This window comes from Cricetulus griseus, chromosome 2 (assembly GCF_003668045.3).
Source record: "Cricetulus griseus strain 17A/GY chromosome 2, alternate assembly CriGri-PICRH-1.0, whole genome shotgun sequence".
Lineage (NCBI taxonomy): Eukaryota > Metazoa > Chordata > Mammalia > Rodentia > Cricetidae > Cricetulus > Cricetulus griseus.
In genome coordinates, this window is record NC_048595.1 from 163,531,945 (window position 1) to 163,676,123 (window position 144,179).

The 144,179-nt window shown below is 41.5% G+C and overlaps 1 protein-coding gene and 1 long non-coding RNA gene across 5 annotated transcripts; both read right to left on the reverse strand.

Annotated features, from left to right (window-relative positions):
- Nucleotides 1-3,171: 3,171 nt before the first annotated feature.
- Nucleotides 3,172-70,950, reverse strand: Smad2 (SMAD family member 2). Of its 4 annotated transcripts, none has more exons than XM_027397925.2 (11): nucleotides 70,926-70,950; nucleotides 47,194-47,480; nucleotides 28,547-28,636; nucleotides 27,386-27,579; nucleotides 26,450-26,584; nucleotides 23,170-23,244; nucleotides 15,760-15,813; nucleotides 14,749-14,961; nucleotides 12,793-12,930; nucleotides 12,447-12,591; nucleotides 3,172-10,508 (listed from the first exon to the last, which is right to left on the reverse strand). In XM_027397925.2, the coding sequence occupies exons 2-11, from the start codon at nucleotides 47,427-47,429 to the stop codon at nucleotides 10,385-10,387; spliced, it is 1,404 nt and encodes a 467-aa protein (XP_027253726.1). In that variant the 5' UTR covers nucleotides 47,430-47,480; nucleotides 70,926-70,950; the 3' UTR covers nucleotides 3,172-10,384. The 4 variants fall into 4 exon arrangements, with proteins under 4 accessions (XP_027253726.1, XP_035295939.1, XP_035295940.1 ...); XM_035440048.1 differs by lacking the exon at nucleotides 70,926-70,950 and adding an exon at nucleotides 70,299-70,565; XM_035440049.1 differs by lacking the exon at nucleotides 70,926-70,950 and adding an exon at nucleotides 70,027-70,169.
- A 31,712-nt stretch (nucleotides 70,951-102,662) lies between these two features.
- On the reverse strand, nucleotides 102,663-103,770 carry LOC118238334. Its single transcript, XR_004768317.1, has 2 exons — nucleotides 103,709-103,770; nucleotides 102,663-103,253 (listed from the first exon to the last, which is right to left on the reverse strand). It is a non-coding gene; the product is annotated as an uncharacterized LOC118238334 (long non-coding RNA).
- Nucleotides 103,771-144,179: the final 40,409 nt, after the last annotated feature.

The following is a 144,179-nucleotide window of genomic DNA, read 5'->3' on the forward strand; positions in this document are numbered from 1 at the left end:
CCTCCCACCACGACCCATGAACTTGCACTTTATGTTCAAACCTTTCTGGTCTCGAAGAAGAATTGCTGGTTCAAGAAAGGCATACCCACTGTTGGAATGATCAGACATAAACTGGAAAAGTTCTGGACATACAAAACCCATTCACCTTTCATGGTAATCTCAATCTCCTGGCATTTCTGTTCTTACCAAGTATCAACAATTACATATTCTGTGATAATGGGTTTCTTTAATTACAGGGGGTAAGATCAGGCTAAAAAAGTGGAAGCAGGACAGAGAAGGAAGCTGACATTCTGGCAAATAAAACTGCATCATGCTATACATAAATTGTTTAAAATGCTAAAGCACCAAAATCTAGTTTAATTTTACTCACCTTTATATGGTTTTACTTAAACCTTAAATAGCGGGACACTAGAGTTAACAGGATGGGGGTCAAATGCTTCAATTAAAAATTAAAATTTTGCAGCATTCTTATCAGTTATTTCCATTTTGGAAATAGTATTTTTCTGTGCCTCTTGCTTCCCTATAAAAAGTTTCTCCTTTAACAACTGTAGAGCACTGCCAAGAAACCACAGTGCTTTATAGGCCACTAATTGTTACAGATGAAAGCATTCAATTATTTCTATAAAATTCAATTCCTGACAGAATGTGTTCATGGTTGACCAGGAGTGTTCTAAAATGCCATACACAAAAGCTTGACTTAAAAGATGAAATGAAGTAACTAACTGTGCTTCTTGGGTAAAACTTTTTTTAACTGAAAGGGGCAAGCTAGACATTCCTACTAAAATACTTCATTCCAATGGCAAATGGGTTCATTTCAATCTCCACTTTCCCATTGCAGCCCACTTTTATGCAAATAACCACTTAAAAGTGAGTCATATGTACAAACATGGTACTTACATGATGCAATGCAACTAAGTACTACCAATAACAGGCCAGCAGAGACGAGCTCTCATGAAAACAGCTTAGGATTTAAAAAGCAGATGACATAAACCTCCAACTGAAGTTTCACAAGCATGGCCTCTGTGTTAGGCAACTGGTTAAAGACTGGCAATTTGCTGCCATCACACACACTTGGGGAACTCAGAATCTCAGGAGTTCCCCAACAGATTTTGGCCATGTTTATGAACAGTTAGCATGTTCGCACGCACAGAGGTTACTGGTGTAATGTAGCACACTGCACTCCAGGGCACCCTATCCTCAGTGGACGTCCCTCACGGCAGTCTCAGCACATCTATACCTAAGCCACTTGTGGTGTTTACATCCACAAACCCAGACTGTTATCAGCTATGGTCTTGTGGTAGCTTGTGGTTGTTAGTCTTCTACTCCAAACCTCTGATGGCTGCTTAGTAAGTAATGTCTATGTCTCTCGCATGGTCACAAGGTGCATTCCAAGACTTCATGCTGATCCACCCAAGTCCCTCCCCAAACTGAACGAATCCTTGGAAAATGCTTTCACAATATCCTTCCTGAACCATGTGTGCAGAAGTACCTCTTCTTTGCCCTGGATCACATCTCTTTCCAATTTTACAACTTTTATAGTGATAAACAGTATTATGAGGCAGAAAAAGATATAATCTCAAATTCTATTTTAACTATTATGGTAACATTCTACTCCCAAGCTTTCTGGGAAAAATGCTTTTTCTATCACTGACTTACAATTTGAAGACCCAAAGACCTTGACTTCATGTATTTAAATGCAAATTCTAGCATTCTTATGTTCTAATATGTACAATGTAACATGAATCTTTTTTTTTTTCAACAAATGATTAAAGGGATTTTTGCAAATATTCACAGAGCTATTCACTGAAGAAGAGTTTTAGATTTCTGTGTCCTTTTCAGCTTTAGGAGGACTTGATTATTTTGACAAAAGACGGCTGTCAAAAATGAAGCTGGAGCCCATGAGATGATGGGAAGGAGTCCATGAGAATGGTGGAAGGAGAAGACACAGGTGCTCTTAAATTCTTTATTCTGTGTACAATTTAAATGTGGGACACATGTGAAGTCAGAGGACAACTCTGTAGTCCGTTCTCTTTTCAGCTTTATGTGAGTGTGGGGGATTGAGTTCAGGTCTAGTGTTTGCACAGCAAGGGCCTTACCCATTAAATCCTCTTGCCAGCCCCCTGAGTATATGACTGAACAGCCAACACAGTCTTCATTCTACATTTTTGGACATGTGTGGTACTAAACAATGGTTTCACCAGATGGCATCAGCCCATTGATACTTCTGCTTCCTGTAGTTAAGGAATTTAATTTACATTGAGGAAAAGAGGGGTTGCAACCAGGAAGGGCCCAATATATGGCTTAATGGTTCTCCATGTCCTTCTGCCACTTCATACACAACTCAGCCACATGGTCTCCAATACAGAGAACTAGCAGTACTACAGCAGGCTGATCAATAGTTGTCTTAAGGTTGGGACACTCCAGTCATGTTACCTCAAGAGATACTGCACACGATGTTAGTAAGTGTCTTTTATACTGATTTTAGTTAGACGCTACAGCAATTTCAATAGTAAACCAGTTTAGGTTTTTCTCCAAATAAGAAAGGGTTAAACTAAATTAACACTTGGGCTGTTCAATGCCAAATAGGGTTGTGCACTTCAGCTTTTGAGGTTCTCTTTTTCTTGATTCTGAAGCATGGTTAAAATGACTTGCAGAATGCCCACAAGTGAGGAAAACACAGACTGAGCCATAGGAAGTATGGCTCAACCAGGATGCTTCTCAGTTACTTCATGATGATCATAATGTAACTGCAAGATCAGGTCCCTTACTACTTTTCAAGGAGGGAGACCTTAGCAAAATGAAACGAACACATACACACACAGACCTATGTTTTGGTTTTTTTCTGCTAAGTCTATTTTCAGGGTAAACTTGAATTTTACCATTTTTGCTTAAAACATAAATGTTACCTATCATCACTAATTTGCCACAGGCAAACTGAAATTAATACGTGTAACTAATAATGTGTAGCGTGTTTTGGGTAAGCAGGGCCAATCTGCCTGAGAAAGGGATGTGTGTCACATCAATTAAACACACACACACACACACACACACACACACACTTGTATGTGCAAAATCCACATTTTTTTTGTATTCACGTAATTGACAGTAGACACCAAAAGAAAAAAAAAAAGACCACTTTATACTAAAATCAAAACAAATCTGATCCCATAATGACATGGAAAGTAACTCAAATGTTTCTTTTTAATGCTAGGAAAACTGACCACTTTCCAATGGCAACAGTACTGTTAACACAGGTAGAGCAAAGGTAGAAGAAAGTGAATGCACACAGAGATGCACACAGGTCTGTAAGTATAAAAATTGACCAGAAATCACAGAACATTTAGGCAACATTTTAAGCAGAACTATTTCTTTAATACATTAAATAGACTAAATATTTGGTGTGGACGGGAAGTAAGTATTTCACAATTTTAACTTGAAACTACCTGACATAAAGCCTCAGCTCATTGTTCAAAAAAACCCCAAAAAACAAAATCCCCGTCATTGTCTGATTATCGTTAAGAGAAGGCTTACAAATAACACATTTAATGTCTCCATCACAGTGCGCAGAGATCAGCCACTGAGGACTACCAGAGGAGAATGGCAACAGGGTTCCTGGCTGCCATACCACATGACAAAACCCTCAGCTCTCACACAACTAGGTATAAGCACCTTGAGAGTAAGAGGACATAATACTTGAGAGCAAACGGTTCCAACTCTTTATCAGGACGCTGATTCCTTTACCTGCTTTTGGCTAACACATTTAGGAATTTTAAGACAACATTCACCAAAAGGAAACACAGTATCACATTCTGGCTTCTTGCGCAGGACACACTGGGAAATAGACCAAAGCATCAAAGACCATGTTTTCCCCTTATGAGAGGAAATCTATAATCACATTGTTTCCATGTTACAAAAAATTTAAACTTCACCTCATAAGGACACAAAATATACTCACACCTACCTACACAGATCCATAGCTATCTAGCTGCCTCTTTTCAATTTTTCTTTTTCCATTTCTCTTTTCCAATCAACTGTTTCCTACTTTTGCTATTTATTATAAATCTTAGGTTGCAGCTGCATTCATAGTAATAAGTGATTAGAGGGCACACAAGTCGATCCTGGAAATGTTAACAGCCAAAAGGCAACCCAATGCAGTATCAATTATAATGACAATGTGAGAATAAACCCTGAGGACATCTAAGGTGGACAACTCTTTCCAGGACCCCTGGAACTTACTCTGGTCTAGCACTGAGCATTGCACATCTGGGACACTTGTCCCATGCATGGCAGGGCTGGTCACCTGTCTTCAGCACACCTAGAGAAAAGAATTTCCAGGAACATAGGCTCCTTAAGGACATCAGGCTTTAAATTCTCTTGCTAAAGGCTACTTCCTCCAAACTGGTTAAACAGGTAGAAGCCCAGAAACACCTTAAGGTTAGTTAACATTTAGTGGTAGTGCACTAGACTTTACCACAAGACTTCCCAAGAGTCTCCGGCTCCGTCCAGTTACACAGTATTTTACCATATGTTGAGATTTTCTAAGCTAAATGAATATTCTAGTTTATTGCATCTTTTTATACCCCTTTAAAACGTGAAAACCTTCCACGCCAGCTATCCCCACACTCTTGTTTCATATTTGAAGACAGCCAACTGAAGGTACCAGCAAAGATCTAGAGTCACACTGCTGCGTACTGTGCTCTCAGGAAGGTTGGTCCACCTTGGGGCAGCGAGTGAGCAATAGCATTCTCTGATGCTTTCTGATTTGGCTTCCTGCAAAGCTGCACCCCAGTCACTGTGGATCCTCTTCATTTAGCCCACTAGAAAACGTTGAGCTTTACAGATCACCGCTGCCAATTAAAAAAGAGTCAAATATTTATGCCTTAAAACACTGGGTCAAGACAAGCGTAAATGGAGTCTGAGGTAAAGCTGGTCAAATGTGTGCCCAATCTGAGTTCTAAATTTTGCAAGAAATAGGCTGTATACACACAAGTAGGTAAATTCACAGGTCAGAGGTTGAATCCTGGTGTCTTCCTGAAATTGGTTACTTTTAAATTAAGAATTCATCCATGTTACCTAACTGCTACATATAATTATTCTAATTTAACCAATCTCTGTAAACTACCTCTACAAGATTGGGAAATGGAATAACCAGTGTGTTTTCCATAACTCTAAAGCTTTACATTTGTTCTTAAATCATTATGTTGTGAATTTGATTGTTCAATGATTATTTCAAGTCAGAAATGGGAGCAAATCTTATCCTTCACCCAAAAATAGTGAATCAGAAATTTTTGAAAAGGTTTTTCTTTTTTCTTTTTTCTTTTTTTTGGAGAAGGTAGAAGAGTATCGTTTTTTTTTTTTTTTCCTCAAGGGGGGGGGGGAACATTTCATTGTCCCACATACAGAGTTAGTGACCTCTGTAACCACCTCTCCCACCCCTTCTTCCCAGGGATCTCAAGCATCTGTGAACTCTGGGTCTGCTCTAAGACCCACAGGAGCAAGCCAAGGAACACTGAGCTGTTAGTGTACAGAGGCCCCCAGAAGCTTAGAAAATCATTACTACTGACCACAGCCGAGACAGGCCTGAGCCACCTTCATTTAGACGAGCGTTAGGTATAGGGAACTTGATCTTGTGGAGGTACTTCCCAGTCTCTTAAGCAGCAATTTCATGGGGAGAAACAAATGAAGAGCAATCTACCAGGTTATTCAAAAGTCAACCCTCAGCACTGGGTGTATGGATTAGAAAAGAGGAACAGAAAAGCTTTATGGTGGTAATGAATTTCCCATGATTTTTACCACAGTGCCTAAACATCAGCAAATTAGGACTGTGGTAGACTTCATTTTAAATACACTGACTGGATGACATAAAAATGTTTACAAGCAAATGAGGAACGTTTTTACTAAGATCTGAGATTTAAACAATGTAATCATCCATCACTATTAAGATGACCCCACTGTAGTTTTTCTGAGAGTATATGTGTATATACATTCATACACATATACTAAAACTAAAAGGTTTGAGGCAGCTCTCATATATATAAGGTAGCTATACTGTCCAAGATAAATGTTCTCTATTCAAGAAGTCACACAAGAAGTCACACAAACATAAAACCAGGTCTTGCCACAGAAGAATTCATGACATAACTCACTATTTTCTGGCTGCAATTATTGAAACACATAAATTACACTCCCAAGAAATAATCTGTCCCTCAAACTCCTTGGATAAAAGGTAGCCTGAACAAATAAAACCAAGGAAACTTGAAAAGAAAAAAGGGACCAACAGCAAGGATTTGTCTCTCTGAAGATCACATACCATCATCACCAATTAAACTAAACCTGACACTTGAAAATACCCCCAAACAGGAATGAAGATGCTGTTACCATCTAGATTATTATATTATCTGAAAATTTTCTGCTTGTCAGTCTCAGGACATGTAACTATGCAAAATCCCAGAGCCACTTGTAAAATTAAGACAGTGAACCAAAGAATACTAGCTTGCCTGTAAAGCAGTGCACGACACTACAGGGAGAAACACTAATGTACACAAAAGAACTACAGCAGAGTAGTTAAAGGAGAACTACAGGAGGTTAAAGAGCAGGGGTGGAGCAAAGTGTGCACACCAAGTGAGGAGTTGGATGTATCAAGTCACCAAAGCGGTAAGTCACAGTAAGAGAAATGACCTTGGCTTCCCTGTGAAGATACACTTGAGAAAGTTGCACAGATGGGAAAAAAACAGCAAACGGGAAGGATCAGCTTATACTGTCTCGTAGAACTTTATAATTGACCCCTAACTGTTCCAAGTATTTAATAAACTTTGAAAATTTTGTCTTAAAGATACATGTGGGCATCTCTTGAAGAGGTAGAGACACCAAATGGACATCTGCTTTCTTTGATTTTGACTACAAAAGCCTGCTAACATAATTGCTTTCACTTGGAGTCTTAGTCTGCATGAACACAACAAAGGCACAACAAATGTGAAGTTCAAGAAACGAAGGGGGAAATATGACTGCTTAAAAAATAAACTATACTACCACACTAAATTGCATATTAAAGCTAAAAAAACAAACCCACCCTAGATATTAAACAATCTGCAAATATATCTAGAACACAGATAAAAGTCCAGAATTAGAAGATTTAGCTCTCAAGAAAACACATGCAGATTCCGTCTGCCAAAGTGACAAGACCTGAAAGCAACAGTAATTCCTACTGAACTAAGCCCAACTTGAGGGCCAGAACACTGCTGCAGAATCACAGTGGCTGGGTAAACAACAGGCATAAGAAACTATGCTGACTGACTCAATGTATACCTCATGTAGTCAGTGTTAACTAGTGTGGCTCAGACTCTAGCAGGAAAGCGTCTTTAAATCAGAGCCCAATTCAGTGGTATTCCAAAAAATGGCCTAATCCAGTTAAGTTTTCTCATCTGGCTGGGCGGTGGTGGTGCACGCCTTTAATCCCAGCACTCGGGAGGCAGGTGGATCTCTGTGAGTTCAAGACCAGCCTGGTCTACAAGAGCTAGTTCCAGGACAGACTCGAAAGCCACAGAGAAACCCTGTCTCAAAAAACAAAACAAAATAAAAACAAACAAAAAAGCAGGCTTTTAAATTACTGTTGAGCAGAGATGCTAAATAATGCAGTCCACTTAAATCAAAACAAATCAACCAAGGGGAGGCCCTAAGTATCATCTGGAACAAAAACCAGCCCTGCCAAGTGGGGGAAATCAACAAAAACTAGGCCATGGTAGACAATATATAAAGTAAGCCCACAGCATTTCATTGGAAAGCAAACATGACCACAGAACACTTCACATGAGCACTTAATACTGTGACTGTGACAGTCTATGTTCTATGTTCTATGATACATGTGTGTCTCAAGGGAAAATCCCATTTCATACCGTACAGAAGACCTACACCTGAATCCAAATCATGGAGATGTGTCTTACTGTTGGCATCACTCTATTTAACATGTTTGATAACCTTGCACTGCTTTCAAAGCTACCCTCTGCATCCAGAACTGTCCCCTAACAGCACAAGTTTTTCAGTCTGAAAACTTCCAATGAGGGGCAGGCAGTTTACAATGATTATTTCCAGCAGGCTCAGCAGCAAAGACGCCAGGACATTTGCTCTATCACGAAACGGGAAGTAGAAGGAGTGATAGGTAAGTAGTGTGCAGCAACAAGTCTAGAAGGAAACAGCAGCTCTCCATACTGGTGAATCTTTACGTAAAGAAAAGTTGTTAAGGTGGCACTGACCTGGTGTAATTAAGAAACTTCCACAACCAAGATCTGAGGACTAGATTACAGTGAGATGACAAGCAGTCTATCACAAAGCAGTGCCACCTTCAACAAATTATAAGTTGAAGACCCTTATCTTTATGTTTGGGTGTGTGCAAGTATGTGTATAAATATGGTGCCTAACAGCAAGTCTTTGTGAGCCATGTGCCTTTGGGTTTGATGCTGTCCCAGCAGTGCTGATCTCCTTCAGCTCTTCGAATGCTCCATGGCTCGCTCCTTCTAGGTTAGGTGTTAGCTCAAGAATCGCTTTCCCAGATGCCTTCCCCCATGTTTTACCAGAAGCATCCTATCTGCCATTCTCTAGACAGTACCCTGTTTACCTCCCACAGACATTTAAGCACGGGTTAAATCAACGGCTATCTCAGCAAAGGCAGGAACTAGAGCTATCTTGTTCACCTTCACCCAAAGGTTAAGAAAGTTCATGGCACATTAACAGGTGAACAATAAATATTTGAATAAAAAATTACTATACCAAATTTACATGAACACATACATACGCACACAAATATAGGAAAATGGGAAATATCAAATACAAAACAACCAAATGTTGAAAAGCATCGAAAATGACACCTGTACATACATGTAAGTATGGTTTCAAAGAGTTAAGTACCAAAGGTATTTGTCTGCAAAAATATTCAAATTTACAAAAAGGGGATCAGGAAGTATTTTCCATTGTACGGAGTTGCAAACAAGAAGGGAGTCAAGACTGGACATGACTGCTGTGTGCTGCAGAACGGAGGACCGACAGAACAAGCTGGTATCCCCTTATTGCAGAGCAGAAAGGTCAGTGACCTACACACACCCAGGATTAGTCAAGAACAGCTCAGACTGCAGGGAACTGCAGGCTAAAAATCTTGATAAACAGCTTAGTTCCCAATCTTTAAAAATTTGAAATTAGGTAATACAACATTCCCTTTATAAATTACACACAATACACTTTAAAAAAACAGATGACCCCTATCTTCTGACCGTACCCCAGCGTCACTCTACGTATTTGCAGAAGCAAGTACTTTTGCCAAAGGTCCATTTTGTAATACAACCTGGTAGTTAAGTGCCATGAGGCAGAAGGTCAGCTGCCTTTACAGAAAGATCCTTTATTATTATACTGGCTTTGGAAGAAGGAAACACATACTGAGATGATTCCAGAATAGCCCTGAAAATAATCATACTGCCACCTGTTCATGTTTTGAGACAAAAGTTAATCAATAGACCAACAAGTTTCACAAAGTCTGTTATCATCTGTAGAAGTCTGGTTCTAAGACAAGACTTACACCCCACAAACCTTCACTGGACCCAGGATTAACTACCCCAGCAGCCATCAGTGCAGCTATTTACCACAATGACATCATGCTGTACTGTTATGTATCAGAAAAGAAATGGGATGAAGAGCCCGAAGTTTCCAGTAAGGTTTCCTTCTAATGCAATTCAGCAGGAAATAAACACACAAAGAAAGAATGACTGCTAAGATCCACTGGAAACATTAAGGTCAAGGATTTCCAAGCTAATCCACTTTTCTTCCCCCAAGTTTGTTTATTTTTGGTAAAAGGCAGAAAAATTAGTTTCTACAAGGAAAATCTGCTTCTAAATGATAATTTGAAAATCTTAATATATATATATATTATATATTAAAAAAGACACAAAAATAACGGCGAAGTGGGAATAACAGATTAGGTACTGTAATTTATAAAGGCTTGCCTAGACCAAGAAGCAGCACACACACCTCAGTTATGGAAACTAAGAATGGATACAGACAGCAGAGTACTGCAATACTGGGTCTTGATACATTACCTGTATACACAACTACTACTGTAATTAATAACCTTTGGGACTCTGTCTTATGCCCAACAAGACATCACTAAGTCTTTAAGTCTTCTCTTCCCACTTTGGGGAGGGCACTTCTAGACACTAATTTTCCCATCTAATATTCAAATATAGGAAACAGATTCCACAAGGTGCTTTAACTGATGAGACCTCAAGTGCTGTTTTCACTCTGGAATTTTTGGATAGCAAACAGTCCACGGGATCATACACAAATACTATGACAGAAGAGTTGTTACATGAAGTCTTTCCATAGACTCAAATGGTGATTGACTTTATGACATGCTTGAGCATCGCACTGAAGGGGATCCCATCTGAGTTAATACTTTGTCCAACCACTGCAGAGGGCCATTCAGATGAAGCTCAATCCAGCAAGGAGTACTTGTTACTGTCTGCCTCCTGTTTGAGAGAACATAAAAATCAATTAGGAAATTAAAAGGCTGTGTATAATAAAATCTATCTTAAGAATAATTATTAACTTTGTATATAGGATTATTAGCTTGAAAATGTTTTTTACTGCTGAAATGATATAAAGAGTTTTGTCCTTTTTCAGAGACTGTACTTACTTATGTGTCATATGCATATGTATGTGTACAGGTGCATGTAGATGCCTGAAGGGGGTTGGGAGGGGCAGTTTGGACTCAGTGCTTTTCTAGATTGTTCTTTACCTTGTTCCCTTGAGTAAGAGTCACTCACTGAACCTGAAGCCCTCTATGCTGGCTAGAATGGCTAACCAGTAAGTTCCTAGGCTCCATCTGTCCCCACCCCACCATCCCCCATCCCATGCTGAGGTTACAGGCACACACAGCCATGCTGGCTCTTATGAGTGCTGGAGATGAGTCTCAAGTCCTTATGCTTGCATAACAAGCACGTTAACCAACTGAGCTATCACCCTAGAATTTCATCTTTTCAAAAGATTTACAAAAATATTTTCTTTTGAAGTTAAATTTGTATACTCAGGGGATACCTATGAGAATTTAGGTACTACTATTAGTGAGACTGGCAGGAGAGACACAACCTAGGAAAGATTACCCTAAGGAAATTAACATATATGGTCACCCTGCTTTTACATGTATCAAATGAAGTAAAAAAAAAAAAAAAAACCTCAAATTTAAAGTTTGCTGACCCAAGCTGATCCTTACTACACAATGCTAAGACTCGGAACTGACTTTTCTCTAGACACCTAGACACATAATGAGCAACAACTTGCCAGCAACATCCCTTGGGCTTCTGGTTTAAGAAGCAAGATAAAAACCTTCTAGTGCTTCAACAAAGGGGCCAATGCTTATTCCCTGAATCACACAACATCCTCCTGTTGCTCTAGTCTTAGGCATTGGATTTAGTTCTATCTTATTTGCTATACAGTGTCAGTCAATACATTTACTTTTGCTTCTTCAACATGACATTCTTCAGTCACGATAAAAGGCTCCCCATCTTTAAACAATTCATGTCCATCAGCAATTAGGAGTGGATATTCAAGCGGCTGGAGATGGCCAAGCAACTAAAGAATTTGCACTGCTTTTTAGAGAAGTGAGTTCAGTGCCCAGCACCCACATCTGTCAACTCATAAATACAAGTAACCCTCTAGCTCACATCTGTAAATCCAACTAACTCCTGGATTCCACAGGCACTTGTACTCACACAAGCACAGACACATACATACACATAATAAAAAACATGGGGGAGGCACTATGTATATATAACTCACAATGAGACCAAAGGTGAGAGGGGTCACTTACTCAGCTGATCTCAACTGTCCAATCTTATTTTTATTCTACTTCTAATCAAACTGCTACTCTGCTATTAGAATTAGTTTCCTACACTGCCCTTTCCTATCTCCTGAAGTCTATATGCATCTTCTAGAACCTAAATCATATGTTATTCCAATCAGAAAGCTTTCTTTGGATACAAAGTAAAGACAGCTGATTTATAAAATACCCTAACCTTTCAAATATACCTTTTCATAATACTTAACATTCTACATTATGTTAAAATGCATGTTTACCCACAATTTAATAATATCTTCTATAATACCAACACAGCAATTTTCAAGTTTCTTATCTTCAGGCCTCCAACTTTCATAACTAAGGGTCTCATGTAGCCTAGCCTGGCTACAAACACATACTAGCACCAGGTTTATATGTTTCTAAAGATTGAATCCAGCACCTCATGTATGATACACAAAGTATTCTACCAACTGAGCTACACCATTAACCCTCTTTCTTTTACTATTTTACATAAATATCTGTTGAAAAGAGAGATAAATGAATTACAGAAGATGCAAAAGATACAAATAATCACAGTGAAGAAACTAGAAACTGAGAATGGGACTCATACCGGTATTCTGCTCCCCACCCTTTCACAAAACTCATTCTTATGGTGCACATTCGAGTTAGCTGATAAACGGCTTCAAAACCCTGATTAACAGACTGAGCCAGAAGAGCAGCAAATTCTTGGTTGTTGAAGATCTTCAGGTTGCAGCCTAGATTGGTAAACAGTAAAACATAAAAAGTGTCCTTATTAGAAAATAATTTTAAAGGGAGTCTATATTTTAGATGGAGCATGCGCATCAGCTCCTAATTCCTAAAATCATTACCAACTAGAAAAGTTAATGAAGCAAGCTGGTGACAGGGCTATTTTCACTGGTGATATAACAGGCTTATTTACATGGGTGAATCCATACCTGGTGGAATTTTACACACTGTTGCAGGGTGCCAGCCGTATCTCTGGTTACAATTGGGGCTCTGCACAAAGATTGCACTATCACTTAGGCACTCGGCAAAAACTTCCCCACCTATGTAATACAAGCGCACTCCCCTTCCTAAAACAAAACACACATTGTTAGTTTTAGAACACTCTCCTCTTCAGTGTTCCTGAGAATCATCTAGAAGGAACTCTAAGCAGATGCTAAGGCAGTTGTATGACATCTTCTCACAGCCATGCTTTCCTGAACTGTAACTCAGCATTTTTTAAAGAATTTTTAACAATAATTTGATCTTTTCAAAGTAACACTCATGAAAAATATTTCAACAAATATAGAGAAAGTACACATTAGCAAGACAGCTTCACTCAAATTACCTGGTGTTTTAGAAATTCACTTAAAATTGAGTTAATTTTGAAAAAAATAGTGTCTGGGCAAATTTTCCTTAAAGAGCTTACCAGAGTAAGAAAAGACTCAAAAATATCTCATCCGCCAGCTATGCAAACATCTGCTTTGTGGTGCAATCGCATACTAGGTTAAAGAGTGGTCAGGCAGGACTCAAGTGGCAGCAGATCAGCTGTTATGCAGCAGAGGGACTAACCAGTAGAACAGCCAGCAAGCTGCATGCAGAGGGCAAATGCAGCTGCTGTTAAGACTCAGAAACTGTGCAACATCAAACATGCACTTAGCTATCAAGAAAGGATAAGGTTCTAACTGGAGGATATACCCAGAGGGTGGTGTGCCTGTGTAGCAAGCCCTACATTAAACCCCTAGCACACTGGGGGGGGGGGGGGGGGGAAAATACAAATTTAGACTTTTCAGACTATTCGATAATCAAATCATTCAAAAGTTTAAAAAATGTAAAAAATAATCTAAAATTATAGTGAACTAAAAATTTTGTTGGGAGACATGAGTAGGGGCAGAGGAAACTACTACTTTTCTTTAAAATACAAAGGTCTAATTAAAACACAAAAACATAGAAAATAAAAACTAGTGCTACCTGGATGAAAGATGACCCAAAGTAACAACACTTGAAAGTACAGGTAAAGCCAACAACCCATTTCTATCTGTTATCATTTTACAGAATCAACATCAAGATCATCATTTTTCACAGGAGGAAATGGCTAATCCCCAACAGGCAGAAGAAAGCTGACGGTGAAGAAGCCATCAGACGGATTCTCAGTACCTGCACCTCACTGGTTAGACATGAACTACTAAGGTTCCCAGAAAATCTGGATAGATGTGGATTATAATCATGGAAACTTACTACATTAGACTGAAAACCTAAATAAAGTGTTTTAAAAACTTAAAACAACAAATCTATTAGTGTAAACAAGGTTTGTGAGAAATAATCATTTTCAAACATAAATCAGGAACAAGTGGGAATATTTCAGTTAGACAAGTTTCTTTACTGTCTGGATTCTCAGGTCTACATTTTATATCTTCACAACCCTAGGCCATGAAGCCCCCAGGATGCCCCACTTCCTGCTGTGGAGAAGCAGCAGGCAGCATTTCAGTATCACTGGAAAAGCAGTGCTGACCTCACACAGTGCCAAGATGCTCCAGAGGGCTGTCAGAAATCCTCCTTTATATTCTGAAGCCCCAGATTGTATTTTGAATTATACATAAAATCACTGGGAGGAGAGGGAAATGAAAAGCGATCACTACTAAACACTGCTTTTTTTTTTTTCCTAACTAAAAGAAGACTGAGCAAGCTAGTCACTTTAACACATATTTATCAAAGAACTTCTCACTATCATGAGTGCCAAATACAAACAAAAATCAAAGACAAAAGTTTGCAGATTAAGAATCACCAAGGCCCAATTAAAGGGATTCACAGAGATGAAGCTGGGCTTTTCCATATAAGCATTAGATCTAATACCACATATTGTCTACATTATGAGTAAATTACATTTTCCACATAAAGAAAAAACATACCTATATGCCTTCTTGTCATTTCTACAGTAGCATTTCGGTTGACATTGGAGAGCAAACCTAAGCAGAACCTCTCTGAGTTTGAAGGATCTGTAAAGCCGTCTACAGTAAGTGAGGGCTGTGATGCATGGAAGGTCTCTCCAACCCTCTGGTTTAGTTCATAATAAGCTATTGAACACCAAAATGCAGGTTCCGAGTAAGTAACTGGCTGCAAATCTGAAGTAAAGGAAGAAATGTATGAACAACTCAACATGAAATGAAGTGAACATCATGAACATACGCCATGCCAGCAGATAGGCAGCGGCTCAAGAAGTCACTGTGAACATCTATCTATTGGTTTAAACAGATTAGGCCAGATAACAAGTTTTAAAAATTTCCCCATCTCATAATTTGTGTTGGATTATTTCTTTTATTAGCTTTCATCCAGATCAAACCCAAAACAAAAAGACAAGAGCACATGGATTAGCCTGCTGTACTTAAGTGTATTCTTTAAATGTACCAAAAAGATAGTTTTGGATAGGGAAAAATATACAGCCGACTAAGTTGAAACCTACACTAAAAGATCTTATAGTGGGAGAACCAAAACACTCCCTGACATTGTCTACCCTCATACATGTAAGAAGCAGAGTGAAAGACAAGTGTTAGCGAAAACAGGTTTTGGTACTGATGTACAACTCACTAACAGAGCATCACATGTAATTAACTTCTGTTAATCTAATTTAGATGTATCATAAGGAAGAGTACACGAGGAAAAGACATGACAGTTTATAAGATACATCCTAAATAAACATCCATCAAAACCTTACAACTTCATAAACAACATAGTTTCAATGACTGTCTCATAAACTCCTGCCAATAGAAAGCAGTACCAACACATTGTATCAATTCTTCCTAAAGTCATTGATATAAACCATTTGAATAATTTTATTTATTTATTTTTTTGATACACACAAAAATTTCCAGAGAGAACTTTCCTTAATCTAGCGAAAACAGCAAGAGGTAACAGCAACTTACCCAAGCTGTGATTGACAGGCGAGAGAGTAGTAGGAGACAGCTCAGCTGGGGAGCCTAAATCAGAGAAAGAAATGGAAATTGACATTTCTACAGAACTTACAGCAACTTAACAATAACATGGTTCTGACCTTTTCAACAATAAGACAAAAAACAACTATACCCCAAGATTTAAAAATATACGACTTATTTTAGTTTAACTCGGACTGCAACACATGAGGTACAAAAGGTTAAGCACTGAATAACTTGTTTCTTTTCATGGCATAAACTGACTTGTCTTCTTGCCACCTATGCCACCCACTCAGAGGAGCCCACTACTGACAGCTCTTTGTGTATCTTTCCAGAAATATTCTATGAATATATCAGCAAATAAATTCTGCTTTGTGTCACCCCACTTCATGACAAACAGTAACAGTTCTAAACATCTGTGTGAGTTATCTCATTAGAAATCATTTGTGTGGATATTTCTATATTGCTCCTCTGTCTACCCGAATCAACTGGCAGTCTAACATTACATCATGGTACCTTAATGAGAGATGATTATTTACTTTAAAAACCAAGACTGCCTCCAATGCTATACAGAGAAACCATGTCTCAAAAAACCAAAAGAGAACCAAGACTGCAACTGATCTCATGCCTCTGACTGGTCCCACGTCAAAGGGCTGGTGGCCTTTGCAATTTTGATAGCTCCTACCTAAATATCATACACAAAGGTTGTACCAGCACACGTTCCCATTAACACCACCAAGGTATAACTGACAAACTGATGAAAAAAATGGTCTGTACAAGTTAGTTTTAAGTTTGGGTGGTGGCACATGGTTGTAATCTCACCTCCTAGGAAGCACAACAGAAGATCTCTAATTTTAAGGCAGCTTCAGCTACAGAGCAAGGTAGAAACTAGAATGGGTAGGCTACAAGAGACCTTGTCTTTTTATTTTGAGACAGGGTATCAGTATGTAGCTCTGGCTTTCCTGAAACTAATGCAGACCTGGTTGGTTTTGAACTCACAGAAATCCACCTGCTTCTGCCTCCTGAATGCTGGGATTCAAGACATGTGCCACCATGCCAGACAAAGAGGCCCTGTCTTAAATGGACATTCTCATTTATGTATCTCTTAATTTACGGTTTTATTCAGTTTTGTGACATTTGCTCTTTTGTTCACTCTCCTCTTGTACTGATCATTTACCGATCTGTAGGAAGTTCATATTATTAGTTAGGGTTGCAGAACATTTGGTCACTTGTTTGGTGACTCCATTCTAATTCTGATAATGCAGCATTTGGGGCTCATGCCAAGGTTGTCTGCTTAGTGTGCAGGGTTTTCCCACTAGACAGGACACCTGGCTTGGTTGGAGCTGAAACAATAAATCACTTCTTCAGAACTCCCGTGTCAATGACATGTGACCAGACTTGTGGCAATTTAGGTTTATGCCATTTTCTATGTATGCTATGTAACAGTTTTAATTGTTTTTTACAGCATACTCTTTAAGAGTTCGGTAGATTCTGTAAAATTCCAGCTAACAATTCTGAGTGATTTCTCTATTCTGTCAAGTTAAATATAGTTCTTCATTGAAATTGGCTATACTAAATTTTATTTTCTTAGAAAAATATCCAATTTTTTTCTTGTTCTGTGTAAATATTCTAAATCTAATCCAGAAAATGCAAGGCACAAAAACATAAAATGAGGGGGGAAAGCAGAATTTAACTACATTTGTTGTAAATGTTAAATACTCTCACTACAATCACAAACAGCAGCAACTCCATGAGCAGCAGCCTCTACACATTCAGGCAAAGCTTCAAAAGGAGCATGCTCCACAGGCAGCTCCCTGCTGCAAAAGTGCCACAGCACAGAGACAAGGGAGGACAGAGTGCAGCACTCTGCACCATTCACCCCCAGAAACAGCACAGACATAGCATGGGACACAGATAAAGAGGTAGTCATCACAGACACAGTCACATCAGATTGAGAACTGGCAAGCACTTTTTTTTTTTTTTTTTTAAGAAAACAATTATATTACACAATCATGCTTTTTCTTCATTTTGAAAAACAGGTTGTGGAATCACAACAGGTACAAATGAAAAAGGTCAAGATATGCTTAGAACAATGAACTGAAATGCATGGTATTTCCTGAAGCAGATACAAACAACTGCAGATGGAGGGGCTGCCCAACCATTCCCATCTTTTAACATTTACAAACCTATAAAATACTTGGCTGTTTGTTAACTGTGTCAGGTGTGACAAAAGGGGGAGGGCTCATTATAAATTCTAAAACTTAAATCAAGCAAATAAGACAATCTTTTTAGAAAACATTAAACAACTAGCAATTGATCAATGAATCATTCATGTTATAAATGCCACTAAGGAGTCTGGCTATAAGACACTCAGTGCCTGTCTGCAGCTAACACATCTAAAGAAATTCTTTTGTATATCCTTTGCTTACAAGTTCATGTATGTTTGTAGGAGTTTCTCAGAAAGGAAGCATTGTGTAATTTTTTTCATTTGAATTAGAAACAAGACTGGTTTACATGACAATCCCAGTTCTTCTCCCTCCATTCCTCCCCTTCCACCACCCCCCAACTAAAACCCTATCACATATCCTTTCTTCTATTCTTCCCAACTCAAACATTCTGCTCCCTGATGACCTCTGCATCCTTCCTCTTCTCCCTTCTCATTCTCCTAGCTCCCTCTCCCCTCTTCTGGTGCTCTCAATTTGCTCAGGAGATCTTGTCCCTTCCCCCTTCTCCGGGGGACCAAGTATGTCTCTATTAGGGTCCTCCTTGTTTACTAGCTTCTCTGGCAGTGTGAATTGTAGGCTGGTAATCCTTTACTCTATGTCTAAAATCCACATATGAGTGAGTACATATCATGTTTGTCTTTTTGTGATTGGGTTACCTCGCTCAGAATGGTTTCTTCGAGTTCCATCCATTTTCCTGCAAATTTCAAGATTCCATTGTTTTTTTCTGCTGAGTAGTACTCCATTGTGTAAATGTACCACATTTTCTCTATCCATTCTTCAGTTGAGGGGCATCTAGGCTGCTTCCAGTTTCTGGCTATTACAAATAGTGCTTCTGTGAACATTGTTGAACAGATGTCCTTGTTGTATGAATGTGCTTCTTTTGGGTATATGCCTAGGAGTGGAATTGCTGGATCTTGTGGTAGATTGTGGTACACTGATTCCCATTTTCTTGAGGAGTCACCATACTTATTTCCAAAGTGGCTGTACAAGTTGGCACTCCCACCAGCAGTGGAGAAGTGTTCCCCTTTCTCTGCATCCTCTTCACCATAAATTGTCATTGGTGTTTTTGATTTTGGCCATTCTGACAGGAGTAAGATGGTATCTCAAGAGTTGTTTTGATTTGCATTTCCCTGATGGCTAAGGATGTTGAACACTTTCTTATGTGTCTTTCAGCCATTTTAGATTCCTCTATTGAGAATTGTCTATTTGTTCTGTACCCCACTTTTTAAATTGGATTGTTTGGTGTTTTGGAGACTAGCTTCTTGAGTTCTTTGTATATTTTGGAGATCAGCCCTCTGTCAGATGTGGGGTTGGTGAATATCATTTCCCAGTCCGTGGGCTGCCGAATTGTGTGTTTTTGTTAAGTGTCAAGGCTCACAACCAAGGTGCTTAGTCCTATCAAGAACATACAAGTTTCTATTTTTTTTTTGCACGATCACTCTGTGGTGATATCTGCCAAATTAACAGCCTTAAAAGGACAATTCTTTTATCATTTTTTAAAGAAGTACATTCTTATTTTTATCCACTTTTTTCTATTAATTACTATTAATTACTATCTTTTCTCCCTTTTTTGACTTATATGTTTTTAAATTTAGACCAGTTCCTAGAAAAGCCATGCATTTGTCTACAGAGCCAGTTCCAGGACAAGCCCAAAGCAATACAAAGAAACCCTGTCTCAAAAAAAAAAAAAAAAAAAAACAACAACAACAAAAAAACCATTTGTAAACTTTCCATAGTTTTGGGATCTACTTTAGTGTACCTTTGAAGGTGACACTAAAGCTTCATTACAAAAACAAACAAAAAATTTTCTTCATAGAGAATTTTTAGGGTCATTGCAAAATTATCAAGTGCAAAAAAAAAAAAAAAGAGTCTCATAAATGCTTGTCACTCTATGATTCCATACCCCAATGGTAGATATGCTACAATTGTTAAACATACTTAGATGTATTGTTATCAAAACTACACAGTTTACAACAAGGCCCACTCTTGTGTTTATTACCTGTAGATTTGGACAAATGTATCATGTGCATCCTCCATTTGTACTATCAAAGAGATCAGCCTCACTGCCCTATGGCTTTACCTACTCAGTTCTGCTTTCTCTAGAACCTTGCCTATTTTCAGAAGGGCTGCCATTTCAGAATGCCAGGCATTTGGGGCTGCACAGTATGTAGCCTGTACAGATCCATTTTTCATTTAGTATATGGATCTAAAGTTTCACCATATGTTGTCATTTCTTCCTCATCTTGAGTGACATGACACTGTCTAGATGTACCACAATTTATCAACATCTTAGTTTTGTTCAAAAATTTCAAAATTATGAATCAAGTAGCTATAAGTACCCAAGGTCACATTTTTGTGTGGACGATAAAAGTTTTCAATTCACCTGAGTAAATACCAAAAAACCAGACTCAGTATTGCATGCTGAGTATTGTGGTTGTACTACAAAGTCACAGTCATAAAAGAGCAAAACAGATACACAGACTGCAGGAATTAGGAATAGAGGACCCAGAACTAAACCCACCTAGCTACAGTTATAGTAGCTGTATGCACACAAACCATGCCCACATTTAACATTAAAATTAGAAAAATAACTTTGGAGACTCCATCTCATGGAATATAGAAGTTGGACTGAGAGAACCTGAAATTTTCTATCACAACAATCAATAAATTAACAAATAGAATATTTTCTATCAGATAAAGAACATAAATTATTGAGTTAACAGCCTCCTTAGTAGGGAATAATGCACGTATACATTTAGTAAATATAAATAATAAAATTATTGTTATTTTATTTCAAAACATTATTGTGTATGACATGTATGCCATGGTGCATGTAGGGAGGTCAGAGGACAACTCTGCAGTTGCTCATTTTCTTTCACCTGTATGTGGCCTCCAAGTATAGAAATGGCTTGTAAGAAAAAAAAAATTGTAGATTATTTCTTAGTTACTTAACTTTATCCTTTCATCTCAAAGTTTTGTGTATGTTTAAAAAATGCAACATGGCCTGGCATGGTGGTACATGCCTGTAATCCCAGCAACTTGGGAGGCTGAGGCAGGATTGGTAGGTTTCAGGCCATCCTTTGTGATTATGGCCCTTTGACTGTGGTCCTGCCTCAAAGATTAAAAAAAAAAAAAAAAAAAAAAAATTAAAAAGGCGAATATATTAAGTTCTACAAAGTTTACAAATTATTAAAGTTATTAATGTTAGTAATACAGTCTCAAAACCTTATTAGTTTTATATTAGCCAACTAGAACTTATATAACAAAGTACCACAAATTGAATGGCTTAGTATTGTTTACTCTCACAGGTGTCGGCAGAGCCATGCTCTCTCTCTCACAGGTTTCAGGTCACACTTCTAATGTAGGGACATACCTCATGTTCAGCCATTCAAAATGTGGTAGACATCTGGGTTGTTTCCATTTGTGAAATGAAATGTATAATGTTTACAATAGAAACATTCTTGCAAGTTTTACGTGGACCTGTTTAAATTTAAATCTAGGAGTGAAACGATGTGACTACATAGTAATCTTATATTTAATTTTTGAAGAATAACCAACTTTCCTAAAATAGTTACGACAATTTAATTCTTATCAGCAATATATGAGTGCTCCATTTTTCTACAACATCACTAATAGTTGTTACAGTCATGTTTTTAATAAAGATATTTAGAAGTGTGAAATACTATTTCACCTGTGATATATGATGTTCAACATTATATATGCTGCCCATCATTATATGCTACCCACTTTCATGGTAATGGCTACCTACCACACTGCAAAGATACTGCTATTAAATAATACTGAGTGTCAAGGATACATATTTGAAAAGCCAAGCATCATGTACATTAATATGTTATTTCCAATGACCATTAGATTATCATCTATCTTTCTATCTACCAGTCTTACAGTCAGACATAAATATTAGCTATACCAGAGACATCTTTCCTGGGCATTTAACATATGGAAGGAGTCAAACAACAGACTTGATACAATGTTCTCCCCATCCTACATCAATCCATTTAAAAATAATTTAGATAGTCTAGAGAAGGTGGCTCATGCCTGCAATTCAACCACTTGGAGGCTATGGCAAGAGGATCTGAGCCACACAGTTTCAGGCACGTTTGGATCATTAACTGTGGTGGTTTGAGTAAGAATTGGTCCCACTGACACTATTTAAAAGGATTAGGAGGTGTGGCATTGTTAGAGGAAGTGTGTCACTGGATTAATCCACCACCACCACCACCACCCCACCCCCATCACTTCCTCTCCTCCTCTGCCTCTGATTAGGATGTTACTCTCTGCTACTGCTCCAGCACCTGCCTCAACATGCAGTCATGATGCTTATGGACTAAACCTCTAAAACTGTAAGCAAGCCCCCAGTTAAATGCTTTGGTCATGGTGTCTCTTCACAGAAACAGAATAGTGACTAGGACACTAATCCTTAAGGTAAGAAAGATTGAATAAACCAAACCAGACAATGACATCAAAGTACTTTTAAGGGTACCCTACTTGGCTCCCCTGAGCTACCGAGTTTATTATTTAAAAACAGCTTAAAGCTTTGGGATATAGTAGCTAATTATCAGAAATTAATCAAATTTAGATCAGAAACAAGGTATCTTGTGTAACTAGTAAGTTAAAGCAGCAAAGAAAATTGGGTTGCAGTTTTCCTTCCAGAATTTTCTATAGGGCTGAATAGAATACTTGGGGGGTAAAACAAAGCATCGAGTACTTTCAAGTGTCCACTTACTCTGGTAAGAGAAACACCTACCAACTGTGCAGAGTGGCACATGTTCATTTTCATGACAACGTTGCCCATTGGACAGCTCAGATGGGAGGTTTGCCTCTTGGGTACATTTCTCAACTTCCGTAAGTGCCAGCAATAGCATGCTTTTCACACTGTGATGGATAACTATTGTGTGGGCATGTGCATGTGTGCATGTGTGGTGATCAAAAGGCACCTTATAGGAGTTGACTCTCTGTTTCTATTCTGTGGGTTCTGAGGATCAAACTCTAGTTGCCACAGCAGCAAACACCATAAACCACTGAGTCATCTTATTAGGCCCCTAAATCAAGTTTTATTCTCAAAAATTCTTGATCTGTGGTTAGCTAAATCTAGTGATACGTTCTGATATCAAAGAAACCCAACTCAATGACCTATTACTGAGAAATTCGTATTTACCTGTGTCCATACTTTGGTTCAACTGTTGATCACTTGTTTCTCCATCTTCACTGATATATCCAGGTGGTGGTGTTTCTACAAAAGTTTAGAACAAATCAAGTATAGTTGATTTCAGCTTTTTCTCCCAGCTATCAAATAGAAGCAACAAGAAAATCAAAAAAGTATGTATAAAAAGAAAAATTGGATATTGGTGTGTGTGTGTGTGTGTGTCATTATAAAAAGCAAAATTGGTTTGGCAATTGAGGCCCTAATCTATATCTTGCAGGTGAATCCCGAAAGCAGGCCTGTAGCAAAACCCAGCTTTCCTGGCATATTTTCTTAGACATTATTTACTATCTGGCTCATGTGTACATATTCTGGAACAGCCAAAAACCTAACTTCAAAGATGCCTCTTCACAGGATTCAAAGACATTAGTATTCTCTCTCTTCTCTCTCTCTCTCTCTCTCTCTCTCTCTCTCTCTCTCTCTCTCTCTCTCTCTTTTTCTTTTTTTAAACTAATGGGCACCACGCACAGATGGATACTTGGGAGAAGATTGATGTACAAACAGCTGGGATTTCAGATTACACTCAACTGTACTGGGGAGGTTACAGTAGCATGACTCAGGACTGACCTACCCTGAATCCAAACTGAAAAAGCTCCTTCCTGGGATTTCTAACTGCTTAACAATTCTAAATAATTGAAGCAGAAACAAAAATAAAGTACTTGCTGAAAATATTGGGATTCTAACATCATTTCCAACACATTTTCTGAATAAAATATTTACATTCAGGAAGCACCTGCATAACTAAGTAAATTTCAAAGATAATAAAAACATGAATGCAATTTTATCATTTGTGATTTTAAGGGGAAAAAGTTCAAAAGATTTAACCCTGTATCATTTTTAATTTTTAACAGTAACTCAAAATAATACAGACACACAACATAAAAGAGATCTTGACTTTATTTAAGGGGAAGGATGCCTAATGTCAGCATTTGGGAGGCAAAGGCAGGAGGATCTCTATTAAGATCAAGGCCAAACTGGACCACACAATAAGATTCTGCCTGTCTTAAAAACAAACTGCTCTCACATTCTCATTTAGAAGTCAGTATATCAATATGTTTATACTGAAATTTAAAAAACAAAGTATCTTCATAGATTCAAGCAATAAATAATAATTCATATCGTTACCCACTATTTTAAAGATTAAAACTAAGAAAATTTAAAAAGCTGAGCTCTGCCAGTCTGAGGATCAGTGTTTCAAAGGTCTAAGATGGAAAAAGTCCAACTCTAAGACATTTTATCTCATTCCATTATTTTTTTAAAAATTATTTATATATTTATATTTTATGTATGAATGTTCTGCACATATACCTGCAGGCCAGAACAGAGCACCAGATCTCAAAACAGATGTTTGTGAGCTACAGATGTGGTCGCTGAGAATTAAACTCAGATCCTGTGGAAGAATAGCCAGTGCTCTTAACCTCTGAGCCATCTCTTTAGCACCTCATTCTATTTCTTTACCATCTTCCGTTATTATTTATCTATAAATTGATAAGCTATCAGCATTAAGTGATGTTAAAAGTTCTTTTGAGGGACTGGAGCAATGGTTCAGTTGTTAGAAGCAGGTATTATTCTTGCAAAGAACCTGAAGTCAGTGGGGACCTATACTCACATGCGCATTGACACACATATTATATTAATTTAAAATAATAAAAATATAATTTGGAAAAAATTATTTTGAATTTACAAAAGTAAATTCTTTGGTTTTGCTGTCACTGAACTGGAGAGAAAAACAACTTGTGTATTTCACTTCTAATTTGCTACTTTATAAAACAATGACATCTAAATAATTAAGAGAATAAAGAAAAAAAGCTCAAATCTCTTATTATCAGGAGAGTAAGCATTTTGAATAATGTTGCAAGTAATTTTCTGGTGCATGTCTCAGAAGACCTTGATACACTACAATTTGTTAGCGTTATGGAGTAACAACAGCTGCCATATAAGACTTAAATGCTTCACTTCATGTCACACACACACACACACTCCCACTCCACTGCTAGCCAGTTTATAAAAGACACTCAATTCCCCCCCAAAAGGAAATGTTTCATTTTATGATTCTTCTCTTCCCTCACCTTACTCTGTACTAGGATCTTATCCTCTCTTACTAATGTCACAAAATTTCTACATACTAGCACCTGGGACCTACAGGCAGGGTGGCACAGGACATCTAGTCTTTAAAAAAAAATCAACACTTAAATAAGCTATTAAAACAAACAAAACTCATTTTTTCTTAAAGATTTAAAAACTATCTTCAATGAACAAATATCATTTTCATAATGCAATACACCAAATAAAAGTCTTTGATTCCCCATGTTTCTATTGTATAAAATAAAAGTTGGAATAGGAAAAAAAACAGAAAAAGGTGGGGAAATGGATGAAGCAGGCAGGCAGGGACTGGGAGACATTAAAAATTTAGAATACAAGTAATTCCCAATTAGTTTCTACAAACAAAAAGTAAGTAGTTGTTTTTTGCTAGAAAACAGAAAAAACTATAGGAGTTGGTACTGATTGTAAAATATCCCTGGACCGCATAAAACAAGAGACAAGAGCACAATCTGAGCTCCAGTGAAATGGCTCAATGGGTACGGTGACTGCCACATAAGCCTGGCAACCTAGTCAACCCCTGGCATTCATGTAAAGATGGAAGGGGACAACTGAACCCACAAAGTTGTCCCCTCCTTTCACACATGTGCACACATACCTCACACACTCCCCAGTTTTTACAGTAGAATTTGAGAACCATGTAGTTGAAGTAACTCATTTTTTCAGCAGAATTAACTAAGGCCCAAGAGAAACATAAACAAGCATTTTCTCTTTATCAATGTGTTGTTTATCTATAAAACTAAAATATTATATGTACTAAATGTTTAACCACCATAAGTGTTACCAAATTACCCATGGAAAAATGATTGTTTAGATGTGTAGTTATGTTTGTTCCAGGGATACACTAAGCTAATGTTATGCACTTCTTTACTTCAGACTAACTAGGATCTTTTCCCTACTACTCATAAGTACTTTGTTTAAAGCCATTGCAAGAAAAAATAAAAAGTAAACCTTTTATCCAAATAAACTGTTTAATGTAGATGTAGACACTGCACAAAATCATCACCCAACAAATCAGACTTTTCTGTCCAGAGTCAAGAACATTCTGAAATTTGAAACTACATTACTAACACTGGGCATTTGTTACAAGATTGCTGTTTACCTAAGTTTTAAGAGATTTCTAAGGCAAAAATACCTGGGATGTAATTACTCTGTGGCTCAATTCCCGCTGGGAAATTAGTGTTTTCTGGAATGGAGTGGGTATAGTCATCCAGAGGCGGCAGTTCTGTTAGGATCTCTGTATGCCGAGGCACTAATACTGGAGGCAAAACTGCAAGAGGTAAAGAAAGAAATCTGCATTAGTGGCAAGTGTGGTGAAGGGGAGGGGCCTTTACTCAAAGTTCTCACAAGACAGAAGGGAGCAGCTTCACTTTTCAAAGTCTTGGGACACCTATCCGATATTACAGCACTAAGAAACTGAAACTGACAATCTGTCATGGAGTTGATTTACATAATTCACCATTTAAGTTTCCAAATCAATGTTTATTTTGTAATTTGGGGAACAATGTGATCCTGTCAATACTATATTACCATAAGAATTTATAAAATCCCATTAGAAATGGTGAGGGAAAAGTCATAACTAAAGTCAGATTTAAATTTTTTTCTAAAAATACAGGGTTTTTTTTTTTAGCTCATTAAATCCAAAGTCCTACTATAAACTTCACTCAGTTACTTCTCTAAAAATGTTGTCATTCAAGCACCTCTGAAAGCAGTCAAGAGTGGAATGCTGAAAGCAGGTACCAGAGAGACACAAGGACAATTCTCAGCAGACAGCAAGTCTGTGGGATTTACTGGATACATACCTGGCTGTCCAAAAGAGTAAGCTGCCAAGAAATGGACATGTCCCTTTTCAAGATAGTTTTTCCATAAAAGTTTTTTTTTTTAAAAAAAAAAAAAAAAAAAAAAGGAACAAAGCATTTAAAACTGCTACCAAATGATATACTCAACTTAAGGTAGTTCATTACAATTTTACATTAACATTTCCCTGAGGCACAAGGAGTACTAGTCTTCAGTCAGCCTTGTAGTTTAAAACCAGGAAAACAAAACAAAAAACCACCTACAGTTTTCCTACCTGGTGTCTCAACTCTCTGGTAGTGGTAAGGATTTACACATACTTCATCTTTTTTCAGATTAAAAGCATATTCGCAGTTTTCAATTGCCTTGAGCTCATGATGACTGTGAAGGTCCGGCCAGCGCCATAACCGGCAATATATAACATGTGGCAACCCTTTCCGATGAGAAACCTGAAGACGACCATCAAGAGACCTATTCGGAAGCAAGGGGAAAGAGGAGGGCATTTTTAAAAGAAGAGACTAGGTATCATCAAAAGGGGCGAATTAATACACTAAGAGCACAATGAAGGAAACCACGGCCATTACTAACGCTTTAGTAATATCCAGAAGAATAGTGCATTCTGGCTTGGATCTGATTGAGCAAGCAGTGGCCCTAGCACCTGTCTCCTATCAGTATGCGTATAACAACTCACGTGCCAATGGAAGGCTAGCCTCATGGGCAAGTGATCTACAAAGTGTCATGTGTTATACTTGAAAACTTCATCAATGTCTATTTTTAATAAGCTAAACTTTCAAAGGCATTAATTCTGAAGCAACTGGTTGTCAAAAAAAGGAAGTAGTATGAAAATGGTTATAAATATCAACAATGATGTGACAGTAACTTACTTGGACTAATGTAACTTGTTAAGTGTGACTTTTGGTCTCTTAGGCTTATTTATGAAGCTCACACAGAAATGCAGATGGTGATGAATGTGAGATGGAATGGACAAATACCAATGTGCTTAAAAGAGAATGAAGTGATTTTTAAAAAAAAAAAAGATGACAGAAAAATAAGTTAGCCTACGATTAATTGTGATGTGAGCGGTTCATCAAATACTATTATAAAGATGAGATTAACAAGAAATTTAGGAAAAACTAGTCACGTATCTACTTAAAATTAGGCCAATAACAAATTGTCTAATCTTGGACTACAATGAGTATATAGATATTCTTTATGGGACACAATCATCTGAAGGTTCTAAACTAAAATTGCATTGATCAAAACATCAGCTGAAACATTTAATATATTTTTAATGCTGGCAAGCAGATACTTTACATGCTATGCCTTATTTACAGTAAGTTAACATCCTAGGCAAGTTATACTAAGCAAGCCCGTTGAAGTCTTCCAAAGCACACCCTCCCACAAGGTCTCTAGGGTTCCACAGGGGCAGAATATTCACCTGGTTTGTTCAGAGAAGCTGTAAAGGCCTGTTGTATCCCACTGATCTACCGTATTTGGTGTACTCAGTCCCCAAATTTCAGAGCAAGTGCTGTGCATAAATTGAAAAACAAAAAGTTGATGTGAACATGGAAGCATGGTTATTCAAAGTACCATGATGCAAAGCATGGAGAATGTACAGAATACTTCCTTCACCCAGAAAATATACATGGCTTCACCCATCACAGGTCACTGCTGGCCACTATATTTTCTATATGAAGGAAGCCAATAAAATGGAACATGTGACTCCAGATAAGTTATGATTATGTTTTTATATGTGAACACCAATGCTCGCTAACCTAATGGTATCATACCTATAATGTCCTTTACAATTTCCTTTACTCAAAGAGTTCATCCTATGCTATCAACCCAATTAACAAGTTTAAAAAACAGCAACAACAACAAACCCACTTCAATTACAAATAGCTGTCAACTGGTTCTTTTAATATAGAAAAAGTCCCTCTGAAAATAAATATTTATCATTCGGGTGTGGTAGCACACACCTGTAATCCCAGCACTTGGGAGGGTAGTAGCAAGAAGAACAGGGGTTCAATGCTTGCCTAGGTTACCCAGTAAATTGTAGGCCAGCCTGATCTATGAGATCCTGTTTCAAAAATAAGTATGTAAAATAAATAAACTGGACATACCCACAGTGAAGACTTCCAGATTATCTGTCTGTACTACTTAAAGAGATTCAGTGTTACTGAGAGCTCTAATTGCTTTCTTGCCATCATCTATAAAGGGCACAGTAGATAAACTAGTCATTCTAGTATAACACATCTTAAAATTTCTTTTCACATCTTTCCAGAACACAGGCACGCCAAAGATAATTCACCCTGTTTTCCCTGAACTTCTACCTCTAAGCAACTACCAGCCTATGGGCAAAGGGAAGAATTTAAAGGGAACTTTCAGATAGGAGTTTTGATGGCCTTGTCTCTCAGCTATGAAGCCGTTACTTTTTAAATCAGTCAAATAAAATTTTTGAGACTCAATTCCACTTCACACATATTACCAAAGTCAGAAAATCTGAGAAAAAAGGGAACATTTCTAATAACATTTAAAAATAAGCAACTGATTAGTTTCACATTTGCCCACTGTTAGTGAGATAACTGGATCAACAAGGGTATCAGGAAAGCACAGGCTCTCCTGAGGCTAGGGACAGTCTGAGAAGTGGTTCTCAACTTTCCTAATGCTGCAACCCTTCAATACAGTTCCTCACATTGCAGTGACCCCCACACACCATAAAACTATTTTTGTTGCAGCTCCAGACCTGCAATTTTGCTACTGTTATGAATCATATTATGTAAATATCTGTGTTTTCCTATGGTCTGAGGTGACCCCTATAAAAGGGTCTTTTGACCCAGTCCCAAGGGGTCACGACCCACAGGTCGAGACTAGTCTAGACTGACCCAGCCGCAGGACACCCCTAATTTTTAGTACACAGTAACTGGAATTGAACAGGTGGGTGGGAAAGGGGACAGAGAGAGCGAGAAAGATGGGGAGAGAGAAAGACTAGAACAGAGGGACAGAAAGGAAAGGGGAAAAAAATAAAGGGCATACTTAGAAATTTTCCTGACCTGACCTGATTATAAATTTTATATAGTCTCACTTTTTAACAGTACAAACATCACCATACTATGAAAAGCAGAAAAAGCCAAGAAATTAAAGAATAATTTAGACCTTCCTCTTGTGATCCTGAACTGAAATGAATAGTATACTGTTGATTCTTTCTTTGAAAACAATACAGGGGTAGTGACAGTGTAACTGGAGGCTATTCTGCCATGGTGATAGGAAGAACCTCTCACTCAAGTTCCTCTGAGATTGAGACAAGAACCAGAACCTAGGGCACAAAGCACTTTAGCTGTATTCTACTGGGCCTGAAATAAACCAAAGAATAAAGAGCAATGAGTAAGAACATGAACTACCAGATGTAGATTGATGCAGACCTTAGTCTACCTCAGCCTCTGATTACCATCAAGCCACCACGCAGCTTATGTCTCTTACCTACTCTATTCCCTCAAACTGGAAAGCTTATTTAAAAACATTAATTCTAGCTAGGAAAATATTTGCTTGTTTGTTTTATATGTAAGCTCAGGCAATCTTGAAACATACAACCCTGCTTCAGCCTCCCAAGGGCTGGAGGCTATGGTTATACATCACCCACCCCAGCCAGGACAACACTCTAAAACAGATCCACTTTGTAACAACAAGCACAAGGCAACTAGAGTGTGTGTAATTATTAAAGAAACAACTTTAGCATAGCTAAATACAAAAGCACAAAAAAGATACATGGCCCTAATTTATAGACTTTATGATGCAGACAAGATTCTCTAAGCATAACACACAAGAAAGCTGAGGAGACTACATCACAAATCCTCCTCAGCTAAAAAGCAGATGGACACAAGAACACTCTAACGCAGAACAGACTCCACTTCCAGCAGAGTTCAAGAGCTTCAATTAGGTCAATTTTCTCAAATCACAGCTTTAACCAATCAAATATAAAGCACTTAAAAACAAAATAAAGACCAGAAGCATATAAACTGAAAGGTGTCATCTTGGGGGTGAGAAATGCCACACTGGATGAGAGGTGCATTTCCAAGACTTTGTACTTAGGGCAGTCCCCAGCCTCAGTAACTCAAGGTAACTGGAACCCACACATAAACTGCAGTCTAACTGTAAATAAAGCAGCCAGAGGGGAGGAATCTTCAAACTACAACCTCTGCCCAAATCTTTGACTGACACATGGACAGAACATGGGGACTGAAGATACCAGCACTTGGGTTCAAAGCTCAAAGAACTGACAAGGAAAATCTCAATTCTGAAACTAATAAATACCCGCTAAAACAAAAATCAAAACTCTTCAGAGGGTGGGACAACAGTACAATGCTGTTTCGAAAAACTAGTACACGATTAAAAGTCACACAAACAGCAACAGAAACAGGTCAGATATGAACTTTAAAGTAATTATTATGAATATGCTCATGAAATTAATGAACAGATCAGGAATCTCAGCAAATGTAGACTACAGAAATGAATCAAACAAATGCTAAAACTGAAAATTACAAACACTGAGATAGAGACCAAAGGCCAAACAAATAATCAGTGAATGTATACATTAGTACAAACTACCTAATCAAAAACAGTAAAATAAAAAAAAAAACTAAAAATCAAAATGAAGTCTCAATAATGTATATAGTTAGAGAATAGAATATATAGAGAATAGAACAGTAACAAATTAATGCCTACCCAACAAATTATGACAGGGCACTGTCTTCTCTTAGAACCCTTCCAGTACAAATCCTTTGCAACTCTCCTAAGTTCCTCTCAAAGACCCCCAGGCAGGCACTCCTGAAGGTTCCCACCCCTACTCCAGAAGACCTGAGTAGGTGTCCAGTTAGCACATGGAGGAGTCTATTGGAAGCCACACCCAATGGACCTTCTATTCCCTCTATCCCCACATCATTGATCTGCCTGGGTCCCTACTTCTTCCTTTAATGCTTATTCTTAGTTAGGGGTGTCCCGTCTTAACTTGGCTTGTTTCTAGCCAGCTTTTCTTAAATTAACCCTTCTATCTTGTGCTTCTGGGCTTTTCCTGTTCTCTTACTTCTGTAAAATCTTAACTCTTACTCTGTGGCTGACTCAGTGGCTGACCCCTGATGTCCTCCTCATGTTGTTTCTTCTCCTCATTTCTCCTTCTATTTATACTCTGTGCCTGCCAGTCCCACCTGTCCTTTCTCCTGCCTTGCTATTGAACATTCAGCTCTTTATTAGACCACCAGGTGTTTTAGAAAGGCACAGTAACACAGCTTCACAGTTAAACAAATGCAACATAAACAAAAGTCACACACCTTTAAAATGATATTCCCCAACAATGGGTAACTGCTAAACTCATCTTCTCACCCTAAATTTAGAGTCTTCCAGAATGTCATAGAAACGGACTTATATGCTGTACACTTCACTCTTGGGGTTCAGCCTGACTCATGCTGCACAACGACTTTGAGATTCATCTATGTTAACATGAAGCACAATTCTTTATGTGTTTGCTGAGCTTTCCATTCCCTGAACAGACCAGTTTCTTTAGTCACTGTTTTCTGATGGATATAAAGCTAACCTGTCTCCAGGCTATAACTATTAGGACTAATGCTGCTACAAGTATCCACTGTAGACACAGTTTCCCACTGGTGCTGGGTTACTCCCTAGAACTCTTGAGATGTAACCAGATGCATGTTCAGCTTTATTGGAAAGGAATAGCTCTTCTGAGTGGATGTACTCCAGTCCATTTAATTATTCTGGTGACTATATTGTGGTATTTCATTATGAGCTGTTTTCTAGTGACTAATGATACTGCATTTTCCTGTCCCAACTAGTCCTTTGTTATCTTTTGTGACATATCCAAATCTGTCGATTTAAAACCTGAGCTACTCATATTTCACTACTGAATTATAAATTCCTTATCAACTCTGCATTTATTGGTCTTTTTTCCCCCCTTTTTAAAAAATTTAAATTAGAAACAAGCTTCTTTTACATATCAATCCCAGTTGTTTCCTCTCCTACTCTGGCTTATTCTTTTTGAAACACCCTTCTGGTGAGCTGCTTTAACACCAACACAGTTGGGCGCAACTTTCTGTTGAGGTCAGTGTCTTTTAAAGAAAGAGCCTACTCTCTTCTAAGCCTCAAATATAAAATGTATGGGCTCCTTATGTTTTCTTAAACATTTTATGGTTTTAACCTAGAATTTTGTGAGATAGTGTAACAACAGGTCCAGCTCTTTCTTCCAGGCAGTTATCCAACTGTTCCAGGCTCACTTTTCAAAGATTCTCCTCCTACTGGACTGCTCTGCCCTGGAATCTTTATGCAAACCCTCTGACAGTTTTTAATATTTTCTTACATTTTACTTTATGTATTTATAGTGCACATGCACACACATGCATGTTCAACAATGTCCATGTGGAGGGTCACAGCATATTCTGTGGAAGTCATTCTCTCCTTCATGAGTCAGTCCTGAGGACTGAGCTCAGATTGTCTCTCAGGTCTGGTGGTAAGCACTTTAGACCACTAAACCATCTCCCCAGCCCTCAAATATGTTTCCATCTATTTTAGTTCTTTTTATGCCAATGATACTCTGTAAGTATTAAAGCCCATTAACTTAATATTACTGAGTGCATGATTAATCTGTTGATTTATCATCTGGCAGTTTCAACATCTGAGTTGTATCTTGGTTGGCCATCTCAAAAGGAAGGGCAAGTTTTCCTTCTCTGAAGTTGAGTAATTTAGGATTCTGAGCAAGACCTGGTGGAGTAGGTGATGGAGATTCTTTTCTAGGTTTAGTCCCGTTCTTCCATCATTAATTTCTGCTTCGTGTGGATGGAATCAAATGGCATACTCTTTGAGCAAGACAAATCACTTTCTCCCATTTCTTTTAGATATTATACTTCAGCTGGTCAAGGTGACACATGCCTTTAATCCAGTACTAGTAAAGCAGAGGCAGGCTGATACCTGAGTTTGAGGTCAGACTGGTCTACAAAGTGAGTTGCAGGACAGCTAAGGCTGTTACGAAGAGAAACCCTGTCTCCAAAACCCAAATGAATAAATAATCAACAAATAATCTATTTGTTTAATCTTCAGCAGGCTGCCTGCTCCACATGTGATCAGTCAGTGATCTCCAACACCATTAAAAAATATGTAGAGCTCCCCCCCTCCCCATATAGCTCACTGCATTCCTTGCTGGGATTCCGGTCTCAATTTTTAGTGCTGTATGTGTACAGTGTTGACTTGTGGTACACTTCAGGTCAGAGACACAGTAAGTTCTGCATATTTTGTGTAGATAAAAGCAAAGTCTACCATACCACTCATTCTCTTCTTCCAACTGGCAAATACTATCTAAAATCTGCCTGTTCTTGTTTCTCTGTTACCTATGCTCTTCAGTTCCTGTAGCCTGTTATGTGACCTGACTATGCCAAGTAAAACCCAACTCTCCTTCCTTTGCTTTCTTTTGGCAAAGCTTTGGAATGTCATGCAGAGATCTTAGATGTCTTTTAAGCAAACTATATTTCTAGGTATTTTAATTTTACTGGTGGAATTATTTTATTATCACACTTCCATTTGTTTGAGCTACTATTTATAAAAATAGTACTGGTTTCAGATAGACAATAAATCTGTAAAGGATAGCCTCGCTGAATTTACTCATTTGTTTTTTTCTTCATTAATAATTATGTCACAGAAAGAACGGTGATCCACTCCCTCATCTTTGTTTTCTGGACTTTTCACTAACTCACTGAACTGTTTAGTTCCTCCACTGAAATAATGAACCAAAACACAAGAGTAGGTGTTTTTATCTAGTTAATGATCTTACAGAAATTAAGGTCTTCTGTAATTAAATGTATGGTATCTCTTTTCTTAAATGTCCTTAATCAAATAAAGAGACTCCAACCTACTGGGAGTACAAATGGGACTATGAACTTTGTTAAGATGCTTTTTACCTTAACCTTCAGGTTTCTCTCTGCTGTTAATTCGAAGAATTACAACGATTAAATATTGGAAGTAACATACTAATATTACAGTTAGCATAGCATAGATTATACTCAATTATGATGCATTTTCCTTTTATTACACATCAGCTGAATAGATACCAACAATTTTTATCTGTTTCTAACAAATTCTAGCCTATAATTCTTTTAGTGACATCCTTGTCAAGTTTAAATAAATACTTGTACCCTTGTTTGGTTTGGCATAGCCCTTCTTAGATATAGGATCCAAAAGGAAAACTGCAATGTTCCCCGGTATTTTTTATGTCTACCTGTAGGTGTTATCACAATGCTAATTGAAATTCTCCTAGATGTTCCCTGTCTTTGAAAACTATCACAGACATACAATATCCTTGGGCATTGAAATGATTTAATATCAAATCTAAAAATGGTTTGTAGGACTATTTCAAGCCACATGAAAATTATGAACTTTTTACTTAAAAGAAATAGACAGATAGATATAGCTAATGCTGAAAAGAGTACAAAAATTTTAATACAGCATATGCACTTTCTAATTTATTTTCACATATAGTCTTAAACAATTCAAAAAATAGTATCCCAAATAGAAAACAATCCTAATAAAAAATACATCATTTTAATCTTTCAAATTAGATGCAGAGAAATCTGGAATATAACCACATAAGACAGGGATAACTTTAAAAAATGCAACCTTGTAAAAGTCACGGCACAGATTTTTGAAATTCTTTAATTAGGGTGTAAAGAATGCTTTCATGGGCCTGAGAGACGGTTCAGTGAGTAAAGCAGCTTGCAGTCAAGCCACATGACCTGAGTTCAAACTCTGGTACCCACACAGTAAAACGAGAGCACTAACTTCTGTAAATTGTTCTCCAATTCCCACATACCTACTCCCTTACAAATAAATGGTTTTGAAATGTCTTTATAATGTAACAAGAAATATTCAAAAATTAGCACACCACCAAATAAAAATCAACTCCCACTTATATAGCAAGGGGTTTTGCATATAGAGGTCAAATGTTTAGGTAATATGCAGACTACCTTCTAATTACACCTGGTAATGCAAATGCCATAAGACACCATACACAAGCAATAGGGAAGCCTTTTTATTTATTTGAGACAATATCTCACTATGTAGTTCTGGCTGGCCAGGACTCACTATGAAACCAGGTTTGTTTCCAACTCAGATCCACCTGCCTCTGCCTCTGCCTCTATAAAGTGCTGGGCTTTTAAAGACATTGAAGCATGCCTGGCTTGGGAAAACTCTTTTAAGTTACTTTTTCATTATAAATTTTTGTTTAGTATCAATCTTTTTCAACATAAACGAAAATAACCTTCCATTACCACCACCCCCCATCCTCTACCACCGTAGCAATGTTAGGTGAAATTATATCCTCTCAAATACAGGTAAAAGCCTAAAGGGCAGTTTTAAAAGAAAAAGGCCAAGATGACTGATTTAACCAGTGTCTCCGAATATGTTTCAAGTCCGATTCCAGCATCTGTTGATCAGTTTCTCACGAGTTTCAAAATGACACTTGCTATAATACATCCTGTAACAACCCCAAAGCGGGGCTCTTGATAATAAATACTGAGCCAAGGCTGAGGTGGCAGCTCAGTTGGTGAAGTGCTTGCCACTCAAGTACAACAAACTTGAGTTTAGACACCAGCACCCGGGATTCCAGTGTTGGAAAGGCAGACAGGTTATTCTGCCACTTGCTGACTGGCCAAGTCTTCCTGAATTAGTGAGCTACGATTCAGTGAAATCTGCCTCAAAAATAAGGTGAACAATGATTAAGACATCCACTGTCACTTCTGTCCTCCACATACCTGAAAACACAAGTGTATATGTACACATACACGCTCTCGAACACAGTCTTAAAGTGTGTCTTTGTACTTGTGTATGCACACCATGTCATGGCACAGGTGTGATGGTCAGAGGACAAATTGAAGGAATTGGTTCTTCCATTAATCATGTAAGAACCCAGGTGTTAAACTTAGGTCACTGGGCTTCGCAGCAAGCCATCTTGATAGCTTCACCATTACTGTACTTAAAACCCTCACTCACTGGCATACCATGTCAAATATAACTTGAGAATAGGGTCTGTGACAGTTTCTCCTATCCACATTGAAGGTCTTCAGAATGACTTCTTAGTTTGTTGTGTGTTTGCTGGGGTTTGGGTGCATAGACTAGTACCTGACTTCTTGGAGAAGATTAAAAACTGAGAGGCCAGCCGGGCGGTGGGGGCTCACATCTTTAATCCTAGCTCTCGGGAGGCAGAGGCAGGTGGATCTCTATGAGTCTGAGGCCAGCCTGGTCTGCAGAGTGAATTCTGGGATGGCCACGGTAGCTACACTGAGAAACCCTGACTTGCAAAACTAAGAAAAAAAGAAAAGAACTGAGAGGCCAGCCAGAGCTGTTCTTTATAGCACTGTAGTAAAGAAAGGTCGTGATGACAGCGCAAGGTCATCCCAGTGACTGAAAAGATAACAAGATAGTAAACGTTATGTTGAAAGGAACAAGAGAACCCAGCTTTGTTGGGTCTGAATGATCTAGGCATAGCAGCCCAAGATATTAGTTTCTGGGCAAATAAGTGGAGGGAAGAGAATCAGCATTAGGGTGTCTAACTTCTGCAAGGTCTCTCCTCTTGTTATATCACAACCCTGTTAATCCTGAACTCGGCAGGCAGTAGAAGTGACAGCTGGACAGTCCTGGGGAATGTGCAGTATAATTAAATGTGATACAAAAATTTGATTTAAGTCAGGCAGAATTTTTAATTTCCAAAGGTATTTGTCATTTGTACTTGTCTGGACATGACTAGAAACCTTGTGATATAGCTTTTGGGAATATAGTCTGACATGAGCTTGTTGGGGACAGTAGTACTTGGAGGGCTCTCACCAGGGCTACCATTTGATTTTTCTGTTGACATACCTATTAGTTACTGATCTTGTTTTTGTATTTGTGGTAGATGGTACCAGATGATCCTGTTTTAGTTTTTTATATGGAGTTCAAGTATCTATTGTAGTTTTCTGTCCATTTTGTCTTTTCCTTTGATTGATTGATTGATTGATTGATATAAAAATCCTTTGTGCAAGCCCTACAGAAATGTTGGGACACTCCAACTGTGAACATGGGTCAAATCCACTGTTGTCAGGTCTGTGGTCTGACTTCCATCTTGATATTGCTACATTCCTACTTGCAGGTGGGATATAAGCAAGACACAGCTGGCCAATGTTCTAACAAACAGAAGAAAGAAAAATGGGGAAAAAAAAAACTTGTACAAAGACAATGGAGAGATCATGTGGAGTCATGGAATCCAAATGAGGTAAAATTGTGAAGAGAGAAAGTTTTGGAAGTGAACTGAATTTCTGTGCCCCCCCCCCGCCCCCCAGGACACTGTAGGTCGTAGGCACAGGCTGAGGGCCAACACTAGTCTGGAGGAAATCCCTCTTAAGGAAAAGAACACAGTAAAACTCTTGATATTCACAAGTCTCTCACTAAACTCAAGAGTAGAAAAGGGCAGAAGTAAACTTGCTAGAGTTTGAGAGATTGGATGACAACCTATCAGTTTTTGTATTAAATTCCCAGGAGAACACTGTTTTGTAGATGAGGTGTAAACCAACATAGACCTACACCAAATTAAAATGCAACCAGACCCAATCTAATACAATCAGCCTCTCTCACATTTCTACCTTACACTGGTAGATCATTTTCATGAAATTAACATTTGCACCAATTATAATTTCTTCTGTATTTGAATGTTTTTATGTGACAGGGAGATACCACCTTATTTTCATGACATATGAAGAGGCAGGAAAATGTGAATGACAATCTAAAGAATAATCAGGCAGCATTAGCAGACTAATAAGATGTCCCAGATATTAACAGCTGGAAATATTTTAATGTTAACTATTACAAATATACCAAAGGAAAAGACAAAACAGACAAAAAATTACAATAGATACCTGGACTCCATATAAAAAACTAAAACCGAGGATCATCTGGTACCATCTACCACAAATATAAAAACAAGATCAGTAACTAACTGATATGTCAACCAAAAAAAATCACAAATTCAAAATGAGTGAAGAAAAAAAAAAAAAAAGAGTGCCAAGACTTACGTAACAGAAGAGACATTTAATTTCAGCCCAAGTACAGAGAAGACAAAGTAACATAAGATATCCCAAAGTGGTGTCTTACTCCATCACTACTGTACTTCCTACATGGTAATGTGCTTACCTGTGTTGTCAGTGGTGACTACACAAGCCCCTAAGTACTTTACTATAGACAGGAGGTAAGAAGAGTAAATACCACTCTCAAAGGCTGTCTTAATGATTTCGCTGGTCCCAGAAAGCAGTTAGTCATATAGTAACAGTGTGGGCAAACTGAAACAGCTCCAGTTAGAACTGGAAACAGACTAAAGATATTAAGAAAACAAAATGGTTGTCTGTACCACTTCAGCTAGGATGAGTTTCTCCCTGAAGCCAACGCAATAAATTATGGCACAAGAAAGATCTTGCTTTTTTACCCCAGATGTTAACAACTAATATTCATATTATAGGGGCTATTTAATCTGGGCATAATTCACTAATTTTTACAGAAGAACAAAGGTCCTAAATCTCTGATGAAGTGAATGATAAAAATAAAATAAAATCCTATGTGGGCTGGGTCAATGGCTCAGTGGGCAAAAGCACTTGTTGCAAGAACATGAGGGCCTGAGTTGGAATCCCCAGAATCCATGTAAAACCCAGACACAGTATGAGCATCTCTAATTGCAGAGCTCCTACAGGGAGATGGGAGGCAAAGAAAGGAAAACACCTGAAAACTTGTGACACAGCTAGCCTGGTATACACATGGAAAAACAAAGAAAACGTCTCAGACAAGGTGGAAGACAAGAATGCCACCTGAGCTTGTCCTCTAATCTCCACACAAATGCTGTGGCGTGCAGACACACACACACACAGATGAAAACAAAAATTCCATAACTGAATTATTATATATATAACAAAAAGGGCCTTGAATGTTAGTATTATAAGGAGACTCCCTTAAAACCCCTAAAAATCATAAAGGTAAGCATCTGAAAATCATCAAGTCTCACAAGTGCCTTTCAAAGCATTTTACAAGATCCTTAACCACAACCCAAGCACTTTCACAATTTGTAAACAGAATATATAAAAACTGTAATTGTATGCTAAGGCTGATAAAAAAGTTACCATTACTTAAAACTCTTGATTTATACTTTCATTGATCTTATTGGTTTTACAAATAAACTAAAAATTTAAATTAACTAAATTATACGTAATACAATGTTGCCTTACCAAAGCTTTTTCTAAGAAGGATGGGTAATACAATTAAATGGCTACAATTCAATGCATGTTCTTTTGAAAAACTTGAAAGTGAAAATGTGGAATATGTGATAATGTTTCAAATAAACTATTCATGGCCAATGCTTCATAGCTTACAACTATCACACCATTTCAATGGGCCAGAGACTGGACTGTAAAAGTACTCAGTCCACCAACACCACCTATCCCATGCAAGGAAACACTAAAATTTGCTAGGCTCCATGGCTCATGAGCGTACTGAGTAAACAAACTCAAAACCAGACCATCAAAGGCAAATGCAGAGCTCTCCATCGGTGCTCCACACAGAACCACACTTACCCCTACAATGCATAACTAGGAGGGAAACTAACCTCTTCTGAAGGAAACACCAGCATTTAAGAAGAATAAAAGAATACTAGTTTGGGTTCCAGATGACTTCTCTCTATCCTAGTTTGCCCAGACAAGTAAAAGCATCTGAATAGGAATCCAGAAAAGAAGTTGACAATCTCAACGAAGTTCTTTTGATTACCCTGATGTTTGAAAGTTTAGAAGATGCAAAAGAAAAACCCAGTATCAATGACCACACTAGAAACTTACTATCCTGAAGGGACACCGTCCAACAAGCATAATGACGCTGGGAGGAAAACTGGTGAAAAGAAGAAGGTGTAAGGCTATTTTCCAGTAGTATATTCTAGGCTGACTTTCAACCATGTGCACATACTGCTTCCATGTTTCTAAGTAACACACTTCTGGAGGCAGGACATGTGTGTTGTGTGTAAAAGAATCCTTACTAATAAAACAATAAACTTGGTCTTTATTTTTTTAATTGAGGTTTCTTTTCTTTTTCTTGAGACAGGCTCTTGCTGTGTATATAGCCCAAACTTAGTGGAATTTAACACCTTTTGGGCCTGTAAGCACTAAGACTACAGGCAACCAGGTTCAGTTCAAAACTGCCTTTAACAGAAAAATTGACTTCAAAGAACTCCAAACATGGCACTAACTTCAGCAGCATATAAACTAAAACTGGAATGACACAGAAAAATACAAAAAGTGAACAAGAGGTAGATTAAGAAGGCAAGAATTAAATTACCCTCAATCCTATTTAAACATTTAACTGTAGTCACTCTAAGGGTAAAGCACTTTTACATGTAACATTAGGAAAATATTATAGAGCCATTTCTTTTTCTTGTCTATCCATAATAACTACCACTAAAAACTTAGTATGCTTCTTTTTTGAAAGTTTCATGATTGAACACAACATATTAAATGCATGCTTTATCAAACTACAAATATACGTAGTTTTATTTCTCAGCTGTTTATGCTGAGAAATAAAACTATGTGAGTAAATAAAACTTTGTGAGCACAAAGTTTTCTTGGCTCATCAAGATGATGCCTAAGTCCTTCTTAAACCCAAGTGTGTGTCATCTTATTTCCTGTCACAGCAACATCCTGTAATGTGTGATAAACTTGACCTTGCCCTGCAACAATTATCTGGGTTTTGTTTGAAAAAAAAAAAAAACAGTCAACTGTAGTTAGTATCTGTAACTTTGCATTTGTTCACAAGTGAAACTAGTAGAGCTTTCTGTTTTACCATGCTTGTTCAACTGTGGCATAAAACAAGTTGGATAAGTTTCCTTTAGAGTTAAAGAAACTAAAAGGACTTCAAAAAAGTCTTTCCTATAGTAAAAAGCATTGCAAAAACATGAGAAATCTTTCACTGTTCCCTTAACTGTTTCCTTAAAATGAAAGACTTTAAAAGTGATTACATGACCAAAGCTATTCCAACTTAAGCTTGGAAACACAAATTCTGTGTTCCTACACACGCATACATAATGGCTACGGCTACTATGGAATTGCTATTTTAGGTCCTTTGGTAACTTGCTTTTAATTTTGTAACTCCATTCCTATCAGAGGTTTTGATTTTGCTTATTTTTTGTAGCTAAAATATATTAGAAGCTTTAGTTGTTGTTTTTTTCCCCCTGACTCAATTCCTATTCTGATTTTATAACTGAGTTTTCTCCCTTTCCCTGGTCTTAAAAACTCAAGAGACAGGAGGATTCCCTGAAACTGTGTTGTCTGGCCCAGACTTCCAGGTCCAGTTTCATTTGAGTTGCTCTGTGCCGTCTGCTCCACTACACATCATGGTAAGACACATGACTGGTGCTGTTATCGTTCCAGCTTCCAACCCTCTGAGGCACCTGCCATCAGGGCATCAGGGGAACAGAAAGCCAGAGCTTTCCTGGGCAATTTTACTCCCACTCTAGTATTAGTGGCGCAAAGGGCAAAGGGGGGAAAACTGCTCTGACTCAATGAAACAGGTATGTTAGCTGTAAACACTTGCTATATTTTAAGCCAACATGTTCTCCACCAACTGACCTTGTAACTTTAAGCTTGAAAAATCTTAAGATATTTATTTTATTAACAACTTACTTGCAATAGTGAATGTGGTTAAATACATTTTGCATCACATTTTAAGTAACTGTTTAAACTGGTCTTAGATTACGGACAAAACTCATGAATTCATATGGCTTAGATTATCTTTCCAATTCTCACCTCCCATATTTTACAATACATAACTGAGGTGACTTAATTTTAATTTAAGACTTACTGTTTAAAGATATTTTAGTTAAGAAATGACTGATACTTAATTTTTCTATTTCTATTAAAGTTTTAAAATATACAACATCAAACTACATGTAAGAAGTCACAGTTTTTTGACCAATAACAAACCATACAAACAAATCTACATTAAAAAAAACATACTTGTCACAGGGCAAGCTGGCACTGACCAGGAAGCTTCCTTCCTGCTGGTTAGCTTTCACAGTACAGGAAGGCACTATTTGTGGGTTGCTGGAGGAAGGCATCAACAGTCTTGGCCAGGTGTATATCCTGTTAACTACAGTAATGACAGTGCAATGTGCCCCTTGGTACAATAGTGCCATGGGTGTAACTAGACAACCAACAGTTTTCTGATTAGATTTAAGGCCTTGTTGGGGGGGGGGGGGACAAAAACCACATACTTGGTACTATAAATTTGGCCAAAACCTATGGCTGGGGAGCTCAGAGGCTTCAGGGGTGAACCTACTACTATTATTCTACTACATGAACATAATATCAAACTGCCCTCTAAATTTTTATCTCTACACCCATAGATCAATGCCACTCAACTCTCAGAGACTTTTTTTTGTACAGGAGAATTGGTTAACAAAGAAACTTAAACTGAGCAGTGCTGAGATAAGTGCAGCCAGCCATAAAAGGAACATCAGTATCACACTCATCCCAAGCTGTCTAAGGAACCACTGTGGAAGAGGGAGTGGGAATATCTTAAAAGCCAGAGGTTGGGGAGGACTGTATTCAAAGTGTCTTCTAAACATGACAGGACTGCTACACTCATAAACTCATGTAGTTTAAATACCCACAAAGGGCCTGTACAATATCAAAGCAGTTAACATTCTAGCATGTGTGGGAAGGGGTTCACAAGTTCCCACCCCTATTGTGGAGCTATTGACTGATGGCTTCTAGAAAAGGGAGAGTCGAGTTTCTTTAAGAATGTGGCCTCTGGTGGGTCAAGCAGTTTAAGTGGATGACCCACACTCCTGAGTATATGAGCAGCACAAACTACAATCAGTGTTGGTTTTGTTTTAAGAGGATAAAGTTGCAAGCCAGTGAGGAGGGGTGGGGTCAGGAAGTATGTCTGGGAGGATTTGGGGAGGAGAAGGTGAGTACCATCAAAATACATTTATTCTCAAGGAATAAAAACATTATTTTTTAAAAAGAATGGTAAATCAAATAAACTTTGCTTAATCTTTTTTTTTTTTTTTTTTTTTTTGGTTTTTCAAGACAGGGTTATACTCTGTGTAGCTTTGGAGCCTATCCTGGAACTAGCTCTTGTAGACTAGGCTGGTCTCAAACTCATGGCGATCCGCCTGCCTCTGCCTCCCGAGTGCTGGGATTAAAAGCATGCACCACCACGGCCCGGCTAACTTTCCTTAATCTTAACAGTCAAACCAAGGTAATCTTTTAATTGGGTAAAAGAGCATATTTTAATAATGAAAAAGATCTATAATAGAAAATTTCCAAAAGTAACTATAAGTCGAACAGAAAAGAAGGTAAGGTGCCCTCCAAGATAAAGCCCCACATGGGTCATTTGTAACTGTCACCTGTTACTTCCAGAGTCCCACGTCTAGCCCACCTCATTCCAATAGCAATGGAGCCTTGCATGTACCCACTGATTACCCAGTCGGTGATCCTACCTCCATTCCAGACAGCCTCACTGAAACAGCAGTTTCAGGTACAGTAAGAGACTATCTCAGTAACTATGGTGGAGAAGTGATCAGGAAAGATTCCAACATTAGACTCTGGCCTCTATGTGTCCACATGGGTAATAAGCTCGAGTGTAGTACTTAAATTTAAGCTGCCAAATTGGGTGTGCAACAAACTTCTACAATCCTAGCGTCCTGGGGGCTGAAGCACGAAGATCTCAAGTTCAAGGCTATCCTGGGACACAGAGAAAAGCTAAGGGCAAAGGATGCATCTCAGTGGTAGAGTATTTGCTCATATGTATAGGTCCTGTATTTATTTGTTCAATCCTAGGACCATAAAAAAAAAAAAGCAAGATAAACAAAACAAAGGTGCCTTCTGGGTCTTCTTCTGTCCTTCTGAGTCATACTCAAGTGTACTCTCAAGTCCCTACAGAGCATGCTGTGGGTTCTCTCTACCTTCAGAATCACCCCCACTGTTACTAGCCCCTCAGTTCATACTCTACAGACATCTACTCACTGAGAATGAGCAACCCTTCACCAGTCCCTTGTCTCCAACTTCCAAGTCTCCATTCCACAGTGCAACTCCTGCTAGAACCAATTTCTCCTGACTAATTTCTACTCTCCACCCCAGACTCCCTGGGACAAGGCTTCCCACAGCTCCCCTTGGATAGAGGTCCTGGGGCGTGCTTCTTTCCTAAGACGTACTATACCTCCCTCACCAGCAAGCAAGAATTACCAAAGTTTACTTCCCTCACCAGCAAGCAAGCCGTCTGATAACAAATCTAGCCCATATAAGCCCAACAGTGGACACTTTAAATATTTACAAACTGAAATGCCACCAACCACACAACAAAAACTTAACAAGGAAAGCTTAACTTAATCCTAGATTTGCTGTAAGTCCTGTGATCTCCACTTCCAAACTCAGGCTAACCGAAGTCATTCTGAGTATCAGCATAGCCATGTCAGTCCAAGCCTCTGATCCTGCACTAGACTGTTACAGCATTATAAGTGATCTTCACATTTCCATTCACCCTAATACACACATTCATACACCTGCATGCACCCACATAGCACCACCACCTCTTCTTCCCCCTTGGCACTTGTCTATTGACAAGGATAACTTGGTAAAATACAGATTTTTTTTTTTAAATGCAGTTTCTTTTTTTTTTTTTTCAAGTCCTGTAGGGAGAAATCCTGATAGAGGTACCGTTGACCACGCCCACTTGAGCGCGGTCAGAGTTTAACAAGGGTTTAAGAAGGAGGGAGGTGCACACGAGGCTCTTTCCCCTGGCTGGGCTGACTAGGAAGCATTTCTGGATCTGTCCTGCTCAGGTGCAAACCTGGTCACTGGCTCCCTTTCGTGAGTACTTTTCCCCAATAAACTACCGTTTATCAACCTATCTCTAACTCCACTTTGTAATCATCTATAAAGTCCTTATTTGTTCCTTATGTAAATTATTTAGTCCAACATTCAAACTCCCCCAGATCCCTAATGCTAAGTTTTTTTCTCCCTGTCTTGGAATCTTTACACTGGCGCTTTCCCCTGGCTACATGACTCTGTCTCCCTGGAGACCAGCTCAAACCTTACCTCTCCAGTCAAAGTAGCTCTGTAACCTCCCACCTCACATGCTCCCTATCCCACCCCTGCACTTGTCTTCCGAGTTTATTACTTTCTCAAATTATGTTCACGTACTCAATAGATAACTCTCTCTTAGGTACTGTCTATTTGATCACTACATCCCCATTTGTCTAAATATAATACCATACACACACCAAGCATCTCATCAGCATTTGTAAAAACAAAAGAACAGTAACTTAAGACATACATAAAACAAAGTAAAAATGGCTAGTCTATCAAACAAGGCAGAAAACAATCTACTACATCTGCCAAGTAGAAGTCTGGTCTTACTGGGATCCATCATCTACAGGCATCGGGTGTATATTTCTCAAAGCTCACTGGAAACAAGCAAAGCCAGCCCTCACCTATGGCATTGCCATCACTCAGAACATTTGTTTTTTGGACACACACATGCAGCTATAATACACACAGAAAGCACTAGAACATATTATCAAATGACCTGCCACAACCCTTCTAACCATGGTACTTACCTATAAAATTGTACTCAAACTTTCAACCTCATGACAAACAGGTCCTTCCCATGTACAAGGCTGGCCTCTCCTACAGTACTTTCTTAAGTGTGTGTTTCACTGAGTGACCAAGGCAGAAGGAAACTACTAGCCAGTACTTGTCAGCCATAGTTTGGGATATTTGTTTAACTTCCATTCAATGATTTTTTTTTATTCACCATTCAATCATAGAGATGAAAATAGCATACAACTTCAAGTAACGGAGATAAAACAATATATCTCAGTATTGCTTGATTAAACCTTACTACTCAAGAAAGTAAACTGTAAAATAAACAGGCTTTAACTAACAAAATAAAATAATTGTATTTTAATAATCACTACGTATAGATGGCTTCCTGCAGGTACCCTCCCCAAGCCCAGCCCCTTGCCTCACTTACCTTGGGATGGTGACACATTTAGTATTGCAGTTCTGTGTGGTGATGGCTTTCTCAAGCTCATCTAATCGTCCCGTTTTCTTGAGCTTTTTCACCAGACTTTTCACTGCTTTCTCACACCACTTTTCTTCCTGTCCATTCTGTTCTCCACCACCTGCTCCTCCAGACCCACTGGCTGATTTTTTCCATCCCAGAAGCCTCTTCACCACTGGCGGAGTGAATGGCAAGATGGACGACATTTTCTTACCAACGGTACAATCCACACTCAGAAACAGCCTGGTAAATACACCCTAGAAAAGACATTGAAGCATTAATTTTAAAACTAACTTAAAAGTAGTGACTTCAACATGCTATAGAAGCACACCATAGCACACAAGAGAAATTCAAATTCTTCCATCTGAAGTCCTATACTCATGGAAATGCTGAATTGTGGCAACAAATCCTTCTAAAATAAGGATGATTCAAATCTTGGGCCAATATAGTTTTGCAAATAAAATCTTTATCAATGCTCTGGACAATATTACTAAAGCCATTCTCTTTAGTCTAAATTTTTCAAATTAACACTTGATGATAACAATATTTTCACTATGATCATTTTTTGTTTGTTTGTTTGTTTTCATCTTTAGGACTTCTATTCCCAAAAGATTTAGCAAAAATCAAGGCTTGGCATATATATACTTAAGTGGTAGGAATACTTGCCTAACATGAACAGGTTCTGGATTCCATTCTCCCAACAATGAGGGCTGGGAAGACTTTAAAATACATACAAACCCACTGTTGACAATGTTTTAACTTTTCATTAAGAATATAAAAAAGTAAGCATATGTGTGGCGAAAAGGCTTTATTCAACCTTGTCAGCATTAATTATATCTACTACTAACACCCGTTTTCATTTTTATCTAGTGATGTACACAATAAAACTAAGCACAAAGTGCCAGTCTTGTAACCCTAACCCTTCAAACATCAAGTTCAAGTACTGGCTACTGACTTCCCTTTACATCATGACTTACTTTCCTTCTCTTACTATGAAAATCACTCTGCAATTGCAATTAAATAATTATGTGACTATTATCTGAAGAGATCAACAGAAAGTTACTATGCAAGCATGTTTCTTTCTGTATAGCTTTTGGTACTCACCAGAATTAACTTGTCTTTTCATCTGCTTATTTTCTATGCACTTTATCACCAAATTTTCCTACTCTATGCCTGTCCCTCAATTAAATTTTGAATCATAGACATCAAAAATAAAAAACTGACTTTTTCAATCCATACACTCACATCCTAGAGCGCTGTCTCCTCCCACTCTGAACTGAACTAACAATCCCTGACCTGCAGCACTATTAGGAACTCCCTTCACCTCTCTGTGAGCTAAAGTTGCTGTTTTCTTAATACCATGTCTTATCTTTCTTACCTACTGTATCTATTGCTTCGTGGGGTATGTCAATCCTGAGAAAGAGACACAGATGTCCATAAGACTCTGTTGAACATATTTTGTGTACAATATTATTTATTTTTAGTTTTATCTATCCTTCTCCCACTTGTTGCAATGATTAAGATATGGTACTACCTTAATTTTCCTTAAACAAAAAGGGAAAATCGCCAATAGTTATTTCAACTCTGTAATTAGTGCCCATAAGAAAAGAACAGAGATCCTCCTGCTGATTCTTATCAAAGCCTGGAATCATCTAGCCTGGCTAGTTCAAAGGAAAATTTCATCTTATGGTTGTTTTGAGCCCAGGTGCAAAACAGACAATGCAATTCTTTTGGATAGCTTGCCTCCTGAGTCATTTTAAATCTAGAACAGTCTTTTGTTTTTCTCATAAAACTGATTCAGGAAATAACATCTATGTGAGTTTACATTCTCTATGTATTTTCCTTTGTGGTATCACTAATTTATTCTTCTACCCATACAATGGGAGGTTAGCTATATATACTTTTATATTTCAACCTACAATAATAGATACTGTGAGATTCGGACCAATTACTTGTCTATAAGCCAACAATGTTCTACCTGCTGTAACAGCTAGTGACAAACTGCACCAGTTTGCAGGCTAAACTATCATTCTTCCACACAATATGATCACCCTTTAATGAGCAGTGGCAAAATCTATTTATTAGGGTTGCTTTCTCAGTCTATTCCATCCATTATTTTATTAGCTACAATTCTTTAAAAGAAACTTTTTCCTCATCAGCTAGGGCTCTGTGTTTATCCTAAAACACATTTACTTTAAGCTCAATCAGGTTAAATACTTAAGTATTTCATTTTAACGTCTATCATTTCTATTAGAGTCCTGGGCCTGCGATCAGGCATTACCAAAAACCTTTGTAAGAGCACCTGTCACTGGGCTTGGGGTCCGTCAAGAACATTCAGAACAATCTCATCTCCAGATCCATAAATGCATCTTATAACCCTTTACACAAATGAAGTCACATTCACAGGTCCTGGGCAGATATGGTTGGAGTGGGATCCAGTTAGTGCACTATAACTGATTTACTCTCAAGGCACTTTCTCTAACACTGGAAGTTTTAGTTTTGAATATACAGTCACTTGTATTATCTTACCACATATAAAAGTTTGAAATAATACCAATGTAATTTCTAAAACTAAGATTTTTAGACAAAGTTTAAGATTTCTTTGCAGCTCTATCTACTGCAGACAATCGGCAAACTGCCTTAGAAAGTCATCTGAAATACCCACTTTCTCCAGAGTTGTTAGCTACAAAAGATAGTTAGATATATTTCTTTGTGCCTTCCACTTCTAAAGGATTATTCTTTTCTTTAAATTTTATACTCATTGTGTAAATATACAATTCCAAAGTCACACACTGACAAGTATCTGCCTACCCTATTAGCTTCTTGTCATAGAAACCATTCCTCTAGTTTGTTCTAGTCTGTTGTTTTACAACCATAAACACAAACACACATCCTCTACTCACTCTCACCACACCATTCCTATATATTATGTACAGTACTACTCTGTAACTAGATTGTTGTACCAACTTTATTTCCTGAAGTCATTCTTTATCAGTTCACACACTGAACTTGAAGACAGGCCAAATTAAAGTATCCAAACTGAACCACAGGTGTGTGCAGGGTGGGGATCCCAGAACATGCAGGAAGAAATGTTAATTATGCTTATTTAATGTCTAGTCGTCTCAATTTGAAATGTCTCAGCATGCTGAGCTGTAGCCAAGGGCAGTTCAGTGAGTAGAGCACTTAGACTATAGGTGAAGCTTTTCAATTACCAGCAGTGAAAGGGGGTAAATATTAAAAACTCTCATGAAAACAAAAAAGATGTAGAATAATCAAATTAAATTTTGAGAATGAAAAATGACCTACATTGCCTTATTTCACAACTTAAAAAAAAACAAATTTAAAGAACGTGAACAGCCTTAATAATTACAGAGTAGGCACAGTGGTTTACAATTCTAGTATAAGGATATCCATCAGAGTCTACAGATTTACAGCCTACTTTCCACTAAGGCATCAAGTTACTTTTCAGCTACATAAATGAAAAGCATCTAATACTTCCTCATATCATCCTTCATGGCTAAGCAGTTAGCTCTTGGAGGAGAAATAAGTATTTTCATGACCTTAAAACTTAAAAAGCACCAACCTTAAATTCCTACAAAGAAAACCATCAAAGTTAAAGAATATTTATACCAAAGTTCCACTGAAAAGTAAGTAGGCAAGTCACAGGCTGGGGGGAGTTTTACAATACATACATCTGACAAAGGACTATAATTTAGAATGCATAAAACTAATAATCAAAGAAAATAGTTTGTTAAATAAGAGGAACAAATTACAAACATTAATCAAAGAGAGTAAAAGACCATACTAGGGTGTATTTAATACCACCACTATCAGAAAAATGCAAATTAAAACCAAAATTCAACACTATTTCCTATCATTTAGGATGGTTCTAAATTTTTCTGACAGTGCCAAGTGTTGGTGAGAACACAGACTACCTTAGTATCCTATTGGTGCTGTAACAAATTCTCATACACTTACTGCCTTAGAACAGCACACACAGACTAAGTCAAGGTGTCCGCAAGAGTGGCTCCTTCTGGAAGTTCTCAAAACAAGTTCATTTCCTAGCCTTTTTGGCTGTGTGCCTTTTTGTCACTAAATCTCCCAAACATGTCTAACAAGGAAACTTGTGATTATTTTAGTGTTTATCTAGATTTATTATGCCTATAAAGCCCCCTTGCCATATAAAGTAATATTCATAGGTTCTGGTGACTGCAACCTATATATATGTGGGGAGCATCTGGCCAACTGGATGCCCTTGCACTGCTGATAAAAGTAAAAATGGCACAATGCCTTCCTAAAGAGTTAGGCATACATTTTCCCACAATACCACTGGTTGTGCTCTCAGAAACATAGTCAAGAAAAAGGAACACACTAGGTGGAAAGAAAACCATTCCTGCAAGTTGTCCTCTTACAAGCACTCCATAGCATGTGTCCCCTTCTCCAAAGAAAATAAATGTAAGACAAATTCTTAAAAAGAAATATGAAACCATGTTCTGAAGGGTTCCTGCTTCATGAAGAAGTCTGCCAGACACACTGAAGATGGATGCCCCAATGTTACAGAGGAACTTCAGGTGACTGTCCAGGTAGCGAGATGTCTCTGTCAGATCTAGAGTTTATATATTATCCTTCTGTGGTCTTTGATGGAGTTGAAGACAGATAGTTATGGTTATAGTTTTCTTTAGTTATTATAAAAAATAAGTTACATATAAGACCTTAGACTCACAAAGATAAGATAGATATTTTCTTTAAATCTTGCTAAATGTTAAATATTGTAACTATAGTTCTTACTTAATAATTGTTTTGTTATATATTTTACTATGTTAATGTTAAAACAACCCTTCTTTTTATTTAGAGAGAAAAGAGAAGATAATGGAGAAGGTCCTTCTGGGTTTATCTTAGTGTCTGTTAAATAAGGCACTGTTGGCCAATAGGGAAGCAAGATAGGCAGGACTAGGAGTCCAGGAAGATTCTGGGAAACGTAGTAAAGAGAAGTCTTGTGATCTAGGCAGGAAGTGATATAGCAGGCAAACTCAGAATATAAGCAGGGACAAGCAGGAAATCACTCTCTTCCTCTTCCTCCTTTCTCTGTGGAGTCGCCATGTGATCCAGGCAAGAGAAGACACCTGCTGCTGGCGTCCGATAAGTTCTTATAAAATATTTAGCTCAGTAGTTATGGTTGATAATTAAGACTGAACTAGCAGATAAGAAATCCTAGTCACTGTTCAGCAGCATTGTACCTAATATTAATCTCTGTGTGTTATTTTAGGTTGGGTGGCTTGGCAGAAAGATTTATCGTTACAATGTTCATTTTTTAGAAATGACCTCTGTACCATCTGAGTTTGGTGATACATGCTTGTAATCTGAACCCTCAGGTGACTGAGGCAGGAGGATTATAATTTCAAGGTTAGCTTGGAAAACTCACTAGTGGACAGAGACCGGGAGGGGGAAAGAGCTGTGTTAAGAATGATCATAATAAGCCAGGCGGTAGTGATATACGCACTCAGGAGGCAGAGGCAGGTGAATCTCTTTGAGTTCGAGACCAGCCTGATTTACAAAGTGAGTCCTAGGGCAGCTAGGTATACACAGAGAATTCCTGTCTCAAAGGTTAACAGCACTTACTCCTCTCAGAGAACTCAAGTGCAGCTCCCAGCACCCGTACCAGGTAGCTTACAACCACCAGTTCCAGGGGATCTGCCCTCTGGCCTCCATGGGCAACTGCAAGCATGTGGTGCACATAAACTCACACAGGCACATATACATGGACACAAATTAAAAAAATAAAAATAATGCTCACAGTCATAACTCACTATAGGCCCATACTGGAAACTATCAAAACTATTTTAACATTTTTTAATGTAGTGTATTCAAACAAGATACTGCTCAGAAACAGAATCTGTAAACTACTTACACTACACAACATGGGTAAATCTCAAAAGTATCATGTATACAAAGTTAGATCCACTTATGACTTCCCAAAAGGGACAGAACTAATTTAGTGATAGAAGTCAAAACAACTGTCTCAAAGGCACTGAGGAACAAAATGGGGATGCCTAGGAAGGCACAAAGCCCTCTCTGCAAGGAGTAACACTGTTTCTCTTGTCAGTCACATGAGAGCACATAGAACTGAAAACTTGGAACTATGCATATTTCAAATGTGTGTTGCAAGTGAAACAAATCAATTAACAATCAATTAGAAGGGCAACAGCATCTGAACAAATATACTGGTTTGAAGAACGAATGAAGCTGATGAATGAGTTAAATAAATGTCCTGAAAGCAGTCTCAAAAGCTCCACAACAGCAGTACACACTAAGTCCCTAACACCAAGAGGGAAGAAACTAATTTTCCAAGTCTCGGAGTGTCTTCCCACAACTTGTTACAGGATGTGCTAGTGCAGGGAGGCACATATTTGCAAGAGGCCTGGGGAAATTTTTTGTTTATTGTTTTGAGGACAAAACTGAGAGCCCAAATAACAAGCAAGACAAAAACATTTAAAGCAATTAGCTATGACTGTCATAATAGAGCTACAGTGCAGTAAAAACAAAAAAAATGAAAAATATATTAAGCATCATCTCAGAAGGAGTTTCTACTTTTTAAAAGATCATTTCCAAAGCAGGTATTCAATAAAGAACACAATCTGCTTAAAAACAACTCTCATGATCAAACTAAAAATCACACTCATTTCCCTCAAGAGGAAAATATAGCTAATGGATCCTCAAGAGTCATTCTGAACACCCACCCAAGGATCTCCCATCAATTTAGCTCCAGATCCCATTTAGGGACATATAGGCTCTGTCTAACAAGGCCACATGCAGCACTGACAGCTCTCAAAGTTTATAGACACCAAAAATGCAAATGGAGCTAATTAGATTCTGGATCTTTCCTTAGCAATACAGCAGACCCTGTGGGCAGGAAGGGTTTGCTCAGCTGGGAAGGTATAAGGCAATAAAGGGGCAACAATCAAAACATGACAAGAGCCCTTACACTGTCAATAAGAGCTGACTAATAAAACACAAGCAAACACTACAATACATCAAGCCTCAATCTGACAAAAAAGACATATAAAACTCCATCAGATGCATGATAACCTTCATAACACTAGCAGGAAGCAGATGCTATATTTTTGGTCCTGTTGTATTCCTCTGTACCACAAAGTATTCTCTAGGGAAGCTAACTGTATAATGTCATGTGACACAATTTCTTTCTAGCACAGAGAACATGACTAATTCAACCTTTGAACGGGAGAGGTAGCACAGAAGTGACACCAGAGCAAAAAATCTCAAAACAGAAAGCTCACGGGCTCAGAGTTCAGCATGTCTTTTGCAGCCAGGAAACATTTAAGGAGCTAATCACTACAAAGTGGGTGCTGGAAACACCTTGACAGAACATGAGAGGGGTTAAAGTCAGCACATGTTTGTGCTCTTCAGAAAGACTGTAATTCCAGAGACAGTTCACATGTACTAATTAATGACCAACCGATGTGGGCATTTATGATTCAAAGGTATGTGTCACTGCTTCCTGGTCTAGCAGGCAGTATGCACTGGTGCATTCAACACCATCGGGAACACCAGGGGACAAATCTCAAGAGCAAGGTACCAGTTTATACCCACGGTTAAACAAGCAGGTGTGCCACTCACATGGCTAGGGCCACATAAAATACAAAGAGCTAGCTGGAGAGGCTACACAGGGCCCACGGACAGATGGACCAAGCTTAGCAGACCAACTGCAGACCAACAAAGCCCAAGGCTTGCCTGGAGGCCATTAGCCTGCTGTGGCTACTGAGATCTTTTGAGACAAATCTATTTCCTGGTTAGTGATTGATCCATGTGCCTTGTAAAAAACTGGCAGAAAAAGAAAATTATTAAGACTTTATCTTAAAATTTCTATACTCTTGGTTCAATTATTCCAGTTGTAAGAATTTAGGCTAAAAACAAAAATTAAACTTCTTGACCATCAGCAAAACGCAAGGGATTTTTAGTATTAGGAAAACCCCACTGCATTGTAGTTAGGAGTGAAAATGTGACCTTGCTTATCTGAATTGTTTTTTTTCTACAAAATTGCTTTATGAAAATGAAAACACCTTAAATATAAACCTGCTCTGGGTTATCTGAGTGACGTGACCTGTGCTGCCGCATGTAAGTGTCCCTTAACTTAAAGGATCAATTATGAACAATCTGGAACCAAGCAAACACTTAGTTACCAGCATTAGCTTTCCCTATTACAGTAACCAGGCTGACATCTCTCTGGATGATTCTTACATTATGTCATAACATTTTCAGCAATACTTATTACAATACTGGATGGCCATTTATTGTACTTTAAATAACAAGTATTTAGCCACTGCTTGAAATGCAAATGCACTGGAAATAAATTGACCAGACATGGCAATTTGTTCCAAGTTGAATACATATGGAACAAAAAATAAAACTCAGCTTAATAATCATATCACAATAATGTGACTGATTCATTCATAGAAAAGAGAAGTGTCTTCAAGTGCGGCAGCAAACTCACTGACATGGAGGGATTTGCTTTATTTTCTAGCATCTAAGTCAGACAGTACCTGTTTCTAATTCTAGCAATAAATGATAGTTATATAATGTAGGTTTAAAAGAACTGCCAAAGTCAGTTTATAAAATATCTTACTAAGATCCTAAGATTACTGGAAAGTTTCAATTAGGTAAGATCTGACTATTGAGTTTCTAACAAAGTCTTCTAATTATTGATAATTCTCCAAGTTTTAAAAACAGCATTATCTATATATTTTACTGAACTATGATTCCTCTTCTATGCAGTATTCAACCGTTGTTCTTTTTTTAAACCACTTTTGATGTAAATGATACCGGAGAATATGCATTCTAAAAAAAAAAAAAATTCCAAATGACTAGGATTGTTTTTCATCTTCTGATATTATCTTCTGGAATGCACAAGTTCCATACAAAAAAATTATAAAATTAAGATCAGAAGTGCAATAAATTTCTAAAGAATACATCTGTGCATGAAAATGTGGTATTTGCAGTTATTTTGAACTTGATATCCAAAATGCCATCTAATTTTTCCCCACAAAAGGTCTCATACATTTTGCTAAATTTACTCATTCCTCCACGTATCTTTATTATTGAGATGGGATGTTAAAAACAGTTAAGGTTCTGAGTATAGCTTGCTCTAAGCAGAGCAGGATTTAACATGTGCAAGCAGCACTGAGTTCCATTTCCAGCACCCAGAACATACACTTCACATTACATACCCCTATCCTTTTGACCCACTTGAAATGTTAGGACTTCGAGATGATCAAATATAAGGCATGCCAAATATAGTAAAGAAGCTCTATGCACCTTGCTATTTCCATCATTCCCCTCCAGGTGCTTCTCAGGAAGAACCATCCTGCCTGTCACTGTTCACTTACAGGTTTTGCCACACTGTACATATAAAATTTTCTACACTTTATAAGCTTATGTTGAACCCCACACCCCACTCTGGTCAGCTGCCTTTCTTCACTCAATGTTTGTTGCAACCACTTGTGCTGATCTATACATATATAAAAACCTATACCCTAGATCACTCACTCTAGCTGAATATAGCAAAGCATTGTATGGCCCAGGCCACTGGTGAGTGTCCTCTTTGCAGTTACTTGAGTTCCAGTTTTCCACTAAGTAGGAATCCTCCATATATGGCCTGGTATATATGCTTTTCTACACTATGTAAATGCTGTCCTGGTGCAAGCACTTTCAAACTCTTTAACCCAGAGTCCCACAGCAAGCACACTTCACAGTGCAACCTTGTGCGTTCATGCGTATACTCTTCAGAAACATTGCCCTGCATGCTGTACTCCAGTTCTCTAATGAGCCATGACTGAGTAGAACCACGGTAGCAGATCCTGAGACCTATCAGTTTTAAAAATCAGAAGGGAAAAGGCAGATAACAGGTTTTGATACCATGTTTGTAACCTTTTAAATACATACTAAAGCTACACCCTGAAATATATTATCAACAAGAAGAAATGGGACAGAGGACTCACAAATGTACAATTTTATCAAGTACTAACAAAGCACTTACACTAATTGCTAATCCTAAGGAGAACTGTGAGTCTATTCAATTATCACCAATACTTGACACTGTCTGAACCTTCTAACTTTAGTTATAGGATGGGTTTTATATACAGGGGTCATGATAAGGACTTTGGGGACACCTTCACCACTGCTGACTGTTTAAGGTTCTATTTCTGACAAACCCTTGTTCATATTCACTATCTTTTGTCTTAATTCACAGCAATCATGTATATATTCAATTACATCTTCAGGCAGCAAGTGACTTTTGAAGATCTTTTGTATATTTTAACTTTTCACATTAGTGTTGTCTGATGCATCAGCAATTTTAAATGTTATTTGGTACTATACATTATTTCTATCATGAAAATCATCCCATGTGGTGCTACCTTCTATGAATCTAAGGCACGTAAAATTCCACCTCTAGTAGCCAATTCAATTTGGAATACATTTACAGATAGTGTGTCTTCCCTCCTCAATACAGACCACATAGTGCACCAGCACCATGACTTCCAAGTTTTCTCTGACATTGTATGACACTATGTTTTTGGGCTCTTTGATTTTCTTCTGGTAGTCTACACCTGCAGCAAATACCACTGTGCATTAACCACTGAAGCTATAAATGAATCCCCTTTCACCTGCTGGAATTCTCACTAGGATGACACTGAATTTACAAATTACTGTAAAAAAAACTGACGGCTCTACTGATACTGTTTCTTCCTATACACACAAGGCAAGTATTTCTTCCTATAATTTGAACTGGGAGTTATATTTGCTCCTTCTAGGTATTTTGTAGTTTGTGTTGTCATTTTCAATAGCACACACTGACTTTTATGATTTTAAAAAGCAATCTTATTGAGGCATAATTTGTATATAAAATATAAATGTTAAATATGTAATTTGATGAATTGTTTATAACTACCATCTCAATCAACAAAGCCTTTCATTCAAGGTTCTCACATTCCTTCAATCTACCTTTCTCATCCATGCAGCTGTTTACTGATGTGATATGTAACTAAATACCAATTCTATCAGTTATACAAATTCATAGGTTTAACAATTTTTATTTTCTTGTCTTCCTAGTTTTCTAAATATTTTTGTTTTAAGTGCTGATTTTTACAAGTTTCTCCTGTCTTCTATCATAACCTTCCTATGGTATTCTCCTTTGCCATGATAATTTTGTCAATGCAATGAATTTCATTTACAAATTTGCTAATGTTCAATCATCCTTACGTTTAAGGCAAATTCCGCATTAAGGCAGAATTATGGATTTTTTTTTGAGTCAATACTAACATTTTACCACCAACTTTTACCATGTTCATTAAGTTATTTACTAACATATTCTTAGGCTTCTAAGGCTCTCATAGAACTAACTGCACTGCTGATCAAGAACTTTTGGTTTGCTGTAGTGTCCAAGAAAGAAAGCAGGTCTTTACACGCACCCCAAGCGCTGTACTTGAACTACATACATTACTAGTACTTTCAGGCTAGGGAAACCGTATTCCCATCATTCTATTATAAATGTTTTCTAATTTTCACTGAGGAGTTCCTCACACCATACCTTCAAAAGAATGTATTTTATGGGAGACAAGAAGATCAGTGGATAGGTATGCTTGTCAAACAAGCCTGGGGACCTGAGTACAATTTGTAACATCCAGGTAAATGGGAAGAAAAACAAACTCCACAAGTATGCTGTGGCAGGCAGACCCCATCATATTTTAAGTATGTATTTTACTATCAACTATGTATTAGGGGACTATTATGTTGCTGACTTAGCTGCATTGGAACCAAAGAATGTGATTTAAGGAAGTAACTTCTGAAGCCTTGCTTGGGAGTCTAGCACATAATTAATTTTTGTAAAAGTCCATGATTGAGAAACCACATACTTCTGTCGTTGTGGAGGGTTTGCGAACTGCCCCACTCCAGAACCGTATACTTTTGTCATTCTGACTTGTTTTTCAGTGATGAGGACTGAATCTAGAACCTGAGCTATACTCCCAGTCCCTTGGTCACTTTTTAAAATCTATCTTTTCTTAAATTACACAGAGATGTGTTAAAATTTTTCTATTATAAAATATTTATTCTTCTAGTTCTGTTAATTTTACTTTATAGATTACTTAGAAAATCCCTTTCCATTTTTTTTTTTACTATTAAATTATACAACCATACTTTCAGGAATCTCCAAATCAAAGCTCTAATCCAAAATGTGACACTTTTTTAGTCCAACGTGAAACAAATGCAGAATTCCACACCAATGACCTCATGTATTTGGTTGTAGTCAAAATATAAGCTCACTAAAAATACTGTACAAAATTAGTTTCCTACTATATGTACAGGGTATATATAAACATGAACATACTCAGATTTGTGCCCCATCCCCAAGACATCTTTTTATGTATATGCACATATTCCAAAACAAAACAAAAATTCAGTAACACTACTCATCCCAAGCATCTAAGACTTCCAATTTATTCCTAATAAAACACTGAATTGTATTTTTTAAAGGTTCATTTTCCTTTCATCCGTAAATTTAACCTAACATTATCTTCCAGGATATGGTGGTTTGAATGAAATGACCCCTGTAGCCCCAGGCATTTGAATAGTGGTTCCCACAATGGTTGTGTTTTGGTTGGTTTAGGAAGTATGGTTTTGCTAAGAAGTGTTATCCCTGGGACAGGCTTTGGCATTTGAAAATCCACACACCATTCCTAGTTCACTCTCTGCCTCACAAGATGCTTTCAGCTGCTCTTTGGCAATCATGCCTGCCTGCTGCCACCCTTCCACTCCACCCACATGACAACAGCACACTCTTACCTTTCTGGACCCACAAACCCTTCTACATTAGTCACAAGCCCTTTCTTCTCTAAGTTGCATCAGTCATGGTGTTTTATCACAGCAAGAGAAATGTAACTAATACAACACAGGCTTATAGACATACTTAATCTCTACCATTTTATGTTTTCTAATTTCTATATATTTATTCACTTTTTTCTCCATCCCTCCCTATGATCAACTTTTCATTTCTATCTGCCCATCCTCACAGATTACCAAATCATACATTATATTTTAATTCTTCAAAGGGTGACCCTTAAAACTGAATGGGAAACCTGAACTCATTAGTGGGTTACCAGTAAAGACAATAGACTATTAAAAGGGATAATAAAAGTAATTCTGAATTATAAATAGTAATAAAGGATCCAGATACAGTGGTACATACAAAATCTCAGCTACTAGGGAGGCTGCAAAGGATAATCTCTTCAATCCACAAGTTCAAGACCAACCTGGTGAAAATCAGATAAAAGTCCCTAGGCTTTCCCTTAAAAATAGTTAAGTGAATTTTTAAGAAAAAAAGGCTCTTAAGAATAGGGAGAATAGGTTACACAAAAGGGAACAGAGCTCGTAGGTGAAAAATGGACAAATACTAACTGTAAACAACTTAGGTCAGCCAAGGAGAAGCTCAGAAATACCAGGCTAATCCAAAAACTGAAATGGGGGTTGGAAAGGAGAAGATAAAACTGACAAGGAGGCCGGGTGTTGGTGGCGCATGCCTTTAATCCCAGAACTCGGGAGGGAGAGGCAGGAGGATCTCTGTGAGTTGAGGCCAGCCTAGTCTACAGAGCAAGCAAGAACAGGATGATCTCCAAAACAATACAGAGAAACCCTGTCTCCAAAAACCGTGGGGAAAAAAAAAAAAACCTGCAAGGCTGGAGGAGAACTGATCCTTAGGAATTTCATCCTTAGAGCAACTCCCCACCTTCTATGGATTAACTGCTTCTGTCTCACTACCGTGTGGGGTAAAACAAGTCCTGACCGGGAAACAGCTAGGTTATCACTAACAGAGTAATATTCACACACTACAGACTTTCCCAAGCCCTGTCCTGTTGCTGGGTCCTGGCTCATAAACAGCTAGACTTCTACCTTGTTGGTCAGATTCTTATACCCCAAACCAGAACATAAGTGTTCCCACATAGAAGAGGCTATCACAACTGCAATACAGCAAAGGGTCAAAACCCATCTAACACCACAGCTGGTGACAGGGACACCTCCCAATGCTGAGGACAAAGATGCAAAGTTGAAAGATGAAAAAGAAAAAAAAAAAAAAAGCCATACGGATAAAAGGATGAGAAGGCTCTGGTTTTCTCAACACAGCACTAAGTTCCCAACCTGGATTTCTATTCTCCCAGAAATGAGGAAATGCTCACTGTGGTCTGACTTAGTAGTGATCAGTGATACTGAGTGTATTTCAATGCCTCTACCCATTTGTACATCTTCAAAGAAACATCCACTTGAGTCCTTCACCCATTTTTTAGTATTAAATATTCTGGATAGTAACCTTTATAAGACATTCTATTTCCAAGAACAATCTATCACTTCTAGAATTATCTTCGAATTTTGTTTACTTTGATGCACTGTCATAAAGTCCAACTTAACTCTTCCATTTGTGCAGGCACTTTTGGGGTCATAGTCACAAAACTACTGCCAAGTCTCATACCAATTGAGCTTAGTTCTTCTCACTTGGCCACTCTTTCTCCTCCCAGTCACTTGTGTATTCTTTAAATATAAGAGACAAGACTGTACAGGTACTCGGTGAGGTAAGGTATCTTCTGCAACACTGTTTCTAGTATCACAAGACTAAAAGTAATTGAAATGTTCACCAACAGAGTTCTGGTGAAACATAGATGAAAGACTATCACATACCTCGGTAAAGGTACTTGCCACCAAGCCTGATGACCTGAGTTAATCCCCCAAATACTTATGCTAAACAACCAATTTCTCAAAGTTGTCTTGTGACCTCCACAAGCATACCATGACATATGTGTGCATGCACAAGTGTGAATGTGAATACAACACACAGAATATGTAAAATGTATAAAAGACAAAATGTTAACATAACCAGAACAAAAGGCATACTGACTAACATAAAGGGATCCATGAGATGAACTTTCAAGTATAAAATGTGACCATATGTGCTAAAGGCAAAGTTTATCCAAGGGTGCTTACAGATGAACAAAAGCTTGGTAGCACTATTTGTCTTTGCAAATGCAGATGAGTGGCAAGGTCTTAACGTATTCTCTGATTGTCAAGATAGACTAACACACTCCCAACATGTGTATCATGACACATTCAACTGTGGTTGTAGCTTTTTTTTTTTTTTTTTACATTTACTCTGCTTCACCTTCCTGTGGTATTAAAATCCAGCTGGAAACTAGTATTTCCTAGCTCCTCCCAGAAGCAGATGTTTCAATAACACCAGAAGCAGCTTGACTTTTGACTTACTTTTCCTACTATCTCTCCGTTTCTCAACTAAACACATGAGAAACTATGTAGTCTCTTTTATCTGACACTTCTGTGTGTTTGCAGTGGGAGAAAAGGTCCTACCCTATGTCTGTTCTGGCACATTTGTCTATATCACCACAGGAAATTTTGAGTGTGCATGATCACACATACCTTTGATCCCAGCACTAAAAGGCTGAGTCAGGTAGCTCTCAAGTCCCACTCCTGGGCAACACAAGATCTTTTCTGGGAAAAGCAAGCAGTGATGAAAGGAGCACAACCATTTGAGAAAAAGACTATAAAACTTGACATTTCATCTAAGAGAATAGGAGAAAAATCTGACAAGAAAAATCCTTACTCAAATTTGAAATGGAGAAGAGAAGCAGGAATTAAACACAGAAAACAAATACAGGGCTGAAGAGGTAGCCTAGTGATAGAGCTCGTCTAACATGTAAGAAGCCCTGGGTACAGTTCTCGTGGGGGGGGGGAAGGGAGGGGGAGGGAGAGAACTATTTTAGACTGTTGGCACTCTATATTCAAACACAGCACACTAAGCAGAGAAAAGAAATCACCAGTGACCTGTAATTTCCTGTTTTAATCAAAGAAATCATTAGTAATGAAGGCGATAAGGATTTTTAAAATTAAAACATAGAAGGATATAACTCGGTGGTAGTGTTTGCTAAGTAGATTCAATCCCCACCACTACACCTCCAGATTAAAACATATATTTAAAAAAAATGAAAACTAGATATCTCAATTCTCTTAGTAACAAGGTTCCTTCCAAAGTTTTAAGGTAGTAAAGAAAGACCTAAGTCAGTCACACGGAGGATGGCAGGTTATGTGCCTTTTAAAGTAGAAAAAATTTACATGTGCAATTTTATGAACTGTTACAAACAAATGTGTGTCTGGATTTAACCCTTGAAACAAGGGGTGAGCTCTGTGTAGAGAAGTGATTCCATTTAGTTTAGTGAAGATCCACCTGACACGGAGTGAGCCATGTGTAGACAACCTGTTCCATGCCAGCCAAATGTATTCCTTCAATAGGCTGTGCAGAAGCTGCATCTCTATCATCAGCTTGGAAGCATCCAACTTGCCCAGATCATAAATGCACACCAGCACAAGACTGCACAGGCCCAAATGCAAGTCAGCAGAGAGCCATGTTCTCTTAATGGCCTTTCTAGTTCCCAAGTCTGTCTTTCTTACTCTTGAAACATCACCTAGTATCCATGTCAATCATGCAGCAGTGCTTATAGGCTGCAAATTCAATTCAGCACATTTGGGTGGCTGGTGCCAGCAGAACTTTTTCTACAATGGTTAAAGTGGTCCTTTACCAGGGATGTCTAATACAGTAGCTAATACCGATAATATGGACATCTGAAGTTAGATTAAAATTAACTAAATGTAAAATTTAACTTCAGTTCCTCAGCCACATCATCTGTATTTCAAGTGCTAAACAGGCACCATAGCTGGCTGCCACCTGACACATACATAGCCCAGAATTCTCTAAAACTCCTGCTCCCCAAGAAAGCTTCAATGACATCATCTGTGAGCCAAGAATGAAGGGGTGGGGAAGAAATAGGGCTTTAGCCACTGCTCACTCCTCTTCCTACTATTACCACCACTTAAAACACACACATACACCTTATTTTGCATCTTTTCACAGAATAGTCTTCCTTCCTGAACACATTAAACCTACAAGTACCCCACCCAAAAAAAGAAAAAGAAGCTGGGATTTGCAGATAAAGAAGTGCAAGCCTTCCTTTGGCTCCAACTACACAAAGGCTTCCTATTTACAGACTTTGCAGACTTGTGACCAACGAAATTCCACATTTTCAAAAATTGTGAATCTAGAAAAATCAGTAACAAATTTCCAAATTTGAACAACAAATTTAGAATTTGTTCAGGATTTCTTCATGGGTACAGCAGTAAAGACTGTCGAAGCCAGGACAGTAGAAAGGAAATGGGGGGAGATGATGAGGTGGGGAAGAGGATTAACCAAACTAATGCCCTATGAAAGAGTCATATGGAAACCTACCATTTTGTAAGACAACTTAAAAATAAATGTAAATAAAAAGAATTTGAAGGCTAGTACTCTGCACAGGTAGATAATGCTGTTCCTAAAAGTCACGTGCTATTAAATGAAAAAATCTGATGCCAGGCTATTAGATACCTTTCCATGAGTTGTTATGAGTGAGATCCCACCCCCACGCCCTGCAAAATGTATGTGTGTGTGCATGTGTATAGGCTATTGCCATTTCTCTTTTTAATCACCAAAACTTCATGATTCCTCTAATGCCAAAGATATCACACTTTGATTTCAGCACATAAAGAAATCAAGCTATAACTAAGCTGGAAGATTCTCACTGCTGGTTAGCTTTTACAGTACTGAAAGGGAGAAAAAAAAAATCAACTGTTTGACGTAGCTACAAGTCTTTTGAGGTACCACCCTACCAATCAAGATGTGCCCACAGGTGCAATAGTGGCATGACTGTTATGGAGACAACCAACCATTTTCTGATACTGTAAATCTGGCCACAAGCCCATGACTGGAAAGGTCACAGGTCATAAGGAAGAACCTATTACTGGTGTTTTGCTAAATGGGCATGGTACCAAACTGTCTTCTAAACAGTTACAAACTATCTTCTGAAATGAGTGGGTGATATTCATGTAGAGATCATAACCCGCTGAAGAGCTCATAATAATAAGAGATGTTAAGTGTGCAGACCTACAAGGGACATCTATACCACCCTCCTCCAAGGCTTAGTAAGGATCATCAACAGAAAAATGTAAGAGCCAGAAGATGGGAAGGAGACTGCAAACCTGGCAGTGATGACAGCTACTGGGGGTTACCTGCACAAGACTGGTCCCATCAAGATTCGATTACAGATAGAGGAGAGGCTCATTAAGGTCCCATTGCTATAAGCAGTCAATGGTGCTGGGGCAAGGGGAGTCATATTCCTCAGTGGCATAGTCACCATTAAATTATTTCTTTTCAAGTAACCCACAACGCATGCTTATGCAAGCACCTCTATAAACAGCAACAGGTCAAAAAAAAAAAAAAAGCATGAAAGTGGAAAAGGGATCTGTTGAGAAGAGGTTTGGTGGGAGGTGGAGGGGAGTAAGAAAGGCTAACCAGGGGGTTATTGACAAAGGACATTATACTTGTATAAACCTATGAAAGAATGTTTTTTAAAACAAACATAAAGACACAGCAAATCACCAGGCAACTCCTGAGAGTAGATTCAGTTATGATTAAGCAAAATAGACTGAGCTACAGACAACTCACATTGCAGGATCCAAGGGAAGAGGGTAGATCACAAAATCACCCTAACATGTCTAGCCACCTGGCCAAACTAGAGGCAATGCCTAAATCCAACTGACTTGACAAAATTGTATTTTTCCTATATCAAATTACTGAAGTGAATTAAGAACAATGTTTAATGACATAAATCTAGAATCATAAACAAAGGCATCACCATCACAACATTACAGAATATAACTACAACTCATTAGTGATGAGCAATAAGTCCCTGTACATTTTTAATGAAAAAAACTAGTTTATTACAGCTAAATCAGGCAAGGCTGTTTATTAAAAGACCACCAATAAGTATTTGATACAGATTTACAAAATAACCCTGAGGTAGGAAGGAGGACCCAAATAAAGTCATCAGACATATTAGCTTACACCTGTAATCTCAGCACTTGGGAGTCTGAGTCAGAAGAATACAGAGTTCAAGGCCAGCCTGATCTACACAGAAAGTTTGAGGCCAGTCTGAGAAAGTCTCATCTACATAGTGAGCCCCTATCTCAGTAAGTACTTTTTTTTCAAAATCAAAGCTAATAACATGAAGAACCGAGAAACCCTGACCAGAGGTGGGTGCACTGTTGACATTTGCTCTGTCCAGGAAATTTCTAGCACTGTCTCTCAAAGCCTGAGTGAAAACTCTCACCTAACACCACCAAGCTAACAGAAACAATGGACTTCTCTCCAGTGTGATCTGGCGCTGTGTTCCTAGGGTCACCTTTCTTGAGTGCTGGCTAGCAGAAAGACTTTTCAGTGTGAAAGCAGAGCTGTGGATCTTTCCTGTAGTCCTAGGCTACAACACAATGCTGTACCCTCTCTGTTAGCCATCCTGAATAATGATCTAAGTATATTAAGTAGATAATAGGGTCTTTAAAAGGGTTTTGTCAAAACCAAATTTAAGGTTATCTCTGCTATCCCCTCCAGACAGCTACCTGCTTTCTCTTAATAAAGAGGGTAAGTTACAAGTCCCCTATCCTATCTACTCCCCCACCACACCCTGCCAAACCTCCTACACTAACCATGATGTACTAGTTTCAGTCTACTGTGGACTTAGATGCCAGATAACTTTGTCGAAAACATTTTAAATAAATACCACTAGGTTCTAACTAAGGACCTGAAAGGACCCCCTCTATGCTTTATGGTACCAACTTGGACAATTAGGCTGAAGGTCTAGAGGCTCAACGTGTTTCTCATCCCAATTTATAGGAGGTCAGGAAAATAGTACTAGCAAATCATCTGCATTAAGAAGAGCCCAGATAACTAACTAAAGAACAAGAACGTTAAACTGACAGAATCCTGTCTCAAAGAATGTTCTCAACTTAATTTTATAACAATCTTAAGAGGTAAAGGCTACTCCTTTCACTTTTAGTAAGAAAACCAAGACTTGGGAATTTAATTTACCAATACCACAACCTAGAAACCAAATACCAGCCCTAGGGCTTTGAATCCAAACTCCAAGGCCATTCAACTGCATGACAATGCTGCCCAATCAGTATTCTTGGCTCAACTATTTGCATACAATATTCCTTTCACTGGAACCCAAATGACTCAAGTTCCTTTTCTTTCCTTAACCACTTTCTTTAACTAAGAGCAATGGTTAATGAAACTGAGACAGAAGTAAAGTTAGCAACTGTACATCTCTGCTCAACAAGCACGTTTCTGAAATATCAGCCCTATCTTCAGTTTGAATGAACTGCAAAAAGTGGCAGACACTACCCCCACCCCAACAAAGAGATTGTTCTTAGTGACATAAGAGACATCCCATCTCCCCTAGTGCCACCCTTTACACGTGCAAGTATACTTAAAGAACTTACTATGAAAGAATTTATTGACTGCTCAGATACAACTTATACATAATTTTCTCACTGTGGGGTCTTGGCCACGAGACATGAGGAGTTGTTACTTTCCCAATTCCACTAGGGAATATTGGTGTAACTAGCCACTGAAAAAGTTTGTGTAGTGAGCAAGTCTTACTTGTCCAGTAGAGTGATGATACTTAATTCTTTATAGTCACTTTTCTGACACACCTTTGCAATACTTAGTGGAAAACATCTTTGCACCTGTAAGTGCAGAAACCAAGGTCTTAAAAATGTCTCTTCTGCTTCTACTCAGACAAAGCATCTAAAAAGATATGCCTCTCTCCACCCCCTAAAAAGGATTCTTGTCCAAAGAATATGAATAAACCTCCATCTGCCAGACTGCACTATATACAGCTCCTGCCTGCACTACAAAAGCACCTGTATAAAAAAGGCTGCTACAAACAGCCTTCTGGAGTCCAGAGCATTAAACCAGGAGAACAGGCCCAAAAGTCAGATCTGAAAGTTTTGACAAATATAAAAACCCAAAAGGTCCTTAGCCACCAGTTCATACAGCTGAACTGAGTTAATTTGCTTGTTTGTTCACTCACAATCTCCCTAATGCAAAGTCCTGAGGTTACAGTTACATTTCGTTATCTACAGTATCAAAGCTATCAAACAGAGAAGGGGATTGCTTGCTACCAGCTTTAGTAGCACATCTGTTCACCTGAAGGGAAGGACTGTGTACAAAACCAGCCCCAACAGTCTTACTGAGAGTTCAAACACATAACCAAGCCTAACAGGCCACAAACAGGAAATTACTCTGCAGTTTCTCCCAAGACTATTACTTTATGAACCATACAGATTGCATAGCTGTTTAGTGACAAGTACCTTAGAACCCTGAAGACCAAACTTTGCTGAACACTTACAACATGAAATCACTTTAGGTGTAGCTACAATATAGAAAACACCAAGCTTTAGGAGCAGTATCTGGCTAAGGAACACAAGTGAGGTTTGTAATCACAGTACAGTAATTAAGTCCGGTCAGTGAGCAGTCTTAAATTCAATTAAGTAAACTGGATTTTAACATTAAGCATGTAAGTGGACACTCACTTTACAAATGTCCAAAGATCTGAACGATTTTTCTTACCACCCAGGTAAGTTTATGCAAAAACAAAAAGAAAATTTAAAAATAACAGCAGTGTTACTTTATGAATTTAACATAAACATTTTCCAAATGACCTAAGAGAAAAAAAAATTCTCTATGGAGTTGTTTCATAGTTAAATGAAAGGGAAAAAAAAAAAAAAAAAAGACCTTAAACTATAATACTTCTCCCATGTCTGGATTCCATCTGCTTCACTAACTCATGAGTTGAAACTATTCCAACTTCATTTTGACTACTTAACACTTCTCTGTAAAGGGGGAAATTGCTTTTTACAGGGATCAAAGTAAACTAATAGTAAAGATATTTCCAGCAAGGCAGCAACTGTATTCTTGTGTTAGGCTCAAAGGAAACATCCTTTGTATGTTGTTACCAGGACAACTGAAATCAGAAAAAAACTAAAAGGGACTTTGGAAACTGACATATCAGGGTACCATTTTTAAAAGATCTTCAGGTACATTTGGCTGGTGATTCATTTATTCACGTCTATCATTAATTTAAAACATCATCATTTAGAATATCCCAACAAGGCCTAAAGTAAGGCAGAATTATTTTCACCCGGGTGTATTTTTCTTTAATTGGTCTGACAACAAACAGGTAGTTTTTGCCTTTAAGGGCAAAAGGAAGGAGTAACAAAACCACCCTCAATTTTTATTTTTCTTTTGTTTAGGTTCTCAAGGAAACCATAACATGCAAGGGTAAGAATACAAAACCTAAAACAAAATAAATCCAAGCACCTATTGTGAAAACCAAGTCTGAAATATGTGCAATCAATTAGCATGCCTCCGAAAGGCGTGTGATTAGAAACTAATAGGCTGCACCCACGGAGCAACTTTCCCAAGTGCGTGGAGGATGAGCCCGGGAGTCTCAGCCACGAGCGTGTTTGTGAGTACACAGAGCGAGCGATTCGGAACCCGCGACAGTTACGGTTAACAAAGGCTACAGAAAAGAAAAAATAAATTAAAAAAAAAAAAAAGGAAAAAGTGGAAACAAACTACCACACGCCCCTAACTCGGCTCCCGGGCCCTTCTGAAACGCAAACGGCGAGTGCGGTCGCGCCGGGACTGAAGCGGGCCGCAGCCAGGCGGGGCGGGGCGGGGGCTCGCGGCCCTGCACGGCCCGGACCCGCCGGCCCGCGCGCCACGGCCCGCCACACCCCACACGGGCGGCCACGTGACCCGGCCCCGCACACCCCTGACCGGTCCTCCCGGCGCCCCGGCTTTACCTGCACCGAGTGCCAGGTCCCGCCCCGTCCGAGCCGAGCCTCGGACCTTTTGTTCCTTCCTCTTCCGACGGGCTCTGCGCTGCCGGAGGAGTGGGCGCGCGCAGGCGGAACTGCGCCGCGGGCCCCGCCCGCCCCAGGCCCGCGCTCGCCGCGGCCGAGCGGACGGGTGGAGAGGGTGGGAGGGCGCCGCCAGCTCCACTCGGCGCGTCCCGCGCCCCGGCCTTGCCTGCACCCCGCGCCGCCGCCCTCCGCCCCGGCCGCCGCGCACCTACCTCCGGGCGGCTCGCTTGGCGCTGGCGAGCTGCAGGCTGGCGAGCTGATCCTCCGCCGCCGCCGCGCGCGGTAGCCCCGCCTCCCTCCCTGAGCCGCGGGCCCCGCCGATTCGCCGGCGCAGCCCCGGGCTGGCACCCTGCCGCCCGCTGATTGGCGCCCGCGGCCGCCCGTTAGGCGTGAGGCACGCCGGCCGAGCGGGACGCGCACGGAAGACGGAGGGAGCACGGCAGGGTCGGAAGGAGGCCGGGCGCCGCAGGCAGGGCCGGGGGCCGGAAGCGGGGCGGGGCAGGGCGGGCCGCTGCCTCCCGCTCCGGCCCGACCGGCGGCACCGCCAGCCAATCAGCGAGCGGGGAGCCCGGGGTGTGAGCAGCGTGTCGGGGGCCTGGAATCGGAAGGGAGACGTCGCTCGCTGATTGGTCCCGCCTTCCCCGTCGAGCGTGAGGCGAGGCGCGGCCGGGCGGGGTGGCACGCCCGCGGTTGCGCTTGAGTTCGTGTCCGGCGCGCTCCCACGGGGCTCATGGCGAAGCGCGGAAGGCCGCGCAGCCTGCCACGCCCGCAGACCCCCGCCTCTCACCCCCCCACCCCGGCGCCTCTGGGTGGAGCGCCGCGGCCCAGCCCTCGCCCACCTTCGTCGTGAGGCCGGAGTGGACACGTGCTCGGGCCCGGGCCCGGGCCCGCCCCCAACCCGGTCTGAGCCTCTGGGCCGGCAGAGCTCGGGAGAAACCCGAGTGCTGGCCGCAGAGGGGTGCGCCCTATGCAAATGGTGGGCGGGGCCTTGTGGCGGGGCCTGGGGGGTGGGGGGTGCGAAAAACCGCGGAGTTAGAGAGTTCTCTTGTCGGTGCGGTTTGGGATAGGGCTAGGCAGCAGCTAGGTGTTTTTCTCCAACCCGAACCTTGAGTCCTTCTGAAGTCGAAGTATTAATTAATGATGCCTGTTTCGAATGCTCACTGTAAAGTGTGAGCACCTGGCAGCGTGCCCCTGGATTTGCTGTCCCTAGCTGGTTTTACCTTCACTATGCCCTGTTCCTAGGCCCCAACTTGTCACCTTTACCTATGGAAGTCCCCAAACTTAAGACTACCCACAGCGGCGTAACCAGGTTCATCGGTAATTTTAACTTCACCCTGGCAGACAAAGATTGAACCCCAAGTAATCGCCTCCAGTGTTAAGCACCTGTGTTAGACAGGAAGCATAATAAACCCAAATTTGAAATGTCTTTTTCTGTTTGCTAGTGATAAAGACAATACCATAAGACACTTTCCTTGGCTGATTGTCGTGCTCGCATATACCCACCTACCTACCTCTTCATAGGTTTCCTGGAAGATTCAAGCTAATCCAGCAAACCTCCTAGCAATACAAAGCAGTCCTGGAACTTGAAGCAGTTAAGAGTGAACTATTCCCTGTTCTCATATGTGAGGACATCCTAGAGAAGGGACCTTCATTTGGACCTTGAGTTATTTGGTCATGCCTCTAGACTTACAGGTTTTTTAAATTGGCTTTCAAAATCTCTGCCACTATTCTCATGGGAAAGTTGTGAAGAATCCCACATATAAGCCAGTCATAGTTTTCAATTCGGCTCTAAAAAAATCCAAGGCTTTTGACAAAGTGGTACTCGAAATGATAACACCAACTTACATAGTTATATGCTGATGACATCATAAATGGAAATAAAGAGAACAAGACTTTGAAACTAAAGGAAAATTAAGGATCATTAACTTCCCTTTGTGAACAGATATTTATGCTAACATGGACTTAGCAGAAATTCACCTGCACAGAGGGATTTGGGTGTTTCTTCTGTTAACAATTTCAGAGGAAGGCCACATAACTCCTATTTTAATAGTTTGTGGGCAGAGGATGTTCTTCATTGGTAGAGCTCTTGTCTCGCCCACTCTAGGCCCTGGTTTACCCCCCAGCACCACCAAAATAAAAGTTAAGTTTGAGAGGCACCACTTCAGGAGATCCCTTGTCTCAACTTCCCAAGGCCACCTGGGTGTGTGGTTAAGGCAAATGATACTCAAGTTAAAAGTAGGGAAACTGGTTCTGACTTGCAACCCTTCTTTATACTGATAGACATCAACAGTCTTAATACAGAATGGCCTGTTAAAAATGGTCTTGAATCATAAAATATAATTGTATGATTCATATGTGGATTTGGGCAGCACACAAGTAGTTGTCAAGAGGAAGGGGAAAGCCGAGCTTCATAGATTCTTCTTGAATTGGAGTTAAACCATCTCTCCAAGGTGTCATTCTTTGAGATCATAACTCCTCCATTTATAAAGCCTTCCAAGATACAGAGGAGTGGCTCTTAACAATATCATAGCCTGCATATCAGATATTTCCATTACAATTCATAACAGTAGCCAAATTAAAGGTATGACGTAGCAAGGAAATCATTTTATGGTCGGGGGTCACCACAAAATGAAAAGCTGTATAAAAGGGTTATAGCAATGGGAAGGTTGAGAACCACTGCTCAAGAAGATCTAGAGGACCGAAGGAAGGGATAGGGGCAGCATGGCTACTAATGTAGTCTCCAAGGGAATTGAAATGGGAGCATGCCTGCTATCCCCTTGGTTAGAAATGCATCTAAACCAAAGTGGGTCAAGAGAAACTGAAGGCACATGGAACAAGGATTACCATGGCAACGATCAGCTTGGAAATCCACTAGGGTACCTGAAGATCTATAAGTAGGTCCCTATTGTATAAGTTATATTGAATAAGTCTGATATATATATATATATATATATATATATATATGGACAGCAAGTTTAACCCTTCATTATTCATGCCATTATAAAATCAATTAAGCCTAAATCAACTCAAAGTGCATTTAAAAGACATAAGAAAAATTATAGCTATTCCTGGAAAAAGCCTCAGAGTCATGAGTGAAAAAACTTATTTAATTGTCAATTCTTCTTTTGTTTAAAAATTAATAATCCATTCGTTTTTTCCAAAAATCCAACTCATGTTCATCTCCTGTCTGTACATCTGTAAATCTCTTCTGGTCTACTCAGACCCAAGTTATATTAACTGTACTTTCTTTGTCAATGTTGATCCATACATATACCGTGGCTTTACCAGGATTAATGTTTTGATGGATGATTTATTCATATAATAATGGGAATTTCTTAACTTCTCATATGTGCTTACTCTGTCTCCACATCTAGATTGTAAACTTCTGCTTCCCAGTAGCTCCTCACACCCTTGCCAACATGCCAATAAGTGATAAGAGGTAAAATACAGTGTTTCTATGGCAGGCAAGTGACATGTTTATCACAGTTCTGCATTGTACAGTTGGTACCATCCATCTTTGTGGTTCTCTCTGTATCTGTTGGGTCTCTTCTCAAGACTGATGTTTGCTTCTTCTAATGAGACTAAGTAGCAATGAACATTATCATGTAAGAAAAGATACTGTTATTTGAAACTGAAACATTATTGACTGAATGAGATAACCTGAGTAAAAGCTATAAAGAACAACTATATGTGTTTACTTTTTTTGAAAAAATATGAGAATATTCAGTCTCAGCTATATTTGTATATCAATGCAATGAATCTTGATGCTTTGAGTGAATTTGTATTGACAATGTTTATACATATCTACGCACACTGCAGAGACAGAAGGAGAGAGACTACAAAAGTGCCTTTATTTACATGGTAGGTTTTGCTAGAAAGTATTTAGTATCTAGTGCGAAATGCTGGAGACAGCCACAGGAATATAAAAGGGAAATGTTAAATTCAACAGGTGTTCATCAGGCATTTGTTATGCACCTACCATAAAAGTATTGGCTGATGGTGGAATATTCTCATACTTTGGCCAAACTCCGTCTTTAAAAAAAAAAAAGAGAGAGAGAGAGAGAGAAATTTAAAGAGAAAAAAACATGCAGGTAGAATTTTTGAGAATTAGAGATTATAAGACAAATTGACTTTTCCTGAAAGTGAAAGTTGGTACCTACCTAGAGCCTTCACCTTACTGGTTAGTGTTCTTGGTACTGGAAGGTACTCTGCAGGCTACCAAAGGAGAACTGTAAGCACAAACACAGCTGTAAACCCTTTGATCTACAACGGTGCCCTGCCTGCAAGATATGCTAGTGCAATGGTGGCACAAAGCTTGTGGGAGTAACCAACCAATATCTGATTTGACTTAAGGCCCATTCCACAAGATGGAACCCATACCCAACACTGCCTGGGTGACCCAGAATCTGAGACTAGATAGCCCAGGGATCTGAAGAAAAATACTACTGTTCTACTAGAGGAATGCAATGACAAAATGACTCCTAGTGACATTTGCTGTACTCATAGATCATTGTCTTGCTCAGCCATCATCAGAGAAGCTTCCTCCTGCAGCAGATGGGAACTAATACAGAGACCCACAGCCAGACATCATGCAGAGAATGAAAGACTTTGGAACACTCAGCCCTAAAAAAGATGTCTCCATCAAATCCCTTTCCTCAGGCAGGGTTTAGGGAACCCTGAGAAAGAGGAGGCAGAAAGAAAGAGAGTAAGAGCCAGAAGGGATTGAGGACACCAAGGAAACTAGGCCTTCTAAGTACAATAGGACTGACACTCATATGAACTCACAAAGACTAAGGCAGTATGCAGTGTGCACAGGGCCTGCATGGGTCTGCACAAGATGGGGTCCTAGAGCTGAAAGAAATGGACATTTCCCTCATCCCTAACCCAGAAGCAGTCTCCACAGCAAGTGGTAACCACTTGCAAATGAAAATTTAGTTTTCTCCAAGGAAGAGAAACAAACTACTCTTAAGGGTAGGCTGCATGAGCATCAGGAGATGGCCAATACAAAAAGAAAATAGCATCTTTGGAGGTTTCCTTGTCTCGTGTCTATGGTATCAGGACTTTTTTTTAAAAAAAAAATCTTATTTCTCTCTCTCTCTCTCTCTCTCTCTCTCTCTCTCTCTCTCTCTCTCTCTCGTATCCTTCAGGTCCTTTTCGTATATACTGTGGCTTCTAGTTCAGTGTTTTTTTTCAGGGTCCCTGAGTGTGCAGACATGTCTGTTTGTCTGCACTGATTTGTGTCTTTCCTTGGGCAGTTTTCCTTCTGTTTGTTTCTTTTGTTCTATTCCAATTTGTTTGTGTTTGTTTTATTTTGTTATTAGCCCTTAGAAGCCTGTTTGTTTTCTTATGAAAGACAGAAAGGGGGTGGATCTAGATGAGAGGAGAGGTTGGGAGGCGTAGAGGGAGGGGAGACCATTATCAGGATATATTATGTGGGGGGAAAATCCATTTTCAATAAAAAGAAAAAAAGTGAGACATAGATATAGGGTTTTTGCAAATTAGAAATTATAAGACAAATTTACTTTGGTTGATAGAAAAATAGTATGTTAAAACAAGTTGTTTTTCTCATTCTCTGGGCATCTATTGAATTGTTCTAATTTACATACTTAAATCCACAAATGATTATTAGATTAATTGGTCACTAGATAACTCATAAATGATTGTTGAAATGCTACTTGGAAAATTGCAGTACAGTTCCAGTACATTGAACATCCCTGTCAAGGCATTTGAACATTATCAAAGATCTGCATATTTGGAAAAAGTTTAACAAAAACCAGCATCTAAACCCTGAGAGAACAATATACAAATTGTTTAAAGTTCTTTGTGAAGGAGAATAATATGCTAGTCAGACGTCAACAATAGGGCCTTATGCCTCAGTTATAACAGTCTATGTGACCATATTGGCTGAACCAGGCTGCTGTTAGGCAGGACAAGTGTATGAAGGTATAATACTCTTGAGGAGTCAGTCTCAGTAGTGTAATTGCTGTCAGGAAGAACTTACATAACTTGGCTGACTGTAATTGACAGTAGACACATAATCAGTGCCCCGATGACTAAAGTAATGAGCTTCAGTTTGTCCTTATTATAAATAGTCCTTAGCTATGAAAAAGATGTTTTGCTGGAGGATCTGGTGATTGTATTAGCTGATGAGGGGCCAAAATGTAATTAATGGTAGAAAAGAACCAATTCTTGTTGTGTCCCAAGGACTGCAATAATAGGCTTCAGGCTACATGGAGACTCTAGGTCAGCTCTAGGTCTTCATATAACCACGGAGGCTGACTGAATGTTCTTATCCTGCCAAGAAGGAAACCGAGACACAGGCTTCCCCAGAGTTCTATGAGCACACTGCAATGATCACTCACATAGTATCCTCATCTTATTCTCTGGTTTTATCCACCAAATCTAACTGTCCCCACATCCATGCTGCCAAACAACTGTTCTGAACTTTCACCTTCTTCCATATTCTAATTCCCATAATTCTATGCATATACTCTCACATGCTACTTCTCAGTGAAGATAGAGGTCAATTTCCTACCCTCACCTAAACCCCTAGTGACAGACAACTGTATTTGATTCCTATATATATTCTAGGTACTGCTGCAGAAGCCTGTCTTCTCTATCTCTCTAGGCTTTTCTCCATCTGCTCCCACTGTCTTCCACTACCCAGCCTATGATAGAATACCTCCCCATCAACACACTCACATACACCAAAGTCACACTGCAATCATGTTAGGGTTTTTTGTTGTTGTTGTCTTTCTTTAAAACCCTTATCACTATCTGGAGTCATCATATGCATTTAGAGACTGATCTATCTATTGTCACCCTCCCACTGATGTAAACTCTACATGATCAGGAGCCATATCTCCTTCTGTCACCACAGTGTCCTTAAGCATGTCTATCTGGTTCACTTGTAGCATCCTTAATTCCTGTATACCCTCAAATATTTTTGAATGGATAGGTAGTTTTACTCAATTTCACTCAGACTCAGTATACCTAAACTAAACTGGTTATTTTTTGCCCTAACTGTGTGTCTTAGCTCAGTTCCCTAGAAAACAGCCTGAGACAGGGTATAGGTCCTGGTGCTTTATTTAGGAGGTATGAGTCCAGGACATCAGTAGTGAGATGAATAACCAAGAAAGACTCAAGGACAATGCATTGTAATACAGTTTTGTGCCAACAATGATCCAGGATAAGCCTTGAAGAAATAACAACCTACTTCTCTACAAGTGCCACAACCCATCCAAACAGGACATCTCAAATAATTGTGATGGAGTAGTCATCGTGCCTTGAGACATCTGAAGAAGGAAGGGACATCATACCCATCTGGAAGTAGCTGAAAGAAGCCAGATGCATAAAGCTTGTTGGTCTCAGCAACTAAAGCATAAAGGAATTATCTAAGTCTTGTATTGGTGAGGGAATGGAGCAAAGTAGTTAGTAGGTCTTAGAAGACCTGGGAGTATATCAAACTGAGACTGATCACAGTCATTGGCACTGCAAGCTGGGCAGTGTTGGTGCACACCTTTAATCCCAGCAGTTGAGAGGCAGAGATAGGCCAGCCTGGTCTACAGCGTGAGTTCCAGGACAGCTAGAGCTGTTACACAGAGAAATCCTGTCTCAAAAAAACCAAAAGAAAGAAAAAAGTGAAGGCATGAATGACATCACCATTTACTTGCTATACTTAGAATCCTTAAAGTCATCCATGATCTTCTGCCTCCTCTTAACTCCTTGGTATCACAATCAAAGCAAAATTCCAGTTGGCTCTACTGCCTTAGTATCCCTCAGATGTCTTCAGGCTCTCTCTCTTCTTTGGTCCCACTGTGGAAATATTGCTGCGGCTCCTTAACTTCCTGACACTAATATTACTCCAGTTCATTCTTACCCGGGCTGCCAACCTTTTAAAAACATTAGTAGATTGTCTAAGTGTAAATCTGATGTTACTGCCTTATTTTCCAGGACAAAAGCACAACTCCTTAGGGTAATCTGAAAGGTCTTTTACAATTGCAAACAGACCCATTCGATGGACCCAGTTGATGGCTGTGATGGTTGCTCTGCTCCCCAGGAAGAACTGGAGAAGTAAGCAGCTAACATTTAGGGGCTTCTGTTTTGTAATTGGGAACTGCTTCTCTCCCATCCAATAAATTCTACAAACAAGTGAAACGTGGTCAAGTGCTAGGGAACATGCAAGTGAGAAATGTCTACTCTTCCAGTTTTTCATCCTTGTAACAAAATGGCTCAGAAAGTCAACCAAGGGGGAAAGATTTATCTTGGCTAAAGATTTCCAAGGTTTTAGTTCATGTCACATGGCCCCATTCTGAGTTTGTGGTGAGGCAGAGCATCATAGTGAGAGCCCTTGAAGCAAATCTGTTCACCTCATGGAAGCCAGAAAGCAAAGAGAAAAGGAGCAAACCGGATAGAGAAGGGGCAAGGGCAAGACCTCACCTTCGTGTGTACACACACCCTCAGTGACCTCCTTCCTCCAGCTAGGCCCCCTCCTAGTCTCCATCACCTCCAGCTGGGCTGCACCTGAAGTTTCCATTGTCCAAATATTCCATAACTTATGACCACTTCATTGCATTAACCTATTGAAGGGAGAGATGCCCATGATCAACCACTCCCCTGCCCCCCAAAAAACCCATCTCCAAATATGAATGCACCTGCCTTTGAAGTTTGCAGGCAAGCCTCTCGTACACCCTGGCTCTCTGTATCTTCTGAGATGTAACAAGCCACACCACAATCTCCCACCACCATGTATACAACCCCAGCCATCATGCTCTCTGTGCAACAATGGACTATGTCTCCCAACCTCTGAGCCAAAACCAACCTCTCCTCCCTTAAACCTTTCTAGGGATTTGGTCACACTGAAGAAAAGGAACTAACCCAGTGGTTTTGATGGTGTCTTCGGTGAGTGCACTGGGGACTGTTGACTTGTACAGTGGTGGAGTGGATGTGTGCCATCAGCAAAAAGCTGACATGGAAGCCACACAGTTCCAGGTTTCCCCCTGCTACTTTCCTTATTCTTCTAGATGGGTTCTTTTTAGTAGTACATGTTTCTTTTCCTCCCTCCTTCATTTTCCTTCAAGAGAGAGAGCTTTGAGGTGGAGTGTGTGGCTTAGGTGCAGGGCCTGGTGTACAGTGACCGGAATGTGGACAAAGAAGAGAACAGAACTGGAGCCTGGTCTTGAGCCCCGGCTCAGTCTCAGCCCACCACGTGCTACTACTATGATGCTGGAGATGAAGGCTTCCTGCTTGCATCAGCTAGCCAAAGAGAAGTGGTACTAAACATAGCATGTTTCTGAAGTGTTTTCCACACATTTATGCTTTACATTGAACTCTTTCTGTTTAACTATGCTATATCTTTTGAATCCTCTTTTCACTCACCCCATTGGCAGCTTCCTCCCAAGTTCATACAACATCCATTTTGCTGGCATCTTTAGCGTCATCCTGGGGCTTTCTATTCTGTGTGCATAAGGTTTCCAAGAGCCAGGCTTTAGAGATGTAGTTTGTTACTAAGGAGCACACACAAAGCCAGGTGGTGGTAGTGCACACCTTTTATCCCAGAACTTGGGAGGCAGAGGCAGGCAGATTTCAGTGAGTTTGAGGACAGCCTGATCTACAAAGTGAGTTCCAGGACAGCCAGGACTGTTACACAAAGAAACCCTATCTCAAAAAATCAAAAAAAGAAAGAAAGAAAAAAAGCACACATAAAAACCATTTATAAGTATTTTCACATATATTGAGCTTTATTGAAACAAATGTTTTCTACTCCTTTTGCTTTGTGTGCAGAGCTGAGGAAGCCCTGAATGAAGGCCTGAGTTGGTTTGTATTGCCGGCATGGGCACAACCATGACAAGGACTCTAAAACCTCAACCCTATGGACAATGGAAAAGCCCCTGCTCCTGAGTAAGGCTCAGAGACACGGCAAAGCTATCCTCTCATCTGTGTGCAGATGTCAATAGTATGTAGAAAATGTCTGCCATAGCTCTCTCCTGTGGATGTTCACAGCATGAAGACGGCTCCCCTACAGAGACCGCTCCCCTTCTACTGAGATTAGCTAAACCTGCCTCCATGAAGCCCTGTCTTCTTGTTTATCAGTGCTTAATAACCCTACCCTCTTGTTCAGCTGTGTGCAATAATCTGCCTCTGTTTAACTGTATATAATAAACACGTGAGCTTCCAGGCTCCTGCGGTTTCTCCATCAGAGTCCAGCTTCTCTGTGCATGTGTCTGTGTCTCAGCCTTCTCTCCATTTCCTTACCACACCCCCCAACCCCTCCAGTCAGGCTAATACCTGGAGCCAGGCAAATGAAATAACAGCTTTGGTTTGGTTTACTTTTGTTCAGTTTAAGCAGGGTCTTGCAGTGTAACTCAAGCTAGCCTTGAACTTGGGGCTATCCTCCTGAAGCATCAGCCTGCCATTTGCTGGGATTACAAATGTGCACCATGTGACTAGCTTCTATAACAAACAAACAAACAAAAACAGCTTTATTGAGATTTATTTCTCCTACTATGAAACTTAATCATTTAAAGTGTTTAATTCCATGATTTTTAGTCTATCACAGAGTTAGCCCCACAATTTCATATTTTCATCAAACCCATTCTGTAAACACTCAATCCTCAACCTTGGCCAACTCTGTTTTTTTTTTTTATGTTATGAAGTTATCTATTCTGAATGGTTAATATAAGTGGGGTCACGTGACATAGGGTAGGGTGAGTATGTAGCTTCTTTCACTTGGTATAGTATTTTCAAGGTCCATTCTTATTATAGCATATCCTTTTCATAACCAAATAGTATTTGATTACACAGACACCAATTTTTATGGAATCATCATGACTTTCAGGGTTTCTCCACATTTTGTTTCTTATGAAAATGGCTGCTATAAGCATTCCTGCATATTTCTCTACTGATTTTTTTCCTTCCATACTAGGGATCAAATACAAAACCCATGTTAGACTTCAGAGCTATGTTCCCAGTCTTCTACTTTTAAAATAGTGGTTTTGCTAGGAAATGTCCTTGTCCTTCTGATCTCTAACTCTAAGGATGATGGCCATAACACTGCCAATTTTTTTTGTAATGGACTGGGTGTGGATATTATAGCTCACTGCTATAGTTGTGGCTTAGATACATATTACACTACACACACACACACACACACACACGCACACACACACACACACACACACTGCGCTGGCTCACCAAACTATTGAAAAAATTGTCTGGTTAATGACATTTTAATGGGTTGGTCTAAAAGATGCCAAGGAGCCATGTTGCCCTCCCCAGCTTCTTTAGCAAATGTTTTTGAAAGCCTGCTCTATATCCCTGTGTACTCTAGTGGGAAGTCAAAGAACAGGGCATGGTCTCTTCTCAAAGATGTGTCATTCGGTTAAAAGAGACAGTTCACCTGGTCTTGGTGGTCAGGAATGGCAACTGCAGCTCAAAAAATACTACAGTTAGACAGGGAAAGAGCCAGATAAACACACACAAAGGCCCATACAGGAGGTGAATGTCTGGATAGGAGAGGGTATAGAAACTAAACAAAAAGAGGCCCCACTGTTAAGGTTTTGACTTCAAAGTTAAGGGAAAGCCCCTCTGCTAATGGGGAAAATGAAAGTTTTAGCAGAATTAACTTTCACTGAGTGCTTGAGCCTCAGAGACAAACTCAGGGAAAGGAATTCATGGATTGCTTACCTCTCAGTCTTCAGGAGAATCAGTGTGTTTGTCTCTTAATCACAGCTTCCATTTGGTTCCATATTGTTATGTTTTAAGTTTATTATCAAATAATACATGAATGAGAGTCCTCTGATCTTTGAGGCTACAGAATGTTACAGTGCTCAGTTCTTCACTTTCAAGAATTAAATAGTAAAGCAGGTGAAATATGGACAAAGGGGGAGGGACAATATTTTATATATGATGGTCTTAATGAATTGCATCTTTCAAAGAACAGGTACCTCTTTCAGATGCCAGAGAGGATGAATGTCAGAAGGAGTTAAAGATGCGTGCCTGCGTTTCCCCAAGCTCTGCTCTTTGCCAGCTGATGCCCTGTGCCTGGGACCTTCTCTGGGAGGACCCCTGACTAGGCACCATCTACCTCACCTCCCTGTGCCCCCTGCTGAGGACATGTCACTGTACTTTAGAATTTCCTGCCAGAAAAACTTACTTCTTGGAGATGGAGATGGCTCAGTGGTTAGAAGCAGGTGCTGCTCTTGCAGAAGACTCAAGTCTGGTTCCCAGCACTCATACCAGGTGACTCTCAACAGCCCGTAAGTCCAGATCCAGGGGATCCAACCCCAATTCAGGCCTCCACTGGCACACACAGGAACACGTAATTAAAAATAAAATTTTTTGGAAAAGAAGTTCACTTAAAGAAGTAGGAAGGATTTTCTTTGGAGAAGAAAGAAGTAAATAGTCATTTGTTTATTCACTCTGGTTGCCTAGATAGGCATAGGCAAACCACACAGGCCATATCCTGGTTGGTTTTGGGCATCAACTTGATACAACTTAGCACATGGGAAGAAGGAACCTCAATTGAGGAACTGCTTCAATCAGATTGGACTATTTCCATGTCTGGGCAGTGGTTCCTATCCTATGGGTCACACCCTCCTCGGGGTCCCATATCAGATAGTTACAGTATGATTTATAACAGTAGCAAAGTTACAGTTATGAAATAGCAACAAAATAGTTTTATGTCCCGGGGTCCCCACAACAAGAGGAAGTATATTTAAGGGTGACAGCGTTAGGAAGGCTGAGAACGCCTGTGTAGGGCTTTGTTTTGATTGATGATTGAGATAGGTATCCCACTTTGAGTGGCACCATCCCCAGAAGGTGGTCCTGGAATGGATTTAAAAACCTAGCTGAGCTTAAGGGAGAGAGCTTGCAAGTAAGGAGAGTCCTTCCATTGGTTCTGCTTCAATTCCTGCCTCCAGCCTCCTGCTTTGAGTTCCTGCCCTGACTTTCTTTAATGTTGGAGTGTGACTTGAAAGTCAAAGCTGAAATGAAATAAACCCTTTCCTCCCTTTGTTGCTTTTGGTCACAGTTTTTATCACAGCAACAGAAAAGCAAACCAAGACAGACTAAAATGTGGAGCCTTGTACTCCACAAACATGAATATGGAATTTTATATTTCTTAGATTTTAATATTTGTATTTTACCATTTAATGGCATTAAAACATAATGTTTATATTTTACTGTCTTACTATGCATTTTATAGCACATCTTCGTTTATGGAATGTAACAAAGTATACATACTAATATTCAATCTGAGTCTCCTCTCTGGGTGATTCTTTACTATAAAAATATGGAATTAAAATTTTTGCTTTGCCTGAGCTTTGATGAGACAGGAAGTGAGGGATCAAGGAACTGAGGGGCCAAAGGTCAAGGGTAAACCCACCACCAGAGGAGTTTCACAGGGGTTGTCATAACCTCGCCCATTGAAGGAGGGCTTTTTTTTTTTTTCTCTTTGGCTATAGCATGCAGTTCTTTATAGCCATCTGTGTTGTCCCACAGAGAGAAATCAGTTAGGGAACACAAAGTTGGAGGTGGAGATGAGAAGGTAAGAGAATCCTGGTGGTATGAAACTTCCTCTATGGTAGATAGTAAGTTCTGAATCACCTCTTTTATTCTACAGCATGACAGTAGTGGATGATGACAAAAGGAAACTAACCCAACTCACTTCAAAAACAAAATCAAAAGCTCCATGGCCCAGTAACAAAACACTAAGCTCAAATAGTAAATAGGGCAAAAGCTATGACTAACATGGGTTCCTGGACTCCCGGCAGCATCCATAGAGAGTTCAGCTCTTGCAGAGTACTGAAGGCCAAATGGCCCCATATTGGGTGATACGTTGAAGCTAAGAATACCTGAATGTGGAAGGGTGCTTCAGAGGAAAACTGTTGTTGAAGTCGGTGTGAGTTTGCTGGTTTGATGCAAGCAGGAGGGAAACTGAGGAGGATGAGCTAGATACTGGTTATGGGAACATAGCCAATAACCAAGAGCTACAAGGACCCTGCTGGCCCTCAGCCTCCATCCAAAGCACCAGAGGCATGCAGACCACAGCAGGCATGATGATTCTACAGGAGCTGTTGGGTGCAAGGGGGAGAGAAATTCACAAACCTGCTAGGTATTGAACAGAGTCAAAACCAAAGCCGAATAAACAAACATCTGTCCCAAGATGAGCTCACAGACTAATTATTGTAAGGCATTTGAAGAAAGCAATTATAACCTATGATCAAAATCAGCAACTGATATACAAATTCGTTCCGTTAGAAATGGATTGCAGAGCTAGGCTGGGGAAGACCAAAGGAAGTGTGTTAGGATGCTAAGATCCTGTCTGCCGTGCTAGAGGAGCACGCCACTCCACTCCACACGTACACAAGCACACCACTCCACTCTCTCATCCTGCCTGAGAACACCACTTCCAGCTCTCTTTTACTTTGTCCTTTAAAACAGGCTCTGACTAAGTGGTCCAAGTTCACCTTGAAGTTATGATCTTCCTGCCTCAGCCCTTCCAAGTAAGCAGAATTACAGGCCTAAGGCTACAGCGTGCAACTTAAAATTCATTGTAAAAGACAAATTACAAAACAGATTCTGTATCCTCAGAAATAAGAACAATATGTATGACAAATATTTATTTAAAAATACGGCAATAAACATGTATAAGTTAATACTAAATATTTAATAGGCCACAATCAGACACTGTTGAAGAGAAAATTAGTGAACTGAATCATGGTGTCACCAGTCATTCAGAATACAGCACAAAATGCATTAAAAAAAATCAAAGAATAGCTGGGTGGTGGTGGTGCACACCTTTAATCCCAGCACTTGGGAGGCAGAGGCAGGTGGATCTCTGTGAGTTCTAGGCCAACCTGGACTACAAAGTGAGTTCCAGGACTGCCAGGTCCATTCCACAGAATAACCTTGTCTCGCAACCCAATAAATAAATAAACAAAAATAAAAAATAATGAAGATATGTGGAGATTAACTGAGAGAGTACACATCTAATAAGAGTTCCAGAAAAAAAATGGTAAGTAAATAAGAAATAATTGAAGTGGTAACTGAAATTTGCCAGAATTAAACATGATACAAGATCTTGGTTTAAAAGGACATTGAAGTGTTAGATAAGAAAAACAAGATGAAATCCACACTTAGTTTCCAGTAAAAGAAGAAGTACTGAAGAAAAGATAAACCACTTAAAATGAGCAGCAACAAAAAAAAAAAAAAAAAAAGGAAGCTGATTAACAAGAATAAATTGACGCATCTGTGGTCATAATATGAAACATTTACCTGCCTCTTTTATGTTTATTTATTTATTTACTTATGTTTGGTTTTGCAAGACAGGATTTCTGTGTGTAACAGTCCTGGCTGTCCAGGAACTCACTCTGTAGAACAGTCTGGCCTCAAACTCAGAGATGTGCTCTGCCTCGGGAGTGGTGGGATTAAAGGTGTGCGCCACCACTGGCAGGCCCTTTCCCTGCTTTATTAAACTAAGGTAATAACAGCCCTTATCAAATGAGGTTGCTGAGAAAAATAATTGGGATGGCACATTGAACATGGTGTGGCCCACGTGAGAATATTCAAGAACTCGTTATGAATGTTGCTTAGGATCCAGTAAATGCTAACCACAGCTATTAGTGCCACGAGTAAGAATAAAATAGTATGATCCAGGTGAGGAAGCAGACACAAGCAGATCTCTATGGCCAGTCTGGTCTACATAGTGAGTTCCAGGCCAACCAAGGCTTCATTGTAAGATCCTGTATAAAATAAAATAAAAATGCATAAGAATTTATTCTGGACAAATAATTTGATTAGAAAATGTATTTCTGTGTACCCAAGTCCACAATGACAGCAGGAATAATCATGCTTGGTTAGCAGAAAAGCATTAATCTCCCCTTAGGGCACATATTTAATGTAATACAGGATTGTTTAATTCAGGAACTCCTGCTTTAATCCTCCCATAGCAAGGGTCACATCACCATTCCATTCACTAACAAGAGACAGCTGATAGAAGCACAAAATCTGTAGCTGGGGTCTTGTTCAGTGTCAACAACCAATAGGAAGTGCCCATCCTTCTCTGATGGTAGAAGTCATGTTATTGAACAAAGCCCAAGGTTAGCCTTGATTTTCTAATATAATTTGTTGTTCTTTCTGTGCCAGAAACTCATTCATTCATTTTACTCTCTGGGTTTCACAACACCTTTGTGAAATGGATATGTATAATATTTTGATCGGTATGTTTGATTTCCCCAAGTTTCAGAAGAGTGGATGAAAGTAGAGAGTTGAAGTATGTGCTCTAAGGTAGCCATCTAATAGTGGTGGAGTTAGAACTGGCCTGTCCAAATCCACTAAACTAGGTCACTTCCCAGTGGAAATGGCATAGGTCAAAGCATATTACATGAATGATACAGATGTCAAGGAACACAGGCCAATCAATCCCATGCTCAGGCTAACTACTTGATGAAGGGCTGTAGCCTTGTAACATTTACTAAAAACACAATGATGTTCAGATTTGCCTCCGCTCTGAGAATGTATAGAATCTGAGTTGTTACCCTTTTCATAGTTTCAGTTTAGCAAGAAATTTCAAAATTTCAAAAGCAAGAAATTCTTCCAAAGTAAAACCCAACCCTCTAAGCAGAGAGAAATGTGCAAGTAGCAGCCTGCTGCTCAGCCCAGTTTGCTTGTTCCTTCTCTTGCAGTGGTCCCTTTTTAACATGTAGGAATTCTGCAGAGGTGCTAATATTCTTAAACAACCTTAATTTTACAGGTGATTAGACTAGGAATGGGCTCCTTGTCCAACCTCTGCAAATCTAAATGTCCCTGCCTAGGACCACCCAATGATACTTTTGTACAACTAAGAAAATGGGCCCTGCCTCAAGACCCATTAGGCCAATCCATGAGGCAACTGTTGACATCAATATGGTTTATAGTACCACTGGTGTCCTAGAATTTGAGTGGTCCCTCTGACAGCCGGGCTTTTAAATGCAGATTAGCGGGACTGGAGAGATGGCTCAGTGGTTAAGAGCAATGGTTGTTCTTTCAGAAGATCCAGGTTCAATTCCACACACCCACATGGCAGCTCACAACTATCTGAAACTCCAGTTCCAGGGGTTCTAATACCTTCACACCAATGCATATAAAATAAAGTTAAATAAATTTTAAAAATGCAATAATAGAGCAAATAGTGTTTCTAGAATTGAATACAAATCAACTTAGATAGACACCCACTCTGACATGGAAAAGGCAGGTCTGTAGCCAAGAGAAGGAAGACAATCTATGGGAAGAAACTAAAATGTGCAAGAGAGAATGATACCATCACATTTGGAACCAAAGCTCTAATCATTCTGAAGAATCGATGGTGTATATGACTCTCCTGTTATTGGGATGCTGAACTCTGTTTTTGCCTACAAGCTGAAATATCCCTGGTTTTTGCTTACACAAAATCACATAGCATGGTTTTGTAGTTTGCAGCTAATGCAGCTGTGAATTTAATTTCACTAATTTCTGCATCCCTCAATTTTAAAAGCAAATAGGGGAGGACGCATTAGTTTTAATCTCAAGTTGATCAAGTATGATTTTTACACAAAGGGAAACAGTTCTGTTCCTCTCCATTCCAACCCAGTAAGTCATTTCTTATTCTCTGTCCATGCCTAAAAAGAAAATTACATGTTGGCTGCCCACTTTAATTGTTTGTAATCACTGAAATTTGCAGTCCTATCCTGTGGTGTGTTCTGAGACCTCTCCCTATGGGGCACTATTTAGTGTGTATTGTTGGCAGTAGCTGTAGCAATTAGAGAACTGGGAGATGTATAAATCCAGAGGGATATCCATTTTGGCATTTCTTTCCTTTAGTTGGTGTTGTTAGAAGTGTGTAGGGCTTTAGGAAAAGATTCAGAAAACCATGGGCTCTGCTACCGACATCCAGAGTTCAGTCTGTTTCAAGAACCACTTACTAGTCTCAGTGGTGCGTGCAACTCTTAGAGCACCAAGATCCACTGCTTGTCTTCCTGGAGGCAGCAGGAAGGGGTCCTCCTTGTCTACTGAGCATGTTAGGGGCCACTCCCAAAGACTTGTGGCTTTTTCTTATGCTTCTCTTCGTGGTTACAGTCATAATGCAGAACAAAAGAGTGGAACCTCCTTTGTGCACATGCACCCTGTCCCTGCCACCAGACTTAACTGTGAGAAGACGAACTTAAACAAACTCATAGCGCAGAGGTTCAGCTTATCCCCATCTTTAGCCTGCTTCAAAGCCTTTTTCCTCTCTGGAAACAGGAAGGAGCCAACCATTTGAACCACGTTACCTGGGAAAAGGGGTATAATCAAGCCGCAGGATGTAATCTGGGGTCTGAGAAAGCTCTATTAACTTGAAAGACTGGTTTCCTATGCAGCCCAAAAGTGGCTCCAAAAACAGTCTCCAAAGGAAATTAGCAAAGAACTTACCAGCAAGGTAAGCATCCTTAGACTCATTGTCAGTCTTCTAAAGCTATTCCTCAGAAGGGAAACCACTCTGTAGATGTAAGAGGTTAGTGTCCTTGCCGTTCAGGAAAGGCCAAGATTCAAAAAGCACAGAGTAACCCAACTGCTCTGCGTATAGTGATGTGCTAGTTCCTAGAGTCATCAAGGATTCTGAGAAAGTGACAATTTTACTGAGCAAGCTTGATCTTTTTTTTTTAAACCATCCTTAATATTCTAAAATAAATCATCAGTATATAAAAGGGGAAAAGTAAGTAAAAAAAGTTGTAGTGTTTTCTAAATATGATAGAAACAATAACAAATGTGAAATAGCCTTGGAGTTCATTTTCTAAGTGTAAGAGAAACAAAATTGTATGAATAGTCTATCTACATGAAACACACCCTAAGAATAAAAACATGTATAAATAGAATAAAGGTATGTTGAATTTGGGTGGTGGTGGCACATGACTTTAGTCTCAGCACTCTGAATTAGAGGCCAGCCTGGTCTACAGAGTGAGTTCCAGGACAGCCAGGGTTACACAGAGGAAAACAAAACAAAAATAAAATCCAACCTAAAAGAATGTGTATTAAATGCAAAGAGTAAATAGCCTTCTTATATAGACAGCTATTCCAACTCAGTAAGAAAATATGATGTATACCCAAGAGTCATGTCTTAAAAACTGTTTATTTACTCTTACTAATTGCTCCCACAGAATTATACAGAAAAAGTGCTATAACTAAAGTAACGCTGAGTTTTTGTTCTGTGTTTTGACTTTGCCTTAATCTGCCTATGAAATTAGAGGGGAGCTGATGGTATAGGGAGAGGTGACAGAACAGATAAGACATCTTACTGCAACAACAACAACAAAAATAAAAAAGACCCATAATTTGCTTTTGATATCCACAATGGAGTTGTATAACATGGGAAAAGACCTGAGAGAGAGATTTAATGAGGAGAAGGAAGACAGCTCAATCAATCCCTGAAGCCCTGTGTTAGGGCCTGGTCAGGGATGACTCAGACCCTGCAGTCCCTGGATCTGTTGAAGTATCTCTGCATCTCTGCGGATGGTGGTGGGACTATGAGGACTGAGAACCTAAGAACTAGGCAAGGCGGTGGAGCGGCAGCGGAAGAGTCCAAAGTAGACCTATCCTGCTCCCGTGGGAAGAATAAGGAAAATAACAGATTGGGTCAAGAAGATCAAGTGCCAGGACCTCCATTTTTCTTCCCCGTCATATGCCAGGAAAGTGGTTCAGCGTTCGGAGAAGTTTGGGGAACCCCAACACATGGATACACAGTAGGAGAAACCCTTCTTTGTGGTACTTTGAGCCCAGAAGAGACTGAGGCAGTTTGGCAGGAGCTGGGCGGTTGCACAGGCCATGAACGTCTGGTTCTCGGTGGCCTCCCTGTACCTAGCAAAGGATCTACTTGAAGCCAAACGTCCAGGAGGAGACACAAGCCAATGGGGCTCAAGCCAATGGGACCAAACTGGTGAGCCCAGAACACTCAGCACTGAACGCCAACACAGTCTGTCTGAAGAGGCCAGGTGCCCTCCAAATGGACCAGGTTTAGATTGAGTTCCCATGAAGCTGATACTGTGCGTGTGGGGGAAGGGGAGGAGGCGCGCGCGGGGAGGGGGGGGTTGGCTGCTGAGACTTAATTAGCACTAAATCAAAGGAGGCAGGGGTACCGTCCACTGGGAAGTACCAGGGCTCTCCACTGTCCAGTCTGACGTAGCTAGTGAGTGTGTTGATGGAATATCCACATTTAATCTATTCAATGCCAAGCCGTAGTTATACTATATTTTCTTGCTATGCAAAGGGCAGCTTGAACGATCTGAAACCTTACTGACAGCCTCCCCTCCTCCCTTCTTCCCTCTGATTGCCATCCTCCTGCCTCAGGGGCCCAGTACTCAGCTTAATCCAGCCTTTCTTTCTATGAGTGTTTTTGGGTTTTTGTTTTGTTTTTGTTTTTACTTTTTGCTTTTGAGACAAGCTCATCCTGCAGTACCTTGCCTTCAAACATGTGATCCTCCTGTCTCAGCCTTCAAAGTGCTGGGATTATAAGTGTGTACCACCACACCTGGCATTTCATGGATCTTACTTTTGCTATTATATTGTTCTGTGTTTTCCATAAAAGACATATAAAATTACCTGTGTCTAAAAGCATGCATTACCTTTGCAATAAAAGACATAATAAATACTTTTACTAAGTAAGATCAGAAGGGTAGCATCATGGTTAAACTTATTTTCTGTAAAGAGAAGTACACCATAAAAATTCCAGACATGTATATTTCATCATTTTTAAAGACAAAATCCAGGCATCTCCTGTGCGGCTGTCAATTATCTGTGCATCGAAGTCCAACACACCCTTGCCTAATTAAGCATACTCTGACTGGGATTAGTGCCGCTGAGATTTATAGCCCTGCTGAGGCTCTCCCCAGTCCCTGGCACCATCTGTGGTGCGGTGAGTGGTTCGGGGAGGATCCTGTGAGTCACTGGAACGAGTGAAGAGCCTGGCAAAGCTTCTGCAACAAACAGGATATGGTAATTCTCGTGAGGCTTCGCCCACCTCTATTGTGGTTTCCTGGACATACTCTCCGGTTCCCCTGCTGGCCTTCAGGGCATTCATGGCTCCGTGGTTTGGTGCACAAACACCCAGGGTCAGGTAGAAAGGAGACAGTGAACGTGTGAGCTTGTTGCTTTTCTGTGAGGTCTCTGAGAATGGAGGTTCTTGCCCAAGCTCACAGCTAGAAAATAACACGATGAAGACAAAACCCAGCTTCAGAACTAGAACATTCGAGGAACACACAACCCTAGATAATAGAACAGCACTTGTTACCCATCAACAGTTATTATGACCGCACTTTCATCATTACAATGCACTTGCTAATCTCATCTCGAGTGGGACTCACCGAGATTTCTAAACTGGGGCAGGGCTGAGATGTGATTGACTGCAGGTTTTCTCCTTCAGGAGATTCCCGCAGGCTGCTCTTTTTAGGGCCTCCATGCACCTGCCCTTAACTGGGGTTTTCCAATGAGGCAGGTAGGTTTATCATCATCATCATCTTGGTAGGTGATGAAAACACATTACATGAAAATTTGTGTGTGTGTGTGTGTGTGTGTGTGTAGCAACAATTAAAGAATTCAGTCATCTCCCAAGGCATGTTCCCTTCCTTTGTCACATCCTGGTCTTTTCCAAAACAGTTCTCGTCAGCAGGTAGAGTCAAAACCTAAGAGTGAGACTACGGAAGACCAAGGAGCAATTGCTGATTGGCAACTCAGAAGTAACAGAGTAAGTAACATGGAGTTTTGGATGGCTCCCTGACATAAGACATGGCTGGAACTTGTGAATCCTGCAGACTGTGGCTTAACCAACAACATTGTGCCAGTGTTAACTTTCTGGGTTGGATCATGTACTGTGGTTATGTAAAGTGTTAGTGAAGGCTTGGGGAGGATAGGCCAAACCACCTTTGTCCTGGGCCACACCTACATGCTGCTGCTTCTTCTTTCAGTGGAGTTTGCAGTCCATACTGGAGCCAGCTCATCCCTTGCATCATGTACCATTTGTGTCCTTCCCCATTTCACAGTTCAGCATCTTTCCCTATTGTATTTCAGACGCATCCCGAAGCCTTGTGTGAGTTCACAGAATGAGCAATCTCCCTCTCTCTTTTTCCTGACCTCTCATTGTCTTTCTAGGATGGGCAACAGCAGCCACACTTAGTCTTGTTTCTTGAACAAGAAAAGCCTTTCCGCTTCAGCACTTTGCTTTTGTTGTTTTCTTTAAATGGAACATCCTTCTCCTGACTTTTCTCATGTTTGAAGTCTTAATTTAAGCATTGCATCCTTAGGGAGCCCTCTCTCGAAACTATCTAAAATTATCTTCAACCCCACCCACAACTTCCATTCTTTCCTAAAACCATCTTCATTGTGATGTCATTCACTACCATACAATTCAACTACCAAAATGTGTGAGATTTAGTGGTGTTGAGTATATCCACAGAGTCATCATGAGCAGTTTAAGAAATTTTTCATGATCTCCACTAGCAGTCAATCCTATGCCTATTTCAGTCCTCGAGTCTGGATAACTAATCACCAATCTACAATCTATCTCATGTATTTGACTGTTTTTCTAATTTATATAAATGGAATCATACAATACAGAATCTTTACAGGCAAGTTTCTTTCACTTAGTGGACCCTCAAGGTTTATCCATGCTGTAGCTTGCATCATTACTTCATTCCTTTTACCAGTTAAATAATACTCCATCAAATGGATATACTCCATTTTATTTATCCACTCATCAACTAATGGGAATTGGGTTTTTGTACATTGGGCTTGGTGTGTGTGTGTGTGTGTGTGTGTGTGTAGTGCTTCTACAGATAGTTTTGTATAGATATAACATTTTCATTCCTTTTGTGCCCTCTATTATTGATTCCTCTAAAGGATTAGCTAACTTTGACAGCACAGGATGAAATGGCAAATGTTCTTTGGCTGTGTGGAACACAAAATCTGTAGACATGACCAAGCTCTACTACCACCAAGCAAAGCAGTCAGACCAGCAGCAGACAGACAGCCCTAGCTGCATGCCAATTAGATTTGATTTACAGACACTGAGGTTCAAAATTTCACGTGACTTTGCACAGGCTGTGAAATAATATAAAAGTATAAAAATCAGCATGAGCTTCCAAGGCAAATGCAAAGAAGAGGCAGGCCAGACTCACCCCTGGCCTAAATACATTTCACCAACCCTTGGTCTGAATACACCACGTTTATTTCCTGCAGGGCATTTACTAAAGACCCTGTGTAGGTCCCTGGTGAGTTATTGGCCCTCCATTTCCTCATAGGAAAGCTCAAGCTTCATCAGATGGCCGGTGATCCATATTTGGTTGGATTAATAAATGTACTTGACTATGTTTCATCGATGCCATATCAGTACATTTTTTTTTAGTTGTCTTCAATTTTGTGAAACTACAGACAAATGCTGCCAAGAGGGCTTCTGCCAGTGAGTGTCAATGTCTTTAAGTTTAATGTATCTGACAAGTCCTCTTCCTAAGAAGTTATGCTAACAGCAGATGTGAACATGTCCATTTCCCTTGCCTAAGCTGACACTGGCTACTGTCCAGTGGGCAAAGGAACAGGTAGAAATGAGGATTATAGATGTATAATCTGAGGGACTTTAAAAGAATTATTGAGTTCATAATTTATGCAAAAATAGAAATTAATGCCTTATGTTTTGAGTGTGTTACAAGAAAGAGTATTTTGTAAATTAAACATTTTTTTAAATTAGATTACAAAATGGGTTTCTTCATGCATGGCATTTCCAGACATACTTAGTTTTTGGGTCATGCTCCTCCATATCCTTGGTCGGATCCTTTCAGCTCCTGTATACTTCCTTCCACTTTCAAATCACATGTGTTGTATCCCCTCCCCACCTCTTTCCCTTAAGGCCTCTTTTCTCTTCCCATGGATCTCTCTTTAGCTTCCTGGCCTCTATACACACTCACTCACACATCAATAAATAAATAGAATTTGAGGTTAAGGTCCAGATATGAGAGAGAACATGCAATGTTTACCTTTCTGAGCCAGGGATACCTCACTTGACATAGAATTTCCCTGTTCCATCTGCTTTCCTACAGATTTCATTATTTCATTTTTCCTTATAGCTGAATAAAATTCCATTATATATGTGTACCACATTTCCATTATCCATTGACCGGCTGACTGACATCTAGGCTGATTTGTTTTCTTACTATTACAATAGAGCAGCAACAAACAGGTATGAGTAGGTATCTTTTATAGTAAGTAGGATGTGGAGTTCTTTGGGTATATGCCCGGGTAGTATATCTGGGTCATATGGTAGTTCTGGTTTTAGATTTCTGAGAAACTTCCACACTGATTTCCATAGTGGTTGCACCAGTTTACTCTCCCACAATGAATAAGGGCTCCTCCTTCTCCTCACCCTTGTCAGCATTTGTCGTCATTTGCTTTCTTGATGATAGCCATCCTGACTGAGGTGAGATGGAATCTCACTGTAGTTTTAATTAGCATTTCCCTGATATCTACAGCCGTTTATTGGCCATTTGTATTTCTTCTTTTGAGAACTCAGTATTTAGCTACTTGGTCCATTTTTTTTTTATTAAATTGTTTGCTTTCTTGTTGTTTACCTTCTGAGTTCTTTGTGTATTCAGTGTTAACCACCGTGAGATATGTAGTTAGTTAGATGCTGGGTGTTGGTGGCGAACACCTTTGATCCCAGCACTTGGGAGGCAGAGGCACGAAGATCTTGTGGCTGCTCTTGGCCACTAAGTCCAAGTATTGGGCGAAAGCCTGGAGATTTGGATGAACCACAAGACTCCAGATCCTTTTCTGAGAGAATGTCCCTCACCTTTATTGTGGAGCAGCCTTATGTACAAATTTACAAAAACCCCAGGTCAAAGGGTTCACAACAGGATATTGATCCCAGTGGGGTGAGGTCAGGAAAACAGGAGGTACCTGTGGTTATGCTGGAAAACAACTCTTAGAGACCCCATGGGGGCTGAGTTCCAACAGGATGTCTGTGAGTTCAAGGCAGAGAGAGTTCCAGGACATGCTCTAAAGATACAGAGAAACCCCGAGTGTGTGTGTGTGTGGGGGGGGGGGGGGAGTGGCATGTAGTTAGCTAAGAGTTTCTGCCATTCCTCAGGCTGTCTATTCACTTGGCAATAGTTTTCCTTTGCTGTATAGAATCCTTTTAATTTTGTGAGATCTTGTTTGTTAGTAGTTGGTGTAATTTCCTGAGTGACTGGATTTTTTTTGTTTGTGTGGTTTTTGTTGTTGTTGCTTATTTGGTTTTGTTTTGCTTTGTTTTGTTTTGAGACAGGGTTTCTCTGTGTAGTCCTGGCTGTCCTGGAAGTCACTCTGTAGACCAGGCTGGCTTCAAACTTAACAAATGTCCACCTGCCTCTGCCTCCTGAATGCTGGAACGAAGTGTGTGCACCACCACTGCCCAGCTAATTTCTTTTGGATTTTATTTATTTTTATTTTGGGTATGTTTGTCTGAATGTATGTCTCACCATGTATGCACTGCTCACAGAAGCCAGAAGAGGGCATCACCCGCTGGGACTGGAGTTATTGACCCTTGTGACCTGCCATGTGGGTGCAGGGAAGAAATTGAATCCTAGCGCCCTGAAGAATAGTTAATGCTCTTAACTACAGAGCCATCTCTCTAGCCTCAAGTGACTGGTATCTTATTCAGAAACTCCTTGACTGTACCCAAATATTGAAGTATTTCCCTCACTTCCCCCCCCCAGGAGTTTCAGAGTTTGGATTCTTATGTTAAGGTCTTTGACCTATTTGAAGTTGATTTTTTGTGTGTGTACGAATGGAGAGATGAAGATTCAGTTTTATTCACCTATATGCAAATGTCCAGTTTCCCCAGCAACATTTGATAAAGAAGTTGTCTTTTTTTCAGTGAGTAATTCTGACATTGGTTACTTTTCTGTGGCTGTGATAAAATACTATATCCAAAAGTGACTTAGGGGAAAAAGGATTTATTTTAGTTTGCAGTTCCAGAGGGATAGTCCATCCTTTGCGAAGATGTGACAACAGGGAACGAATAGGGGGAGGAGCTGGAAGCTGGTGGGTCACATTTCATCTGCATACAGGAAGCAGAGAGAGAACAAGAATGGGACCAAACTTTCCCCAAGCTATGTACTTCCTCCAGCGTGGCGTCCCCGTGCTAGTGGGTCCATAACCTTCCCATACAGTACCATCAAATGGAGACCAAGTGTTCAAATGCATGAGTCTATGGGCTACAAGTACCATCAAATGGAGACCAAGTGTTCAAATGCATGAGCCTATGGGTGACATTCCTCAGGCCACCACAACATATCTGTTAAGAAGCAAGTGTCTATATCTGCAGGGGTGTATGTCTGGGTCTTCTAGTCTGTCCCACCAATCTACATGGCTGTTTTGTGTCGGTGCCTGCCGTAAATCATTATGACCCTATAGTATAATTTGAAATTGTGCTGCTGGGTGATTGCTAGGCAGTTAAGCACACTTAGTGTTCTTGCAGAGGACCTGAGTTAAGGTCCCAGTACCCATATCAGTTGGCTCACAAACAATTGTAACTCTAATTCCAGGGGATCTGATGCCCTCTTCTGGCCTCCATGAGAATTACATGCACATAACCTGGCAGGAACACACATTCACGTAAATTTAAAACAAACAAACAAACAAAAAAACAATAAAATCATCTAACTTGAAAGCAGGCACATTATTCTTTTTGGTAAGGGTTACTTTGGCTATCTGAGGTCTAACATTACCCCCACTCCATTTTTGTGGTGCATATCATTTTGTAGAGCATATCATTTTGGTATTTTGATAGGGGATGTGTTGAATATGTAGATTTCTTTTTTTTGAGACCCTCCATTTTCAAAGTATTGATTCTTCCAAGCCACGAGCATGGGAGATCTTTTGATTTTCTATTGTCTTCTTCAACTTCTCCTTGGAGTGTTTTAAAATTTTTTGGTATAGAGGTCTTTTGCTTCCTTGGTTATGTTTATTCCAAGTTTGGTGGGGGTGAGAGGGTGGGGTGGACAGTTGTGAATGATATTGTTTCCTTGATTTCTTCCTCAGAGTGTTTGCTATTGGTATACAGGAATGAAATTTTTGTGTGTTACTTTTGCATCCTGCCACTTTGCTGAAAGGGTTTATAAGTTCTAGGAGTTTTCTGGTGAAGCCGTTAGGGTCTTTTCTATATAGAATCATGTTACTGAAGGGACCAGCCCCCTATTTCGGCAGCCATAACAGTAACACGTGCTCGCTATGACCTTGTCTTAGTCACTAGAGGTTAGGTGCCTGCCTCGTGACAAGGAACCAATCAGAAGTTAGCTGGTGGTACTATGCTTTAGGACCCTGGGTGTACTTTACCGACAAGCACACAGCAATGACGCTCAGAGCATAGCAACCACCCTGGGAGGGCCTATGGGCCATAACAACCAGTTGGCCAATCAACACAGGACAAGTCCTCCAAGCCTGGAGGTACACCAATCCTGAGCCTGTGCATACCCCTAGACACTCCCCTTACGCTGCCCTACAAGATCTCTCGGCAGCCCCTAGGAGCTGTCTTTGCTAGCCATCTGCCTTGGCTGGTGGGTGAAAGACCCGAGCTAACATGGGGTTAGCTCGTTAAATTACAATAAAGCCTCATGCAGTTTGCAGCAAGCTCTCAAATCTGCCTGGTGATTGGGGAGACCTCGGTCGTGGCCTGGGACCCCGGATACCTGAGTTTTCCGGGGGCCTAACATTACCTGCATATAAGGGATCTTTGACTTCTTCCTTTCCTGTTTGTTACCTCTTGGTTCCCTCGTCTTATTGCTTTAAAGAGAAAGTGGACACTCTTGTCTTCTTTCCAATTCCAGAGGAAATGCTTTGAGTTTAGTGTAATGTTAGCTGTAGATTTGTTGTATGTAGCCTTTATTATGTTCAGATGTAATAATCAGCTTCTGAGGACTTTTTTAAAAAAACTTTACTAATTTTTATATGCATTGGTGTTTTGCCTGCATTTATGTCGGTGTGAAGGTTACAGACGGTTATGAGCTGCCATGTGGGTGTTGGGAAGATCACCCAGTACTCTTAACTGCTGAGCTGTCTCTCCAGCTTCGTTGTGAAGGGATTTGGATTTTTTCAAGTCTTTTTTTGCATCTGGTACAAGGATCATGTGACTTCTATCCTTGCATGCATTTATGTGGTACATTTATTTATCTATTTGTATATGTTGAGTCATCCTTTCATCTCTGGAATGAATCCAACTTGATCATGATGAATGATTTGTTGGTGTATTCTTGGATTTGGTTCGAAAGTATTTTATTGAGAATGTTTGCGTCAGTGTTCATGGGGCAGTAATTTTCTCTTGTAGTTGTGGTTTTATATTATTATGTTGCCTGGATACCAAGCATAAACACAGCATAGCCATGTCCATTCCTTTTCTATCAATGGAAGAGTTTGAGAAGCATCACTGATGCTCTGATAGAATTCACAAGAGAAATCTATCTGAGCCTGGGCCTGCTTTAGTCTGAACATCTTAAAATTTATTATTACTGCTTTAATCTTACTGATCATTGTAGATCTGTTTTAAACATTTATCTCATTTTGGTTTAATTTTGGCAGGTGATAAGCTTGTAGAAATTTATTTATTTCTTATCAGTTTTCTAATTTAGTGGAACTAGGTTTTAGGGTGGGTCTCAATAATTTCCTGAATTTCATTGTTACCTGTTTTAAAGCCTCCCCTTTCATCTCTAATTTTACTAGTTTAGATAGTCTCTCTCTTTTAGTTAGTTTGTCTAAGTGTTTGTTGATTTGCTTATCTTTTTGAAGAACCAACTTTGTCATTTATTCTTTGTGTTGTATTTTGTTGTTGCCTTTTCATTAATTTCTGTGATGATCTTAATTATTTCTTTTTGTCTTCCGTTTTTAGATTTGGCTTGTTCTTTTTGTTGGCTTGTTTTTTTTTTTTTCCAACTTTATTTGAATTAGAAACAGGATTGTTTTACATGACAATCCCAGTTCCCTTCTCCCACCCGACCTCCCCTACTGCCCCTCCCCAACTAAAACCCTATCTATCACATATCCTTTCTGCTCCCCCTGGATGGTGAGGCCTTCCATAGGGTGTCATTAGTGTCTATTGTATCCTTTGGGATAGGGCCTAGGCCTATCCCCCATGTGTCTTGGCTCAGGGAGTGTTCCTCTATATGGAATGGGCTCCCAAAGTCCACACCTATGCGAGGGATAAGTACTGAACTTCTACAGGAGGTCCTGTAGATTTCTGAGGTTTCCTCACAGAAACCCATGTTCCTGGGGTCTGGGTCAGTCCCATGCTGGTTTTCCAGCTATCAGTCTGGGGAACAAGAGTTCCCGGATGTTCAGGTCAGCTGTTTCTGTGGGTTTCACCAGCCTGGTCTGGACCCCTGTGCTCTTCACTCTTCCTTCTCTGCATCTGGGTTCCAGTTCAGTTCGGTGATTAGTTGTGGGTGTCTGCTTCTACTTCCACCAGCTGCTGGATGAGGACTATCGGGTGGCATATAAGTCAGTCATCAATCTCATAATCAGGGGAGGGCATTTAAGGTAGCCTCTCCTCCATTGCTTAGATTGTTAGCTGCTGTTGTTAGACCCCCGAAAACTCAAGTATCCGGGGTCTCAGGCCAGGTTCGCGGTCACCCCAATCACCAGGCGGATTCGAGAGCTTGCTGCAAACTGCACGAGGCTTTATTGTAATTTAACGAGCTAACCCCATGTTAGCTCGGGTCTTTCACCCACCCGCCATGGCGGACAGCTAGAAAAAGACGGCTCCTAAGGTCTCCCCAAAGATCTTATAGGGCAGCGTAAGGGGAGTGTCTAGGGGTACGCACAGGCTCATGATTGGTGTGCCTCCAGGCTTGGAGGGCTTGCCCTGTGTTGATTGGTCAACTGGTTGTTATGGCTCATAGGCCCTCCCAGGGTGGTTGCTATGCTCTCTACGTCATTGTCGTGCGCTTGTCCGTAAAGCACACCCAGGGTCGTAAAGCATAGCGCCACCAGCTAACTTCTGATTGGTTCCTTGTCACAAGACAGGCATCTGACCTTTTAGTGACTAAGGTTCCTTGTCACGAGACAGGCATCTGACCTCTAAGTGACCAAGGCAGGTTTATGGCAAGCATGTGTTCGGCTGTAATGGCTGCCAAAAGGGAGCTGGTTCCTTCATTCCCCCATTTTCTTTTTTGTAAATTCCAATCATGGAATTGCTGTCTCTCTAGCATCCCCATCAGGGAGTGATAGATACTGGCATCCCCATGCAAGGGAGTTCCCTTTGACTTAGCATTTTAACCAGGGAAAATGGACGGCGAAATTCTTTTCCAAACTGCTTCCTGCTGACTTTGGGACGAAGTTAGGGACCCCAGAAGGTTGAAATGCTAGTCAAAAGCAAAAAGGAATTTAGGCAATGGGGAATCCATCAGGGGCTTCTGGTTAGCAGACACTGTTGCAGAGACAGGGGGTGTCCACATCAGCTGGACTGGTTCACATCCATAGCAAGTCTAGGGCTCGCAGTCTACTTAGGAACAGCCTGTAGTCAGCAACTGATACTCAGATGTCTGCCAGAAGCAGAAACCTGTTTAAGACATATTTAAACTAGGAACAGAGGTTAAAGCTTATTTACTGAAGCCAACAGTGTAGAAAAAGCAGATATCTGGATATCTGTTTAAACAGCAGGAACATATTTAGCAAAAACTACAGATTTGGGCTATAAGCATGTACATTTTTCTTCTGTCCAGAGAGCCAGGTATGGATTGGACAGAGGTGCCTTTGGCCTGATGAAAAGCCCTTTAAGTTTGTACTTAGATGACAACCAAAATAAACTTAAAAATCTTGAGCTCATGCCTGAACAGTAGATAGTCTATTTTATCAGCTAACATACTGACTAGTCTATAGTGGATCTGACTGCCTGATGCTGTCAAGCTGACAACCAGTAATATTTCAGAGATCTGAGAAGGGTATGTTTTATCCGAATCTACTAAAAAGTGACAGAAGCCAGTCCATATACAGTTAGCCAAACCCAAGTTTCTCCATTACCGCTGGAGGCAGCTGTCTCAAAGAACAGCAATCCTCGCCAGGCCTATACTGTGAGAGTTTTTTTTTCTCTCTGTGGAAGAGGGACATGGAAAAGACTGACCTTGTTTTGTCTAGGCAAAGGGGTGCAATCAATTTTCCAGTGTCCAGCAGCTTTGTCCACATTCTCGGCCAGGTTCTGGCAGGCGGCAGGTTTCACATCTGAGCATCTCGCTCACTGGTCCAGGTGCAGGAACTGAGGTGCCTCGTAATCTTCTTTGGAGACTTTGGGTCACTGTCCGGATCTGGCAGTCTGTCTGACATTATAAACTTTAAAGATAACAATTTAAATGCCATATTCTGAAGATCTCTGAAGCATTAGAGGTCTGTTTGTCTGTTTTAGTTACTTGCCTTAAGCATACAAGAAGCACACAGGTGGCTAGTTAAAGTCTTATTTCTGTAAATGATTTTTAGTCTGACTGTAACTGGTTTTAACTTAGTAAAATGTTTGAAACAGCACAGCTGAACTTAAAACTGCATAGAGCTATCTTATATTCCTTAAACAGTAGCTTAACTTCTTTCTGAGATAGGGTTTTTCTGTGACTTTGGAGCCTGTTCTGGAATTCGATCTGCCAGACCAGGCAGGCCTTGAACTCATAAAGATCCATCTACCTCTTATTCCCGAATGCTGGGATTAAAGGCGTATGCCACCAACGCCCTAAACTTAAAGGCGTGTGCCATCAACACCCTGAGCTTAAAGGTGTGTGTCACCAACATTTTAAACTTAACTTCTGAAAACACAAACTGTAACAGATTAGCATCTTTTATAAAACAAGAACTTTACATTGTCAGGCTTTGCTTAAGAATAATTCTAAATTGAAGCTCTTTAAGTACAAACTTTAATAAAAACAAACATTTGAAAACTGGTTTTAAAAAGAAATTTAAATTCCCTTAAGGTCTTTCTGTAATATATAGAAGCATTAACATTTTAAATCTTAATTGAAAAACTTGTTTCTAAGATGGTACCTCTAATTTCCATGGGGTCACCTTTAGTCAAGATGGCGGCTTAAGTATTTTTTTTTTAACTTTAGCAAAATGGCGACCAGTCAAGTCATGTGACCAGTTGGCCATGTGCTGGCTAAATCAGGAAACAGAACATTTTAAAACAAATATACATAAATTACTTGAGAAATAAACAGGACTTTTTAAAACAGAATTAGCTTAATATGGTTAAAATTTTAGACATGAGAAACCATAGCACAGTTTACATTTTTTTGGCTAGTAACAACCTTTTCTCTGACCTTTAATAACTTTTCTCTGACCTTTTATAACTTACTTTAACCCTCTATAACTTTCTGTAACAATCTTTTTCTCTGACCTCCAACAACTTGCTTTAACCCTCTATAACCTTTTAGTTTATTTCTCTGACTCTCTTAGACATTCTTAGACAATTTTTTTTTCCCTTTTTATTATTTAAGTTTTTTACATTTTTTTCCATTTTTTAGTCAATATAAAAATTTTGTCAAAGTCCCTTTTACAATTTTTAATAACTTTAAGGCCCTTTTTTGTTGTTATTGTTTTTAGAATATCCGGATCAGGACAGATGGTTCACCTGCCTGAGCTAGCTCCATGTGCTCAAGGCAGAGAGACCTGGGGTGGGGGTGCTGCTGGTAACCCCAGACCCTTGGCCAATCCAGGGGTGGGAAAAAGACTCCTGCGGCCCCCCTGCATACCATGTGTGTGGAGCACAGAAAGACGGGTAGCAGATGGCGGCCTTGTAGCCATATTCCCCCAGAGCAGGGAAACAGCCATAACGGCAGCTGGGGCAGAAACAGTCCTACTGGGCATGCCTCAGACCCGCAGGTGGGGATAGAAAGGGGGTGGCGTGGTGGATCCTGAATTGAAAACCAATGATGATAACACAGAATAGACAGGAAAGAACAGACGCCAACCCAATCCGCCCACGCTGCTCATAAGGCAATGGCGCCGGGAAGACGGCGGCAGAACTCGGCGGCTAACTGAGGCGGGTCCAAGTGTCCTTGGCCCGAGTCCATACCTCCTGGGTCCTGGGTGTCCTCAGAGTGGCAGTCTGTCCACAGGGCGCATCTGCCGATCACAGTTGAGGTGGCGCCACGTGCTCAGAGAATCAAGAAAAGACCCCTGACCCCCTGACCCATGCATGCCACGTGCATAGGGAGAGCAGGGACAGAAAGAGATGCTTAAGAAACATATAACACAAATGACAGCACATTAGACAGCACAAACATTAGACAGGACAAACCGCGGCAAAGAAATGGTGCCCCAAACCAAAATTACAACCAAACCTTGGACTTTCATCCAGGGTGGAACCAAGGTTCTCGCAAGTCTGCTTACCCTATGGTTCAATTACAAATTCTGCGCAGATCAAATACAAATTACAAATTCTGCGCAGATCAAATCAAGCAACCCTCGGACTTTCATCCAGGGCAGGACTTCAGGGTCTTCCCCAGAAGTCCGAATTACAAATACAAATTCTGCGCAGATCAAATACAAATCATGGCACCAAACCAACAACACAGCAAGAGACAAAACAAGAAACATAGAACATTGAACATATATAAGTTTCGAGCTCCAATCATCTTACCTCCAAGATCGAATCCACTCAGGTGAAGGGTGGTCGCAAATCGCGGACGAGCCCCCAAAATGTTAGACCCCCGAAAACTCAAGTATCCGGGGTCTCAGGCCAGGTTCGCGGTCACCCCAATCACCAGGCGGATTCGAGAGCTTGCTGCAAACTGCACGAGGCTTTATTGTAATTTAACGAGCTAACCCCATGTTAGCTCGGGTCTTTCACCCACCCGCCATGGCGGACAGCTAGAAAAAGACGGCTCCTAAGGTCTCCCCAAAGATCTTATAGGGCAGCGTAAGGGGAGTGTCTAGGGGTACGCACAGGCTCATGATTGGTGTGCCTCCAGGCTTGGAGGGCTTGCCCTGTGTTGATTGGTCAACTGGTTGTTATGGCTCATAGGCCCTCCCAGGGTGGTTGCTATGCTCTCTACGTCATTGTCGTGCGCTTGTCCGTAAAGCACACCCAGGGTCGTAAAGCATAGCGCCACCAGCTAACTTCTGATTGGTTCCTTGTCACAAGACAGGCATCTGACCTTTTAGTGACTAAGGTTCCTTGTCACGAGACAGGCATCTGACCTCTAAGTGACCAAGGCAGGTTTATGGCAAGCATGTGTTCGGCTGTAATGGCTGCCAAAAGGGAGCTGGTTCCTTCACTGTCATCTTTGTAGATCTCCAGACATTTCCCTAGTGCCTGATTTCTCTGTAAACCAAAAATGTCTCCCTCTATTATGATATCTCCATTCTTGTAATCATCTATTCTTCCCCTGACTCAAACTTCCTGTTTTTTGTTTTTTGAGACAGGGTTTCTCTGTGTTGCTTTGGAGGTTGTCCTAGAACTCGCTCTTGTAGTCCAGGCTGGCCTCGAACTCACAGAGATATGCCTGCCTCTGTCTCCCAAATGCTGGAATTAAAGGCGTGCGCCACCACTGCCCAGCTTGATCCAGGTATTTGTCCATTTATTTTTCCCCACACTGACTTGTCACTTGATGAAAGTAGGGTACTGAGGACCCTGTTATTGTGCTGGTGTTAACTTGTGGTTTTACATCAGCAGTATTTGTTTTATGAAATCATCTCCAGTGCATATATGTTCAGAATTGCAAGGTCCCCTGACTGATTGTTTCCTTATTCATGATGAAGTGGCCTTCTTATCTCCCTATCTAGTTCTGGTTTGAAGTCTGTTTTTCCAGGTATTAAAACATCGACACCTGCTTGTTTGCCAGCTCCATTAACGTGGAATACCTCTTCCATCTTTTCACCCTTGAATGGCATCTTTTTGTTGTTCTGTGAGGTGCATTTCTTTGAGGCAACAAAAGGATCCTGACTTTTGATCCATTCTGCTGGTCTGGTTCTGTTCTCTCTCTCTCTCTCTCTCCCTCCCTCCCTCCCTCCCTCCCTCCCTGCCCCCCTGCTCCCCAAAGCTATTTTAAATGAATTCAATGAATTCAAAGGTGAGTCATTAACAGTGACATGTGCCTGGGGAGGGAGTGGGGAAGCAGGCCTGGGAAGCAGCTGGGGACATCTTCCCTTGTTTACTTATCATCCTATGGTAGAGGGGCTCTCTTGGCTTGGTGGTCCCCCCACCTTGAGAGCACCAGGGCATCCTCGGGGTTTATTTGAGTGAAGTAATCAGAGTGAGATAGAAAGAAGACAGTCTTTGGAGCCCTCCTCCAAATCATTCTCTATCATGAAAACGGAACCCCAGGCCCAGCGCAAATCCCGTTCTCCCCCAGTGCCCCTCCCTGCTCACAGTCTCTTCCTCCATATCCATGGACAGGGTCCCCATAACATGAAGAAAGAACAGTCCACCATACAAAACTATCTTCACAGGTTTGAGGTTTCCCAAGACAACTTAAGTTGGATAATTTACACACGGCTATACCCACAGTTGTGAGTTATAGAAAGGACACAGGTTAAAGTTAACCCCGGGAACTGCATCTGGGGCCCTGGGCAGGAGAGTCCCCAGCACAGAGTTCTGCTTGTGCTTTCCCAAAGAGGTTAGGGACAGTGCTGCTTCTCCCAGCAGCAATGCCCAATGCACACACAGGCTCTGGACAGCCAGAGCCACTTGTCCCAGACTCACTGTACACCCGAGTTATTAGAGCCCTGTCACTGAACAGGAGTGGCTGACTTCATGGCTGGCCCCAGTTTCCAGTCCGTCTATAAGCAGTGCTGAGACCACATGATATAAACCCTTAGCTCTTACTATCTGGAGTGGTCCGGGGCTCCCAGACAAACAAAAACATTCCTATCAGGCCTGGCATTCCAACAGCTTTAGAGCTTCCTTCCCACTAGTAGACCAGAGACCAGCCCTTTCTTAGGCAGAGATAAGTCTTCACTGCAGAGCCCCTATGAACAGCAAGTCCCCCATTTCCCGACCCTCCTATCAACTAGAGGAAATGATATTCGACCTCAGTGCTCCTTTCCCTTTTCCTTTTGGCTCAGTTTTTTTTCTAGCCGACAGCAGAGCTCCAGGGATTTAGAATGTTGAATGATGTATGCACATATGTACGAATAAATAAGGTTTTTTTGTTTTGTTTTGGTTACTTTTTTTTGGTTTTTTAAAGACAAGATTTCCCTGTGTAACAGCTCTAGCTGTCCTGGAACTAGCTTTGTAGACCAGGCTGGCCTTGAACTCACAGAGATCCTCCTGCCTCTGCCTCCCAAGTGCTGGGATCAATGGTGTGCACCACCAATGCCCAGCCTTTTGGTTTTTTTCTGAAGCTACACAATTAGGATCTGACGGGTTGGCTCATTGATTACGGCGGATGGCTGGGGAAAAGACCCGAGAAACCAGGAGACAGGGATCTTACAGGGCAGCCATAAGGGGAGTGTCTAGGGGTACACACAGGCTCAGGATTGGTACGCCTCCAGGCTTGGACGACCTGCCGTGTTGATTGGTCAATTGATTGTTCTGGCCCTCCCAGGACGGTTACTATGCTCTGCATGTCACTGTTGTGCACTTGTCAGTAAAGCATACCCAGAGCCATAAAGCACAGCCCTGCTAGCTATCTTCTGATTGGTTCCTTGTCACAAGGGCATCTGATCTCCAAGTGACCAAGACAGGCCCAGTAAGGTTAGGGGAGCACACGTTATCCTGTCATGGCTGCCAAAACAGTGGGGGGTTGGGGGGGCTGGTCTCTTCATTTGAATTATTTCCATTCCTGTCTTAAGGAGCTTCCCTGCTGTGTTTCATCTCTACCTAGAACTTCCTGTTGTTTCACCTTCCTGAAAACATCCTGTCTTAAGAAGTTTCCCTCCAAATGGAAGATTTTAATGGGGGTGGGGAAGATAGATAACACAATGATTAGGACAAGAGCTACACAACCCTTCCTTCCTCTCCACCCTACAATCTCTCTTCTCTCACTTTCTCTTTTCCTTTTATTCTCTCTCTCTCTCTTCCTCTCTCTCTCTCTCTCTCTCTCTCTCTCTCTCTCTCTTTCTTCCTTTCCTTTTCTATGGTGCTAGGGACGAAAGCTAAGCCCTTGTGCATGCTAAATATTGTATCTTAGCATAACACAGTGGCTTTGCACACACAAACCAGTTATGAATGGGAGGGTTGGTTAGTTATGCCAGAAGTCAGTAGACTGAGTCTACAGTGTAGAGGACTGGCTCAGGTCCTCCCCTCCAGTTATCACAGGCTGGAAAGCACTCAGCTGGCTCAGGCTTCCATCTCACCCCAGGCTTCTTCTTAGCCCTGGCTGTTGGGAGAATTCAGTTCCTTGTGGTTATAGATTTGAGAGCTTAGAAGTCCCAGGGTCTGCCCACGGTCCTGTGCCATGTGGCCATGTGATGGCAGCAGCTTTGTCAGGGCCAACAGTGGGTGATCTTGCTGAAAAGGCTCACAATGAAGGTAGGGGTGTCCCAGAAAGTTTGCTTAGAGTCATAGAATCTTTTCATCTCTGCAATGTATCTGAGCCATACACTCACGGGGCACAGACCTGGTGAGGATCATGAGGGCCATCCTTGGGTAATACTACCTTGGAAAATGTCTCCAAAGGACTAGAATTGGGGGAGCCTTCATTCTTTTTCCCATGCAGCAGTTGGTAGAAGCTGCTCCTTCCTCATCCCGCCACCTTATTACAACCACCAAGAGCTACCCACGCATGCTGGATTGTCTTATCTTAGAAATCTTTTCCATCTCACCAGCCCCCAGCCCAGGTCCTCAGGCTCTGACCCACTGTGACTACATATCAAGTCCTATATCCTTCTAGGCACCTAGTGAGAGTGCCAGAGAGGCAGGGGTGTCACTGAGAACTTCTTAAGGGAAATAAGTGAAAAGACTGGTGGCCATGTCAGGAGGAAGTGATCTGGTTTGTGTCACCTCTGCCCAGTCGGCATTCTCCGTGTATCTGGCAGCAGCTGTGGCCCATTAGCATGACATTCCCCATGCTTAGATGACTAGCCTCAGAGTTTTAGGTCAAACTGCTACTTTCATGCTGTCCCTTGACCACTGTCCGCACTTCTCCTGTCACATTACCGAGCTAACTATGTGTTGTCCCTGTGAGTCTGGCATCAGGTAAAAGTGGGTTATGGCTGGAGCAGCAATGCTTGTCCTAGGCAACAAAGTCATAGGCCAGTTCTTTCTGGGGCTAGGGTAAGGGCTGTGTGTATTTGCTTAAGAGATAAGGGTCTCTTGTGTTGTTTGATAAGAAGGAAGGCAGGGAGCCATACTGTCCCAGAAATCACAAGTGCTGGAAAATTCCCCACAGTGAAGCAGTAGGAGTTGGAGCATGGTAGAGTTGTCCAATGATCAGGGTCAGGAACACATCCACGGCCTTTGAAGCCGCTCACTCTGCCATCTCTCAGCATCCAACCTAACCCCGTGCATCTGAGATCCCAGCACACAGCTTCTCCCACACTCTTACACAGAAAGTTTTGTTTTTTTCTCTAGGGGTGGAGGGGAACTTGTGAGCTCCTTTCAGTTCTTCATTCTTTTGGCCATCTAACCAATATTTAAAGCTGGAAAAAGGATTGTTTGTCTTGGGGACACTGACAATATCCAGAGTTTACACATTTAATACAGTGGGTGAGACAGAAAGCAAAAAACAAAATAAATATGATGCAGGGTAGTAAAAAGGGCTAGGAAGCCAGGGGTTGGGAGGTGGTGAGGGGTGGGTCTTAGTTCAGTGTTGCCTGTCATTCACTTCCAGAAGGCCCTGAACTCTCTGAATCCCATCCTGGCTACAGCTTCCAACAACCAGACTTGGTAGGCCTTGAATGAGGTGGAAGGGCTTGCACGTCTCAAAGTCCTTACAAGTCTGCTGAAAGCGCTGTTGCTCTCTCTGGGCTGATGGATGCACTTCATTTTGTTTTTACACATCAAAGATAAAAAGCCCAGGGCTTGTGCTTAGAGGCAAGCTCCTTAACCATGGAGATATACCCACTGCCGGCCTAAAGAATCTTATTTTATAATCTACGTTATAAAAAAGAAAAAGACATACAAATGATCATTTACAGGAGGCCCATAAAGAAAGACACCTGGCCACAGGCCTGTACTAAAAGGTCATTCAACCTGTGGGGTGCAAGGGTGGTGTGTCACTGTGGCCATTACATCCGCATAGGGCCATTGTTCATTTTGCACCCAGGCTTTAAAGCATGCCCCCTTTAGGGGAAAGTTAACTCTCATCTCTCCCTGGTAATACAGAAATGAAGTTCTTAAGTGGGGGATAACCTCCAAGGAAGGAATACTGTTTTTAGTGTCATCTCAAAACCCAAGACTTTGTTCAATCCTGCCAGGTCGGAGACTCATGCTCAATGGGCTGCTTGAGTGCGCATCCAGGCCCCTTTCCAGGCAAGCACTCTGCCACTAAAGCCATCCCAGCATCCCAGCATCCCAGCTCCTCCCCCTTCCCCTTTACTGCAGGCTGTGCATTCCAGGGGACTGCTGAGTGTGTATTTCTCTGCTTTTCTGTCCTTTCTATGGGGATTTCTAGGTAGAAGAATAAATAGATGGAAAAAAAGGAAGGGAGAAGTCGAACTGCAGGGGGATTTGTGTAAAGATGAAAACATTTGATTCCATTCCTTAACTGAAATCCCATTAGAGTGCCAGTAGAGGGATTTTTAAAGGCACAAACCCACACTAGTAGGGAAAATTGGAGAGTAGAAAACAGCAGTAAAACTGGAAACCCGAGATGCAACTAGATAAGGGGTAATTTACTTAGCACCCAGAAAATGGAGAGAAAATTGAATCCTAAGCCAATAGTACAGAATGTGGGAAACCAACTCAATTTGTAAGCCAGAACCCCCAGAAGGCTTGAGAGTTGGCAGCACCAGGCACTTCTGGAAGTGGAGGTCTCGAGGGTGAGGAGAGATAAAATTAGAAGGACTGGCTGAAGGCCTGTTTGAGAAGCAGTCTCCATATTCCTCCTGTATGCCTGGAATGGGGTGACTGCCAGATTCCTCTTCAGAGGACAGACCACACTTATAATGGAAGCCTGGGAGAGGCAGGGGCTCCAGAAGACAGGGGATGCTGAGGTCCCCCACCCTCAGCAGTCCCTTAGTCAGACTGTCACTCTTTAGTTAGGAACTTGGTGTAGTCTCCTCTGATAATATGATGACCCCATAGCAAAGACTTAAGGGCACTGATGTGGAGTTCCACAGGGTAAAGGGCCAGACTGCGGCCCTGAGAGTGCAGGATGTTTCTTTCTCTCCTGGACTTAAATGACATGCATATTATTTACTCCCTCTTGGAGTGGGGCTGACAGAATTGCTGCTGCCCAGAATTAGTTCAGGACTAAGAAACCATGCTTGTAAAGTAAATTACACCGTGTGCCATGATACTGAGCACACATTAAGATACGTATTTTTGTTTGCTTATTTTTTTTATTTTTTATTTTTTTTGCTATAGATAGATAAATAGGGCTGGGGAGATATCTCAGCCAGTAAAATAATTTTGTCACAAGTGTGAAGACCGAAGTTCAATCCTCAGCATTCATGTGAAAATGTGCTGGGAAGGCAGAGGCAGGGGGATCCGTGACCAGACAGGAGAGCCTGATTGTTGAGAGAGACTATTTCAGAAAAGGCTGACTACATTCCATACGAAGACACCAGAAGTTCTCTAGCGCACACAAGTGCACCTGCACTCCTACAATGAACACACACATGTACACATTAATAAATAAAAACAATAAAGGAAATATTTTTTTAAAAAATGTTCTGTAAAAGTCCCACACCTAATACTCTTTTTGTTATGGGAAGCCCATGACTATCCTAATAGACTCACACAGAGGCATACAACTAGACATTTCAGAACACTAGATTCAAGTAGATCTTGCCATCACCAGGAAGAAGACGAAAATCAGGTGTGCTATGACCAAGAATCAGGAAGGTGGGAGACTGCCCGAGAACAGCACTAAAGGAAGAAGACAAGATGTTCAGAATCCTAAAGAAAATAATTTACAGACATTGCCCCGCTATGCTACTAACCATGATGTTCTCTTAGAATCAAAGCCTGACAGGTTTACCTCTCCTGCACCATTTTCACCATTTTCTGGAGGTCACTAAAGGGTGTAAAGGTCACCAAAATGAGGGGGTAAATCCAGAAGAAGACAAACTGGGAATGCAGAAAACCAAACCACCAACTGAAATGGTGGTGGTGGTGGTGGTGGTGGGAACTGGGGGCCAGATAATATTGACTAGAGCAGCCTAAAGAGTTGTGGGCTGAGAGGAACCAGTTCAATCTGGGGCAGGTTGGGGGGGTCTCTGGAGGGCCTTCTCAAAAAGATTAAACAGCTAGAAAAACCAGTGCATATGATCTTCTTGGGAGGAGTCAGCTGCAGGGAAAATTGGGGCTGGATTACCGAGACACAGACAATTACATAAAAAGAGAAAGGGACAGCGATTCTAGTGGAAACTCAAAGTGGGGGATGTAGAAGTAACAACAGTGTAGCAAATGGATCAGCCGTAGAGACTGTGCACCTCACTGTAATGCATGGAACCTAAATGGGGGCATCTGAGCAGTGGGCTGGGAAGGAGGGATGGGACCGCAGAGAGGAGAGTGCGGAGGATGGCCCACCACAGGAAACCATCAGTTACCCCTGAAGGGAAGTGGCAAAACACCCAGGATGGGGTGTTTCCTAAAGGCGAATATGTAAACACAAGCACAATCAGTAGTTAGAAGGGGTCCCTTCTCTAAAAAAGAGAAATTTGAGGTAGTGAACAATGGGCTTCTGTTAGCTAGAAGGAATGAAATTGTTGGTTTTATAAGAGAAAATAAATGTAATTTATATTAATGATATAAGTATGCATGTAAATACTGTAAATTGCACATATGTGTATGAATTTGAATAAAAACAGAATCTGTAAAGAATTTTACCACCTCCATTAGATCAGGGAGCATGTAGGACACCCGTTAAACATGCCCCTAGGTGTGTCCATTGCGGGGTTTCCAGACATAAGCACCCAAAGCAGTGAGACTTCTCCTAAATGTGGGCTCTGTCCTGTGGGCTGGGGTGCCAGGCAAGAAGAGAGCCCAGAGGCTGGAGAAATGGCTCAGAGGTTAAATCCTGTTCTTACAGAGGACCCAAGTTCCTTTCGTAGCTCCCGCTCTGGGAAGCTTACAACAGCCTGTAACTCTAGCTCCAGGAGATGTGTGTGACACACTCTTCTGTTCTTGGTAGGCACTAGCTACACTCACATGCCCAAACACACACAGAGAGAATAAAAATAAAATCTAACAGAGGGAGGGACCTGGGGTGTGGCTCAGTGGGTAAAGGGCTTACTGTGTAAGGACAAGGATCCTATTCTATATCCCAGTGCTCACATAAGAGCCCAGATGCAGTGGAGTTTGTCTGCAATGCCAGTGCTGGGGACACAAGGATAGGTGGATTCCAGAAACTTATAGGCAAGCCAGGTTCCAAAACCAGGAGCTCAAGGCTCAGTGGAAGGTCCTGTCTGAAAAACTAAGGTGGAGAGCAAATAGAGGTAGACTCTGGGCATTGACCTCTTACCTCCATATGTGCACTCATGGGCAAGTACACTCAAGCACATACACACACACACACACACACACACACACACACACACACACACACACACACAAAGGGGGAAAGGAGAAAATCCAACTGAGTTCCAATTTCCCCTTTCTCTTGTTTTTTGATCCACCTAGATGTGAACAGTCTCCCTCTGCCACAGAGAGAAAGCCCCACCATCGTGCCTTCCATACCATGATGGACTTTATCCCTTCAACTGTGAACAAAAACAAATATTTACTTTCTCAGGTTGCTTTTTGCCAGACATTTAATCACAGAAACAAAGAAAAATGACTAATATAATTATAAAATAGGCCCTTTTCTGTTTCTTCTCCTTTCCTGCCAGGTGAAAGGGAAGACTCCAATCAGCCCCTTCATCTGGGTTGGCTCTATTAGTTCTCTCGTTTATTTGTTTTATATGCAGGTACTGAAGCCAACATCTTTTAGGCCCAACATCTTTTAGGCCCAACCATAAGCAATAACCAAGATTTCCCAGTGAAAGCCTGGTGAAGAAAAGCTGCCCTCCCTACACTGGATGCCATGTGTGATTTAGGGAAAGCAATACAGTTGGGCATTCAACCCAAAGGTCAGGAGCCCCCAAACAGTTGCTCTTCTGGGTGATTTCTTCTTTCCTGAACCTTACTTGTCCCTGCATGGATGGGAAGGGTGAACATCCAGCTCTCTCCTTTTAGGCCTTCAGTACCAGTATATGCATCTGGAAACCAGGGGACCGGACTAGAGCTCACCCAAGGACCCTGGATGCATCTTGAAAATCACCAACACCTGTCCTGAGCTCCTGTAGCCCTTCCACCACCAACCGCACCATTTTACACACATGCAAGCTCTCCCAAAGTTTCCATGTGTGTGCCTGCGCTGTGAGTCAGACTTGTTGCCTTTGAGTAGATGGAAAATCATCAGGGACATGGGCCCACCCTACCCCTCTGCCCCACAGCACTTACTGCAGAACTGGGTATGTGGGTTCAGATTAGTAACAACCCCAGAAAGGGTTCCAGAGGTCCTTTTTGAGGGAGAGAAACTTGCTCCTAACCTTGCTTGGCTTGTTTTCCTTCCATGTGTCACCAGCATCCAGATCTGAAAGTATATCAAATTGAGACTGATCACAGTGATTGGTACTGCAGCGAAGACAGGCCAGCTTCACTTTATTGGGGCATCATAGCCAGCCCTTACCACAATAAGCACTGACTGTTAAAATAAGTGAACGAATGGATGACATCACCACTTACTTGCTCTACTTAGAATCCTTAAAGCAGTGGTTCTCTACCTGTGGGTGTCGACTCCTTTGAGGAGGTTGAACCATCTTTTCACAGGGGTCACATATCAGATATCCTGCATATCAGGTATTTACATTATGATTCATAACAGTAGCAAAGTTGGTTATGAAGTAGCATTGAAGATAATTTTATGGTGAGGGGATCACTGTAACTAATTGTACTAAAGGCTGAGAACCACTGACCCGGGTGGTCTGCTACAGGGCAGAGCCTCAATTTTTGTTGCATGAATGAACGCACTTAAAAGAAAGGCTGGGATGGGGTCAGATGTATGAAAGCCTAAAGAAGCCATTGTTGCCCTTCCGTTTTGCAAAAGCCCTCTCTTCATCCTTGTTAGAATTCCCCATGGTCAGTGTAAACAGTACAATGCCTTGGGATAATGACTTACCTAAATATTTAAAGACTGTAAGTCTGCATTACCAACAGCCTCTATTCTCAAGAGCCTTCCCCTACACATGCACAGCATGTAAGCACAAAGTAATGAAAGAGAACTTTACTGGACTTTTACTTTTTAAAAGAGTGCTGTCAGAAAACAAAACAAAACAAAAAACCAAAACAACCCCCCCCAAAAAAGAAAAAAGAGCCTTGTCTCCCTGTGTGGCCCAGACTGACTCTGAGCTCAAGATGCACCTGCCCCTGCCTCCAAACTCCTGGATTATGGGGCTGTTGGCCATTGCAACAGAAGAACTGGAAACAAGCATTGTAAATGTCGGGCCAGGAAACATGTTCGCTCAGCATTGCTTCTTAAGGAAAGGTAGACAAAATTGTTAGCCTTATGAAGTTATGTATGTTTACTTGGATAGAGTTACATGCACACACATGTGTAACCCACACATGATAAGATACAGAATGATAGGAGGAAGAATTAGAAGTTGAGTGTTTTGGGTTTGAACATGGAAGTTAAGAGCCAGACTGGTTAAAAGCACTTGCTGCTAATGAAAAGGACCCATGTTTGGTTCCCAGCTGCCTAAAACTCCAGCTGTAGGGGATCCAATGCTCTTTCAACCTCTGACCACACCTGCGCACATAGACACACATGCATACACATAATTAAAAAAAAACTTAAATTTTAAAAAGCTACATTCTCACTTTTCCCCTGTGTGCTTTTCTGCATTCTTAATGTGTGTATGGGCTTTGTATTTAGAGATCTCTCTCTCGGTCCTTTGAACGGCAACATGACCACACCTGCTACTCAAGTTGCCTAGACAATGATGTCATGAACATTACCACTCTGAGAGCTCACCCTGGCCATACTCCATTTCGAGGTAGGTGGGTGTACTTAAAAGGCAAAGTGTGATGCTGAATGATGCTCCAATTAACTTTGGTGTGTAACTAGTCCATTGGGGATATCAATGTTAAAAGTGATGGGTAGAAAACAGAGCAAGAATTTAGGAAAAGTGGTCGTTTTCTTAATGGTTGGAGGATGGGATCGAAGTGGGGGCTGCAAGGAGAAGGAGCAAATTGAAGACCCAAGCCCTGTAGAGTCGGACATAACATTAAACTTTTACCAAGGCCCACTCTATGGCAGGTGCTCTGAGAGGTATTAGCGACGCAAAAGGCAGTTTATAGTCTAATTGGAAAGGCAAGCCCAGCACTTAGAAAGCCATTAAAGACAAGGGCCAGACTGGGTTGTTTATAATTAGCACTAAAGAGCTCGATTCAGATGAGCGCTCGGATAATAGTCTCGATTTTAAATATTTTACAATGCTCTCAAGATAAATATTTGCATACCTATGGCCTATTTATATATGTGTTCTTAAAAGCAAACTCTTATTAAGATTTTTAACAGGTTAAAAGTTAGCAAAGATTTGACATTGGTATAAGATTATGACTTTTGGTGTCTTTGTGATTTTGCAGTTGGCTTTCCAAAGTCACAGGGTCTCTCTATCTACTGATCAACCAATCTTGGGTCAGAAATGTTGAACAAGAAATGGCCAATGGAAAATAACAACACAGCAATTAAAACTAGTGCAAATAAAAATTCAACTCTTATTTATATAACACTGAAACTATATTAGGCATTAGCCCTAAATCTAAAAATGGACTAAGGTGTCTGGGAGAATATGTACAGGTTACTTGTAAATAACCTCAAGAAGAGACATGAATAACCATGGGTTTCTGTACCTGTGAGGTCACAGAACCCATCCCCCTTTGTAGGAGGGCAGGGCTGGATACACAATCTCTCAGTAAGGATGTTCAAGCATTCCCTGGCTGGGAGAGATGCGGGAGTGTGCAGTTTGAAAGATCAGCAGACAACGGAGCTGAGGTCTCTTTTCTCCTAGGACAGGCCTGATGGACAGGCAAGATCTATAAGACCTGGGGCCTCAAGGCTCCACAGCAGTTAATGGATTTACCCTGGAGGGAAGGAAGGAGGGATGGAGGGAGGGGAGAGAGGGAACCTGGAGCTTTGTGGGGATTGGTTGTGACAGGAGTTGATGCATGTGACGAGGGCATAGACTGAGCTGCTGCAGTCTGGGATCTTGGACCTGGCAATAAAGCTGCAGTGAGTCCATTCCATTCTAGGGTCCCTCCCTGTTTAAACCCAACCTGACAATAAGACTGCTGCTTACTTGGGAATTACAGCATGTGGATTAGGGTTTTCCTCCACGATATCAGCACAATACCTGTTCAAGAGATAGCAAATCTGCAGTCCTAGAAGGAAATGAAAGTCACCCACAGGTTTCCTACAGCAAGGGTTGACAAGATTTAACAAAGAAAACCAGAATGTGACTTCTAGGGGGTCTGTGGACTAAAGCCATCTCCCGATTGTCTGCCACGGCTCCCAGGCTAATCCTGTATCTTATCTAGCAGCCCTCCCTTCACAGTAATCACTATGGCACTCTTCAGTTCTCTAAACTGACTCTACTCTTCCTTTACTACTGGGTTCTGTGCCTCAAATCAAGCACACCTGAACCCTAAACAAGTTCTAGGCGTTTTGAGACTATACTTTTCTCCAGGCTCTTGGGGTTGGGGGGGCATGGCAGAAGGAAAAGGGTGGGAGGGCACAGTGCAGCATCTCCTTGAGAGGCAGAGTTTGTCCCCAGCACTGTTCAGACACTGACAATGTGGATTTAGGGTGTTTGTGAGAGCCCCAGCAGGTCTCCACTTCCAGGCCCACCCACTCCCTGTTGCTATCTGATTTCACTCAGCCAGAACCAATCTTCTGAACCCATGTCTAATCCAGCCCTCTCCTCCTGGGCCTCCAACAGGAAGTCAGACTGATTCCTAATTCTGGGACTGTCACTATGTCCAGTCCTCACACTACCCAAACCGTGGGAATACAAGGAGAAACGATGCAAAAATTGCTTAGACCCTGCACACTGCGTCTCCCCAGCCCAGTTCCTATGCTTCCATCCCTTTGGACTCCCTCCTGGTCTCCCTTTACTCTCCACATACCTCCTACACTCCAATTTTTGTAGCCCAGGCTCCTCCATAGCCTCCTCAGGGTACCCCTCAGGTGTGCATGGCCTCTAAGCCCTAAGGAAGGAGGGGTTAATGTCCCATTCTATCTGTGAGGTGAGAATGGGGATGGGAGGAAAAAAGGGACACCGTCAGAGTTAGCTTCTCCTTCTCTTTCTTCCAAGATGAGATAAGCTGTATCTATTTCACTTCTAACAGGAAGACGTGCACTATTCTAAAGTGATTGCTAGCAACTCTCTATTCACAACATTGAGACATGCAAGTGTTGTAAATAAACTAGAGCTGTTTCCCACTGAATTACTTGGGACCTCACTCAATTAATTACCCAATTTCATAGGAACATCCTATTAACTTCAATCCCTGTTTCAATTCTGCACATACTGGGCACTGGAGGACATATTTTAACATAATCACTTAATCCTCCTTAATCTCCACCACCACATCATTTGACAACTGAGATGGAAAATCAATTGTCACTGCCGCTCAGCTGCCAATGGTAAGCAAAGAGCACCCCTTCCCCCATCCCCAGATCTCCTGGGAGACAGTGGACTCTGAGAATGGGGCTCAAAGCCCCAGGGAGGAATTCATTTCTAACATTTAAAGTCCAACACTATCACACATAGAAATAAAATAAGCAAAAAAAATGTTTGGCCCAAATAATTGCTTTTTATAAATTTTTAGTTTTTTGCTTATCATTTTAAAAGCACCAAATGACACACTTGCTCTTTGTTTAAAACAACAACAAAACTTTCAATCATATAGATACAAGGAAAAAAACAACCCAAGCACACTCCTTCAGTTGAAAATTGAAAATAAAGGAAGTATCTTTTTTAATACACTGGTGTCTTAGTTAGGATTTCTATTGCTGTGAAGAGACACCATGACTACAGCAGTTCTTACAAAGGAAAACATTTAATTGGAGTGGCTCACTTATAGTTCCCAGGTTCAGCCATTATCATCATGGTGGGACATGGTGATATGCAGGCAGACATGGTGCTGGAGAAGAAGCTGCAAGTCCTACATCTTTCAGGCACCAGGAAGTGGTCTGTCTCACGCTGAGCAAAGCTTGAGCACATATGAGACCTCAAAGCCTGCCTCTATAAGGACACACTTCCTCTAACAAAGCCACACCTACTCCAACAGAGTCATACCTCCTAATAGTGCCTCTCCTAGTGAGCTTATGGGAGCCAAATACATTCAAACTACCACAGCTGAGGTCCTTAGACTCAAGGCTTTACAGCTGAAGGAGGGTAATATGCAGGTGTTCAGATGCATCAACAAGAAGGCAAGAAGTGGGCCATGGAGGTCCTAAGAGGAAAGTTAGACATGCCCCTGGCATGACTTTGTTGGGTTGTTGCTATTCTTAAGAAGTTAGTATAATGGTGTTTGAGGGCATCTGGAGGAGGCAAACAGTGAGTCGAGCTGAAGCTGCCTCTCAAGGTCAAGGGCAAAATGGGCCTGATGTACAGGAGACAGCTAAGCACCCAGCTCACCCTAGATACCCTCCTGATACAGCTGTGACTGGGAGAGTGGGGTACTACACATTTGCCTTGTCTCCCATCCTCTACCCCCTAGTTGGAGACTCCCCAAAGATTGTTTCTGCATGTTGTGTCAAGTACAGAAGTTAAATATGTTACATTGCTGAAGGCTAGGAGTTTTTGAAAGCTCCATGCAAGGTGCCTAGTATTACGGCATTCCCTGTATCCTACTGCCAGTCCTGATGGGTCACTGCTGAATACTGGGGCAGTACATAAGCTTCTTATAGCTTCTCTTGCAGGACCTACCATGCTATCCCTCCATCTAGACATAGGGCTTCCATTCTGATATCAGCCAATGTGATGGTGGGAGCCACACCAATTGGCATAGTTACAGGCTGGGCTCTGGTGGCTGCTGGACGGTCTAGGCAGGACATGTTTTTCCAGTGACATTGGTAGTACTTTCTCTGTTGTCTACTCAACCTGAAGACCTGTCCATCATCCTCCAATGACAGATTCATGGAATAAGTTTGATTCCTATACCTGTTGAATTGGCCCCAGGCCGGTCACCAGCCTATCACACTGGTCCAGAATAGAAAAGAGTAGCATTTCAGCTAGATCACGATGATTGTCTTTTGGATGCCCCAGACTGGCTGGCTACCTGTTCCCCAGCCTCGTTCTCCTGTTCTCCCCATGTTCCTTTTCTTCTTTCTCCTCTCTTCCCTCCCTCTTTTGATCCTGGACCTGACACCATTTAATCCCCAAATTTGCCTTTCCCTATGTAGCTGGGGTCAGGCTGCTCCTCCCTTTGGTGTCTCCTCTCCATTCTGGTCTTCCATGATGGGAACTTAAAGCATGTGATTTTGAGCTGTCACAGGCCAGCTAAAGAATCCCTGGAGTCTTGAAGCCTGGTTGCCACTTTCATTTCAATTTTGGGTTTGACAACATCCTTCAGTTGAAACAGATTACTGGGGATAGGGAAATGGCTCAGTGGTTAAGAGCGCTGGGTGGACCAAGGTTGCATCCCTAGCTCCCGAATGGTAGCTCGATCATGACTGCTGTAACTCCAGTCCTTGAACATCTGATGCCCTCTTCTGCCTCCTTGGGTACCAGGCATGCATGTGGTACACAGACATACATGTGGGTAAAACATCCATACACACTAAACAAACAATATAGATTGCTGTGCCTACCAGGGGTCTGATTCTGTGGGTCTGGGGTGAGACTGAGCCTGGGTTTCTCATAACTTCCAAAATGTTAGTGCTTGTGTTCCAGGGAATATACTTTCAAAGCCACCAATCTTTAGCCTCAGGTTCCAAATAAACTTGAGGCTATTGGATGTCCCTACCCATCTTCTGGAGTTGAGGGCTTCTCCATAGGAAGATGGGGTCCGTTAGAAACTGCTGGTGTCCCTAGGCAGAAGAACATCGAACATCGGCTGCCTCTGTGCCGTCCCCCCCACCCCTCTGTTTCTTTCTTTTCTCCTTTCCTTTTCTGCTTAACCCAGTTTTCTCCTCTCGCCTGCATGCCCATGTCTGAGTCTTTGGGACTCCCTGGCCATGAGCTGGCATTAGGTCTGTGGAGCGTGCTCGAAGCCATCTGGAGAAGCTGGGACTCCCTGACTGACATATGCTAAAATCCAGGCAGCAGAAAGAGTCTGGGCAGGGAAAGCAGTTTGTTAATTTAATTGAGTCACAAACAAGCAGGAAGCCAACAGAGTCTGGAGGGAGTCAATCAGGTGTTATTCAAATCTGGATGACTTGAGCTGAGGCCTCTTTAGGCCCCTTTAGGGGGCTCTAGAGAGGCAGGTATGCAGCTATCAGGGCCTCCAGGCTCTGTGGAATACAACAGAGAGATGCTTCATTGGCTTTTGCCTGTCCAGTGGATACAGTCAGATGCCCACCCCTTGCCTTACGAATCCATTTTCTGAGCTGGTGTACCTTTCCTAGAGCCCAGCCCTGGATGAACTAGCACCAACTGGTCTTGGCTCCTTTTTGCTAAGGGACAGCTCAAAGACAGAACTTCCTGGCTTGGAATTGAAAAGCTGGATCCCCAACAATAATGTTTGCTCCACACTGAGGGGTTTCAGTTTCATGGTTGGTTGTCTTGCTACTACCTCATGGTGACAAGAGGTTTGCTGTGAAGTTTGTGCTCCCGAGCTCCCCAAGGATCAAGCTGAGATTGCCCTTGAGCTAAGACATACTTTCAGAGATCCTTGCTAGGCTGTCTCACACCCTGTACATGTGTGCAGTCTCCCATCAATCAAGTGTGCTGAATCCTTGCCTTGGGTTCTGCTTCTAGATGGCTCAGCCTAAGAACCCCCTCCGATCCTATCTGCAAATGTGAACAAACAAATGGGAAGGGGATTCATCAGCACTTCTAAACAAAGTGGAGACAAAGACCATCGCAGACGACTAGCATTCATCAGCATAGGAACTTGCTGGTTTCCAGGGGGCCCCTTAACTTCACTGTGAGGCTCCTTTGCTCTGCTAGCTGCCAAATGCTGTATGAACCTTTGTTGCACACAAAACCTAGGACTAGAGGTGGGGAAGATCTCACCATTCTCTATTGAATGTTGAACATGTACCACGTACTTGACTTGATTCTGTCCTGAGCTCTGAGAAGGAAGAGAATGACTGGATGCAGGCCCTGGCCCTCTATGTAGCTCTACTGATAGACATTTCATACAAATCCTACGAGGCCATCCAGGCATCAGTTCTGGAGCTTGCTGAGGTGTGGGAGTCCAGGGATGAGTTTCCTAAACAGGCTTCCCAGAGTGGGGCAGGCTACAGTAGAGCTCTGATGGGCTCAGGGTTATGCAGAGTTAAAAAGAAGATAGCAAGTCTTCTGGTCCAGGCAGAGATGCCCACTGTGCTTGTTAATCACTGAGGGGAAGTGTCCTGGAGGGAATGCTTGTGTGAGGAAGGAGAGTGTTCAGCCTGGGGCCCCTGGCTCAGTGCTGAGAAGTTGCTGCTGCATTCTGGGCACAGAAGGAGAGTAGCTTCCTGCAAATTGGTCCTTTCTGTTGACCTCACCTCTGAAGTCTGAAAGCATCCCCATCTCTTTTGGGGTCACTGGTTACTAGTGAGGAGGATGGGTCTGTCACATGAATGTGAGGCTTCGTCTCTTCCAACCAAGCTCTTCCCTCCCCATTCTTGACCATCACTACAGAAAAGAGGGTGACAATGAGGACTTCAAAAATCAAAAACTGAAGTCTTGTCAGGTATTCACTATGAAATAGGTGTTGAATTAGAACCATAAGGAATGACATTTATAGACGGAAATGGATTGCAAGCAAGTGACTCAGGTGATCAGAGGCTGGCAAGTCCAAAGTCAGTGGGAAGCTGCTGATATTTAACCAACTCTAGAATTAGGAAGAACTGAACTCACAAGTGCCTTTCAAAGCCTGTTTCGGGGAAAGCCTTCTGTTGCTGGATAAGGATGGATTCTTTTGTTCTGTCCGGCATTCTCTAACCAGGTAGGGCCCACTTACATGAAGTAGGGCAACATGCTTTACTTACTTTCCCCTGGCTGAAATCCCAAAGCCCCCTTTCAGAGATACTCAGAATGTTTGACCAATACCTAGACACCATGCTCCAGCCAAACTGACATATGAAATTAACCATTGCTCTGGCTACACCAATGTCACATGCTTCCTGGGTTTTCTTCACATGGCTTCACGAGGGGGTGATTCCAATCCACATTTTAGACAAAGCATGACGAGCCCTTGCCTAGCATTCCCCTGGTGGTCACCAGTAGTGGAGGCAAGAGTGAGATCAAAATCTGTGGGGTCCCAGATACTAGTTAGCACACTTTTTCTTTCTTTTTTTGCATGAGAGCTCATTCCAGGATGATAAAAATGTTTCTGGGCTGCCGGTTTTCATCCACAATGAGAATAACTTGATTCAATCTCAGGGGGAAATGTGTTCTTAAATAGAAATCATTTAACTCATTGATGGAAATGCCTTTGCCTTTTTAGTGACAGAAATCAGCTTATTGGGGAGGAAATGGCCTTTGGACATTTCACCCTGATAGAGAAGTGAAGTAGGCTGTGCTTCATGGTCCGGGACTCTGGCACTCCCTGGAAGGTGTCTGGGGCAAACCAGCTGACACCCCCCTCCCCAGCAGAGGCAGCAGCAGATGCATATGCTAAAGGCAATTAGACCAAGGCCCCCCCGCAGCTGACGTCTAATTTCTTTTCAAGATTCCGAGTGTTCCTTTCCCTGGAGCAACCTTCCTAATGCTGCGACCCCCTAGTACAGTTCCTCATGTTGTGGTGACCATTCCCATCTATAAATGTCTTCCCTACTCGTTCTAATTCAACACCTATTTCATAGTGAATATCTAGCAAGACTGTGGTTTTTGATTTTTGAAGTCCTTATTGTTACCATCTTTTCTATAGTGATGTCCAAGGATGAGGACGGGAGGGCCTGGTTGGAAGAGACAAAGCCTCACATTCTATGTGACAGCCATAAAATTATTTCATGGCTACTTCATAGCTATAATTTTGCTACTGTGATGAATCTAATTTAAATACACGTTATACAAGATATCCAGTGTGACCTCAAGGGGTCGAGACTCACAGGTTGAGAACCCATGCCCTAGCGGCTGCACATTAGCAGCCTAGCACCTAGCTGATCAACCTTGACTTGATGCTTCTGGAGATTTGAAACTCAGAAGATGAAGGCAGTAAAAGGAGAGAAGAGGAGAGGAAGAGGCCGGAGTGGGTAAAGGAGGGAGAGGAGAGAGAACAAAGCATAGGAGATGCTTTCTGAAGAAAAGATAAGGACAAGGGCGTGGTTGAGAAAGTGTGAAAATGGAAGACTACTGAAGGAAAATGTTGTGCATTGACAGGACCTCCGTGGGGAGCAGGAAGAGAGCGGACAGGCTGACTGAGGACGGGCCAGGGCAGCACAGGCAAGATGGGCTGGGGATTCTGGGGAAGCTCGTGAAGTTGAAAGGTGTGTTTGATGGAATGTTCTGCAGACATCTCCAAGGCAACATAGGACTATCCTAGTATTAGTCTCTCTCTCTCTTTCAGGAGGCTAGAGCTCAGGTTTTTAGACAGCATCCAAAAAAATTGAAATTCAATGAAAACCAATGGCGTCACAACGACTCATTGAGGTTTTTACTTGGTTTGTTTGGAGACAAGGTCTTGATGTGTAGCTCAGGCTGGCCTTGAACTTGAGCCAATCCTCTTGGTCCAGCCTCCGGAGTGCTGGAATTGCAGGCACACATCATCACACCCCTGCTTTGTTTTCTGAGATGGATGTGCTCTATGATGCCCAGGCGGTTCTTGAACAGCTGGTCTTGAACATATGATCCCTGCGGCTTCCCAAGTAGCTGGGAATATAGTTGTGCCCCACCCCCACAATACCAGTGCCATAGTGTGTGTGTGTGTGTGTGTGTGTGTGTGTGTGTGTGTGTGTGTGTGTGTGTGATGTATATAATGATGTTCCAGTTAATGAAAGACTGCCTGTTCATCAGCGGCCCTGTAAGGTTGGTGATATCACAGCACAAGGAATAGTGCTAACACATAGTAATATTCATGCCAACAAGTGTCCTGAACCGCCAGTCATAGAGAGCAGCATGTACAATTGTATCTGATATGTAATACTAGATAATGTGACCAGCAATAGTGCTAGTGGGTTGTGCATTTACTACATTATATTATGTATGCTTATTTTAGAGTGTATTCCTTCTTACAAAACAAAACCAAAAACAAGCCTAAAATAATAAAATCAGTTTCCAGTAAACAGTGTGCCATGGGACACAGGCAGCACCTTCCTACATCTTCTATTTGCTGCAATTCTCAATTGTATCAAGAAGCCATCAGGAGTGTCTATCACCATCCAGAGGTGTATAGGTTAGCCCTATGATGCTGAATCGGTGACCAATGACGGAATAGTCTAAATCACTTCTAACAATGTATCACATCATGAAATGACGCATGGCTGTATTTATTTATGAGCTCTTCCATTGGGTGATATTGATAGAGAGAAATACTATTTATCATTTCTCACCAGATATAGGAGAAAGAAGTATGGGGTTCCAGACACAGAGCTGGCTCTTTCCTTCAACTCCTCTTGAATGTAGTTTTGCCACTGTTGTTGTTAGTCACCTGGTATTTTCTCTCTCTAGTAAGACCAAAAACTTTAAAGGCAGAGACTAGGGCACTGGCAGGAAGAGAAGAAAGACAAGGTTCTATGAGTTAGATTGTGGGCACAGTAGTGGCACTACCATGACTGTGATCTTGGACAAGTTATTTCTCATCTGTACAATGGGATTATATCAGCTCCCACATAGGGATGCTATGAGCATTACAAAGAAGGGAGGCCCTGCATCTATCTCCACAAGCTCTCAACAAATGACTGCCCACAGAGCATGCATCCCTGAGCCAGGTCTGCAATAGATACTCAACAGCTCTTCTTGGAGCTGAATTCCCTGAAGCTCAACCACAGGCTGAGCAAGTTTTTCAATTGCTGGTGAAAGTTCTGGGTTATGTAAACCTATACATTAAATGCATAGTTGAAGTGACTCTAAGGGCAGAGTACCCAGGGACAAAGAAGCCATGTCTCTGGCTTTCATATCCCATCATGTGTCTAGAGAGAGGTGTGGGTGTGTCCCCTGTTATAACAAGCTTTTTCTTTTGGGCCACCAACCAGTTCCCAGATCATGACATGAAGACTTATAATTAGTTTTGAGTGCTTGGTCTAGTTTAGGCTCATGTCTGGCTAGCTCTTCTAACTTAAATTAACCTGTTTCTCTTTACCTTTTGCCAGGAGCTTTTTACTTTTATTTCCTTCTGTAGATCTTACTTTTTTTTTTTTTTTTTTTGCTTCTCCAGTCTGTCTGGCTGGTGGCTAGCTGGCTTATTGTCCCAGGCATGTTCCCCCTTTCTCTTCATTCTCTTCTCTCTTCTCTCATTCTTCTCGAGCCTACATTTCTCCTCCTCTTTATTCTGTCTGCCTGCCAACCCCACCTATCATTTCTCTGCCTAGCTACTGGCTATTCAGCTTATTAGACCAATCAGGTGCCTGAGGCAGGCAAGTTGAAACAGTAACACATCTTTTCATAATTAAACAAATGCAGCATAAACAAATGAAATACACCTTTACATGGTTAAAGTAATATTCCTCAGGATAAACAAATGTGACGAATCTTTGCCTAGTTAATAATAATATTCCTCTGGGCGTTGGTGGCGCACGCCTTTAATCCCAGCACTTGGGAGGCAGAGGCAGGCAGATCTCTGTGAGTTCGAGGCCAGCCTGGTCTCCAGAGCGAGTGCTAGGATAGTCTCCAAAGCTACACAGAGAAACCCTGTCTCAAAAAACCAATAATAATAATAATAATAATAATAATAATAATAATAATAAAATTCCACAACACCCTGTGGTTCCTGAGAGGACTTCTCCCCTGCAGACAGCAGGCATTGCCCAAGCCCTGGCCTCTTGTTCCATTTACAAGTACAGACCTTTGATTTCATCTTCTCCCTCTTCAACCATGATAGGTATGAGAGGGACTTAACAGATGCCTCTCCAGTTAGGGCCTGATACCAGCAGCTCCCACTAAGGTCCCCTCCTCCTGCATGGAAGCCACACACTTCCTAGAGGTGGCCTGCGGGGATTACCTTTCAAGGAGAGAGGTCACAGGTTATAGGTCATCAGTAGTTGGAGAGCTCTAGGTGGCCTTCATCATCCTGATTGTGCTCTGTGTGTGTGTATGTGTGATCATCTAGATTAGCCTTATTGCGAAGTCAAGACTCTCCCCTCCCCAACATTAAGTGTCTTAAGGGAAACTATTAGCTGTCTGAACATCACATCACTCAGGTCCTGCTCCTCCACCTATCCAGACCCTAACCCCAAGGCTCTGACTTGAGAATGGGCAAACCTTTAGGCTGAACAAAGTGTTTCTGTCCCTTAAAGGTGTGATGTCTCCTCCTCCATGCAGCCTTCCTGAGCTCCAACTTTGGTTCATCAGAATTGCCTCTGACCTCCACAGCCCTTGGAGGAGCTCTGGGCTGTGGTTATATCTACTGTGATGTTTGGTTATCTTGCACATGAAGGGCTTTTATTTTGATGCTGCCTCTACCATTGAGACACATCCCTAGGACCTTGTGAATGGCTCTTGTCTCCTGATTTAGTGATTAACTCCATGGTTCTTTTCTCCCTTTCCCATCTCTGTCCAATACATGACCACTGGTCTGGTCTCAGCCATCCTTGGGACCTTCAGCCACTGTAGGAGCCTTTTAAGTGACTTTGTGTAGCCCTTTCTGACCTATTGCTCAGAGATTTCATCACTGTGACAATGCCTCCCAGAAAACGTCAGGGAGGCAGGATTTATTTTGACCCATGGATTTTAGTGCATGGTCAGATGGCTCCATTGTTTTTAGGTCTAGTGGGAAGGCAGAATGTCATGGCGGAAATGCATGTCAGAGGAAAGCTGTTCACCTCATGCTAGCCAGAAGAGAGGTGATAGGAAAGTTAAATCATTCAAAGACACCTTCCAGGATATACCTCTAAGGGCCTGCTTCCTCCAACTGGGCCCTATGCCACTGGACTGTGAACCCATCAAGGGATTCATCCATTGAGGAAGAAAGCGTCCTCTCCATTCAATCCACATTAGAACTGTATCCACCAGCGGAGGACCAAGCCTTCAGCCCATACACCTTTTGGGAATCATTCACACCCAGACCATGGCAGTTGACACAATTGTCTTTCCAACCTGAGGGTTCCCCATGAAAAGCAAAACTGTGGAGCAGACAAGATGGCTAAGGATGTAAAGGTGCCTGCTGTGCAAGCCTTACAATCTGAATTGGAGCCTGAGGGCCCATGTAAAGGTGGAAGGAGAGAATCAGCTCCTGAGATTCTCTTATCCCCACATGAGTGCAATGGCATAGTGATGTGTATGGATGCGCTCTCTCTCTCTCTCTCTCTCTCTCTCTCTCTCTCTCTCTCTCTCTCTCTTTGTGAGTGTGTGTGTCTGTCTCTCATACACTAATAAGAAAGTAAGAAAAGTGCAACCCTCTCATCTCAAGTCTTTTTTTTTTTTTTTTTTTTTTTTTTTTTTTTCGGCAAAGCCTGCCATGGCTTTCCATTGCCACGAGTGAGGTTTACCAGCACACTATGATCTGGTAACCCAGCACGCAGAGCAGCAGCAATGTGTCTGTGCCAGTCCTCCTAGCTGGAGTGTAAGTCCTGTGAGAGCAGGGAGTATGTCCATCTGGTTCCTAATGCATGTGTAGGGCCTAGGACGCTGCTCAAAAACTCAACACAGTTTTGAATGACTGAATGAACAAGCGCTCCCAGGCAGCCTTGAGGCTGCTGTTAGCATGGATTCGTTTAGTCTCTGTCTTAGGTGGGTTCGTCTGGTAGCAGATGACTGGCAGGAAGACTTGTGTGCCCATAACTTATTAAGGAGGGGCCTCCTCCAGGGGAACCAATAAGTAAGTTGGCTTGGAATCAAAGATACATTTGATCTTTGCCCAGTTTCCTGGCACAGAGATTTCTAAAACCCTTGGAATTTCCTGAGTGACAGGAGCATACTTTGTTATTCATAGTGAGCCTCTTCCAGCATTTACCTGAGTTTATGCTGATGAAGAGAACTCTTGGCAGAGACCTTTAGGATAGGGTTGGTCATGGGGCGGGGTGGGGGACATGATAGAGAGGTTTGCTAAAAGTATGAAGATAATTTTCTTTTGTAGAATAGTTTAGCAGCTTGTCACAAAAATGACATCTATTCCCCTTGCTTTTTCTGCACTGGTGTTTCTGTCTTCTTGAGCTGTGGAGAGCAGGATCAAGTCCTGGAATACACACATCCTGCCTCGGAAATTAAGGGTGGAGCAATACTGTGACTGTATTGGGCTGAACTCCCCTGTGGCCTGTGGTTTCTCCTCTGTGCCTGGCTAAGGGACAGCATGGAGCCTTTGAGAGTCAGAATGGGTGGGGTGATGGTTGTGCTGGCTAAGTTTATGTCAATTTGACACAAGCTAGAGTCATCATAGAGGAGGGAACCTCAATTGAGGAAATGCCTCTATAAAATTGTGCTACAGGCAAGGCTGAAGGGCATTTTCTTAATTAGTGATTGATGGGGGAATGCTCACATAGTAAGTGGTGCCATCTATGGGCTGGTGGTCCTGTGTTCTATAAGAAAGTAGGTTGAGCAAGCCATGGGGAACAAGCCAGTAAGCAACACCAATCCATGGCCTCTGCATCAGCTCCTGTCTCCATGATCCCACTCTGTTTGAGTTCCTGCCCTGACTTCCTTCACTGATGAACAGTTCTGTGGAAATGTAAGCCCAATAAACCTTTTCCTCCTCAAGTTGCTTCGGTCACCATATTTTATTATAGCAATAGTAGCCCTAACTAGTGCCATCTGGGGTGAGACAGTTGGATGGTTTTATGGGGAAGCCCCTAGATTATTAATAGCTCCCGAGCCAGCCATTCATGGACACAAGGCTCTGTTCCAGTTGCTGACTGCTCTCAGTTTTCTGCTGTGACATATCATTGAAACCAGGCTCTGTCCCTACTCCCTGCCACCTCGTTTTAATATTAATTGCAGCCAAAGCAAATTAGAGGAACAAATCTGCTGCTCCTGGAACATGCAGTGCACAGCAGAGCCAAGTAGGGGTTTTATTTTTATGCACGTTATGTATGTGATTGCTCTCTTCTGTTGGTTCGGATTAACAGACAACTGCCTTTCAAATGGGAGATGAGGGTCCCTCCCTAACAGCCAAGAGGTAACTGCTGGAAGAGGAAAGATCCCCAGATTACAGCAGCATTTACGCCTTAGGGAAGGCTGAGGGAAGGAAGCCCAGGCATACCTGGATGGATAAAGGGCTAGGCTTGCTTTGAGGCTCTACTTCTTAGCACTGGGGAAATGCGTGTTCCAAAGTCCCCTTTATTCTGTGGCATGTCAAACCAAGACTACAGTTGTCCACTGGATGGCTGCCCCAGGCAAGTGCCTGACATCAGAACAGATCCTCTGTACCCACCACCCCCTTGGATCAAACACAAAGAATGTGCCTGGGAACCTGAGCTGCCAAGATTTGCTTGGGCAGCCTTGAATGAAAATGTGCTCCCCTGCTTGGGGCCAGGCTAGGCTGGACTGATTATTCAATGCCCCAAAAGCATTAAACGTGTTGATGCTTGGTACTGCCAAATCATTTAAATGATAACAGATGTGTATGGGGAGTGGGCTGCACAGCACAATGTCTTTTGGGATAGAGGGCTTTAGTGGTCATAGGCATCTCTCTCATGGAAGGGTGAAGAAAAGATGGGATAAGATATTAGGTAGAGATTTGTGTGAATGATTTTTCTGTTTGGAAGGTGGGAGTAAATCTGACTTTCCCCAGGCTTAATAGTTGACATCTTGTCCATGTATCTTTCATGGAACCAGAGATGCCCTTCACCATCACGCTAGAGATAACACCAGCATCTCCTGCAACATCCTTGCTGGATCCAGGTGGCTGAGCCCACGCAGAATTTCCAGTGTCGGACTTAGTGATTCGCATCTCTACCTGTGCTGGTTATACTGGGACACTGGTAGAGGGAATGAAGTCATTACCAGAGGTGAGGGGGGTGTACAGGCGCTAGGCCTATAGCTGCTTGGAGGCACCAAGGGTTACAAGGTGACAGGGAGCCAAGGAGGTGTCAAAAGCTCAAGCAACCATGTACTACTAAATCTCTAATAAACTGGCCTCTGGGCAGGAGACCGAGGCCTGCCTTGTCCAATTTATTGTTTTTAGTATATTATAGGCATGTGTGTAAGGATTCAGGCATTATGCCGGTCTGCCCCTGTCACCTGGCAGAATGCATTCTGGCAGTACCCTGGTCAGCCCAGGTGCAAAGGACCCTTTTAAAAGAAAGACCTCTTTCCCACTCCTTTCCCCTTTCTCCTTCCTGCTGTTCCCCTGGGGCAGACAGGACTTTTCCTGTCTCCCTCTTCTCTTCTGTCCTGTCTCTGTGTCTCTTTACCTCTTTTCTCTTTCCTCCCCGAAACCTCTTCCCTTTCTAATAAAACTTCTCACTTAAGCTCTGTCTGCCTAGCATACTTGTGCCATGGAATCTGCAAAGGCTCCTCATGCTTTATTCCTAACAATTTGTGTATGTGTGTTCTTTATTTAAGGTTTAAAAACATTTTTAATTATGTTTGTGTGTGAATGTCTATGTGCGCACGTGCGCGCGCACGCGCGCGCGCACACACACACACACACACACACACACACACACACACACACACACACGAGTACCATTTTGCACAGAGGTCACAGGTGTCAGAGCCCTGGAACTGGAGTTACAAGCTTTTGTAAGCCTCTCTCCAGTCCCCTTTTTTGTTGTTGTTTTTGTAGACAGTGTGTCTCTGTGTAGCTCTGTCTAGTCTAGGACTCAGTAGGTAGATCAAGTTGGCCTCGAACTCATGGGTACCTTCTGTCTCTTCCCAATTCCTGGGATTATAGGTGTTTGCTACCACATTGGCCTTAGTGACATTTTAAATTGGTGATTATTCATTGAACTTGGTACTGGGTTTCCTTACAAGTATAAAAGTTTAAAAGCTGTCCTTCACTTCCCTTGCCCATTCCCAATAGTCTTCTTTTCCCCTTTCATGTCCCCATACATACATGATTTTATGTATCTACATAAAGTCTAGGATCCACAAGTGAGAGAAAACATGTAATGTTTGTCTTTCTGAGGCTAAATTTGCTTGCCATGATTTTCTCCAGCTATATTAGCTTTTCTGAAAATGACACAACTTTGTTCTTGCTTATGGCTGAAAAAATTTTATTGTGCATATGTACAAAGTCATTTATTAATTATTTGGTTGACGGACACCTAAGTTAATTATGGAACCCATAGTTCAGCCATTATGAATTGGCTGATGTGCAAGTGTCTCCTTTATGTGTTGGCTTGGAGTCCTTTGGTTAAGTATCCAGGAGAGGTACAGCAGGGTCATATGGCAGATCTATTTTTAGTATAGTGAGATGACTCCATGCTGATTTCCATATCAGCCATATCCTGTCAGCAGTGTATATTGGGGTTCCAGTTTGTCCCATCCTTACTAGCATATGTTGTTTTCTTTAAGTATTTTCTTTAGATTTATATATTTGAGTGTTTTGCTTGTATGTCTGCACTGTATGGAAGCCTGGTACCCAAGTTCAGAAGAGTCAGGTCTCCTGGAACTGGAGGTACAGATGGTTATAAGCCACCTTATATGCTGGGTACCAAACCTGGTTAAGAATCAGTTTTCTTAACCGTTGAGCCATCTCTTCAGCCCCAGTTGATCATTTTCTTAATCAATGCCATTCTGACTGCGGTGAGATTAAAGTCTCCACATAGTTTTAATTTGTGTTTCTCTAATGGCTAGTGATGTTGGACACTTTTCATTTGTAGTTTATCTTTTTAGAACCCTTTGCTCATTTCACTCATCCATTTATTTATTTGAATGTTTTTTAGTTCTTTGTATATTCTAGATATCAATCCTCTGTAAGATGTGTAGTTAACAAGGCTTTTGTCTTGGCCTGAGGGCTATTTTCTCAAGTAATTGCTGTGCATAAACAGGTTATTGGCTCTATTTCGTGAGTGACTGGAGCCTATCCAGAAGTCCTTGCCAATGCCTCTGTCTTGAAGTGTTTCCCTTATCTTATCCTCTAATGGGCTCAGAGTGCTAGGGCTTGCTTTAAGATCTTTGATCCTTTTGGACTTGACTTTTGTCAGGGTGAGTGATAGGGATCTAGTTTTATTTTGCTGCAGGTAGATACTCAGTTTCCCCATCACCACTTGTTAAAGAGATTGTCTTTTCTCAAATGCAGAGTTGTTTTGTTTTTGTTTTCATCTTTGTCAGATATCAGGTGGCTATAGCTGTTCATATCAGGGTCCTCTATTTTATTTCAACAATCATGTGTCGTTTCTGTGTCAGTCACATGCTATGATTCAGTAGTGTAACTTGAAATCAGGTATGATGCTCCCTATAGCATTGTTCTTTTTGCTCTGCTTTGGCTGTCTAGAACTTTAGACAGTTTCTAGGCTATAAATAACTGAATCTCAGCCAGCTTCAAGTTACCAGAATGATGCCACTGAATACACCTGAAAAAGACATGCAAACTTATCTCTTTCATCAGACCTGGGGTGTGAGATGCTGGAGGGGAACAGGCTTGTAACCCAGAGTAACTGCTGACATGACAAATAGAGCCACCCACTACCATGTGAAATTCCCAAGGACTCCCTCTGGAAGAATGAGAAGCAGGAAGTATAGGAGTAGCTGGCCTGGGACAGAACTATTTATTGCATGTGCCTCTTTTTTTCTTAAGTGCATATTTTATGTGTAAATATTTTTTCCTGGTTAAGGAACCTAAATTTTAATAGATACTAAAAAGAAAAGAAACATATATTATCCCACCATGTGGAACTAAACACTGTTCATATTTTGTTTTATATCTTAGGTTTTTAAAACATTAATAAGCCACACTCTTAACATTTGTATAGGTTTCATGGTGTGGTCCACACAGAAGTTTTGAAACCCAATTCTTGCAGATAATAGAGTATTGTGAGCCATCTCTCTTGCCATTAAAATCCATAACATGAATTTTAACGAGCATAGAGCATTCCCTATGCATCATTTATCTATTGAGCCCCCTGTTCTTGGACATTTCCTTTGTAGCTGATACTCTTCAATTGCAAAGACCTTCTTCTGAGCTGCATTCCAGCTCCATGTTTCTGTCCTGTGATTATTTCTTCTCTGTATTTACTTTTCCAGAAAAAAAAAAATCATGGGCTCAAATGGGAGTGTGCATGTTTTGGACCTTTTTTTGTGATTTAGCTTATACTTCCAGGTAACCATTACCAAGGGAAGTCAGGATAGGAACTTAACTCAAAGCAAGCCCCATGGGGGAATGCTGCTTGCTGTAGTCCTCTCTGCCATACTCTTAGTTTTGAACTGATTTGTGGTATCAAGTTGCTTCCCAAAGAGGCGTGGCTGCTGGGCTTCTCACTAGTAGTGTTTCACCAAGGCTTACAAATCTTAAAGACTCAAACACATTAGTTATAGTTAGTTCATTTGATTTTTGCTTTTACATTACAATGAAAGTCAAGTAAGAATGGACTGGTGACAGTCATGGGAAAGGCAACCTATGATGGTTACTTTAAACTTCAAAGTTCTACTCAATATGACAATATTTGGCTTCAGAGGAGATAATAAAACATGAATCCGGGTCACTCAGTGATGTGTCATACAATGTATGTGTCTTGATTGAGGCAGAGTGTGGGTGGGAGATTCAGGTACCATCCTGGCAAGAGGAGGCCAGAAACTAAAGAGAGGCTGGGCTGAGCCAGGTCTCAATAGAAGAGTGACATTTGGTGATCTTAATTCCTCTGAGGAACAAAGAATGGACAACAGTGGGAAGTGGGGAAGTGGAGCAGAAAGAGGGCATGCTATTAACAAGCAAATTAAGAGCAGACAAGAGCTATGACTCAGAAATGACCTGATAACCAGCCCTGGATTAAGTTCATCTGGTTCTCCTGGGGATTTCACAGTTGTTTGCTTCAAATTGCTAATCTTTTTTGAGAGGTTCCCTTCAAGCTGTCTGGAAGAGATGGGTAAATGGATGGCATAGCCAAACCGTTGTTCCCCAATGTTTTATGTATGGGTGTGTAGTTAGATTGCCATTCCTTATTGAATCAGGACTTAAAGGGGTGGCCAATTCAAGACTCAGAGAATTTTAAAGACAAAAGAGAACTGGACTGCACTTTCCCCACCTGCCATTTTTCAGATATAGAAATCAAGTCCCACAAAAACACTATGAAATCACCTAAATTTATGCATTCTGCTGCGAGTGGAGCTTGGACCAGAAACCTGGCCACCATCCTTTAGCCCCATACCATTCCTGGTACTTGTTACTATTTATTTACACCAATATTATCTCAGTCACTGTTCTATTGCTGTGAAGAGCCAGCATAATGAAGGTAAATCTTATAGAAGAAAACATTTAATTGGAGGCTTGCTATTGTTTCAGAGCATTATCCTCATTTCGGGGAGCATGGTGGTGTGCAGGCAGACACGGTGTTGAAGTAGCTTGGAGTTCTGTATCCTGCAGGCAGCAGAAGACAAGACACTGGACCTGGTGTGGGTTTTTGAGACCTCAAAGCCTACCCCTAGTGACACACTTCCTCTGACACACACCTCCTAATCCTTCTAATCCTATCAAACAGTTCCACCTCCTCGTGACTAAGCATTCAAGTGAGCCAATGGGGGCCATTTTTATTCAACTACCACCAGTGTTTCCTGAACTTCACTAACAGAGTGACAGGAAGAATTAATATGTCATTAGCTGTCACTCCTAGGTGGGGAGTCACATGGACAAGCACAAGTTACTCAGTGCATGTGACCAGATACATTTCCCATTCTGCATCCTGGGCTCATTATAATGAGCGGGGCAGTGGTGGTGCATGCCTTTTCCCCCAGAATTTGGAAGGCAGTGGCAGAGGCATGTGGAGCTCTGAGTTCGAGGCCAGCCTGATATACAGAGTGAGTTCCAGAACAGCTAGGGCTACACAGAGAGATCCTAAACCAAACAGACAAACAAACAGACAGACAAACAGAAATTATATAGTGCCCACCTCTCAGGTTGGAGTGGTCCCACAGACAGCTTGATATGTAATAGATATTAGTTTTTTCTTCCTCCGTTCTCTTCCATTTTCTTTTCCTTCTTCACCTTCAATGTTTCTTTCCTCTGCCTCCTCCTTTCTTTCTTCTCCTCAGCAATCTCCTCCTCCTCATCTCCCCTCTTCCTCCTTCTCCTTCATCTCCTTTCTCCTTCCTTCCCCTCTTCCCTCTCCCTCCTCTATCCCCCACCTCCTGTTCTTTCTCTTCTCTTCCCCTTTCTTCTAGAATGCAGTTACTTCTTGTTTTAAGTCAAGACAGAGAGCTTGAGGGGCTTTCCTTTCATGAAAATATCTAAAGCAGTAGAGGGACCATCACCCTAGAAGGAAGAATATAGCAAGGCAAGTGTTTTGTGGCTGGACTCTTAGGGCTAGATGCTTGCCGGGGAGGATGAGCACAGTTTGTCTGGGTGGGAGGCAAAGTGCCCAAGCAGAAGAAAGGAAATGTGTCCAAGGCCCTTCCATTATCAAGTGATATTTAAAGTCAGTGCTAGAGAAGCGTCCCCAGACACACACACACCATGTGTGTGCAGAGAGACACTGGCTATGTGGGAAATGTATATGGGAAGGGAGGGACTGTGTCAGAGCTTTAAGCTGAGGCAAGTAAAGGGACACTGAGCAGCACTGATGGTGCCTCATGGTGGCCTACTTGGGGAGCCAGAGAAAGGTCCCACTGACATTTACACATCTAAGTCCAACATTCTCTTGTAGTCTAGGCCTGAGCATTCGTTTCCCAGTTTCCAGTCTCATAGATGACACCTCAGTTTATCATCTGATTTGTCCTCTGCATCCGGACCACTCTTCTCCCTCTGGTCCCTGCTCTGTGCCCTGGTCTGGGCCTAGCGGCCTGCGGTCTGGCCGAGAGCATGGGAACAGCAGTGACATTCATTCCAATGGGCATGAGATCACCACCCACTGCCCAAGAGGTCAGCCTGCATCATTTGATGGCCTTGCTGGCAGATCATAAAAGCGGGAAACGCCTGATGAGGTCATTGTGTCCAGGCCCTGGGGCTGGACCCTGCTGGCATCCTGGGTAGCTGACATATTCTGTTACCTCCCCATGGAGCAGCAGAGCAAGCAGGTCCAGGCAGGGAAGGCTGTTCTTGACATAACCTTTACCTGTCTTCCCCGTGGGCCCTGCTCTTGGCCCTGGGAGGAGAGGACAGAGCCTCTGCTTTCTTGTTGGGAAGTCCTGGGTCCTTGAGGCTCTGCTGGTCACTCTGAGCCTTTGCCTGGTTGGGGTCCTTCCTGGAGGGTTCAAGCAGCTGTTCCATTGATCCAGAGCATGTGGAGGGGTGGGGAAGGGGGGAGCAGCAAAAGCAAAGATACCTATGGATGTGGGAAGTCACCTGTCATGGTATCCTGGGAAGATCCCTTCTCAGAATGGTGCTGTTGGCTGGCAAAGTTACCACTTGCTCCCCTGGGCTTCTCTGAACAGTTTGTCAGTTCAGAACCGAAGGACATAATTCACAGGGAATGCAGGGCCCTTGGTGCAAACAAAGAGCAAGGTTAGGAGAGCATCAGTTCCAGGGCAGCTGCCTGGCATCTTCCAGGGATACTACTACCAGCTCCTCAGCAAGGCTGGCCGTTTGAAAGCCTGTCCCACCTAATAACCTCTGCTACTAGAAGGTCACCAGGAAATGACACAGAAGCCCCTGGAGTGGCACCTAAATACCCATGGAGTTTGAATCCTGCAGACTCGGGACAAAGAGGGCTCCAGTCCAGCCAGCTTCTCAGAAAGAGCTGGTGTGAACAAGGTCTCTGGAGTTCTAGCCTGGGCACCAAGAGGAATGATGCAAAGAGGTGGACTAGTTCTTGAGCCTCCATATCTTCATTATAATGGAGCCATGCAGATGTTCAAGGGGACAGAAGGTCCTGTGCCTGAGGCTGGCTACATCAGCATGGATCCTGCTTTGCCCAAGGTCTGGCTTCCTCAGGAATTTCTGCTTCATAGTTGTAGTTAGCCTGCTGGAGTTGAAAGGCTAGAAACTGAAGGAATCACATGGGTGAAGACCCAGAAAGGTACTTGGCTTGTGGCAGGTGTTCCAAAGATTCAGGATTGCAGGCAATGGCAGCTTCAAGCCATCTATCCAAACTGAAACCCACAAAGTCAAGCATAGGTTTTTCAGACCTATCAAGACCCTTGGTACTCTTCCTCTGATGGCTGAGACATCAGCTGGTTTTCAAATTCACACTGGGCAATTTGTAATATAGAGCATTTTAGAGTTTATAAAAATGATCTGGGGTATAAAAGTCTTACAGTTAATTTCAGGTCACATCAGAGGCCCAACTAGAGTTGGGCTCTTCAGTGATCCTTGCCATCCTCTACATTCATGATTATTCCCACTTTAAGAGTTGAGAAAACAGACTCAGGGTCTGACCTTAACATCTAGATCTTCTGAAGCTAGACTGAAGTCTTCACACTTAGCCTATCCAGTTAATTGAGTCATGATGCCAAAGTCCAAATTATACGTCTAAACCCAAGGTAAGCAACAGAAAGTTGCCTTCAAATATGGCTGGCTGCTTGCTTTTATAAATAAAGTTTTACTGGCATACATTTATTCATTCACATATTTTCTGTGACAGCTTTCATTAAGGGGCAGAGCTGGTCTTGCAACAGAAACTTCGTGGCTCACAGAGTCTATAGAATCTCTGATCTGGTTTGTCCTAGTCTAGAATACATAAACCAAGATGAAATTCCCTAAGGAAGCAGGTTACTAGGGAGTGATTTCCAAACCCTGATGTCTAAGTCATGAGTGCCCACAAGCACCTGTATTGAGTCAGCTGTAAAGACTTGCGGGTGACTCATCCCATGTCACTGAGGAGTGACAGCCTCACTCAACATGGCTGAGAACTTGGAGAAGTAGTCATCAGAGAAAAGTCTGTGTTTGAGGCTAGGAGCTTGGAGTCAGAGTAATCTTGAGGGGACCTGTTGTGGGCTTAAGGTGAGCGCAGAGACTCTTGGAAAAACCTCCCAGCTGGATGGAAGGTGTGAAATGCTCTCCCAGGGTCTTCACCGTCAGCATCCTTGATGAAAATGTTGGCTACCAGGTGGGGGCAGGATTGGTGAAGGGGAAATCTGTGACCAAGGATTGAGTAGAAGGCATTTACACTCTTCCAAAGGATGGCTAGTGCCTGGCTGAGCGCACACTTGTATGTGTTGGGGGGCGGGGGGTGGGGCGGCAGGCGATGGTGTCTACAAGGCCACTCTTGAGTGTCTGTTTCTGAGGAAAAGGGAGAATGCTCCCAGACAGCCTCTTAACTGGAGCTCACCTTGGAAGGTGGAAGAGGGCTTGATTTGGATCTTAGAACAGAGATGAACGGTACAATAGGCTGTGTGTTGCGGAAGGACAGTCTAGATTTAGAGGGTCTATTATCTGTTTCCCTCCAGCATTCTTAACTCCTAGTGGGGCCTTGATGGGCTGGCCTGCTCGGTCTTAGCCAGGACCAGGATGCAGACGAAGAATCCCGTGCCAGTTCTGGATCAGAGCAAGGGACAGCAGTGACATTATCATAGCCTGTCCTCACCAGGGTCCCCTGTCCTTGCCAAAGTTGGTGGCTCTGGGTTTGTTTTATAGGCGTTGATTGCATTTCCTCCTTTGGCCCTAGGGTGGTGCTGCCGAGCAAAGGCGGCCTTTACCGGCTGGACCAGGAAACACAGAAGCACCAAACTTGGTGAGGCTCCTGGCCCGGGCCAGAGGCTCTGGATCGATGAAGGGATTCTTGGTAGTTGACTGTACTCCGCAGCTCCAGTCTCATGACAGTGGCCTTTGATCTCGCTTTCCTACTCGGAGAGAGTCGCATCTTCGCAGCTCAGCACTGGGACTGAATGGTGCTAGGGCTGCTCGCCTTTTCCAAAGGACCTAGCGTCTCGTCGTACTTTCTCTTCTGCAGCTCGCAGTAATCTCCAGTAGCGTGTACAGAGCGCAAATGCTTTCTTTGCAGACCTGTGGCCTTTGGGGGTCCTGGCCCCGCCCCGCGGAGCCGCTTTGTTTCTCGCGGACGCAATGCGCAAGGCGGCCACGCGGCGGCGCTGGGGCCCGGGGAGTGCGCCTCCCTGTCTCCGCCTGTTTATCTTCCTCCCAGAGTTCTGCTAGAGTTCACTGGAACATCCCTGGCACAGTCGCCTTCCAGTCATAGTGATCCACACGTGGTTCATGTACTCTTTAGGGAGAATTCTCGCCACCTCCAGGACTCCCCACTCTCTGTGTTCCATAAACAATACTTATTTTACTCTACTTATCTAGAAACTGATACATAGTAGGCACCCAAGAATGTCTTTGAAAGAGCTTACTAAGCGCACATTATCTTACCTTTTAAAACTTTTGTTCCAGCCTTTTCAGGTTCACACAAGAATGAGTGGAAAGCACTGAGTGTCCGCATCCTCCCAGTCTCCATGCACCATTAACCTGACAACCATCAACATCTACAGTGGTCCATTAGTGTCCATGAACCGTCACTGATGCATGTGGCTTACATGTGGATGTTCTGCATTTCATGGAACGCGACAAATGTATGGTGCCATTATTGACCACTGCAGTATTACAGAGCATTTCCGCTGCCCTACAAACACTCTCCTCTCTCAGCCCTAACTCCTGCTTCTTTCGCACTCTCTCTACTTTTGCAGAATTTCCACACCCACCAATAGGATGTTCTTCCTATTTTACATTAGATGAAACAGATTCAAAAATAATTACCAAGACCCAGGCAGGGACCTAATCGTGTGGCCACCCAGGCTCTCTGCTTGCACACTTGTCTGGGATACCTCCTGGGTAATAAAGCCAGTAATGAGGTGACAGCAGACCAGAGATGCCCCAGACTCCCCAGCACAAAGTTGTCCTGTCCAACATGTATGGGGACTTCCCAGAGAACTCCTCTGAGAGGTCCCACAGTCCCTCCTGGCTGCTTCTGAATCTGGGAAGTAAAGAAAGCATGACAAGTGGTCCTAGAAAGAAAAGCCACTGGCCGGACCGTCTTGGCTCCTTCCTACTCTGTTCATCATCTCCCCACCATGGGCTCTGACCTTATATGAGACTTCTAGGGCACAGGGGCATCGCCACCCTGAGTTCTATTCCCATTTCAGAGCCTTGGCTGGAACCTGGCAGCTACTGGGGAGACGCCTGCAGGGGCCGAAAAGTGTGTTCCCACTCTTTGTGCAGAGTCCTGGATACCCAGAAAGGAGGACCAGAGTTCCAGGTGGGTGGGCCCATTGACTAGATTCAACCAGTTAAAATACAGGATGCTCAATTTTGAATTTTGATAAACGGTGAAAACTTTTAAGTCTAATCATATGCCAAAAGCATAGTCACCTTCCTAATGATTTGTCTACCCAAAGTTCAGCCTTAACCGAACATTCCTATATTTTATCTGGCAGGCCTGCCCAATAGTTTCTTGATGCACTAGGAGAGACATAGCAGAAAGAAAAGACCTAAGACCCAGGATGGGGACTTGGTCCCTGAGCTAAGGCCTCCCTAGTAATAGTTTTAACATTCTGAAGTTGCAGTAGGATTCTGGGTTCTAGGGCTTCTAGGGACAAGGTGCTGCCTCAATAGGTGACTTGTATGGCTTGACAGTGAATTCCACTATTAAAGCCTCTATTGCCTTTGTGTGGGGCCTAGGGTGGGGGAGAAGTAGACAATGAGAGGAAGTGGGAGGGGATGGATATGTGAGCTTGCAGCAGTGTCCTCCCAAGAAAGCTGTGGAGAAAGGAGTTTCCAGGGTGAGAGAATGTACTGGAACAAATGGAGACAAATCCCTGAACAGCCAGCTCTGCTGTCACATGCATGTGTCTGTGAGGCTTGCCTTTTTGGCTGAAAGGTCCCTGTTAGCATCCTAAATGAGACTGCAAAGGAGCCAGGCAGGGCGTGATAGGAGCAGGGCAGGTGGTCTGAGCAACAGAGGGTGGTCTCCATGCCGATCATTGTGGCTCCAATTGACCCGATTTTGGGTCCAGATGGCTGTGTGGTTTCTCAGGGCAGCAGAGAAGCAGTCACATGGTATGGGGGAGGAGTGGAGAGAGCTGGCTTAGGGTAGAGACACTGGATATTGTGGAGGGTGTGAAGCAAATGTTGGAGCGTAACTTCTGAACGTTCTTAAGACAGACTGACTTAACAAGTTGACTTCTAGCGGGCCCCAACTGCTACTCAAGAGGCAAGATGATCACAAAGCTTGCCTGAGCTACACAGAGAGTTGAAGGCCATCTTGGGTGACTTCCTGAGGCTGTTTCAAAACACAAAGTAAAAGAAATTGGAAATACAAGTTGGTGGTAAAGTCTTTACACAGGGTTCAGTCTCCCGTGTGGCAGAAACCAACCGACCAACCAACCAATCAACCAAACAAGGAGTCGCCCTTTACTTCCATCTACCGTAGTGGCTTGGAAAGGAACTGCTTGGAGGAGAGAGGCCTCTGTCCAGGAGGGCAATGTCCTCAGCAAGTGTGACCAGGCAGGAGTTCTTTTAACTTACTTTCCAATGGCATGGGCCATACCCCCCATTTTTATAAGTTTCAGTTCCCTCCCTGGTGAATAAAGATAATTTTGGAACTTGTGGATGGAAACGTGCTTGTAAGAACAAGGTGGCACTAAGGGGTCACTCATGGGGCACCCAAGATCTGACATGGGACTACCCTGGGTCTACCGGAGAGACACTAGCATGATGCCCAAGGAACTTTGTGTTCTTGTAGTTTTTTAAATGCCTTCTGTATTTATTGCAATTTTTGTTTATCCATTCCGCCACTGACTGTTTCCAGTTTGGGACAGTGCTGGGAATTGAACTCAGCAGTTAAGTGCTCTTAACCTCTGAGCCATCTCTCCAGCTCGTCTGCCCTCCCCATATGGATTTTTAAAGTAATACGTAATTCAGAAATGAGTTGCACAGAAGTCAGTATACAAAACACAAACATGTACATGCACCTGCACACACACACACACACACACACACACACACACACACACACACACACACACACAAAGACAGCAACAGACATAAAGTGAGTTCAGTATGAACAATGCTGCTTATGGATGTAGATGTACATTTCAGTGAACATGTGGACACGTGTGGGGCGTAGAGTGAGGAGTAAGCACCTGGGTCATGAGGTTTGCGTGTGTACTTCAGCTGAGAGTGCCAAATGATTTTGCAAAGTGATGATACTAAGTTCTACCCCTTCAGCAGTGTAGGGGGGTAGTTGCTTGCTACACATCAATTGGTATTGTCAGTTTTAATGATTCAGCCAGTCTGGTTTTGGGTTGTGGTAGTAGTTTTAACTGCAATGACTCTGATGGGTAAAGGCACCATGCACGTTTTTCTGAGGCTTGCTGGTCATCTTGCTATCTTTTTCCCTTTTTTATTCTCTTAATGATGCCTTTAGGTGAATAGGAGTTTCTTATTTTCATCAGTCCAGTGAATCTGTTTGTTCCTTTGTGGCTGGTGTGTTACTTCTAGCTTTATTGTTTTGCAGTTCACACTAAGATCAACTGTTCACCTGGAGTTAGTTTTATGCATGGTGTGAAGTAGGGTTTGGCTTTTAATGCTTCCAGCTCCACCTACAGAAAAGTACATGCCACCCCCATTTCTCTGCAGAACACTTCTGCCTGTCAGCTGTACATATTTGTCTGTTTCAAGAACTGCTGTTCTGTTTAAATGGTCTCCTTGTCTATATTGTCTATACACAATAGTACAATGAGTGAACTTGTGAAGCTTGGTGTCTTAGGGTTTCTATTGCTATGAAGAGACACCATGACCACAGCAACTCTCATAAATGAAACATCTAATTGGGCCGGGCGTTGGTGGCGCACGCCTTTAATCCCAGAGACAGAGGCAGGCGGATCTCTGTGAGTTCGGGGCCAGCCTGGTTTCCAGAGCGAGTGCCAGGATAGGCTCCGAAGCTACACAGAGAAACCCTGTCTCGAAAAACAAAACAAAACAAAACAAAAAAACAAAAAAAGAAAAGAAAAGAAAAGAAAAGAGACATCTAATTGGGGTGGCTCACTTACAGTTTTAGAGGGTTAGTCCATTATCATCATGACGGGACATGGTGATGTGTGGGCAGACATGGTGCTGGAGCTGAGACTGCTACATCTTGCAGGCAACTGACAATCACACTGAGGGAAAATTGAGCAAAAGAGACCTCAAAGCTCTCCTCCACAGTGACCCACTTATTCCAACTAGGCCACACCTCCTCTTTTTGGAGGCCATTTTCCTTCAAACCACAACACTTGGCACCCTTGAGATCTGTTGGAGCAGCCCCTCCTGTTGTTCATCGTTGACTAATTGTATTTTAGTCAACTCTGTGTTTAACTGGTGTGGAAGAAGCCTCTCAATACTTAATGCTAGGACTTAAAAATACACACATCTTAACTTAAATTTTCTCTGTAAGTGACCTCATTCAACTTAAAAGTTGGCACATATCCATGTGTATGTGTATGTATTCCATCTTCTCTGTGACTCACTTTTGAGTTATGCATTACTTAAAAAGAAACCATATTGGGGAGTGGGTTTTGGAGAGATGGCTCAGAGGTTAAGAGCACTGGCTGCTCTTCCAGAAGTACTGAGTTGGATTTCCAGCACCTACATAGTTGCTCACAACCATCCATAATGAGATCTAGTACCTGAGGGCATATATGCAGGCAGAACGCTCTATACACTATAAATAAATAAGCCTTAAAAATCCATATTGGTTTTCTTA

Coding starts and splice junctions, on each gene's coding strand:
- Smad2 (XM_027397925.2), bottom strand. CDS start 47,429: ATGTCGTCCATCTTGCCATTCACTCCGCCAGTGGTGAAGAGGCTTCTG. Junction 15,814..23,169: donor GAACCAAAGTATGGACACAG/GTAAATACGAAT, acceptor TCTCTGATTTAG/GCTCCCCAGCTGAGCTGTCT. Junction 12,931..14,748: donor AATGACAAGAAGGCATATAG/GTATGTTTTTTC, acceptor GTTTTGTTTTAG/GAAGGGGAGTGCGCTTGTAT.